At 40.6% G+C, this 142,287-nt stretch overlaps 7 protein-coding genes across 16 annotated transcripts in view; 3 read left to right on the top strand and 4 right to left on the bottom strand.

Annotated features, from left to right (window-relative positions):
- LOC139625144 (uncharacterized) overlaps positions 1 to 17,050 on the top strand; it is a 17,867-nt gene extending 817 nt beyond the window's left edge. For 2 of the 3 annotated variants that reach the window (XM_071484859.1, XM_071484861.1), the window contains 15 exons: positions 2,149 to 2,217; positions 2,882 to 2,920; positions 3,122 to 3,196; positions 5,215 to 5,265; positions 6,639 to 6,713; positions 7,619 to 7,687; positions 8,586 to 8,624; positions 8,826 to 8,900; positions 9,124 to 10,151; positions 11,298 to 11,372; positions 12,225 to 12,263; positions 12,465 to 12,539; positions 14,842 to 14,892; positions 16,670 to 16,736; positions 16,944 to 17,050. In XM_071484859.1, coding sequence (XP_071340960.1) covers positions 2,149 to 2,217; positions 2,882 to 2,920; positions 3,122 to 3,196; positions 5,215 to 5,265; positions 6,639 to 6,713; positions 7,619 to 7,687; positions 8,586 to 8,624; positions 8,826 to 8,900; positions 9,124 to 9,141 — 510 coding nt within the window. In that variant the 3' untranslated portion in view covers positions 9,142 to 10,151; positions 11,298 to 11,372; positions 12,225 to 12,263; ... (2 more) ...; positions 16,670 to 16,736; positions 16,944 to 17,050. Of the gene's footprint in view, positions 1 to 784; positions 924 to 2,148; positions 2,218 to 2,881; positions 2,921 to 3,121; positions 3,197 to 5,214; positions 5,266 to 6,638; positions 6,714 to 7,618; positions 7,688 to 8,585; positions 8,625 to 8,825; positions 8,901 to 9,123; positions 10,152 to 11,297; positions 11,373 to 12,224; positions 12,264 to 12,464; positions 12,540 to 14,841; positions 14,893 to 16,669; positions 16,737 to 16,943 lie in introns of those variants that run through there. The other variant, XM_071484860.1, reaches the window with a different exon arrangement.
- Positions 17,051 to 17,333: 283 nt separating this feature from the next.
- cdv3 (carnitine deficiency-associated gene expressed in ventricle 3) lies at positions 17,334 to 22,391 on the bottom strand. 3 transcript variants are annotated; one of them, XM_071484856.1, is made up of 6 exons: positions 22,253 to 22,391; positions 21,957 to 22,169; positions 21,113 to 21,189; positions 20,050 to 20,186; positions 19,414 to 19,576; positions 17,334 to 19,151 (listed from the first exon to the last, which is right to left on the bottom strand). In XM_071484856.1, exons 2-6 carry the CDS (start codon positions 22,140 to 22,142, stop codon positions 19,025 to 19,027), a joined length of 690 nt encoding a protein of 229 aa, XP_071340957.1. In that variant the 5' UTR covers positions 22,143 to 22,169; positions 22,253 to 22,391; the 3' UTR covers positions 17,334 to 19,024. The 3 variants fall into 3 exon arrangements, with proteins under 3 accessions (XP_071340957.1, XP_071340959.1, XP_071340958.1); XM_071484858.1 differs by having other exon boundaries at positions 21,113 to 21,186; XM_071484857.1 differs by having other exon boundaries at positions 21,113 to 21,186; positions 21,957 to 22,389.
- A 2,248-nt stretch (positions 22,392 to 24,639) lies between these two features.
- tmem108 (transmembrane protein 108) lies at positions 24,640 to 68,772 on the bottom strand. Of its 3 annotated transcripts, none has more exons than XM_071484816.1 (5): positions 68,446 to 68,772; positions 42,566 to 42,649; positions 30,503 to 31,747; positions 29,282 to 29,433; positions 24,640 to 27,265 (listed from the first exon to the last, which is right to left on the bottom strand). In XM_071484816.1, the coding sequence occupies exons 2-5, from the start codon at positions 42,603 to 42,605 to the stop codon at positions 27,149 to 27,151; spliced, it is 1,554 nt and encodes a 517-aa protein (XP_071340917.1). In that variant the 5' UTR covers positions 42,606 to 42,649; positions 68,446 to 68,772; the 3' UTR covers positions 24,640 to 27,148. The 3 variants fall into 3 exon arrangements, with proteins under 3 accessions (XP_071340917.1, XP_071340916.1, XP_071340918.1); XM_071484815.1 differs by lacking the exon at positions 68,446 to 68,772 and adding an exon at positions 68,167 to 68,340; XM_071484817.1 differs by lacking the exon at positions 68,446 to 68,772 and adding an exon at positions 67,834 to 68,108.
- Positions 68,773 to 70,592: 1,820 nt separating this feature from the next.
- On the bottom strand, positions 70,593 to 82,025 carry topbp1 (DNA topoisomerase II binding protein 1). Its single transcript, XM_071484814.1, has 28 exons — positions 81,773 to 82,025; positions 81,612 to 81,677; positions 81,289 to 81,382; positions 81,059 to 81,193; positions 80,808 to 80,951; positions 80,299 to 80,480; positions 79,894 to 80,087; positions 79,507 to 79,683; positions 79,186 to 79,352; positions 78,904 to 79,067; positions 78,360 to 78,604; positions 77,927 to 78,264; positions 77,485 to 77,657; positions 77,112 to 77,323; positions 76,466 to 76,782; positions 76,162 to 76,347; positions 75,939 to 76,054; positions 75,721 to 75,844; positions 74,735 to 74,893; positions 74,314 to 74,603; positions 74,001 to 74,230; positions 73,667 to 73,809; positions 73,392 to 73,488; positions 72,853 to 73,016; positions 72,176 to 72,304; positions 71,942 to 72,031; positions 71,193 to 71,354; positions 70,593 to 70,828 (listed from the first exon to the last, which is right to left on the bottom strand). Exons 3-28 carry the CDS (start codon positions 81,373 to 81,375, stop codon positions 70,700 to 70,702), a joined length of 4,554 nt encoding a protein of 1,517 aa, XP_071340915.1. The 5' UTR covers positions 81,376 to 81,382; positions 81,612 to 81,677; positions 81,773 to 82,025; the 3' UTR covers positions 70,593 to 70,699.
- Positions 82,026 to 82,893: 868 nt separating this feature from the next.
- On the bottom strand, positions 82,894 to 113,615 carry LOC139625133 (dnaJ homolog subfamily C member 13). Of its 3 annotated transcripts, XM_071484810.1 has the most exons (57): positions 113,444 to 113,615; positions 110,352 to 110,432; positions 104,852 to 104,927; positions 104,138 to 104,287; positions 103,627 to 103,668; positions 103,317 to 103,517; positions 102,883 to 103,089; positions 102,310 to 102,405; positions 102,006 to 102,097; positions 101,606 to 101,772; positions 100,673 to 100,752; positions 100,393 to 100,562; positions 99,408 to 99,507; positions 99,179 to 99,286; positions 98,927 to 99,082; positions 98,760 to 98,816; positions 98,543 to 98,664; positions 98,265 to 98,340; positions 97,959 to 98,054; positions 97,712 to 97,852; positions 96,667 to 96,684; positions 95,734 to 95,816; positions 95,434 to 95,587; positions 95,167 to 95,270; positions 94,911 to 95,070; positions 94,741 to 94,803; positions 94,539 to 94,640; positions 94,238 to 94,342; positions 93,676 to 93,878; positions 93,445 to 93,529; positions 93,197 to 93,351; positions 92,822 to 92,867; positions 92,554 to 92,708; positions 92,236 to 92,437; positions 92,004 to 92,119; positions 91,763 to 91,841; positions 91,537 to 91,672; positions 91,218 to 91,402; positions 91,003 to 91,077; positions 90,784 to 90,903; positions 89,734 to 90,129; positions 89,526 to 89,639; positions 89,033 to 89,149; positions 88,645 to 88,822; positions 88,434 to 88,525; positions 88,250 to 88,349; positions 88,055 to 88,129; positions 87,862 to 87,974; positions 87,585 to 87,754; positions 87,443 to 87,485; positions 87,186 to 87,359; positions 86,916 to 87,095; positions 86,284 to 86,424; positions 86,037 to 86,180; positions 85,845 to 85,944; positions 85,487 to 85,591; positions 82,894 to 84,060 (listed from the first exon to the last, which is right to left on the bottom strand). In XM_071484810.1, the coding sequence occupies exons 2-56, from the start codon at positions 110,417 to 110,419 to the stop codon at positions 85,536 to 85,538; spliced, it is 6,744 nt and encodes a 2,247-aa protein (XP_071340911.1). In that variant the 5' UTR covers positions 110,420 to 110,432; positions 113,444 to 113,615; the 3' UTR covers positions 82,894 to 84,060; positions 85,487 to 85,535. The 3 variants fall into 3 exon arrangements, with proteins under 3 accessions (XP_071340911.1, XP_071340909.1, XP_071340910.1); XM_071484808.1 differs by lacking the exon at positions 85,487 to 85,591; XM_071484809.1 differs by lacking the exons at positions 85,487 to 85,591; positions 96,667 to 96,684.
- On the top strand, positions 111,099 to 126,220 carry lztfl1 (leucine zipper transcription factor-like 1). 2 transcript variants are annotated; one of them, XM_071484812.1, is made up of 10 exons: positions 111,099 to 111,246; positions 118,301 to 118,425; positions 118,584 to 118,778; positions 121,011 to 121,068; positions 121,538 to 121,609; positions 121,718 to 121,783; positions 121,877 to 121,954; positions 122,249 to 122,425; positions 122,946 to 123,049; positions 123,726 to 126,220. In XM_071484812.1, exons 2-10 carry the CDS (start codon positions 118,349 to 118,351, stop codon positions 123,742 to 123,744), a joined length of 846 nt encoding a protein of 281 aa, XP_071340913.1. In that variant the 5' UTR covers positions 111,099 to 111,246; positions 118,301 to 118,348; the 3' UTR covers positions 123,745 to 126,220. The 2 variants fall into 2 exon arrangements, with proteins under 2 accessions (XP_071340913.1, XP_071340914.1); XM_071484813.1 differs by lacking the exon at positions 111,099 to 111,246 and adding an exon at positions 117,925 to 117,959.
- Positions 126,221 to 127,903: 1,683 nt separating this feature from the next.
- On the top strand, positions 127,904 to 133,744 carry LOC139625134 (C-C chemokine receptor type 9-like). Its single transcript, XM_071484811.1, has 3 exons — positions 127,904 to 131,216; positions 131,337 to 131,399; positions 132,317 to 133,744. The coding sequence occupies exons 2-3, from the start codon at positions 131,343 to 131,345 to the stop codon at positions 133,367 to 133,369; spliced, it is 1,110 nt and encodes a 369-aa protein (XP_071340912.1). The 5' UTR covers positions 127,904 to 131,216; positions 131,337 to 131,342; the 3' UTR covers positions 133,370 to 133,744.
- Positions 133,745 to 142,287: the final 8,543 nt, after the last annotated feature.

Here is a 142,287-nt window from a genome sequence, read left to right as displayed (position 1 = left end):
GAGGCCTACAACATGAATCATGCTGCTGCAATGTCTTTAGTGTTTTTTTTTTTTAATCATTTAGCTGCTTTGTTTGCAGTCCAACGTCAATGTCATTTGCAGCATCTGACAAACAAATAGTCAAATGTATGCTAAGCAAACACCATTATGTCCTTGGACAATGGTCAAATCAAAAATTCAATTTTCAGTGGCAAACAGGGAGTATAGATACTTTGTGGGAGAAACTCAGATTTCACTATTCAATTGTCAAATGTTCCTGATAACGCTGTGACCTGCTTTGTACAGTTAGAAACTCGATCTAATTCAAATAAAAGATTAGGTGAGGGCTATTGCAGAGGAACGCAAGAAATCCACAACGAACTGCTCCTTCTGTCTGATGTTAAACATTTTAGTTTTAAGTCAGACCATCTTCTGATTTAATGTGGGTTGAATATCTGACATTTCAGGATCATAGTAATAAAGTTGTATAATCAATCAAGCTGCTAAGATGACTTTTTTTTCATTTGAAAAGTATGTAAAACATATAAACATAAAATAAATAAAATATTTAATTGCTATGAATAACATGATATTTGAATTTCACAATTTAGATATTAAATAAAATTCTACTTATTACGGCCTTTCTTGCTTGCTGTGGACTGGTTTTCAAGAAATGTGACTTTAACAGTTCTTAGAGGGCTTTCAATCAAATCAACTGTCAATTTCCTTTTATGAGAAGATGAACAAAATCAATTAAAAAAAAGGTAAAAACAAATTGGACTTTGATATTAGACAATAAATGAAGCATAAAACTCGATACACTCCGCCTCCTGACAGTGACACTATAAAGTAGAGTGAATGTGCAGATAGGAGGTTAAATTCTTTTCAAGATGAGAGGGCTCACACTGCTCTGTTTGATTGGGCTCATTCTCACAACTCATCAGGTAAGACTAAAGACTTTACCGAAAAGGAAATAACTTTAATTGATACTAACTGCTAATGTTCTGCAGTTTTCAGTTCAATGCATTTTTTCATTCATTTAGCTTTTACTCAAAAATGAATTATCCTTATTCAAAATAAAGTTCTTTACTCAGGTCTTTACTTCATTTTAACTCGCAATAACTTCAATGTTAGTTGAATGTCACTTTACAGGCATTAGATTTACAAAAGCAAAGAAAAGCCTTAAATATTTGAGAATTACAAGGAAATGAGACTTAATCGTTAAATTTAATCAGGACTGTATAATTAATTTTTTAAATTTAAACACTGCTAAACCTACAGCTATGAAATATTTTACTTTAAAGACCATCTGTTTGAATTAATGTGGGTTGAATATCTCTCGCTGACATTTTATGGTCGTAGTTGTCAAGTTGTATCATTTCAAAAAAATGTTTCAAATATTTATTTATATGTCCAGTAATTAAAAAAAGTCAAGTTTCTCATATTACTTTGGTTATTTTGGATTTAGAGAAATATGTAAAATATATAAATGTAAAATTAACAAATAAATAAAATTACAAAATTTATGTTGCCAAAAAGGAAAAACCCAAGTGATCAATCCCAATCAATCAATCTTGTCTGACCATCGTCTGTTGATCATGTGATCCAAGTAAGAGATGTTCTGATGAGCAACTTGAGACCTCAGATTCTTTAATTTTCAAAATCAAATACAAATACAAATACAAAACAAGTGGTGCAACTTCAATAAGATGCGCCACTTTATTTGTATTTTGACATTTCAGAGTTTCAGAGACAGATTTCACACTTGAAATATTGCATTGCTATAAATAACGTGATATTTCAATTTCACAATCTAAATATTACATGTAAAATTCTACTTATTATGGCCTTTCTTGCTTTCACACAGATTTAAATTTATATTTTGATACTGCTTTGACTTAAGAAAGTAAACTAGAAATACATTTTATTTTTATAGTTTTTTTCAAAGAATCAAATAAATCAGCAGAGGCCTAAAGCATGAATCACTTTTGAGAATTCTGTCACTGCTGTTTCTTTGACAGGGCTTTATTTTTTATTATTTAGGTGCTTTATTTGAATTCCATTGTTAATGTCCTTTGCAGGTTTTGATACAACTCTCAAATGGATATTAAGCAAACACTTATGTCCTTGGACTAAGGTTAAATAATCATTTTCAATTTAAATTTACAGGACTACCGAAAGTGTTCAACCCCAATGGGAAATGAGGATGGATTTAACACAACAACCAACTCATCAACGGTGGGTAGACCAGTTTACCAGTGTCAAAGAGGGGTTTGGCACTAAGCATGTGGTAGGAACATTTGAACTGAATATGGGGTGTATGCCTGAACACAGTCATCCCTCTCTGAGGAAGTTCATCCCTCTCTTTGCAGCAGTTTGAATATTACCTGAATTTTCATTTTCAGGTCTCAGATTAAAATTTTAATTTTGACACAATTTAGGCTGTAAATTCTGTCATTTAATGTAAAACTGTATATTCTGGTTCTATATATATGACTTCACAATGTTTTTAATTTTTACAACTTCTATGTGTGAAACAAAGGAAGTCTGAATTAGTCTCTCAATTGGTGCATTTTACTGCATATTAAATATCTTAGAATGGATGTCGATGCTTAAAGAAGTGCTAATCATCAGTTGCACAACCTGCTTTTGGATTCATTTTCTTATTTACATAAAGGACATTCAAAGAACCAAAATAAGGTCACATTTAGATTGACTGAAAGCACTGGGACCAATATATATATAGCATGTCAATATAACAAGTGTGTACAAGTGATGATTGCTTTATATCCTATCTAAAAGAGGTTAAACAAGACTAAAAGAGCATTTTAACTGTATTCATGTGTTTAATATCCAAGTTTTATGCATTTTATAATTAAAGTGCGATGTCTTTCTATTTCAGGTACCAGAAGAAACCAGTGTAAATAATGAGACAGCACAGGTAGGTAGACTTCACTTTTACAAACTCATGATGAACATATGATTGAGTTTTCTGGGGAGGCAGGAGAAATAACATAAAACAGCCTAATGACTTGGCCACAAACCCAGAGACAAAGTGTAAACATATAAGAGTGTGAACTTCAGATTAATTTTCCAACATACTTACATCACTGTAAAGAGTTGCTGATTTTTCCCTCTTTAGTGGAATGGCACCAGAGAGAGAATTGATAATAATTATGGGTTCCCACCGTCATCTGCTGAAGGAGAAGACACCAAGGTAAGAAACTATTCAGAAGTGTACGGCAACAAATTACAAGGACAGCACCCTTACATTGTTCTGAATCTCTCATTTGGTGTTGCAAGTCAAATTGTTTCTAATCAGAAAAACAACTATGAAAACTGAGTGCTAATCTCACTACTAATCTCATTAATATTGTTCAGTACGTGTGTGTGTTTCAAAAGAGTGTGTGGCAAATAACTGCAAATATCTCATTCTTCAGGGAAATACAAAAGAATGAAAGATGACACACGGCAGAGGGCTCAAGTCAACAGATACAAACACATTTGAAGTCCTGTCAGGATGAGGAACCACTGGGTAGTTGAATTGCTCTGCTACTACTTCTTTTTCATTAAACATTTTATCAGAACTGTGTGAACACTTTGTCATTTCTTTTTGGGTTTATTCCAAAGAGATGAGTTTGATTATTTTTTTTAATGTTACACAACCCCCCCCCCCCCCCCCCCCCCATTTGACAAAATTAACATTTGGCTAAAGGATATAATACACCAATGAAGCCACTCCATACTGACTGGGTAACATGTATTTCCATAAACAACAGAACTGTAGTTTATTTTGACTCAATATCACATGCTGCTGTAAATACTCATGAAAGCATCAGTTATGTATGACTGAAATAGTCCTTTGAGTAACTTTTACTGAAAGTTTTAGGGAATACTCAAGCTTTTTGAAAAGACATGCATACATTCATACATTTGTGACTTGATTTTAAAGATTTGGATCTTCAGGAGGAAAAAAAATAGGCTCGGGGAGTGTAGAAAGGAAGACTGAGAAGTCAGAAAGTATTGAGAGATGGACAAACCCGTTGCTGGTTTTGGTCTTTTTAAGGGACTTCAGCCTCATCCTTTAAACAAGCAAAGTCATTTATGAAAGGGACAACAGGTAGCAAATGTGTGGCTGACAAAAGCCCAACAATCATTTCCCTTTGACTTTTAAGATATAAAAAAAAAAGTCCAAAATGTCTCTTTCTGGGAACACACTCACTCATCATTTGCATGGATAACCTTATATTTGTGATTAAAATGATGATGATGTGATTTTTTTGTTGGGGCTTCTACCAAACAAGCATGTTCCTTTACATGAGGAGAATATGAGTTATAAGCCAGGGCATCTCTAACAGCTCCTGCAGTTTGGATATTGTACTTGGCCATATTGCAAATATGATAATATTTCGATGAATTGTTCCGTTTACTTCCAGCAGCTAAATGTGAGCACAACACTTGTAAATGACGCCAAACTGTGGTGAGACTTTGTTGGAGCCGTTCACATTTGTCAACAAATGTACAAATTTGGACTTTGATATGAAAGTGGAACTGAAGCTTAAAACACTTTTGCAGCGCAATAGTGTAACAGACTCCACCTACTCACATGAACACTATAAAACATGCGTATGAGCATAAGAGGCTAGTTTGTATTCAAGATGAGAGGGCTGACACTGCTCTGTTTGGTGGGATTGACTCTTGCAGCCTCGGTAAGATCTTGGTAACAACTTTAATTGATTAAAAATAATTAACACTGCTATTGCTCTGCGGGTTTTGTGTGTAATTCTCTGATGTACTACCTTGATCTGTTGAATCAAGTTCTGCACTTTGCTTCTTACTTGATTTACTTGATTCGTGTTACATTAAACTGGAACTGAGGCAAAGGTGGTCTGCATTAATCTTTCTGGGGTTATTTTGTGTGGCGTCCTTTCAACATTTTAATACTATTGCTCAACTAACAGCTAAACTTAACAACTCTGACTTGCATGAAGAAATCAGATGTACATTTTTTTCCAAGAATGAGCGAATAAGCTGGAGCTTGTATCACACTGTCTAATGAAACAGGTTCATTGATTGATTGCTTTGCTGCCTTGTTTGAAGTCTAGTGTCAATGACACAGCAGTGTAGAAACAGAATAAACAAAAAGGCAAACAGATATTATGCAAACAATGTTGCATCACTGGTTTGGGATTGTAATTTGGTTTTTAGTTTAAGTGCCATATATTTCAATTTCAGCTGCCTAAAGGGGACACAGCGACATCTGACGACAAGAAAGAGCCGACAAAGGTAGGTGTAGAAAGTGGTAGTAAGAAAAAGTAATTTTATGTGAAATGTTTTTCAACACCAGCTCCAGAGATCACCGAGGGGACTTCTGTAATTAATGGGGGCTGACTGGTCGTAGACACAGCACAAACTGAAGGCCCAGGCAATTAAAATAGCATAAATATAGGATACTTTCTGGTACTGTGTTAGCCCAAAAATAGATAACTGGTGAGATATTATAAGATGCTGGCAAAGCTACAGCATATACAGTACATTGAAACTTATCACTTTCTGTCTCTTTTAATCCCTCATTTCCAATTTTCTTCTTGGAAAACACTTTATAACTTGTTTTTAGTATTGATACATGAATAAGTTTGTTAGCTGGTTTGCTAATGCAACATTTGACCAAATCTTATGTTAACTGTGAAGGATTAAACCATACGTGTCTGCTAATTATTCATAACACACAGAGATTGATGGCTGACTGCAACTGGGGGGAATTTTAATAAAAGCATCAAAAAGAGTGGCCACATTCTGCATGTCTGTGATTCAGTCACATTTAAACAAACCTTAGATTTTCAAGGTATATTTGTGACCCAACAGATGTTTACTGTCCGTCTGGAATAATAAAATGGTTGCATGGTGCAAAACCAACATTTAAATCGGTAATTCACACTCGCAGACTGAGCCACTGCAACATGCAGGCAAGGCCTGTGGAAATTTGGCTCTTTGGGTTCACATTTAAAACATAAAAGATAAAACCATGTTATCATTCAAGTCAGGAAGTAAACATATGCAAGAACACAAAAATACCTTTGCAGAACCAACTGGATTCTAGATTATAGGTAACACATAACGTTTTTATTCCCCTCTGAAGTTTCTATAAGCAGGGCCATGTGACCCAATCATGGAAATAGTGTTTATGTTCAGATTGCTCAGGTCACAAACTGGGCTAGCCTTACCAGGAGATCTGCAGTTGCCAAAAAGGCAAAAAGATTGATCAACATATTAATTCATATTGAACATAATCGTCAGAAGCAGCCTTAATGTATATTACCTTGAATTTATCAAGACAAGGGATTAATATGGAGGAGGTTTTCTCAGTTAAAGTAACCCCTGTGGTTTTGTTATCTATATAAATGTATTTTTTGAACATTAAACATTTCAGACAATTCTTAGAATTCACCCTCTGCTGAGTTCCACATTGATTATGATGAAGCTGGATGCGATTTTCAGATTTGTTGATACAAACTCCATATTGTAAAGCTTAGAGTGTAAAGTTAGAGTGTTATCATATAGAATGAGCACATTTTGGAAGAATATATTTGAGTAGTATATTGTCAGCATACTTAAAGTATTACAGTAAGTTTGTAAAATAATTTCTTCTTTCCCTGCAGCCCAGCGGTTCTTGGCACTTTCTTGGAAATCATGATGGTTTTCTGCCTGAACCAACTGGCGGAAATGGGGTCCAGGTACAAACTATTCATCTCTCACCAAAATTAGCCTTTATGATATGATGATGCAAGTAGAAAATAACATATCATCTGAAAAAAAAAACCAACCTATGAAACAGCATTGGGCAGCATTGCAACCAGCAGTTGCTGTAACTCTCTGGAAATGAAGTTGCACAAAATGCACAAACTACCTGTTCTAAACGGCTGCAAAGAGACAGTATGATAATCAAGGAGGAAAAATAAAAAAAAAAGATCAGTCTTAAAACTGGAGGTGAAATGTACCACTTGACGACAATCTGGGCAAACAACTTCAACAAATATGCTTTTAAACTGGTTTCTGTCATTTTTGTTGGTAATTGTAACATCTGTGCCAGTGATCAATCCCAATCAAGCAAGTAACCCAGTAAGAGATGTTCTGATGAGCAACTTGAGACCTCAGATTCTTTAATTTTCAAAATCAAATTACAAAAAAAGTGGCGCAAATTATTTAAATTGCACCACCTTTAAATTTCAGAGACAAAATCTCAACCACATAGACAGATATCACAGTGAAAATCTTCATTGCGATGAATAACGTGATATTTAAATTTCACAATTTGAATATTACATGTAAAAATTCTACTTATTACAACCTTTCTTGCTTCCACACAGATTTAAAATTCACATTTTTGCTTTGACATAAAAAGTAAAGTAAAAATAAATTTGAATTCTATAGTTTTTCCAAGAATCAAATAAATCAGCAGAGGCCTAAAGCATGAATCACACTACTGCTGTTTCTTTATTTTTCAATTATTTAGGCGCTTTATTTGAAATCCATTGTTAATGTCCTTTGCAGGTTTTGATACAACTCTCAAATGTATATTTAGCAAACACTTATGTCCTTGGACTAAGGTTAAATAATCATTTTCAATTTAAATTTACAGGACTCCCCAAAGTTTTCAACCCCAATGGGAAATGAGGATGGATTTAACACAACAACCAACTCATCAACGGTGGGTAGACCAGTTTACCAGTGTCAAAGAGGAGTTTGGCACTAAGCATGTGGTAGGAACATTTGAACTGAACATGTATACATGAACACAGTCACTGATAATTTGGTTTTCAATAAATTTCATCAACTCCAACTGTGTCTTTTACTACAAAGTTAATCTATTTTCTTCTAACCTGTCAAATAAAGTTCATCACTCTCTTTGCAGCGGTTTGAATATTACCTGAATTATCATTTTAAAGTCTCAGATTTTAATTTTCATTTTGACACAATTTAATCTGTTAATTCTTTCAGACTGTAACTACTCAAAACTTAACTTTAATGTAAAACTATATATTCTGGTTATGGTTTTCATTTTTACAACTTCTATGTGTGTGACAAAGGAAGTCTGAATTAGTCTCTCAATTGGTGCACTGCACCGCATATTAAATATCTTAGAATGGATGTCGATGCTTAAAGAAGTGCATCAGTTGCACAACCTGCTTTTGGATTCATTTTCTTATTTACATAAAGGACATTCAAAGAAAACCAAAATAAGGTCACATTTAGATTGACTGAAAGCACTGGGACCAATATATACAGCATGTCAATATAACAAGTATGTACAAGTGATGATTGTTTTATATCTAAAAGAGGTTAAACAAGACTAAAAGAGCATTTTAACTGTATTCATGTGTTTAATATCCAAGTGTCATAGAAAAGCCTAAAGGCCTCGATCATGTATCATCACACTGCTGCTATTTCTGTGAAACACGTTAAATATTTGGATTATTTTGCTGCTTTGTTTGAAGTCCAAAGGTGATGACCATGCAGGAACAAACAAACACTCAACTGTTATGTCATTGGATTAGAATAAATATTTAGGCATTTTATAATTAAAGTGCGATGTCTTTCTATTTCAGGTACCAGTAGTAACCAGTGTAAATAATGAGACAGCACAGGTAGGTAGACTTCACTTTTACAAACTCATGATGAACATATGATTGAGTTTTCTGGGGAGGCAGGAGAAATAACATAAAACAGCCTAATGACTTGGCCACAAACCCAGAGACAAAGTGTAAACATATAAGAGTGTGAACTTCAGATTAATTTTCCAACATACTTACATCACTGTAAAGAGTTGCTGATTTTTCCCTCTTTAGTGGAATGGCACCAGAGAGAGAATTGATAATAATTATGGGTTCCCACCGTCATCTGCTGAAGGAGAAGACACCAAGGTAAGGAACTATTCAGAAGTGTACGGCAACAAATTACAAGGACAGCACCCTTACATTGTTCTGAATCTCTCATTTGGTGTTGCAAGTCAAATAGCTTCTAATCAGAAAAACAACTATGAAAACTGAGTGCTAATCTCACTACTAATCTCATTAATATTGTTCAGTACGTGTGTGTGTTTCAAAAGAGTGTGTGGCAAATAACTGCAAATATCTCATTCTTCAGGGAAATACAAAAGAATGAAAGATGACACACGGCAGAGGGCTCAAGTCAACAGATACAAACACATTTGAAGTCCTAATGGAGGAGTACCACTGTCAGGATGAGGAACCATCAAGCAATTTAATCACTTTGCTCCATCTTTTGATTGAAGATTTTATTAAGACTAATGTGTGAAAATGTTCTTTTCTATCCTCATTAGGTTGTTTTGGATCTATTCCAAAGATGTTCACTCACTTTCAATATTTCATCTGCCATTTGACAAAATAAACATCTACTCTGGAAAAAAGATTTAACAGAGGATTAAACAGACTTCTGAAATTTGCTTGAGTTATATAATCTATCACAGGTCTGTATTATATTGTTCTGTAAAAGTTAAAATCACGTATTTTAAGAACAACTTAAAAGCCATCAATTTTATTTGGATTTTAACACATTTTTTGATGATTTATATATAAACCATTTTCTATTTTATCTCCTTTTTTCGTTTTATTAAACACTTGCTTTAAGAACGGCTACATAAAAAAAAAAAGTTTGCTGGCTAACTTGCTAATGCAACACCAACAAAATTTAATGAGGGCTGCACTGCCTCATTTTACATCTGCAGCTCATTGTAAAATCCAGTGGATCTCTGGTTTCCTGTAGTGTGAGGAGTATCTTCGATGATGTCTGTCAGCGTCCTTAAAGTTACTGTTTGCCTCTGATACTGAGTCTGTTGTAGAAAAAGTATGGACTGACTGTGTGGACTGGTTTTCAAGAAATGTGACTTTGTCTAACAGTCCTTATAGGGCTTTTAATAAAACCCAATGTCAATGTCCTTTTATGAGAAGATGAACAAAATCAATAAAAAAAAGGTAAAAACAAATTGGACTTTGATATTAGACAACAAATGAAGCATAAAACTCGATACACTCCGCCTCCTGACAGTGACACTATAAAGTAGAGTGAATGTGCAGATAGGAGGTTAAATTCTTTTCAAGATGAGAGGGCTCACACTGCTCTATTTGATTGGGCTCATTCTCACAGCTCATCAGGTAAGACTAAAGACTTTACCGAAAAGGAAATAACTTTAATTGATTAAAAATACTAACTGCTAACGTTCTGCAGTTTTCAAGTCATTGTATTTTTTCATTCACTTTGCCCTTTTAGGCCAAAATTAATTATTCTTATTCAAAATAAAGTTCTTTACTGAGTTTAACTTACTTTGCAATAACTTAAATGTTGGTTAAATGTCACTTTGCAGGCCTCAGATTTACGAAAGCAAAGAAAAGCCTTAAATATTTGACAATTACAAGTAAATGTACTGCTGCATCATTCATTTTTAAATTTAAACACTGCTGAACCTACAGCTATGAAATATTTTAGTTTAAAGACCATCTGTTTGAATTAATGTGGGTTGAATATCTCTCGCTGACATTTTATGGTCGTAGTTGTCAAGTTGTATCATTTCAAAAAAATGTTTCAAATATTTATTTATATGTCCAGTAATTTTAAAAAGTCAAGTTTCTCAGATTACTTTGGTTATTTTGGATTTAGAGAAATATGTAAAATATATATAAATGTAAAATTAACAAATAAATAAAATTACTAAATCTATATTGGTAAAATTCAAATGCTATTATTCAGGAGGAAAAATTCTAACTTGAACATCAGTGCTGCCAGTGATCAATCCCAATCAATCAATCTTGTCTGACCATTTTCTGTTGATCATGTGATCCAAGTAAGAGATGTTCTGATGAGCAACTTGAGACCTCAGATTCTTTAATTTTCAAAATCAAAATGTGTCAAAATACAAAAAAAGGGCTGCAAATGATTTAAATTGCACCACCTTTAAATTTCAGAGACAAAAAATCTCAACCACATAGACAGATATCACAGTTAAAATATTGCATTGCTATGAATAACGTGATATTTAAATTTCACAATCTACATATTACATATAAAAATTCTACTTATTACGACCTTTCCTGTTTCCACACAGATTTAAATTCACATTTTTGCTTTGACATAAAAAAGTAAACTAGAAATAAATTTTTATTCTATATTTTTTTCCAAGAATCAATAAATAAAACACCAGAGCCCTAAAGCATGAATCACACTACTGCTGTTTCTTTGACAGGGCTTTATATTTCAATTATTTAGGCGCTTTATTTGAAATCCATTGTTAATGTCCTTTGCAGGTTTACATGTCCTCAAGGCATACAACCCCAATGGGAAATGAGGATGGATTTAACACAACAACCAACTCATCAACGGTGGGTAGACCAGTTTACCAGTGTCAAAGAGGAGTTTGGCACTAAACATGTGGTAGGAACATTTGGACTTTACATGGGGTGTATGTCTGAACACAGTCACTGATATAATATAATATTTTTTGTTGAACAAAGTTCTTCACTCTCTTTTGAATATTACCTGAATTTTCATTTTAAAGTCTCAGATTTTAATTTTCATTTTGACACAATTTAATCTGTTAATTCTTTCAGACTGTAACTACTCAAAACTTAACTTTAATGTAAAACTATATATTCTGGTTATGGTTTTCATTTTTACAACTTCTATGTGTGTGACAAAGGAAGTCTGAATTAGTCTCTCAATTGGTGCACTGCACCGCATATTAAATATCTTAGAATGGATGTCGATGCTTAAAGAAGTGCTAATCATCAGTTGCACAACCTGCTTTTGGATTCATTTTCTTATTTACATAAAGGACATTCAAAGAAAACCAAAATAAGGTCACATTTAGATTGACTGAAAGCACTGGGACCAATATATATAGCATGTCAATATAACAAGTGTGTACAAGTGATGATTGTTTTATATCCTATCTAAAAGAGGTGAGCATTAAACAAGACTAAAAGAGCATTTTAACTGTATTCATGTGTTTAATATCCAAGTGTCATAGAAAAGCCTAAAGGCCTCGATCATGTATCATCACACTGCTGCTATTTCTGTGAAACACGTTCAATATTTGGATTATTTTGCTGCTGTGTTTGAAGTCCAAAGGTGATGACCATGCAGGAACAAACAAACACTCAACTGTTATGTCATTGGATTAGAGTAAATATTTAGGCATTTTATAATTAAAGTGCGATGTCTTTCTATTTCAGGTACCAGTAGTAACCAGTGTAAATAATGAGACAGCACAGGTAGGTAGACTTCACTTTTACAAACTCATGATGAACATATGATTGAGTTTTCTGGGGAGGCAGGAGAAATAACATAAAACAGCCTAATGACTTGGCCACAAACCCAGAGACAAAGTGTAAACATATAAGAGTGTGAACTTCAGATTAATTTTCCAACATACTTACATCACTGTAAAGAGTTGCTGATTTTTCCCTCTTTAGTGGAATGGCACCAGAGAGAGAATTGATAATAATTATGGGTTCCCACCGTCATCTGCTGAAGGAGAAGACACCAAGGTAAGAAACTATTCAGAAGTGTACGGCAACAAATTACAAGGACAGCACCCTTACATTGTTCTGAATCTCTCATTTGGTGTTGCAAGTCAAATTGTTTCTAATCAGAAAAACAACTATGAAAACTAATCTTGCTACTAGTCTCATTAATATTGTTAAGTACGTGTGTGTGCATTTCAAAAGAGTGTGTGGCAAATTTTCTTTCGTTTCTTTTTGGGTCTATTCCAAAGAGATGGGTTTGATTTTTTTTTTTTAATTATCCCCCCATTTGACAAAACTAACATTTGGCTAAATGATATAATACACCAATGAAGCCACTCTGTTGTCACTGTTGAACTGGTTTTGGTCTTTTTAAGGGACTTGCTAACAATCACAAAGGTATAGAGCAATGTCAGCCTCATCCTTTAAGCAAAGACATTTATATAAGGGACAACAGGTAGCAAATGTTTAGCTGACAAAAGCCCAAAAATCAATTCCCTCTGAATTTTAAGATATTTAAAAAAGTCCAAAATGTCTCTTTCTGGAAAGAAACTCAGAGAGATTTTGTTGGAGACTTTAAAATTTGTCAACAAGGGTACAAAGTTGGACTTTGATATTAAACTAGAACTGAAGCTAAAAACACCTTTTTTTTTGGCTTGGCTTGACAACACTATAAAACAAGTGTGTGAGCATTCGAGGCTAGTTTGAGGCACCCAGCTATACCTGTCGTTCCCAGCAGACGACCCCGTGGTCTCTGTGTGGATCTCAGCTTTTCTTTCTGACGTGTCTGCATAGATGAAGGAACACCACCTTCAACTAAATCTCTCAAAGACTGATATCCTAGCCATCCCGGGCAATCAGTCTCTACATCACGATATTGATATCAAAATCACCTCTTCATCCCTTACCCCATCTAAGGTTGCAAGAAACCTGGCTGTCATGTTTGACAACCTATTATCCTTCTCTGACCATGTTGCAAACCGTCTCTCGGTCGTTCCGCTTTACTCGTTACAACATCAAGAAAATCAGTCCTTTCCTGACTCAGTACCTTACTCAGCTCTTAGTCCAGGCTATGGTCTCTTGCCTCCACTACTACAATGCTCTTCTGGCGGGCCTTCCTCTGTGCTCAGTGAAACCCTTACAGATGGTCCAGAACATGGCAGCCCGCCTGGTTTTCAATCAACCCAAAAGGGCACGTTAGTCTGCTACTCAGTGACCTACACTGGCTTCCCTTGACCACCTGAATCAAATTCAAGTCACCCACGCTTGCTTTCAGAGTGACTTCTGGGTCTGCACCCATCTACTTGAACTCAATCATTCAGCCTTATGCTCCGTCTTGGCCATTGCGTTTTTCCAGGGAATGTCGTCTGGCAGTGCCATCCCTGCACACAAGGCAATCTCAGCCCAGATTGTTCTCATTTGTGGTTCCCCAATGGTGGAACGAGCTACCAAGTTCTATCAGAGCAGTGGTGTCCCTCTCTTTTTTCAAGAATCTCTTGAAAACCCATCTCTTCCAAGAGCACGTTCTTTCCTAAAAATTTGAACATGCACTTTCACACTTTCTGATGCATTTCCTTATAAAATATCCCATCACTTATTAAACAGATGTAGTACCTAAAACTTACACAAAGTTTCCCACTATTGTCCTTCACTTGTAAGTCACTTTGGATAAAAGCGTCAAATGAGTAAAATGTAAATGTAGTTTGTGTTTAAGATGAGAGGGCTGACAGTGCTCCGTTTGGTGGCATTGATTCTCGCAGCCTCAGTAAGATCTTGTGGTAAGAGTGGTGGACTGTCAGAGATTTACTGAAAAGGAAACAACTTTAATTGATTAAAAATAATTAACACTGCTATTGCTCTGCAGGTTTTGTAATTCTCTGATGTACTACCTTGATCTGTTGAATCAAGTTCTGCACTTTGCTTCTTACTTGATTTACTTGATTCGTGTTACATAAAACTGGAACTGAGGCAAAGGTGGTCGGCATTAATCTTTCTGGGGTTATTTTGTGTGGCGTCCTTTCAACATTTTAATACTATTGCTCAACTAACAGCTAAACTTAACAACTCTGACTTGCATGAAGAAGTCAGATGTACATTTTTTTTCCAAGAATGAGCGAATAAGCTGGAGCATGTATCACACTGTCTAATGAAACAGGTTCATTGATTGATTGCTTTGCTGCCTTGTTTGAAGTCTAGTGTCAATGACACAGCAGTGTAGAAACAGAATAAACAAAAAGGCAAACAGATATTATGCAAACAATGTTGCATCACTGGTTTGGGATTGTAATTTGGTTTTTAGTTTAAGTGCCATATATTTCAATTTCAGCTGCCTAAAGGGGACACAGCGACATCTAACAAGGAGAAACAGCCGACAAAGGTAGGTGTACAAAGTGGTAGCAGGAGAAAGTGATTTTATGTGAAATGTTTTTCAACACCAGCTCCAGAGATCACCGAGGGGACTTCTGTAATTAATGGGGGCTGACTGGTCGTAGACACAGCACAAACTGAAGGCCCAGGCAATTAAAATAGCATAAATATAGGATACTTTCTGGTACTGTGTTAGCCCAAAAATAGATAACTGGTGAGATATTATAAGATGCTGGCAAAGCTACAGCATATACAGTACATTGAAACTTATCAGCTGGTGTTATTTTTAATTAGTTTTTCCAATATGAAAATTAAATATTAAAATTAGTACACACATTTAAAATGCATTTTAAAACCCATCTGTTTTATTTCAATTATACACCTTATTTTTTGTGGGCTGTAGCCTTCACTTTCTGTCTCTTTTAATCCCTCATTTCCAATTTTCTTCCTGGAAAACACTTTATAACTTGTTTTTAGTATTGATACATGAATAAGTTTGTTAGCTGGTTTGCTAATGCAACATTTGACCAAATCTTATGTTAACTGTGAAGGATTAAACCATACGTGTCTGCTAATTATTCATAACACACAGAGATTGATGGCTGACTGCAACTGGGGGGAATTTTAATAAAAGCATCAAAAAGAGTGGCCACATTCTGCTTGTCTGTGATTCAGTCACATTTAAACAAACCTTAGATTTTCAAGGTATATTTGAGATCACAGACTGAGCCACTGCAACATGCAGGCAAGGCCTGTGGAAATTTGGCTCTTTGGGTTCACATTTAAAACATAAAAGATAAAACCATGTTATCATTCAAGTCAGGAAGTAAACATATGCAAGAACACAAAAATACCTTTGCAGAACCAACTGGATTCTAGATTATAGGTAACACATAATGTTTTTAGTGCACACAAGGTTGCAGTTGAAAAGAATTTACCTGGTTGCACAGGTGAGATGATTGTTGATAGCACAGCTAGCTGGCATCAGGATAAGCGTCACAATCAGACAGCAGTAATTTAGTCCCAGCACCAGCTGTTATCCTCTCACTCGTTCTCAAAATCGGTGTCTATACCGCCCTCTTCAGCATTGCAGCTTTTTTTTTTTTTTTTTTTTTTTTTGCTTTTATTTTACAATAAGTAGGTCAATTGTGTGTGTTGCCGGAACAGCCTCTGAACTGCATGGATGATTGCTCTGTGCCAGGACCAGCTGCACAATGATCATTTCTTTTTTTCTTTTTTATTTTTTCATTTTTGTCACATGATAGAAAATTAAATATCTTTGGGTTGTGAATTGTTGCTCAGATGACATTTGAAAACAATTCCTTGGGATGGGGTAGGCTAAATTATAAGGGGCATTTTTCACTTTTTTGACATCTTATAGGCAAAAAGATTGATCAACAGATTAATTCATATTGAACCTAGTCATCAGAAGCAGCTTTAGGGTATATTATCTTGAATTTATCAAGACAAGGGATTAATATGGAGGAGGTTTTCTCAGTTAAAGTAACCCCTGTGGTTTTGTTATCTATATAAATGTATTTTTTGAACATTAAACATTTCAGACAATTCTTAGAATTCACCCTCTGCTGAGTTCCACATTGATTATGATGAAGCTGGATGCGGTTTTCAATTTTGTTGATACAAACTCCGTATTGTAAAGCTTGGAGTGTAAAGTGTTATCATATAGAATGAGCAGATATTTTGGAAGAATATATTTCAGTAGTATATTATCAGCATACTTAAAGTATTACAGTAAGTTTGTGATATAATTTCTTCTTTCCCTTCAGATCATCGGTTTTTGGACCCCTCTTGGAAATCCTGATGGTTTTGCGACTGAACCAACTGGCGGAAATGGTACAAACTATTCATCTCTCACCAAAATTAGCCTTTATGATATGATGTTGCAAGTAAAAAACAACATATCATCTGAAAAAAAAAACAACCTATAAAACAGCATTGGATAGATTGTAAAGCAATTAATTAGAGCCACTTTATTTTGATTCTAAGCTGTATATTTTAATTGTTGGTCATCCTTCTTCATCCATCTTCCTGTCTTTCCAGGGACGCAAACATGAAAACACAGCAGAGGCAGTAAACAGATGGAAGACATGAGGATTTATTTTCTCTACTGGTGTAACTGGCTCCTTCAAATAAACATTTTCAGTCTATTGTGTGAGAAGTTTTCGTTTATTTGTTAATATGCTTCGTATAAGGTCATTTGAAATGTTCATTTTTTCTCCCAAAAAGACTTGTAGCTCTTGGTAATTTTAGACAAATGGAGGATAAATTAACACCCACTCTAATAAACTGTGACATCACAGGAGTAAAGTAAATGATTATGGGAGGGACAGCAGGTTGACACAAGTGTTAAGTTTACAAATAACATTTTTTTTTTGGAAAAAGACACTGTGCATAATTTCCAATTTGTAACTTTAAAGATTCAGACAAGACTTAATTCACAAGGATCACTTTATTTTTTGTGTTAGACTCTTCTCTTTTCATCACAAATATTATCTATGTTCACCCAAAGTGTCCCAGCAGGGATCAACACTCCCTGACATCTTTTATGGAAAGGACAGAAACATAGAACATAAATCCAGATGTTCTTCACCTTTCTAAACATAACTATGCTTGTAGTAAAAACCCATTTGATTTTAACTGGGCGTACCACTGTTTTGGGATTGGATAGTACTCTGTTGGTTTGGTGACAGTTCGTATTTACAGACCAGCAGTCGCTGTAACTCTGGAAATGAAGTTATGCACAAACTACCTGTTCTAAACGGTTGCAAAGAGACAGTATGATAATCAAGGAGGAAAAGCCTTCATAAAAAAAAAAAAGGATCAGTCTTAAAATTGGAGGTGAAATGTACCACTTGACGACAATCTGGGCAAACAACTTCAACAAATAGGCTTTTAAACTGGTTTCTGTCATTTTTGTTGGCAACTGTAACATCTGCGACAAATGCTGTCAAACCACAGTAAAGCATGTTACCAAAAGAATGGTTTCGAATTAGAAACAAGCTTTAATTACTCTTTTGCTTTTGTCTAAAGATACCAAAATAAAGTAAGGGCAGCAAAAATGAAACAGTGGATATGAAAGACAGTTAGTAGTTGTAATCATCAGGAAAACTACAACAGCACTACATTCTTGAACAGAGGGATTTTTTCTTTTGTATGTTTTTTTTTTTCTTTTTTTCTTTTTTTCACAAAGTGGTGAGATCCAGAGGCAGGCAACAGCCCGTGAGACAACAAGCAAAGTTCTCTTTAGATGACAAAGCAGTTTCTCTCTATCAGTAAGGCCACTTAATATAGAAATTCTAAATGAGGACCACAACCTATCACTTCTTGTCCATAGATCTTTGCAGAGCGTCATCATCATAAAGGAAAAAAAACAAAGCTTCAAGTTTCTAAATCAAAGAGCCTGATGGCCAGCTTGTATGTGGGGGGATTGGTGTTTGCCCCATTCACCACCACAGCGGAAAAAAGCTCAGTCCACATGGTCACCACCAGCTATGCTGCTGAGGTAGTTTCCCCACTCCCGAAGCCCCAACCGCAACTCAAAAACACACCCGAAAATAACCGTGTGCGATTGGGTTATAGCGATCTTGCAAAAAAATAGATATTTTCACAGAAAGTTTGTAAAATCACCTTGCCTAAAGTCTTCTTCAATCCTCTGTGGCTTTATCGAAGCAAGTTGAAGTCCAGAGAGAAGTTGCGCCACACAACTGCTGCTCTGAGTACAATCCACAAAGGACAACTACGTCGTCTTTTGTTGCTGCTGCAGTGTTGTACGTTTGGGTGTATTTTGCTAATTCCTTTTCAATTATTCCCTCTTTCAACAGCCCCTTAAGATGCAGTCCCACAGGTTTGCCAACCAAATGTATGTGAAGTGTACTAGTAATCTATTTGAAGGGAGTGTCACTGTATGTGCATGTGCTGCAGTGGTACTTACTGTGTATGAATGCATGTGTGTGTGTGTTTGTGTGTGTATACAGGGCTGTGTGTCTGTGTGAGTAACCAGTGTGGTGATGGTGGCAGCGTGAGCTCTGTCAGGACTGCAGTCCACACAGCTGGAGATCAGCTTCCTTCAAGGGGCTGGGCAGGACCGTGCTGGAGGGGCCAGGGGACGGAGGGGAGGGGCTCTACTTATCCCCCAGGATGGCGTACTGGTTGTCAAGCTGCAAGTGCTGCATAGAAGCACCACTGGTCTCATCTCTACCACGGTTCCTGTGTTTCACAACCTCAAAGGTCTTCTCCATCTCTCTATCCCTAAAAGTTGAAAAGATTTGTCAGTTTATCGGACAGAAAACAAATTGCCCACAATTAACAATCTTCTAAGTCGTTCATCAGGAAACAGTCAAGAAATTGCAATTTGCATTTTCCTGACATGTTACAGGCTAGACAATTAATCAAAAAGATTAATTTAATCGAGAGACTGACTTAGATGCAGCCCTGTACAGCTATAATATTGCAGCATGACCTCAATTACCCAAATGTACTGTTCAACTCTTTTCCCTTGAACTCTACTTACTTGCGTGTCTCCACATGCTTGGCAGTGGCCAGTAGAGAGGGGAACTGTGCGTCACTGAAGATCTCTGGAGGTCCCTGGCTGGGACCTCGTTTGGTTGTGGACAGCCGAGCCCCTGGAGGGCGATATACGCCAGCGGGCTTCGCCTCAGGCACCTCTACATCCTCTGAAAGCACAGAGATAACATCCGTGAGACAAGCAAACCAGATTTTCAGGGACAGATTCCTGTAGCATTTTTATTTTCTAAAATCACATTATGTAAACCTTAATAATTACAACAGCTTCAGGCTGTGTATGCGATTGTTTAAAGACAAAATAAATAAAATAAAAAATGCTGTTCAATTGTGTGGCTTGAAATGCTCTGGAAAACTGTGCCCTCTCATATGCTCCAATGACACTAAAGAGTCCCAAAACTAACAACTGTTAATAAGAAGTACGAGCTCAGTGTCAATAAAATGACCAGGGTGAAATGCAAATACAGGTATTAATATCAGCTTCATGTTTACAGGCAGGTGCTACATGCACTCTGAACTTTCAAAACAGCTATATTTTCCTTTTTTCAAACTCTTGTTCATTCCTTGCACCTTTTGTTGGACAGAAGTTTGTAAAAGAAATGGCGGCTGAAGTTTGTTTACTCACCCACAGGTGCAGGAGGAGGAGGAGGAGCAGCTCCAGATTTGTTCCAGGGTCCCGACACTTTGTCTCCACTGACCAGAATGATCTCTCCATCCTCACCAACCTCCTCCTTCTCGTACTCCTCTTCCTCTTTCTCGTCACTGCAAACAAGCAGACGGACAGTTTAGCCGTGATGAAGTCATGATGAGATGCACTGATGCCTCCAGTCAGGGGTAGTGAAAATGGCAGTGGCAGATATTAGACAGTTACATCATAACTGAGCTTTGGGGTTATTCGAGTGTATTATCAGTGAGAACTGAAAAGATGGATTTCTACATGTTTGCCCAGAGTGGCAATATTCTTCTGTTTTGTCTCCATCTGTACCTTTCAATCAAGTTTTTTGCATTCTTACCTCCTCTATACATTAACCTCTAAATATCACTTTGTGTAGTTTAGACAGTCATCACCTCATATTATTTGCATTTCGCACAAAAATCTAGAACAGAAACTGTTATGTAAAATAAGGGGGGTGAAAATGAAAGCTGTTTTGCACATATTTTATATTTAGGGAGTAATAAGGAATTTTCTGCTTACAGTTTATTTTCAGTCAAATTATGTTTATGATTATAATAAATGCATGACAACACAACTCCTGTATTGTGAATCAATCCAAATAGTGTGGCCGGCTGATTGCAGCTTGATAATTGGTTTAACTGCCATTGAATCATATCTGTAACACTGATAAAGAAAACAAACAAACAAAAAAAAAAAATTGATCTGGAGCTAGGATAACTGTGTCATTACACCCCGAATCTGCCCCACAACTTATGTACAATGGCAGCTACACAAAAGCAACGTATCTGAGCGTGAGGGAGGTTTGAAATCTTACAAATGCAACCTTTATTGCTGCTGACAGTAGAATAATTTGGCCATGGTGAAAATAATGTTTGTTAAAACGTTGGAAGATGGGTCATAAGGGCCATGGTCCTTACTGGCCCCCACTTGATGGCACCAAGGTCGAGATGCAAATGAAAACTCATCATATGAGAAAGGACTCATGACAACCAAACACATATTTCACTCTCACCTTATCTGTAAAGCTTGGAGCCGCAGCCCGCTGTAGTCCACTTCTTTCTGTTCAAACTCTTTCCATTCCTCGTCCTCCTGGGCAGAAGGAAGCATTAACTCAAAAGAACATTACAAAAAAAAAAAAAAATACATTGACAATTTCCTACAACTTTGAGTGTTATTTTTTGGGCTGAAACTCCTCCTTAAAAAACATCTGCACTCTGGCCAGTTGTTCCCATGAAACTGTTTCGCAGGTTATAACAGTTTTGGGTCAACATTACACACCAATTTTTCACCTTATAATATCGTCAGTAACTTAATTCTGTCACTTAATCATACCTTCATGTGATTTGAAACCTTACAAGGGTGTTACCCCCGTGGAGAAAAAAAAAAAAAAAAAAAACTTGTGACAAATGGCGGCTGGGCCTAGCTGGAAAGCCACGATTCAAAACAGGGGGATGACAGCTTCCCCATGCAAATACAAGGCCGGTGTCAGGATGATGGCTAAACGAAAGGGCTTAAAACGTAGCATTATGTCAAAACCCGGCTTTAACTGCTCACTCAAGTGAAGAGAAGGGTGTAGGAAAAGCGCAAAAGACGCGTTATGCTGGATTTAGTTTCCCCTCAGAGAGTCAGCCAGGTTAAACCATATGCTAGCTAGCACCCGGCGTTGTACCCTCATGTTGAAATATGCATCGTTGGTTTCCCTTCGTAATCTGGTGAAATGTCAAGAGAGCTGTCAGCAAGCAGGTTAAATCTCAGGAGGAGGCAGGTTGTGACGGGGATACAAAATCTGACACGACACTGGTGTGAGGAAAAGATGGTGCTGAGTCAAAAAGTTACCGGAGAGTAGCGTCGGTTACCTTCTCAATCTGTGCGTCCTGATTCTCGTTTTTCGCCGATTTTTCTTTTTCCCTCTTGGTCTTTTTCACCGCAGCCGACGTGGGCCCGGCGGCGGACTCCTTCCCCTTTCCTTTCTCTTTCTTCTTCTTTTTATCCCGCTTGGCAAAGAAATCGTCCAGGCTCTTCTCCGGTGGTGCATCCGCCATTTTCAACGACCAATGTTGAGCAGTTAGCTAACCCGAGCAATGACAAATGTGAAAATGTGCTCTGGCAGAGTGAGGACAGCTGGTCAAACGGGAAGAGGACACGGACTTACTCCTTATTCTGGCAGTTTAACTTCTGTTTCAGGCTGATAAAAGCGCCCTCCCTGGTTCCCTCACCGAGTCGTTAGCTACCCTGTCAACCATGCCATGCACAGGCTATTTGACAAATCTGCACCGTTACCCGGAAATAATTCGACCCCCGAACCGGATGTATTATGAGCCTTGCACAAAAAAATAAAAGCCACAATATTAGCAGAGACACAATCACTTGATTTGTAATTTATGATAAAATTAAAAACCTCTTAAATTAAATTTGGTACAATTATCTAATAAATAAAATTTATAAAAGTTTTATAAACTGTAATTCATGACTTTATTAAAGGTTAATAGACAATTTATTACTGCTTTACAGAAATGAAAGCTGTTTTGCACATTTTTTATATTTAGGGAGTAATAAGGAATTTTGTGCTTACAGTTTATTTTCAGTCAAATTATGTTTATGAATATTATAAATGCATGACAACACAACTCCTGTATTGTGAATCAATCCAAATAGTGTGGCCGCCTGATTGCAGCTTGATAATTGGTTTAACAGCCATTGAATCATATCTGTAACACTGATAAAGAAAACAAACAAACAAAAAAAAAAAAACATTTCATCTGGAGCTAGGATAACTGTGTCATTACACCGAATCTGCCCCACAACTTATGTACATAAGTTATTATGAGCCTTGCACAAAAAAATAAAAGCCACAATATTAGCAGAGCCACAATCACTTGATTTGTAATTTATGATAAAATTAAAAACCTCTTGAATTAAATTTGGTACAATTTTCTAATAAATACAATTTATAAAAGTTTTATAAACTGTAATCCATGACTTTATTAATGGTTAATAGATAATGTATTACTGCTTTACAGATTAGCAAAGTGTGGACCTGCTCAGGGGCCCCAGAGCCCAGGTTTGCTGCATATATATATCGTAATTTAATTAATTATAAATTAGTTTGAAATTTGCATCTCTGAAATATCAGCTATGACACCATCCTTGTCTTGTGGCCTGGATCTTGAAGAGAGTCTGAAAGCTAGTTTTAAGAAGGTTTCACTTCATACTGTGAGCATGTGTTATGAAGTTGCTTTATCAAATTGCCTCCATTTCTTCTGTGTGTTAAGAAATTAACACAGAAAATCTAGGGCAAGACAATATTATTACCACGATGGGAGAACTGTAAGCCTGCAACCAGTGGTAATTTTCATTGCCAATACATTTTTTAGTTACTTTCTATAATCAGTTGTTTATTCGTTGATTCTTCACATCTTTATTTATTTATTTGGTTTCACCAACAGTTAAAAATTGAGTTTGCTGTCTGTAAACTGGAAAAACCAAAAAATTATCAGATTTGAGAAGTTGGTACCATTTAATTTTTGACATTTCACTTAAAAATTATACTTTTAATCATTTGTCAGAATTGTTGCCAATCACATTCTGTCAATCAACTCTAGCTGTAGAGTACCAATTGGTTTGTGGGTGCCTGAAGAAATAATGAAACTATAGTATTGTGGGGGCTCCAACAACAAAAGTTTGCCCCTGGGCCTCCTAGGAGGTTAATCCAGCCATTCATCAAAAATAACAACTTCTGCGTAAGCAGGTTGTGGAAAATCCTCATCCGGCATGGTACTTTGCTTTTGCTTAAAATCATTAACCATCAAGTCTACAGTTAGAAAAGTTAGTAATAGAGCCATTCCTAACATTTCTAGTTTAAATGGCTTCAGATGAGACATGGATATCAAAACAAATCTTCCAAGATTTATCTTTTAGTAGGCCCAAAAGTAAAAGCGATGTTTTGTTTATTTTTAAAAACAAGATTCATGTAGGAACATATCAATTTAGATAGAGAAGAAGAATACACCTGGGTGGAGCGGATACATTTAACTTTTAAACTCCCATGATAGCCTACTACCTGTTTGGAAATGAATTTGAACTAAATTTGCAAGATTTTCAAATATGAGTCACTGTCAAAAGTTTAAATGTCATGTTTTGCCTGTTTTGAACTGTAAAAAAAACAACAACACGCATTAAATTAAGCCCAACCTCAGCAGTAAAGCAGGCTTGTAAACAGATTAATGAACTAACGTTATATTCCCAGAGCTCGAGGTCACTTGACCAGATGCAGCACAAAGAGAAAATTCCAGCTCACCACATCAATGGATGTGCTGCGGTCGACTTTTCACAGTGCTTTGTTACATAACCAACAGGTGTGATATCTAACTGGCACGTACTGTAGGTTTACGGCTTGAAATCACTGTTTTGTGATGGTCAAAATCAGTCAGCCATGGTAAAATATGAGGAAGTGTGCCTGTTTATTAAATTCAATTTTCAAGAGAATTAATTAGACAAACAGAAAAGTCAGTGTTTTTTTTTTTTGTTGTTGTTGTTTTATTGCTCAGCAGTAAAAAGTACAGTGTATACTACAGTACAAAAAATACATAATGTTGAACACTGCTCCACCGTGCCACTGAACGTTTTGTAAAATATCCACTTTTTCAGCGTGCAAAACAACAAGCCCAGCTGTGAGCATCCAATGCAGGAAATATCAATATGTTTAACCGTGTTATTCACCACCACCGCTTGAATCAGTGATTTCAGAACAACATCGCACAATGCAGAAAATCTTTAGCGACAATAGAGGCAGGCAGCATTGATTATTGAATAAAACTGCAGCGATGCAAAGTAAAACAGATGATCGAAGGACCACAGGTTCCATAACTGAACTAAATATTCAAACGCCTCTGTATGTGCTCACAGTAAATATTCAGCATACATTTTTTGTTTCAGTGTTTTCATTGGTCAAGATTCTTGAGAGCCTCTAACACATATTATATGGTCCAGCAACTGATTCACAATCATTCAACATTTCAACAAACACAGTTTGCATTGATGGACAAACACGTTATTTATGGAGGGAGACACTTCTAGTAGCAAGGGATGGTCTAATCGTTTCCTACAGTGCTGAGAAAATCTTTCTCAAACTGGGCTATAACCAGTAGCCACTCCACGATACAGACAAGAGACAAACAAACAGATAGGCACACATACAGAGGCACACACACAAACAGACACACACAGAGAAACAGGTCAAACTGAGCTCAAAGTGATGCAAAGTCTTGTTTGATTTAAAGTAACAGTGATATTTGGTTAAGGGGGCAGCACATTTCAACTCATCCGTCCACCCTTACACACTCTACTGCACACTCACACGGTATGTTTACATGCATGAACAAGGCATTCACACATACACATACTGATATATAAAGGGCCAACATAAAGAATTAAGACATCTATGTGGTCCCTCTAAAGAGAAGCTGGTGACACATGAGGGCAAGAGCCATTTTTAAGTCAGTTTCATTTGACTGACAGATGCACCATCGTTCAGAACTGCCAGATGTAGACCCAACATCATCCACATCCGCTCAAATTAACCATTAAAATCTGGGCTCGTATTTATCAAACTTCTGCGAGATAAAAGTTAAAGTCCTTCACTTTTACTCCTCCTTTGAAATTTAAGAATAAAACCTATTAATCACTTTTTTTTTATGACTTAAAATGCTCTTAACTTTAAGAGAGAGGGCCTCTTAATTTGGTTAAAAGGTGACCTTGAGCCTAGACGACTTCAGACGGAGGATAACACACGCCTTCTGGGTCATGTTTTAAAGTGATTATCATCAGTCATGATGAATAATATGTTAGCTTTATTATATTTATTAAGGGTTCAAACAACTAAATGGCTCTAATTTTGATTTGCAGCCACTTCCCACGCATCTTCATTGTCTGCACTTGTCAGTGTGGTACTAAATTCTTCATATTATACTATGTTGTCTCTGATGTACCTTCTCTAGCAACAGTAAATTTCTTTCCTCCTCCAGTTTTGTTATCTTTTTGTTCATATTACATCCAATTTATTAATTTTTAATCGTGATTTATATTTGAAACATTTCTAAAACTGCTTTATAAAGCAAAAAGCACATTTCTTTCCTCATCCACTTTGGTTATTTCCTATTATCTAATCCTTATTTACAATGTATATATCTTGTATTTGTAACATTTTTAAACTGCTTCAATTTGTAAGATGTTCTGCTCTATTCTGTTGCTCTATAAATAAAATATATTATTATCATTAGCATTATCATTATTATCATATAAAAAATAGTGTATATTATAAAAATATGAGATTATTGTTGCTCACATTTTAATTGGAGATTTCACACAAAGAAAATCAACTTAAGAAATTTAAATCACGTATGCATAACAATGAACAATGGGGCAGATGCAGGTTAAATCCTTGTGTCTGATTGGCCATTCCTGCCCTGAGCATACTTACAATCAAACGTGATCATTTGAGAGTTGTTCATAAAAGTTACCATTCCTATAATTCAGTTCTTAAACTTGATGGCATTTGTAACTTTCTTAGAAGTTTGATAAATACAGACCCTGATTTCATACACAATATTTTGCAAGTACATATTTTAGGTGCTATATTCAAGTTCAACAGGCTATAAGTATTTTGGGATTGATTTTAAAGGAAAAATAAAATTACAAAGAACAGCTTAAATGCTTTAATAGCACGTTTCTCTCTCTAAAGCAGATTTCATGTGGCAACATCCACAGTGCACTCACCATCAAGCCACTGTAATGAAACAAAACCACATATACTCTGTATTTTATAAAGACAATAAAAACCTTTTATCACAATTAAGCCTTTTGTAGAAAATGTACATCAGAAAAATATGCAGGTGCATCCTCATAGTAAATAGTGTCTGTTTACGTCACTCTCCTTTCAGGTTGTTCTTTGTGTTTATAATATACAGTATAAAGTCAAAGTCTCTGAATATTTACCACATATATAAAATAGACAACAACAGCAGGGGGAGTAGTCTCTGGTTTTCTGTCTCTAGATGGCAGAAGCTTTGTCTCTATTGATGAAGAGGGTCTCCTGGCAGAAAGGGTTAACCAGGACCACACTGCTGCCACTGTAGTCTCCATTAGGGGGTAGACAAGTGTCATGCTCCTGCAAATGCACACACACACACACACACACACACACACACACACACACACACACACACACACACACACACACACACATATGGAAAACAATTAACACTGGTGCCAAACTGTCAAACAATAGCTATGATGTTATGATTCACGCTTCAGGGCATCACCATTAGGGCACACGCTGCGGTCTACTGTATCTATGTCAGTCTACAGGCGAGGAGCAGAGTCAGACAGTTTAGTGTGGAGGGCGAACAGAATAAAATATGGATTTTGTGCAGCCCGGGGCTTTTAAAGGAGATGGTGAACAAAGATATCTGACAAAGCTAGACAAACAGAGATATAAAGGGAGGCAGAGGGGAAGATGTAAACACTTCATGATTGCAGAGACAAAAGGGAGGGATGACTCAGAAGAAACAAGGTAACTGAGGGACTTAATGTATATATAGGGGGGAGGGGGGGTGATGATGATGTAGAAATGGTTGTTTATGGTGAGTCAGCAGTAATGAGGCAGTGCCAGAGGAGGGAGGTGTGAAAAGCAAAATAATTAGTTTTACAGCGAGAATGGGGCCATTTTATCAGCAGGGTCCAATCAAATCAAATTAATACTGTCATTTAGGTTTACGATCATTTCTCCCAGAGCCCTCTCATTTGCCTATAGTACAAGGGAAGCTATAAGGCTGCTGCTCTACAGAGACAGGAAAAGCAGAGGAAAACAACACCTGGGTGTCACCAGGGGCATCCTATACATGATCCAACCTCAGCTTCCCTCTCCTGATGCCCCCACAGGCACCAAAGGAATGCAAATTGTGCAACAGTTGAGGGATAAAAGAAAGGAGACACACACACACACACAGTGAGTGAAATGGTCACTGGACAGGAGATAATAAAAAAACATGCAAACTGAACAAAGCAATGATAAATCAAAATGATACCAGAAAGAAGAGGAGAAAGATTGCAGATTTAATGCCAAGTAAAATGCATATCACTGTTATAGACTACAGTATCCAACAGATGGTGCTGTAATGCACCAAAAGACTCTGTTCCTCAGCTGGAATTCCTTATCATGGTGAAGCATGACAACCTTTGGCCTTTTATAGTAATATGAGAAACAATAACTCTTTATGAAGCCAAAAGCCAAACTATAGGTCAAATATTTCAATATGTTAAGAAGAACACACTCAGTACAATATACAGTGCTGAACTTAGACAAACTACAGACAAGGATATAATGGATGTACTGAAAATATACAATACTGTGCATACATTCAAAATATGTACAATATGAGAAGCCATATTAAGAACTGGTACCCTTCCCCTGGCAACTGACAAAGACAGATATAAAGACATTCTTGAGGAGCAACTGCTTTTTTGGCTTTTTAATGGCGTGATTTCAGAGAGACAGAATACCCTGTATCGTTTCTGATATTAACACCTAACCTTAGGAAATGCTTCCCTTTTGAATTTGTGGGTCTGGTTAATGAGATTTACAGAGTGATCATCTTGTTGTTGCTGCTGTCCTGGGAGCTCGTATCGACTGGGCACCTTTTGGTGCAGGACACTCAAATAAACCCATCAATCAATGTAGGCCGAGGGGATTGATAAAGATTGCCAGCGTGCAGCCTAATATGACCTGTGTTTACAGCGTTGTACGTGTTCACAATGAATGAACTAATCATTTACTAATAACGAATAATCAAAGTTCAAAGTTTTGGAGAGAAATTACATCATACTGCTATTCTCAGAATTTTAATTCAAGGAAATACTAGACGTGAAAAACGGTTTAGGACTCAGTACTGTAACATGCAGGGATAGCATCCCTATAAATCCCAGTAATACAGTGTCATGCTCAAGTGCACTTCAGCAGGCCGCGGGGCTTTGCTGACTGGGAAGATTGGACATGGATCCTCTTGTTCTTTCCATACTCATTAAAACCATTCTGCTGACTGGTAGTGAAACATCAAGTAAATGTCTCACCACTTGTGTGTGCAGTGTTGTGTACTAATGGAGACACTGTGCCAGTAGTTTGTACCTCGCTCTCCAGAGTGTGTATCTCTCTGGGCAGCTCCACAGCGTGCCTGCTGAAGTAGTCCATGGTGATGGCGTTGTTCCAGTAGCTGAGGTTGTTCTCCTGACTTGACGACTTTTTCTTCCTCCTCATACAGCACACGGTCAACAGCACAGCTACAGCAGGCGGAGGCAGGAAAAGGAAAACCAGTGTTAGCACAGTAGTTGGAAGAGCTGCTGCTTCAAATAGCCTCTGAAAGCGCCCACACGAGCTGCTCAGGTAGAGGTTGTCATGTTTCTGGAAAATGTGCCACTGGTAGAATAAACTGTGGCGGAAAGAAAAAAGAAAAATCCACCAGAGAATGCTGTTAGAAATGACTGCTGGTGATGTGCCTTGTAGTCACTTTGAGTTATCTGAAACAACCAAGCTATCGGCCTCTTAAAAACAAATGGCAAAGGCAAATGTTCAGGAATAACACAAGAAAAAAAAAAAATATCAAAGGAGAAGAAATCTTATTTCTCCACCTATAACGGACCAAAGGCAAAGAAATTGCAATTGTTATGGTCCTTGATGAAAAAAAGACTCTTGCTCCTTTGCAGTTATAATGCTTTTGCACAGACTCTAGTTTAATGCAACAAGATCAGGCCCTGAAGGGCGTCTGGTCTCTGTCAAAAGAAAGAAAGTGAAAGTTTCCTTAAAGGAATAGTTCGACATTTTGGGAAATACTTTTCTTTCTTTCCCAGAGTGACATGATAAGCTTGATCACTCTCTCTTATCTGTCAGTAAAATACGAAGCTACAGCTAGCAGCCAGTTAGCTTAGCTTAGAAGCAAAAGACTAGAAGCAAAGGGAAACAGCTGGTTTGTCTCCCATCAGCACCTCCAAAGTGCAGTGATAAATGCATTTATCTTGTTTGTTTAATCCTCACACCAAAAGATAAAAATGTAATGTTTTTTTTTTACAGTGGGTTATGTATTGGACTGTGTTTCCAGTCTTTATGCTAAGCTAAGCTAACCTGCAGCTTGCTAGCATACACATGTAAGAGTGGTATCAATCTTCTCATCTAATTCTCCCCAATAAAACAAATAAATAAGTTTCTGGAAATGTGAAACAATTTCTTTGTCTAGGAACTTTGTTTTAAATAGACACCGTGAATAGATTTCAAGTAAAGTTCAACCAAAACTCTAAAGTAATCTGGCACTTTTACCTTCATTAATTAAATACTTTTTAAGCCGATTTTACTTACAACATGAGGACACAGGCACGCTGATGGCCAGCACAATCCACACAAAGTCCATCCTGCTCAAGCAGATGGTCATGCGGGAAGGTGGGGAGTCGACGGTGGGGCCCGAGCTGTTGGCGGGTGTCAAAGGGTCCTGGGTGGTGGAAGGCACCTGCCTGTTCAGGAAGTTCCTGCTGGCTGTGGAAGGGGCCTCCGAGCTGTTCCCTTGGGCATGCACCTCCTCGACTGAGCTGCTGTTAGCGAGCAGCCCTCCATGTGTAGTTACATTCCCCAACCAGTGTCCCAGAGGGGAATTGTCTGTGCCGTTACCCTGAACAACCTGACCATGACCCTCCTCGCTGGTGGTCTCGTTGGGTGCATTGTGATTGTTTGGGATGACTGTGGGAATCTGCATTTTGAGGCTCGGCTCAGTGGACTGGGATGGGGTGGACGCAGTGGAAGATAGATTCTCTGGTGGGCTCTTGACTGAAGAAACAGACCCTGCATTTGGGTCTACCACCAGCCCATCAGTGGGGGGCTCATTCACTGCATGCACCTCCCTCAGGGTGATGGCATGGTGTGCAGCCACCTCTGCAACACCTCGAGCATACTCCCTGAGTTTCAGGCCAAGTGCAGGGTCACCACCTATGGATGAAAGGGATAGTGAGGAGGGCCCGTCATGATGTGCAGAGAGCGTATCTCCTCTGTCTGATCCAGAGCTGGACATAAGAGCCAGGGGGTTTGGAGCACCTCTGGCAGTAGATTCCACATCTATATTTGGGACCACTGAGCTGAGAAATTTAGGGCTGCTGCTGCTGGCCTGGTTAGTGCTGACTGTAACTGGGTTATGGACTTGAGGTACCCTGACCAATTTGTGCATGTGGCCTTGGTTTACAATATCAGAGCTCGGCTCCAGGGGATGATTAACCCAGCTCTTAGTGCTCACAGTGTTCGGGGTGACAGTATTTGTGTCATGAATGGGAGGCTCTTCATCAGCCAGGCTGGAGGTTTGGGTGGTGTGAAGCCAGGCTGAAGGGTGGAGGGCAACAGTAGGGAGGATGATGTTTGTGGGTTGAGCGCCTCCTTTGGATGGCCATTCCCCACTACTGGAGCCTTCCTGATGCCAGTTCAGGTGGGGAGGTTCAGGGGAAGTCTTGGGGTTGCTGTGGGCGGCTGCCATGGAGACAGAGTCCTGGGACGTCTGGCTGAGGTACAGCTCCTGTGCTGATGACACCAGTCCTACTAGCAGTGCTAGGAATGCTAGAACACCTGCAGAGAAAAAGAGAGAAAGCTGACAGTTAGCACATGATAATAAAGAATCTCCTTTGGCTTCATCGTGTAAGTGTATATTTTCGGCATGTCGTCTGCCTTGCATCATTTCTCCCGTGATTCCTGCTTCACAAAGCGAGAAAAGAACGCAGCCCGGCAGCTGAAACTGACTGCTCACGATCTCAGACGAGATATGTAGCCTTATCTCGCATTCATTACACCCTCCAGCCTTTAATCTAATGAACGGCTGTGTTTGTCAGTCACCTAGTTTAACTAGATTGCTTTATTAACTGCATTATTCACTAGACGGGTTCCCCTGTGTGTAACCGTGCATGTATGTGGTGGCAGCTGTCTGTGTCTTTAGATGCAGTTCAAACAAAGCTGTATCAGTTTTAAATACTTCAGTGAGCTCACTTTCCACCAGGGTGATAAAATAACAAGCAATTATTTGATTGTAATTTCTAAATAACACTGCACAAATTCAGTGATTGTATTTTGTCCTCAAAATGGGATGAGATTAATTCATTTATTCCTCAGGCAGCTTTAATAGTTTTGATGATTTTCCATATTTAAAAATGAGGTGTCCTTTGTTATCAAGATCCAGTGTTGCCAAAAACATATCTGTTTTCATGCCCAATAAGACAAGAAATTATAACACAGGAGACATATTGTGGCTATTTTGACACTGTGGCTATTAGTCACAGTGTCAAAATAGCCTATTTAGCATGCTAAAACCATTTCAGAGAGCCTGACAGGTTCTCTTTCTTGAGCTCTGTCCCATAAGGAGGCTGTGTATAGTGACAAGCCATTAGCAGGTGCCTGTGGGGAATATCGGTCCTATTATGTTACCCAGACAGCAAGAAAGTCATAGTGGGAGGGACGTGGAAGGGTTTATTAATTTCCCCTTTGCTCCCTCCCATCCATCCTTTATTGACACTGTTAAACACGGCTAATGTGACACATTAGCAGGGCTCCCATTGAGCTCTTTCTATGCATTCAGCTGAGAAAATAACATGCATTAATGCAGAGCTGCCGTCATTTAGATTGCTGTCTGCATGAGGTTTTCTCTCATGTTCAAGACCGTGCGAGAATGCAACATTAATGAATTTTATTATTGTTTTTCATAACTTATTACTGAAAGAATAAGGCTGCCAGTTGTGTGTACTTTTCTGATTGTTAACAAATCCCATGAAGAGACCGAAAACCAAAAACAGTCCGACTTCTCGACCCTGTCTGTGGCATTCAGCCCCGAGACCAGTCATTCCAACAGATGTTAATCTCTTAAAAAAAATGTGTCACAAATAGACGTCTTGTTTTTTTTTCGTCATTGTAGTTTTTATCAAATGTTACGCAGAGAGGAAAAAATAGCACATTCTTTGGGGACGTTTTTCAGCTGTGGAGTAACGGAGTGTTTATGGCAGCAGGCCTAAAAAGGATTAAAAAAACACCAGGGTGCCCATGTTTGCAGCAATGAAAGAACATGCTGTCCAATGCAACAGTGGAGCTCAATGATGTCTTTTTAATATTTTTTTTTATACAATGGAGCTCTATGGCACAAGGGGATAAGATATATTAGGCTGTGGCTACACAGATAATACCTGTTGGTAGGATCTGTTCATGGTTGGCTTTTCTCTCTTCAATGGGATTTGTTGAAAATAAAAAAAAGGACAAAATATGGCCAGCCTTATCCTTCAATGACACTGACTGAAAGAATGCTTATACTGAGCTGTGCAGATCCAAAGCCATTTATTAAAGGCTGCTTTGAAAATGCCACAATATATGTACATTGTTGCTAATAAACAACAGTCTTACAGATGCACTCTAACTCCATGGGCCTGGATGGGGATCTTGCTTGTGTCAAAGAAAAGCCTCAAGACAAAAGAAAATTAAAAATATATGGCTGTGCAGAGGAGGGTATTCATGAGGTTTCAGAACAGAGGGCTCTGGAGGGAAAGACATGTAAGCATACGGATCGAGACTGCATTGTTTTGACATTCCTAAAACAAGAGTCATACAAAACACAGAGTCCAAAGCAACCCATGTGACCTAGATGTTGTGGCCATCGCAACTCCCTCAGTTTCCCTCAGTAACTATGGAAACCAAGTTTCCATTTCCAAGAGGGACAGAGGAGAAGGAGATGGGAGAGGAGGTGAGAGGAGAAATCTGTTGAACATCTAGTAAGAGAAAGGGATCAAAAGCACAGAACATATAGAACAACAATTGTTTTTTAAAAACTAACAGCCCGAGCGACAGTCAGTATCAGTAACCTCTAATTTTCTTCACCATAGAGAGCTTCTCCATCTCTTTCCTCTTTGTTCACTGGGAGATTTAAATAACACCACAGCAGAACCCTAAAGCACTGACTATTTAAACTCAGCCTCTGAATCATTAATCATATTCCTCCATACTCAATCACGCAGGCTACCAGGCTAGAGGTTCTGGGCCCTGTCTTCCATTAACCAAGCCTGTCACGTCCCTAATCCACGGAGCCCACTCCAGACCCATATGTGAGGAGATAACACACACATGGTCATCTTTGATTTATGACTGCTCGTCTTTCCTGAGATCATCCTTCAGGCAGGCAAGTGGAAGACAGACAAACCCAACCTATCAAGGCTTAAGTGTCTGGGTTATTGTTGATCATCGGTAATGTCCCCTGAGGATAAAGCCCTTTGAATCTGAATAATAAATAAAAGCATTACTAAGAGCAAAATGATAGTTATATTGTAGTACATACTAACTTTTAAGACAGAAAAGGTACCTCACATTTCACTGTGTAATGTTGATCTTGTGGAGCTGCAAGCAAGGTAGAGTAAAATTGGTTTTCAATACCAAAAAAAGGTAGATAAAAGAGATAACAGAGGCCATTTAAGAGCGAGGATGATTATCATGCAGTGTTCTGGCTCGAGTCAAACCTTCAATCAGTACCCAGACCTGGCTGTCACAACCCAGCAACCCGACACTCTGCTGCTAATGAATAAAACATAATACCCCGACTCCTTTTACAAACAAAGTTATATCAGAAATGGGCTAAACTAAATGCTCAGGCACACACATAAACAGGAACACGTTCTTCTGATTTGATCCCAAACTCGGCAGAAAACGTGGTTTCACCCTGATCTGTAAGTTTGCAGTTTAGTCACATCATATTTTATTAAACATCACATCTAAAATGTTAAAGGGGGAGACTCAGCTTTTTAAGTTTGCTTGCACTCAGACATCTGACTGCCCATATATTCATTAGTCCTGAATATGTAGTGAGGATAAAATCAGGCTTTAGATTCTTCGTTTCAGACACTGTGTTGGGTTCTTAGGTAAATTTTTTTATAAGTTTTTAAGTGGGACTCTTTGTTTGACTTCAGCAGGAATCACTCTCTTGCTTTATTTCTGTCTATTTTTGTTTTCAGCCTTTGACGCTCTGCAGAGCTAGCCAGCTGGCTGTACAGAGGAAGACAGGCTTAAAAAAAAAAAAAATACAGTGACAGGACGCAGTTGAGGGAAACATTTCTAACAGTGGCCTCTTGGGTTTGCTTTATTTGTCGGGTTTAATAAGTAAAAAATAAAACAGGAAACAGTAGCTTGTCTAGTAGCAGTAGCAGCTTCTTAAAGCTTAAACCTGCCTTTCAGAAACCCAGAGGAAACCTCAAATTCAAAAACGCAGAGCAAACACAAAAACACTAAACACTAACTCAATAACTCACTGAATATATCCACATATAAGATGTAAAGACGCTGTGGCAGTGTGTTTTCCAACCCCCTGCTGCGAGTGCATCCTTGATTATTTGTAGACACAAACACGTCCATTGTGACCTATACAGTATCTGTTATATTGCTGAATTTCCATGTGTGTGTGTGTGTGTGTGTGTGTGTGTAGGAGGGGGGGGGTTACATGTGTATCGGTGTGTTTTTACACATGCACTGCGTTGCACACTGAGGCAAATGGGTGTAATTTGTCAGAGCGTCTGGCTGATGGAGTGAGAGCGTAAGCAGGGTGAACACAGACAGAGAGCCCGGTCCTGCCTCCACAAAGACATGCAGCCGAGAAGCAGGCGCAGTGAGTGAATTAACAAGAGAAATGATTGAGAAGTGAACTGAGCTTTATGAACATCCATTATTGAGTCAAAAGCACTGGGAAGAACACGAGAAAATTGGATGGAAAGCGGGAAGAATAGTGAGGGCTGAGAGGGTGAGAAAACATGCAAAGAGGAGGCCAGAGCCAGAGGCGTTTCATCAGTGATAACACATGGACAAAAGCAGAAAGGTCGGATTAGACACATTAGACCATGGACCAAAAAGGACATTCAAAGGAAAATAAGGTGTGAGAAGATACGAGGCACTCTTTGAGACATTTGTCTTGTTCAGCAACACCCGTCTACTCAGCATGATTGCCCGTTGGCTGTTTTTGGCCTGACGTGATATTTTCTCACAGGCACAAAAATAATCCACAAAGAGAGTCAGACCGTTTTCAGTAGTGATGACGCGAGGGACGGGGCACACAACAAGACTTTTCTGGATCTTTTCTCAAAGGAGGACAAAAAAAAAAGCAATAACTGGTGTGAGTAGATTTCAGTGATGACTTTGAATAGCAGGTCTTTCTCTTTGTCTTTCTTCTAAATGCTCTTATCGGCTGGGAAGGCGACACGATACAAACACTGTTATCACTCACACCAACCTGTTGCCCTCTGTATCTATATCGTCCAGCCGATCACCTCAGAATAGCACATGCTAATATCATGGAGACAAATAACACAAAGATGCAATTACAGTGAGATTATGCCCTTTTTTATTTGACTAATGGTGTCAACCTGTTTTCCATTAACTAAGCTCAGGGTGTACAGAGGGAGGGGCAATTTATGCAGAAAACCTGCTGAATTAGGGCTCTTTTGAGTGAATAGGAAGCCGGTGACATTCGCTGAAGTCCTCCATTGATGCCATCAGGGACATCAATAAATCATGTTGCAAAGCAGGGTCCTGCGCACTGATCCAATGCAGGCTTTGTCCCAACAATCGTTCACTATTAGACTCAATGTCGGGGGCCACAGCAGCTGCCACCAAATCTAAAGTCACACAAAACAACATTTACTCCTGCTGATGAAATTCTGCATTCATTTTTTTTCCCATGGATCCACTCATAAGATAAGATCCCATTCCAGAAGAACAGTATTGTTGAGGTGCACTGCATCATGACTCTTCAAGTCTCATCAATCATACCGGTGCACTTAGTGTGCGGTATGCAGGCGATCAGTGCTTACGCACCAGCCTGGCTGTATGATCAATCCTGAGGGGGGGCGCGGGGGGCTACTCGCTGCTGAGGGTGGGAGATTTATCTTTTTCTTCCAGGGGTCACCTCATGCAACGTGCCATGGAGAACGATGTGGCTTGAACATGCAGTGCTGGAGCCAGGCTGGTTGTGCCGCATCGTCAGTGGGCAGCTGGCAGTGGCACTATTTGAATTGGAGACTCCACAGGAAGCCAAAAATAGAAGCTGCAAAATCATCCATCAATAAGGCTTGTGATGGTTTGTCAGGCTGTGCTTCTGAACTGTTACTGCTCTGTCATCTCCCTGCTCAGGAAGCATGACGGGGAATAACGAAAAAACTCTGGCACATCCAGTTAGAGTCTGGCCAAGGTCACTTGAATAAATGAATCAAACCGCAACACAATGATAAAACCTGTATTAAGATTAAATACCTAATAATGTAGATGTCTTTCGCAAACTTTAATGTTATGTTTTACTATAAATCTTTTTTTTTTTTTTACTTACGTACAGATGACAAAATAGCCTTTTGGTCAATTCTTTTTTATTTACAGTTGTTTGTTAATGTTTGTTAATGTGCAATTTCCATGTTATATTCACCAGTAAAAAAATATATATATATTTGGTTGTACTTGTGGTTAATGCCCATTAGATAAAAATGGAACATAATTAATTTCTGAAATGTACTGACTGTATATTCTTAATCAAACACTCGTGAACTACCCATGTCTTGACCCTGTTATTCTGGAATAAGCTGCATCTGCTAGCACTTTTTTTTTTTTTTTTTTTGCATCTTGGGTTCAGACTTCCCTCTCAGAAACTAACCGAGGCTTGTTCCAAAATGTTGCATGAACTCTTGTTTTGATTCTTCCACAACATTGGTCAGTAAGTTGTCGTCCCATGTTTGTGGGGGTTTTGTAGCACAGGTTAAGAAATGGTTCAGTGTATTTGGTCATTTTGGCCATGAAGACTCATGCAATCTTTTCTTTATGAAATGTGTTTAGAACGTTTGTCTGTCTTTGCCTTCCCTTTATCAGCAATTTAAAAGGTGTTTTTTTGGATGTCCCTGACCCATGAAACCAGACTGAAGGTGTTGGAATAATAAATATATGGCTAGCCAGTGTGTGTCCATCAATAACAAAGTCAAAATGCCCTTGAGCAAGACATAGACCCTCTGCCTCTGCTCTCATTCGGTTTCTCTGGACAAAACCATTAATACCTGACATACCTTACTGCCTGAGATGTAAATGTAGAAGAATGAAAGGGGACCTACTATTTGTCCATCTTATTATCTAATGGAATAAACATACATAAATGCTGGTTTGGATGCCCCCGGGGATTGAACCATAACTAGTAATTAAGGATGTCCTCCTCACCTCCCAGCCGGCCCAGCATGGATCACATTTAGCTTCGTTTATGCTAATCACAACCCCTCCACAGCAGCAGACAAACCTCTGTGGGATTCCCCCCAAATCCCTCAGGGCAAATGGAGACGGTTTTATCTACAGCGTTCATCAGAATACCAATAAGCCTATATCACATAATAGCAGCACATACACCATGGCTCTGCTCCCTTAATGCAAAAATGAATCCATATCTCACGTTTGAGGATAAAGGCTGACAGACCCAAATCAAAGTAATCATAAGCCTTAAATGGGGAGTTTCGTTGAAGGTAGTCCAAGCCTTTCATTTTAAGCTTTGACGTACTGTCAGTGAGCCACAGAAACAGATCAGACCCATCAGCTTCAGGCGGACAAACGCCTTTATCAGCACCCTGACTGTCTGGAGAACTGTCTGACTAACTGCTGGCAAGATTCGATTATCACGCCTGGACAGAGCGCTGTCGGCCCAGACTGACTTCAATCGACCCACTGCACCTCTGCAACAAGTACCACTACTACCTCTACTACTACGACTTTGTGCTAGTGCAACTACAATGCTACAACTGCTTATATCTTTATCAATATTAGCTACAAATAATGAAACTAATAAAAACAATATTAAATAAAGATAGAACATAAATAATGATAAAATAAAAAAAAATCATATAAACTAATAATAAAAATACAGCTGCTAAATCCCTACAACTGCCACTGCTATCACCACTACTACAAGGAACCACTTCATATACTACTACCTCTAATATAACCATTAGTACTACTACTGATGTCATTATTATTGAGAGTAATACAAAAAATGGCTGTTACTTCTAACTCTACTACAGTTCGTACAGCAGTCTTCAAGGCTGGATTATCAACGAGGCAAAGTGGGCAAGTGCTCCGGGCCCCCAGACCATAACCTCATTTATTGTCAAAGTTGTTCAGAAATGTCCACCACTAAAGCACAATGTCAGCAAAAATTAGATCCTGCATTTGATCTAATCTTGGGGCCATTCTGCTTCATGTTGTTACCTACTAATGCAACTATTGTGGTAATCATACCAGCACAACAGTGACTACTACATCTGTCTCATTTTAAGGTGGGCAGGTACGAAGAGCACTGCTTGCCCCGCTCTCATTACCACCACCAAGGCAGACCATTGAGTGAGGACCTTGAGCTGCTCAATGGCCAACAGACCAAACTGTGATCGTGCTGGGCCACGTCCAGGTTTTAATGCGAGTACGAACTGTCCATGAAACTTCCCTGGATGGAAAAAAACTTCAACCATACTTTTACTTCTACTGCTTGTCTTGCTGCTATTACTACTATCCACCCACCTCCTCCAACCACTACTATACGACACCTCCCCTCCTCGTCAACATGGTATTCATACTCACTGAGACTGGGCCGGGGGAACATAAACTGACTCATTTCAAATGTTCACGTTTCCACTGATGTTCAAAATAGTTCCGCTCCTGTGAGTCACTTTGGTCACATTTTGTCTTGTACCTTTTTCCACACAGAAACACAAAAAATGCATTTGCCATGAGATGAATCATGAGCTGAAACCAGCATCAATAGATGAGTAATGGATGTGATTTTAACGCTTATTCATTGTTGACCATTTAAAGAGTTTGAAGTAGTGCTGCAGACAAGGTTAGACAAGCAGTCACGATTTTGAATTTGGGGGACGGGGCCCTTCACCTGTTCATAAATCTATGTATTAGTCTCGCTGCATCTTTGTGTCTGTTTTGTAAATGCATATCTACCTGTTTGATGAGTGCACTCATCTTCTCAATTAAGAATAACAACTTTCTTCATCCACAATGCTCACTCAGCCTGCTATACAAAAGCAGAGACAGACCATTTATCTCACGGGGAGACATATGGGTGTATAAATAGCGTCATCTTTACAGTAGCACAAACAGACACATTCTTTTGGTTTACTCTTGGGTGTGTTCCTCTGCCACTCTGGGTAGAGTGTCTGTCCCGTGGGGGGGGGAATAGATAGATAGGGCACATCCTGTGGACCACTGGGACCGTCCCGGAGGAGGCCTGGATGGGCAGAGTGGTGGAGAAGGCGGAGCGGGTTGGGCTCTACAGATGTGAGCCCCGAGATAAGAGGGAAAGCTTTCGCAACAGGATAATGGCTTCCTGTTTGAATGCTCCGCAAATTGTTTGTCAGGTTACAGCAGCTTTGAACACAGAGACGTGTTTATCTGAGAATCAGGCGGAGGGAGAATGCGAAAACAAGAATAACAAAGAGTGCTTGTGCTGTTTACTGGGGTAATGATTCAGCTACAGAGACTGTGACAGCAGCAACAGATCTGACAGGAAGGAGAAATATTAAACAGGAAGTTGCCTGGAATCTGGGGAGAACACTGAATTGCAGGCCTGTGGTAAAACAAGCCCATTAAAGCCACAGACACTGGCAATGTTTTCTAAAAGAATTTCAACTGGTGTTGGCAGCTTTAAAAAGACCACAAATGGTCACACTTTAAGACAAGACAAAGTCAGATTAGAAAGATTACTCAAGCCCTGTCTACTTGTTTACTTCACACCAACCAGTCTTGGAAGCATCTGCCTTACTTGTTCGGGCTTTGTTTTTAAAGCCGAGCTGCCAGACGAATTTTAATTTGCTAGAAACAAATCATAAGTTTCCTCCATTGACACAAGTGCGTTATGTCAATACAGCATGCTCACATGAGCATGAAGAGCACTGGAACACTTGGAAAACAATGCCTGCCATGATGTGGGATCATCCTTCTTAGTTCTCTTCTATCTGCAGCATCTCTTCTCTCGCCTGCAGCCTGAGGATGTTAAGGCACATCTGTCTCCTGCAGATGGCTGGGCCAGAGAGAGAAATGAGAAATGTCTCTGTTCTGCACAGAGACAGAGATCTCAGGTGGGTCTCTTAGCTCTGCACACTGTGAAAAGGCAGCCCTGGTGGAGGTGTAATGTGACGGAGGAGACCCAGAACTGAACGCATGAAAGCAAAAGAGTGCGACTTCGACCCAGACTTCCTCTCTTTAGATTAAACCGCCGCAGAGTAACCTTGCTCCACCTCTGCTACAGCTTAGAGCACTTCGTTCACAGCAGTCCAGTCCAAGTTTATCACTTCTGAGGGATTGAGGCAGATTTGTCAGAGGCAGCCTTTGGCTCCACTGCCCTGAGGTGGACTTGAGGGTGCATACTAGATATCATCAGCCTGTTTAGCTAACTGTCCAGGAGCCTGGTGGGTCTCAGCCTGACCCCCATGTTCCATATTCATGTGACATTCTGCGCTGGTAGCCTGCCAGAGCTTTGCACATCCACTCCCAGAGCCTTGATCCTGTCCTCTGAATCTAAAGCAGCACAGACTCAAAGAATAACAAGAAATACAGGGATTTAGCACTGTATGTACACTATCTGATGTCTACCAAATGGGGTTGCCTGAAGGCATTTAGCAGTGTCTCCAGCATTAAAGGAACGGTGTTTCATTAGTGCAGATAGGCCACAATGAGAAGTAAGACTTGCAGTTACAAAAAGCATCGTCAAGCCTCAAATATCCATTTTAAGACACCTGATTCCTCCTCCTCTGGAGATGAAACTACCCCAACATAACAATCCCCACCCTATCAATGAACTAACTAAAATATTCTTATGTTTTTATAAATGACTAATGACCAGATGGTCTTATGTCACATCCATGGGATATCAGAGTTATTGTGATTACCAGTTTCCAATCAGTACTGACATAGTTATAGCTGGAGAACTCTGATATTTTTGATTAAAACTACAGAAATGGCTGAACCATTGTACAAAGTCTGCTCAAGTTATTTAATCCCAAATTTAATTGATACAATTCTATAATGTCAGTGCATCACACAGCCACAGCCACCCACCCTCAACCAGCCCCGGTCTGTGAGAGTGCTATAATATGTGTTTTGTGGCCTTGCTTGATGGAGTCACACTTTTTAATCATTAAATTAATTTTTTTTTCTGTTCACAACCAACAACTGCAGCTCTCATTACTCTTAAAGCAAAGTTTTTCAGAAAATTAGATGAGGTCTGCAACTTTCCCTGATATTTCCTGTTCTCTCTTTGCACATGCAGTGCTGGTCCCACTGGTTGCACACCCAGGACACCCTGTTGATGCTCTCAAACCCCCCCACAAACCCCCTCCCCTTTAGTCCACTCACTCAGCAGCTGGCAGCGCAGGACCTGCAGGCTCGTCTTCATGGTATCATGTGATCCGGCTCCTCCTCCACAGTGCTCATGGTTCTCTAGTAAAGAGAGAAAAAAACAGAAAGAGCGGTAAGATGAAACTCAGCACTCAGGTATCAGAATCATATTCAAGTCATGGTCAAGTGTCGGAATGATGTGCTGTGATTATGTCTGGGCAGGTTTAAGTAGACACAGAAAAGGAAGAAGGGATTGTAGACAAGATTGTGCAGCTTAACCTTGACAGTTTAATCCCTGTAATGACTGCCAGACAACAGATACAGCTCTCACAGCAGATGATATGAATTCTACATAACTGATATTTCACAATAAAAGCCCAAGTAGGACAGCAGTCATGGTCAGCCTCAGATGCTAGGCTCCTGATCAGCATTGGCATCCTACAGGGTGTGCTGGTCAGTAAAACCAATTACAGACCATTAAACATTGACCAGTAAGCCTTGTTCTGAGATAGTCACTGTGTGTGTGTGTGTGTGTGTGTGTGTGTGTGTGTGTGTGTGTGTGTGTGTGTGTGTGTGTGTGTGTGTGTGTGTGTCAGCGAGGCGAGCACCCAAGGGTGCTCTTTAGGAGAATGACTCATTGATGGCCTTCTGCTAAATGAAAGGCCACACACATACACACACACACTCACACATCTCCTTTCACCCCTGGGGAAGTGTGTACATGTTTGCTTCACTTGCTGCAACTGCCCTTGGGCAACACACGTGCCCACACCACTCACCCACACAAATCCACATAAGCAGACACACACTTCTGAAGAAGTGTATTTGAACATAGACACACACACACACACACACACACACACTCACACCTAAGCAGCCTTCACCCCACCTGCATGAATAATCTGTTGTGAGTGTGACGTGTGAAATTGGATTTACGCCTCCCAGGACGAGGGGTCTGGTTGCGGGCAACCTGTGCTTCTGTGGGAGATGTGTGAGATGAGAGGGGCACACAACAAAAACACAGGTTACTGATCCCTTCATAAGCCTTTATTTCTCATAAGTGCAGCAACAATGAGGAGGCAACACACCACATCTGAGTCATCCTGGTTATACTGCTGCCACTGTGGCAACCTTTTAATGCCTGTAAATGATGTAGAGCTATAAATTGGAATGAAGCAAAGACAGAATATTTCAGGATTTTTGAAAACATTGTTGACTACCAAATCCATCTATCTATCTATCTATCTATTGGCTAATGACTAAGCTGCACAACAACAAGGCAAGAAATTTCACTGACTGACGCTGTGTTAGCCTCATGCAAGGGTAAAATCAAAGACATGAAATAATGGGCAAATCAAATAACAAATTGGAAAAACACTATTTCTCCCCATGGCTCCTCCTGGAGAGCTACAGAATAAAATAATGAAAACAATAATGTAAAATAAGCAACTAAACTGGCTATCAACGCAGACTTTTAGACGACATGTGGGCACAATTTTGTTCTTGTTCCAAAAAAAAGAAAACAGAGGCACTTGCTGCTTCGACACTCTTAACTCACAGCTTTGACTATAATGGCACGGGCTCAGTCATAATATAGAGTGAGTAATTGCAAAAGAGATGAGGCTGCAAGAATACAGTAGCAGCAGAAGCAGAAAATTAGTTTTTCCTTGCTTCACATCTGAAGAAATGACACTAGCTTGCAACCGTCCCAAACCCATACCCACATCCACTCATAGCAACATCCTTATTCTGCAGTGATGGCAACTTTTTTTTTTTTTTTAGCATCATGTTCCCGGCCTAATGAGCTCAATGGCAGGGTGTGAAGAGAGCAGCTGAGCCTCTCCACGGTGATTACAACTCATCAGTGATGCCAGGCCAGTGAAGACTCATAGACACGCTCTTTAATTTTCTGGGCACAACGTGTGAGGCTAGTGGGCAGAGGAAGGTGGGTGGGGGTGGGGGGGGGGGGGGGGGGGGGGGGGGGCGAGGGGGCGAGGAGATAAAGACAGGGAGTGTTTCATTTATACTTGTTATCACAGAGCAGAGCAAGGTTTTTGTTGAGGGAGGAGGAGAAGCTGTATGGACAAAATACTGGCTGCTCAGAGCTCCTGCTGTGGAGCTGAATCATAGTTCAGCTCTGCACACATGTGCAGGTAGGAGATAATATGGGATGACAGTTAGGGTCACAGCATTGCTTAAACCCTGGACAGGGAGAGAGGTTCACTGACAACTGCTGAGTGTTTTGTTTCTGCAAGGCTAAACACTTGATTATCACTGTAGAGATCCAAGTTCAAGTCCAGTACCTTGGACCGGGAAGCCGGTGAGGGATTATGTCTTTGTTGCTGCACTACAGACTCCTACTGGGTGAATGGAGTTGGAGTAAGGCTGTTTTCAGACACACCACATTAGAAGTGGTGTGTAGAAAAAAAATGAATTAATTTAATTGAGACCACTATGTCAATGCAGCAAATCCGAGCAATAAAATTTGGTCTGTCAAAAAAAGTTGCAACGCTGTCATCAAATGATGAACTTTGGTGGACAATCAGAGCACATACTTGGTAGAAAACTTGAAAACAGAAATAGTGTAATTTACTGTAGTTTACCTCCATAACCTCTGATCCTTTTTCATACTTATACTCATATCATCCTCTCTGCAATGTTTTGGAGTCCAATAAGGCTCCAACCTCATTGATCTATACCTTAAACCAGACTTCCAGTATTATATTTCATTATTTGACCAGAATCTAAAACAACAATATGCTCCCACCAATGCAGCAGCTGGTGTTTTTTTCAGTGTAATGCTGTCTGGTAAAACCTGGAGGTGAGCAGCTCTTGTTTGTGCAGTCATGAAATCTAGCACTGGCAAGTGATAAGAAAGCAGATGAATGTCAACACCCTCTCCAAGCCAACAAGGAGAGGGCTTAACAGCTTAACAATCTGTACAGCATACGACGCCCTTTGTCCTTACACCTCTGAATCGGATGAGGGACACTCCTCTGCCCAAAAAAAAGAAAAAAAAAAAGTAGTAGTGTTATTAGATAGGAAATGGGCAAAATCAGTGATGATAATAATCTTCACCTACCTCTCCACAAACCAAACCGGAAAATACAGCAGAGATCAACACTGGCTTCAGTAACATCAGATACACAGATGAAAATATAAGAACAATGTCAGCTTAGCACTTTGCACATAGCAGTCCAGCTTTCTGCTGGAGAGGGGAAAAAAAAGTTGCATGGCAACTGACATGCACACAGACGGCAGCCATCACCATAGCAACCTGATAGTACATTATATTCAAATTCATTCACAAGGACACTTTGGGGCTCAAACAGAATTGGGAAAAAAAGAGGTGGTTTATAATTAGAGAAATTCTCACTCACCATAGGCAGAGTGAGAAATCCAGAAACAATCTGCTTGTCTCTGAGACTCAGTACGGGCCCTGGTTCCTGAAGGTCCCAGACTGCAGCGCTGAATAGTGTGTCTGGAGGGGGTGCAGACTAGAGGCCAGAGCCAAGGTCACTCGAGACGGCACAATGAATTAAGCCTGTCACTCCATCTCTCCGTGGCCACCAGCCACAGGGATAACAATGCTTTTAATTTTGGACTTCCCTCTATTCTGCAGTTATGTATAGGGGCCGTGGCAGCAGGCTGGCTGCTTGCCCACAGAGGCTGCAGCCTGAAAGCCTTTTCCATAACGAGAGAAAAGGAGGAGGGAAGGGAAGTGTGGGAGTCGCCGACGACGGTGTGAACTACCATGTTGTGCTCTCACAGTCTACTGATAACTGGACCTCCAATCAAAACTGCTCTCACTGATGCTTTTCTCTCCCCTCATGCTTTGGCTTATCTCTTTTTATGAACTGGAGAGCGATTTCTGCCGGCTTGAATCTGAGGAGGAAGGTACAGAATAAAGGGAGGTGAAGTGTGAAAGCTTTGAAGTAACTGGACAGATGCATGCAGCAAAATACAGACATATACAGACCAAGAAAACTGAACCGAAGCTGCAACACTACCTCTGCTTTAATGCTGTCCTACTTTTTGAAAGTCCTTCATTAAATATGTTCTTTTTCATCTCTCAGCATTTACAGCAGACTTACAGTATTATCACAGTGGGTCTATGGCTGTGCCATATAAAAAGCTGGTTACATCAGTGATTTCACTGCATCAAAGCCAAGATTTGATGTGATCTCAGAGAGTTTAGCTCCATTTCAAGTTGTGTTAAACCAACTTTCCTTTGCCCCGCCCTTCCACAATGACCCAGGGGACATGCCCACAGAGAAGGCGTCCATTTTTCCTTTGATGTTGTTTTACCCTTTGATGGAAATCAGCAAACAGTCCCTGATAGCATTGGGGCTGTACTCTTGCTCTGTCCATATGTTTCCTGCACTTGCGTTGATGAGGCCCAGACCCGGCTGAGACTGGGGCTGTGACTCAGGAGTAAGGCTTTACTTCTGGGTGTTGACGCCATCTTGGTGACCTTGCAAAGTAACCAGCTGCTTGGCACCAACCACAGAGGACTGTGGCTTATTGTGCAAATGGGAAGCTGATTACTGATTATGACTGTGAGCAGTTCTGTTATGAAACCACTTTTTCTCATTGGGAGGGTAACTCAAGACAAGAGAGACTCTGGGGCTTTGATAAATTAATTGTGCAGCCAGGATACACACAACAAGTGATTGATTACGAGTATTGACTCAATGCAACAACAGGCTTAAATTAAATGCAAGCAGCAAGAAGTACAAAGCAGGAAAAGGTTTCCTGGTAGACTTCTAACCCTTCCATCCAGGAAGAGGGTCATTTTGCTGAGTCACTGTCGCTGTCAGTTGTGGCCCTAGATGGTAAAGCTGGCAGGATGAATTGCTGATGCTGTGTCATGAAGGCTGGCGGAGGATGCACAGGTTATCAATCAGCGCCATCTCTCCCCTCCAGGCCCTGCCCGCGGTACAGCGACACACCAGCCATTAAAAGAACATTAGGCTCCCAGCATGCACCTCACTCTGACCATAACAGCAGAGGGAACACATCGCCCTCTGTGTCCAAATCAGTCACCATGAGATCTCACATGGTTATATGACAGCAGGGACACTGTTACACTGTGTGTATGAACCTGACAGAGTCAACATGATATTAGATTAATTACCAAACGCTTTTAGTACTGATGGAATAATTAAACATGGATCAAAGTGGATCAAAGTGAGGTCTGGCACTTGTTAAGGGTCCTATGGTGTTCAGAGAAGAAATCCTAAAATTCAAACTTTATTTCTCTATCATCAAAACCTATTATCAAAGAAGATAAGATGAATATTTGGATTTGACCAAAAGCTGACAGTATTGGATTGAGAGCCTTTTTGAATCTGGGTCACTGCTGGGATCTTTTGGATGTTGTGAATCCAAATTGACTACAGCTGCCATTCTACATAAAAGATACAAACTTTCCAAAGCCATATTTTCAGACTCCAGGTTGTGAGTTTTTGATAAGAAAAATGTTTGATGGAGTAAAGGGCTAAAGTAACTTGGTTCTGGACCTCAGACTTCAATTGCTGCTCAAATCAGAGATTTTTCTCAGCAGTTTAGATAAGTCTGGCGTTGTTAACTGTTTCTATGTTGACTGAAACAAATGTCTTACTTGCTTTTGATTGGTTAGGACAGAGCAACAACTTCTTCCAGACAGAAAACATGAACGGTTGTCAGACCGAGTAATGAAGCGAAACAAAATGGCAAACCTTACTATGAGGCACATCTCCGGGGCCAAAATGTTTTCAAGTTCCTGTTAACCAGCACTGAAGTAAGGGCCATACTTATGTGCACATGAAAAACAAATATCCAGCTATGAAACAGTTCATTTAAATGTCTGCAATGCCAGCATCATGCTTAAACATTTAGGTTTCATGTGCTCAGTGAACAAGCTGTCAGCTCACATCCATGTCTTGGCTATAGTCCCAAGGTTAACATATTGTATATGTCAGTACGGAGAAAGCAGAACAGTGTAGCATTAAAGATGATTCACTTGTCAATAGTCATTAATGTGGAAGGCAGTGAGCTCAGAAAAAGAGCCTGAAGGAAGCTCCGGTGAGTGTTAGTCACTGTTATCTGCTATCAGGGATGCTTTTTTGTGTGTCTTTTAGCTTCCTTCACACATTCCAGAACGCAAAATTTCTGCTTCACACTCACATCATGTTAACAATGAAGAAACCCACAGTAGCTCTCTCGCAGGATGAATGAATTTGAACTCGTTCAGAAGAGGACTCCCACTCAGGAGGAGCGGAGCACCTGTGCTCAGGGGCAACTGAGGAGGAGTGGAACAGCATCACCGGCCTCTTCATTACTCAACGAGCACACACCCAGCCAGGACCAATGACTAAAGCAATTTATCAGAGGAATTGTGGCTAAAGCCCTATCTGTGGGTGTGTGAACACATGTGAGACACAGACAGAGAGATAAATGGTGGCCCAGTAGAATTCCTGCTGATCTCTACAGCCACCGCAGAGTCCATTTATAAGCAGGAAGTTTTACGGTATGAGTTTCCTGTGCACTTCGGAGCTGTTTTAAACCTTCTTGTGAGGGTTCAAGTCAAGTCTCAACTCTGTCAGAGCAGGACTGAAGGCAGGTCTCACATCCTGACTGTTGTATTTGCTCTGAAGTCAGTTCAAGTCTTTAGATAGTTTAGTCTCAAGTAAGTTAAGTCTCAGATCAGTCAAAATAAAGCCTTCATTTTTTTGACACAGGCGCAAATCAATTTCAAGTCAAATCTTCAAAGAGTCAAGTGTCAAGTGAGACAAGTCCCACAACAGTGAAGTACATCAAATCTAAGTCTAAGTCTTGGTCAAAGCTTCGAGGCGTCTGGTCTGAAGTAGTTCATGTTTCACGTGGCTCAGGAGGTAGAGGGGGTCGTCCACTAATCGGAAGGTCAGCATTTTGATTCCCAGTACTTCCTCTCTGCATGTTGTAGTTCTTTGGGCAAGATACTATACCCCAAACCTGACCTAACATTGGTGTGTGTATGTGGTAGAAAAGTACTGGATGCCTAGAAAAAAACAGTTTTTTAAATAAATGTGTGTGCTCTTTGACTGGTCTATAAGACCAGCAAAAGAAAAATGCCATAGAAGTTCAGAACCATTTACCATTTCAGGTTACCATTCAGATTCAAGCCAAGTACCTGCATTTTCTAAGCTTTTTCTATTATAACACAAAGTGTCTGGCAGCTTCACCACATCACACCAGGGCAGTCATTAAGACCCAAGCAAGGCCAGACTGTCTGACAGATTCAGCAGGGGATTGAATCAGTGTTGGCGGTTCCGGCTCCGGCTCCACTGTGTAACACACACCTAAGTTGAGGTCCGGAACAAAGAGTGCGACAGGTAACAGACCCCCAGGGAAGAACCTGTGACAGACTTGTTACATCACTGGAAAAAGGACACCATAAACTGAATATCCAGCACTTGGAGTGATTGGAGGAGAAGGGACTGTCAGTGGCTGGATTTGATCAGTGTTGAAGTCAGACCTGACGGGCCAACAGGGATGTCCCCCTGTGTTTAGTTTCACCTGTCCTTAAGATATTAGAGCTTATTATTTTCCATCAGAATTCAATAATGACCTACAGGAAAATCCATTATTTTATTAAGGGACAGTGAGTACAGCAAAAAAAAAAACCCACTCAATGTACAGAACATCACAGAACGAAAAACTATCAAAATAACATCTGTTATTATATCCAATGTAATGGATTTCTCCTATAAGACCTCCCAAGCGTGTCATTTTTAGCTTTTTTAATATTGTCAGTGCACATACACTCACACACCTGGAGACCTGTGATACCTGCAAATTCTCAGCACAAGCTTGTTCCCTCTCTCCTGAGTGTTATCGAGCCAGGCAGTAAAGGAGCAGACATCGGGATGCAGCTCACCCCCGCCACTGTCTGAGTTGTAAATATCCTCCCCACCATCTCTTTCCCCCTCTCGCTCTCTCGCCCCTTCTTCCTCCCGTCCTTATGTGACCCCCTGACTGAGTGACTGCCTGGTTGGTTGACTGACTGACTGACTGGCTGACTGACTGCCGCCGCGAGTGGCTCGGAGATGATGAAGAGTAACGTGAAACTACAGCGTGTCAAGTCCCGCTGCGCTTGTCACAACCGGTAACACAATCAAAAAATTACATCGCTGTTAAATTAAAGGGGTTTAGGATGACAGATAAATTCACTACACTGACTGAATGCGTAATGACACTTGCCAGAGTCACTTGGAGTTTGACGCACTGGTCTGATCCTAATCCAGACACTGCAGACAAATGCATGTTTCAATGCATCCCAGCTCTACAAAGGTCATGTTGGAGCAAATGTACAGCATTTCCTCACTATGGTAGTAATACTAATGTACTATTTAGCTGCTTGTGTATAAATGTTTGATCACACAAGATCTGATTTATATTTGTGAAATATTACATTACAAAAGCATCTAAATATAATTGTGCAAGTGCTTTCTAGCGACTTTTAGCACCTCTGTGATGTTTTCCTCTTTCCCAAAGTGCAGCTTATTCCTTTGTTCAACAAAAACAGGACAAGATCGGAGATGGAACAGGTCAAAAGTCAGGATGAATCAGGTAAAAAAACAATCTTTATAAGCTTTCTGATCAGCAGCCTTGAGAGTAAGTGAATAATTAGACTGGATATGGAGCTAAGTTGCCTTACATAAAATAAATAAATAAATAAATGTAAAAAAAATCAGTTTACTAAAATGAAAGCAAACCTTTCTTTGCCCTCTTTCTCTTTCAGATCTAAAACAACACGAGGGAAAAACATTTGATCAAAGCCTCAACTTTGGCTTCTGTCTCACAGCCAGAACTCCAGAGTGTTACATCTCACGGCGCGGCAGGAAACTTGTCAGGCTGAAAGACAGATTTATATGTAAAGTCTGCCTCTCCTGCTTGGCTACATTGATTATTGGACCAGCGGCGCTCAGTGAGTAAGGGCCACGGTAACAAATAACAAGCACATAATCCTCCGCGTAATAGCTGTCAAAGATCTAAATTTACAGCAGGAAAATAGGCTGGAAGACCTTTGATGAAGAACTTAACCTCATTGATCAATGCTGGATAGATACGAGTGTCTCCGTAGACGCTCCTCCTTCTGAAGCATTATTTTTACATGTGGAAAGGCTATTTTTGGAATTGATTTAGACCCAACTAATGTGCTTTTAACAGCTCCTGATTTAGCATCCAGGAAGCTTTGACTACTGGTTTAGCTGAGTGTCTGTTTGGTGATAATATTCTCTGCTCTTCTCTTGCATGGATCCTTGGCAGGCCGGGAATGACAGACTAACTTTGCACAAGTGCATGGCTGTCCCAACTCCCTGAAGCAGAGGCAGATGTCAGAAGGAGAAGCTGTTACCGCTCGGTAAAGGGACGTCCAACATCGATTCTAATACAAGGCTTGATGTTGGAGAACCGCCTAGAGCTGCGGGGCCTTTCTTCTCCTTCATCTCCCATATCTCTTTGCTCTCTGTTTCTTTAATGTCACGTCATACTTTCATCCGAATAAGTTTCTTCTGTTCTGTCATCTTTTCTTCAGGCTTGGTCTTCATGCTCTGGGGCCCTTGAACCAAAGAGGGTGTTTTAAGTCTGCAAGAGTCTGCTAGCTGGAAAATGGGATTTTTTTTTTTTTTTTTTTAGTGATGAGAAATAATTTAAAGGCTTCCAACCAATAAGCACAGGAAACGTCATGTATTTATATCTTTGTGCAAGTCTTAAGTGTGTGTACACTCACACTTTAGCGTTTTGTTTTGCAGTAACAGGAAATTATACCAAGCAAGTGCTGATTCATAATAATGAATCTGTGACTTCAGATCACCAGTTTCAAATTTCATCACAAATAGCCAGGAAAAGATTTCCAAGTAGTTATTAGTTTTTCATCAATGTAGTAGCATTTAAAGCTGCACTAATTAATCTTTTCTATTAGCAATGGATCAATTTACTATATTTGACTTAAAAGGGGCTGATCATAGTGATAAACCCACAGAGAAATCCTATGGAGCTCCTTAAACCATTCAGTGGTCTTTCAGCTTGTTGTTTTGGTGTGATGGCCCGCAGCTTTATTTGACCCAGTCTCACTGGTTTTATTAGCATTATATCAGCAAGAAATTCTGAGTCATCTGTTTTACCAAACTAGCAGAATATTTAGCAGTTAAACAGGCAGATATCTTCCTCAGAAGCTAAGGGATGGTGAAAATTAAACTTGCTAATTAAACTTGCTTACAGTGTGTCTCTTGTGTTTTCATCTTTTCCCACTACCTCCAGGTTAAAAAAAAAAAAAAAAAAAAAAAAAGATAGCCTTTCATTTGTCTACAATGTGAACATACTTAAAATAGAGTGAGTACTGGGATTTTGATACAGCTCGAGATTTCGATATTTGCTGTAACACCCAAAGACACATAAAAGTTATCCTGTCATCCTGCAAATGTCAGTTCAAATAGGAAGCAAGGCAAGCTCTTTTTATTCCTAAAGAAAGTCGGAAAATCTGTCAAAACATAAGTGGTGCTTGAGCACTGGGAAGAACTCTAATTGATAACATTTTGGCAGAACGACAGTAGATTGACACCAAAGTCAGATGAAAAATTCAGCGCCTCCTGCTTGCGTAACAGCAGGCTGACTCAACAGCAGAGTCAATTTAAGAAAATGTCCACTTTCCTCCTGTGTAGCACCGATCCCTGAGTGCCACTGGAAAGCAGCTTAGCATTAAATGATAGAACATTTATCTGAGGGCACACCTGCTCTGCTTCACCTCCCTGCTACATTCAGCCCAGCGAGAAATTTTCAAAGCATTTTAAAGCCTTTTGCGATTTATGTAGAGACAGGTTGAAACATCGCGCTTGTGACAGAAAGCTTGAGATTTTTGATTAATTGTGCTGAATACAATTTGATGGAGGTCAAAAATATCATCAATTCACTTACAAACCCAGAAATATTCCTCGCTATTTATAATGACAAACTAAAATATATGACGACCAAAAACTTGTGATTGGCAGCATGTATCAGTCAGTGTGTTCAGATTTGTGCGTTTGAGTGGCAAAGGTTAACACTACACATCAGATTTCCTGTAATGCAGGTGACGTGGGTGTCCACCATCTGACAGCCCGTCTGCAGCAGGTCGAACACCTGTCACACCTCGCCGGTGGAAAGGTGATGGCCAACCGGCTGGGCAAGCTGACACGGTTTGAGAGCGGCCAGTGGCAGTTACTGAGTGGGAGAGCGCTTCTCTAGATGCTCTACATGAGTCAAGCAACATTAATTACTTTATTTATTTTTTTATTTTTTTCCAAAGGGTAAATGACTAATTTGTTGAATTTTGATCCATCATCCAAGCGGGGCATTAACATGAATTTACTGAAAGTGCACCAGAGAAAATTTATGTGTGAATATTTACTCACTTAACAAAAAAGAAAAAACTGGGGCCAGCAATCTGACCAGTTTGCCTTATTTTGAACTAGGGCTGAATGATATGAAATAAACTTTTTTGGCAGATATTGCAATTGTAATAAAAGTCATGTTTTCAGTTCGAATGGCTATTTTTGGATTTCGTTTTCAATAAAAAAAAAAAATTTAAAAAAATGATAATGATGTGATTTTTGTTAAGTCTTGTACAGAACAAGCACGTTCCCTTACATCTTCAGAATATGACTTGTAGGCTGGGGTGTCTCTGCAGCGCCACAATGCTTCATTCATAAGTGTATGTTGTAACACATTTTACCTTCATGAAAGAAATTGCAGCTCCCGCGATTTGAATATTGCACTTGACCAAAAATATAAATACCATACATCGATTAATTGTTCAGCCTAGTTTCAGCTTAGTTTCAAATGACGGTCTGAGTTCTAAAATAATTTAAGCAGATAATGAAACTTGGGGACAAATGCAAAAAAGGAGCAAACGAATGCATCATTGAGAGAAAGACAAACAGGACAGAAGATTTCCTGCATCTTTTGATCTCCACCAACAAAGAGGAAGAAATATGCAGACTGATCTCTAAATGAAGAATTAAGAATATAATTTTAAATAAAGGATTTTGTGAGATAAGGCTGCCACTAAAGTGTGTATTTTCCTGTGCAACTTAAAATCCTGATTTTGATATGTTAAATATGCTTTGTTTTTCTGTTTTAGATCCATCAGGAAAATGGTTAGCAACCTCCATGGGACATGCCCTCCAATCACATCTCACTGTTCAACCTGTTCTCTGCTCTGATTGGTGAGGCAGAAGGTATTTTTAGCCACAGATATTCAATAAAAGCCGACACATCTCCAGAGATTTTAAATTGAGACAAACAGACAAGCCAAAACCACAGCAAAATAGCATGACACAGCAGTAGCACTGCAACGCCGAGGGTGCTGTCAGCCACCATCTATCCTCCTGCCTCCCGACAGGCATCACTGTTAACACAAGGCCTCCCTGAACGCACCTCACCCTCTCATGCCGAGCAGGTAAATCGTTAAAGGAAGCCGGTGATACTTCATCACAGAGAGCAAGAACACAATCACAAGCTCTGATACACTGAGTCAAAACTTTGGGTCCAGTGAGAGTAGCAGCACTATTAGTGCACTGCAGGACAACTGCTGCAACATCACAGTGAGAGGGACCATTTGTCAAAGTGCTTCCCTATAGAAGTCCCCAAATGTGAGGCTGTTTCTGAAGGGAGGAGAGTTAGTGGCCTTAAGACTCATCCACTGGGCTCAGAAGAGAGACAGTGACTCATACATCGATGGCAGTTAACTGAACTGCACTAACATCCACACAAGCTCTGATGAAAGGATATTAGGAAAGTTCACACACGAAAGAAGGACACAGTTTGCAGCCCAGTTGCAAAACTAAATGATTCATGTCATCTAACAAAGTATAAGTAGCTATTTTATTTGCCTTGGGGGTGAGAGATTAAAAATGTAGTGGTGCAAAATGACAACCAAGGGTTGGGAGCCCAGCCCTTCTGTTGTAGGTTTTATTTAATACATCATAAGATGCCTGCGGTTGCCACCAACGTATTTGGCATAATACCATAAACAAGCTTAATCCCTTCAAATCAACATAACAGATGTAATAGGGCGCGACAGTGTGCTTATTTCAACATGCTGAGGGGGTGAGGTCAAAAACAGAACAGTTTTGTTCTACGTGATGGGATTCAAGTGATCATTATTACTAATGACGAAATTTTGCAGACTAATGCAACAGAACAGTGTTTTCCACGCTTGCGGGTCAGGATCCCACATGGAGGATAAATCCCTGCTGTGAAATACTGTATATTGGATAAAACAATCAACTCATCAGTTTACCAGCTTCACTGTTGTTTACGAACACGCCATGTGGTTGAAAGCTCTGTAAAAGTCAGTGGACCTTGAGTTGAGATTATTTTTTAAACATACTGATCCTAACAGGTGAACATCAGACGTATGCAACCTGTGATGAGGGGTTGGAAGCCAGCAATGTCGGGAAAACAAAATACGCTGAGTACAGCTGAGACCCGGATGCAACAACGGACACTAAGGAAGCTGAAGTAAGTGTAATAGGAAATAACTACCATAGGAAATCCTCTTGTTCTAGAACAATGCTGTAGTATGAATTTCAAGATGTAAGGTAACAAAAATGTGACAATAGATAGTGGAATTTACTCTTTTCCTGTAAACATACAATCTGATAATCCTACTGAGAGTATCTATGAACCATACAAGAGTTACGTCTGCAGCAGGAAGGAAACAAGGCCCTTTAGTGCATACAGGAATGTCTATGAGGTAGACACAGCAATCCTGTGGTGCACACAAGAATTAGCATCATGAAGGAGGAAATACACATTGTTTCCACTGTGTCTCTACACTTCCTGTCTCAGTTGGGCTGCAAACGTGTTTTCTACAGACACAGTAAAGTGCACAACTCAGAAAACTCCAGGAAGTTCCTCACTCTACACACACATCCCTAGTTTTACCTCTTGACGCAGCCTCTTGTCCGGTGACAATGGCAGGAACGAAAATCAGTGGGGGTGGGATGTTTTTTGGAGGGGGGGGGGATGTATTGTACCTCGTTTCCTTGAGTGGGGCTGCAGAAACCGCTGAGGGCCAGCTGGGACAAGTGAACGAGAGGATCAACATCCGCAGAGAACGTCCCGAAGTCCAGAGATTTCCCGCCGAGCGCTGACCACGTGTCAGAGAGCAAGAGAGAAGAAAGGAGAGATGTTGTATTGTTCTCCTCTCTCCCCCTCCTCCTCCTCCCCCCTGTGCTCCAACCCCCACTATTAGTGAGACGGATTAACTCCAAGAGCTGCTAGTCCGTGTCTGACACGCTGTATGCAGACATACATACACAGACACACACACACACATACATTGTGTCTATTAGGGCCTTCTCTATGTGATTCAGGCTGACAGATGAAGGCAGATGCACTCCACAAAAACATGGCAGTGACAACTAGTCTTAAACTGGAGAATTTACTCATGGATGAGCAGCCCAGTTGCTCAATTTTCCAAACAGACTAAAGGCCTAATTAGGCAATTACACCAAGACTAAATTGCATGTGGTGCAACACACACACCCAAAAACGTTTGAGGGTTTGTGATTGGCACACTTCAGAGGGTTGAGAATGATGGAGCCTGGAGTCTTCTATCCGGGCAGGGGTGACCTTACTTGTTCAGCCTCCACATGATGGAGCAATGATTAAAGATGCAATATTTGGTTAGGAGGTGGAAGTGAAAAACTTCATGGAAAGGGAGCAGTGGCAGCTGCAGCTGTAATGAGTTTGGCCGTCACTCCCTGCGGCTCTAGGATTGATGTTTACCTGGAGATGACAGAAGATATGACAGTGTGGGGACATGACAGGGTTGACATTTTAAAGTGAAATCCTACTGATGCCGGTCCAGCGGGTGGGTGGAGGGGTAGAGTTATGACACATTATTTGAAATGATATTAGAGAGCAGACAACACCACATGGCACAGATGTTGTTGCCAGAAAAGCAGCAAATAACAAATGGGATGTATTAGAAGTGACAGAATTTGAACAACAATATCTATAGACTAGAACAGGAACAAAGTATCAAGTAGACAAGTACAGCTTCTCTGAAAGAACTAAAAAAATCCAGCACATTGTTGAGCACTTCAACTCTTGACTCAGCGACAGCATGTAGGTTTTTTGTGTTCTGTCACAGTTAAGATTTATGATCCAATATCTGTCTAGAAGTCTTTTTGAGGTGCAAGAACTTTGTATGGAAAGCAAATATCTCTCAGCCAGAACTAAGTATGATTTGCAGTATTGATTAATCTATCAAGTATTTTCATTATTGTATTACCTATTCATAAAAAAGTGAAAACTTCATTTTTAAAAGACACTAGTTAAACGTTGTCTGTGACTGAAACCCATATTGAGAAATAGCCACTAATTTCTTCTAGCGTCCTTGTCTGTGAAACTGGGCTGGGCTGATCACTGCCGTCTTGCTCACAGCATCAGGCTGAACTGCTGTGAGAAAAACAAACCAATTACTCCAATTCATTCAGACAGAGGAGGATCTGAGCCCTGCTGATGTACATTTAGAAACCTCCCTTTCACACAGGCTATAACAGGATTCTTGTGTTTATGGCGAATAACTACACAAAGATGTTTGTTAATTGCATTGAGCTTTAGCTGCATTGAGAAAATGTGACGCAAGAGGATCAGGATCAGGGTGTAAGCTCTTTAGAGGAGTGAAGCAGCCTCAAAGTTTGAAAAGCATGATGTATGCATTAATAGCTTATAGTCTATGCTTTAGCATGGATTACTGTCAAACATGCAACATCCATCAAATATCTCTCAGGGACGCCTATCGGAGAAATGATGAAGCAATCAGTGCAACCACTCAGCATGCTAATTACCAACACTAGCCCGAGACACCCACCAGCAGCACCTCAGAGTGTGTGTGTGTGTGTGTGTGTGTGTGTGTGTGTGCACATGTGTATTAGTTTTTAAAATGCTTTCCAGGGGGAAAATGTCTCACCACCGGACGTTTAATTACCACAGGATGGAGAGCTTTGGTTTGCCTGTGCCATCACTCATGGCTGAATTAATGAATAGGTAAACAGCAGAGGAACAAGCCAGACTCAGCATGATCTGGATGAGATCTGTGACACCATACACACTCACAGAGAGAGAGAGAGAGAGAGAGAGAGAGACAGAGAGAGAGAGAGAGAGTCAGCAGTGTTTAATATTATGGATGAAGTGGCGTTTCAGTGCCATGGTAGGGTGGAGCTGGAGCTCAGAGGAAGAGCTGGGCTTGTAGGTGATTTGTTTGGCAAGCTTCACAGAGTCTATGATTAAGTGATAAAATACAGATGATACACGCCCTCTCGTTCTGACTTGCAATAGGTAAGATAATGAACAACACGAGGAAAACGATTACTGCGTTTCATCAGAGAAGTCCATAGTGTTATAAATCTTTCTCTCCACAAAATAACAGTAATAATAATAATAATTATACAAGAAGTGTCTTAGTAAGGTATTTTTCCACCATGAGCCTCCACAACAGCTTCAATGCATCTTGGCTGATGATGCTGGTGGACAGTACTGTTTAACATGTCAGACCAAAATCTCCCATGGGGATCAATTAGGTGAAGATCTGGCGACTGCGAAGGCCCTAATGTGCGACTCTATACATTTTCATACTCATCAAAACAGGCACTTATCTCTGTGGCCATAATCGCTACACTACAAGTTCATCTTATCAGTTCAATTTTGGTAAAAAGTGGAAGAATGATGCATGTTTTGATTATTGGTGCAAAGGGCTACTGTGTCATTGTTGAGAGAGTGCATTTACATGTGCACTGGTATCTTGGTTATGTCTGGATTTTTTGAAGCATCCCGGTGAAGAACAAACGGGCTGCCTGCAAGTAGATAATCAGAACCTGGATACTGTTATGATTATATATACAGAATACTGAATACAGAATAACCAAATTTCTAATGTAAATGGAGCTTGTGCATGTAACCATAAAGATGGTTCACAGTTAATAGCAAATCAAATGTTCTAGTTACTTTGCTAATGGTTTAAACTCTTATTTTTGAACATTGTTTGAAGTATCTGATCCTTTTCTTGTTTGGAATCACTATCACTGTGTAACTGTTTTTTTCACTGTTTCACAAATGCTTTCCATAAAACTTCAAAAGCCAACTCCTGTCTTTAGCTTTTATTGAAAGTTTCTTAAGCTCAAGCATGAAAAATATCCTTCCCAATTTCCCAGAGCCCAAGGCGATGTCTTCAAATTGCCTATTTTATGCAACTAACAGTCTAAAACCTGAATTAATTTTACAATGAACTGACACATGGAAAAGTCTCTGTTTGAGAAGCAGGAAACTGCAAATGTTTGGCATGATAAATGACTTAAATCAAATATACTGATTCATTTTCTGTTGTCAAACTAATCACTTCAGCAGTAACCATAAAACCTGCCTGCTGCTAGCACGTTTTTCTTTAACATTTTTGGCTGGAGACAGAAGTTTCCACTCATTCAGACATCACCACTGAAAAGGGCTGAAGACAGACAAAACCCACCCAGTGACAAAAAACTGCGCCAGACAAAATGAATGTCAATGACATTCCAGTGGCCTGTTTACGGCTATCGTAGTTAAATGTCAAATGGTTGGCCCCGCGGGGAGACAGAGCTGGCTGGGAGAGAATTTGCAGGTGTCTCTCCCTCCATCACTCTGCCGCTTCCCTCTTCTGTGTGATGTCGTGTGCGGGGATGGGACAATACAGCAAGTTCAGCAGCTGCGTCTATTATTAGTGAAAGAGTGAAGAATGGAGTGAGCGCCAAGGGGAAAGGAGAGGAGCCAGCCAAACCTGACATGCACACTGACAATATTTTAAGAGTTGCTGTGGTGACAATTTTTGCAGGAGAGTACTTGTGTACCACAGACGACAAAGCCGTATGTGCACAGCAATTTAAAGGACCATTCCAGTGGTTTTGTATACATCATACTATTGGCTATTTTCCAACAATAGCCATTCACTGTATTTACATTCTGTATTGCCTCTCTATATAGTATTTTTTTATTGTTACTAGCTACTTCCGTCTTCCCCGATTTAAATAACACACCTGCACACACCTCAACGGATTGACAGGTAGTGATGCCAGCATGTACTGGACATGTTGCAGAGGATTTGATTACTCCGTTGACTCCCATTTTAGGTCTTCTTCATCAGAACAGTGTGAAATGACGAATCCGGTCAACCCACAGTTTGTTTGGCTGCACTGTAACAACTGCTGTAAACAGATGAGTCGCTCTTCTCCTGTTACATTTCTGATAGACAGCTGCTCAAGACATGTTTGCAGCCCTGAGGGGTTGATACGCATGTCATTACAAAAGGAACTCTGGGATATGCATTTTCAATTTTGTATTTTTATGATTATCCCACTTGCTGTTAGTGCCATTAACCACATGGCACCAAATCAACCCGGACAGAAATGTTAATGTTATGGGACTAAAACTAAAACCACCTGTCCTTTAAGTCTGCAACTATGTGTGTAGAGAAGAAAAATAAAAGACATGAAATAATTCTAGTAGCACCAGATGCATAAACTCTCATGACAGTGTTGAGAGGGAGTAAAAAATCACTGCAGTAACTACAGCGTGTTTGACATATCGTATACCACAGCAAGCTGCAGTGTTTTTACAGCACAAACAGCCTGCACAGCGACCCATGTGTCCAATTTATTTGCAGCTTCTGACAAACCCAAAACGTCAAGTCATCTCTTCTACCAAAAGGACAGTCTCCTCTTCGGGGAGAGAGGAAGGGGGGAGTAATTCCAACAGCTTCAGCAGCAGTTTCATTCGGCTCCTGCTGCCTGTCGTTCACAGCACTGCCCCTCTCAGTGCATATATGAGATAATCTGGTCGTGAACATGGATCTCAGGGTTTCGTGGGTCTATACCAGAACCAAGTGGTGGTGTAAATGTAAAAGACGCTGAAGGAAACATTTCCATGTCTCCTGTTTGTCGCAAAGCCAGACATCTGTCCAGCTGTTGTCCACTGAGATTTTGTTGTTGCCATGTTGCTCCTTTCTGCTGCCAATCCCGTACTCACTCCAGCATCAACGTCCTCCCTGCACAATAATGCCACAGTCTCCATGGTGATATAGCTGCCACAAACCACCACTACCAGCACCACAAACTGGCTTTTGCACAAACAAACAAACAAGCACACACATGCCAGGCAAAATCCCACTGTATCACTGTGCAGTTTTTCTTTTTTTCTTTTTACACGCCGCTCTGTGTATGAAAATTAATTTGCGGTGCCGACACCTCGCTCCATCTTTTGCAGTATTAATGCTGTCTCAGATTACTAGACAGCTTTCCAGCCCCCTGGGGCCACGAATCTCTTAGACCGGAGAATGAGACAGAGGAGGAGAATGGAAGCAAAACCATATAAAACTGCTCTCTAATTGGGGGTGACAAGCACCAATAGTTTTATATTTGCAGAGTTCTCTGAGAGGTGGTTAATGCAATGATTACAATGAAATGTCAGCTCCCATGACACCCTTGGAAAGAAAGACATCAGACAGATGCTGCATTATCTGGCTTCTGGTTTGCACAGTAGCTGTCGTGTAGAGTTCACTGGAAAACCACCTTTCCTGTGCTTTTGTTGTGTGGAGCATTTTGGCACAAAATACAACTCTGTCAACGTCTGATGAATCCTCCTTCTTCCATCTCCTATACATTTCCTTTTACCTCATGTGACCTCGCTGGGGACTTGGCTCTCGCCTTGCCAAGCACTGCACATGAGAAGCATCAGCCCTGCTGCTGTTCAACCCATCAATCAGATTCTCCAGCAGCCATGAAATGAGCCATATGCGGCATGGGCAGGGCACAGAGAGAAAACAATGCTTTTATATACTCAAGAGCTCCACATTTTTTTCCCCCTGGCTGCCTCAACTGGCACTTAAATGGTTTAAACAAGAGTAGTGCAGGTCACAAAATCAAATGCTGGCTTTGGCTTTTAGGTGACAACAAATGTACAGGCTGTGTGTGTATGGGGAAAAGCAAATGCTTTGATTTTCCGGTGCAGAGGAAAGTAAAGACGACCAAGCATTTAAGACAAGATAGGGGAGTTGTTCTCCCCGTCACCTCAATCCTCCACAACAATTAGCCATTGACAGTGACATAGGAGCCCAATAATAAGCTCTACCATGGGGAGGGGACTACAGACCCCAGCATATGGTGCCACTTTAATCTGCAGCCTACATCAGACGAGTCTGGCTGGTAGACAAGGTTTGATTTTAACTGTTTGCTCAAAAGGTTCAAGACAACATAAAAACAAAAGACGTAAATACAATATACTGTGTGTATCCAAAACGCAGGTCTGACATGTATTCACACATTAAAATTGCAAGGTTCTTTACGCCTTTCCTGTTGCAAGAAGTTCACTGCTGATCTGACAGACATCCAGATTGAAGAAGTTGCCAAGGAAACCAGCGAATAGAAGATCTCTCTCTCCTTTTTTGATTTGATAGACTAGCACTTTTCTGGGCGAGAGGGTGGTGATTTGCTTCCTTTTTAGCCAGGGTCACAACCTGCCATCCATTAGAGGCTCTGAGTAATCCTCATAGGTGAGCCCAGCCTCAGACCTCATAATCATCTGGCTGACACCTGCTAGCATTGTCCCCTTTCATCACATGACTCCCCCACCCCCAGGGGCCAGCCCAAGCTAGGTTTTACTGGGTAACATGCAGTTCTCAGGGACGAATTCTCCTCCTGCCAGACCTTCTCATAATCCTATTAGACCCAGTCATCTGCACTGCATTTAAAAAAATGTGCTGATTGATCCTAAAACACAAACCCTCTGTGTCCCGAAGCTGCCTACAGAACAGGCCTTATGTCACCTGTGTTTCACTTTCCATACGTGGCGACTACACATCTCTCGCACCACAAAAACATGAACAAATTGCATTCTTCTGCAGGGACTTTTTTTAATCATTCCCTGTGTGAAAAGACAGCTGGATTAAAGAGGCCCTCAGATGCTAACAACACAAATAAACAGAGAGGAGGGAAAAAATAACTGCTGAGTAACTAATAACTGTTAAGCTTAAAGGCCTTGCCTGTGAAGACAAATGTTTCATAGACGGAGGGGATAAAGACTAGAGTTAAGCCAAGCCTTATGACTTCCTTGTACCAAAGCCACCGGAGATTTTTTTTTAAGTCTCTGCACTTAAGAGTATTGAGTAAGAGACAAACTTTAAATATATCCACATATTTGAAATTGCTTTATTACCTAAAATATTACCGCAAGAGACCCATATTTTACCTCATAGGTTTACAGACTTGTGTGTGAGCTAAGTAACCCTTAAAACACTGAGCAATCTACTGGGAATTATGGTACAGCACTGAGGGATCATCCTGTAGTTTGACACAAGCAGGTTAAATATTTGACCACACAGCAGTCCTTTGTTGAATTTAAAGCTGAAATACATACGTTTTTTTCTGAATAACTCTTTATTATATAAGTCTATATATATATATATATATATATATATATATATATATATATATATATATATATATATATATATAAATAGAATGGGACTAAGCGTCTGAGAGGCTCTATGTAGTGACAGTGGTGCTCCTGAACTAAAACCATCTGCATGTTAACAGGCTCACAGTGACAATGCTAACGCCCTGACGTTCAGCATATATAATATTTTCCATGTTCGCTTTCTTTGTTTAGTGTGTTCATATGTTAACATTTGCTAGTGAGCAATGAACAAAGTGTACGACTGAGACTGATGGTAATGTAGACCCATACAAGCTTTGCAGGCCAAATTCAATTTTTGATCCAATGATGGCACGAGAGTTTTTAGCCTACTCAAAACCACAAATGTGAATTTTATAGTAGCTACCACTGGAGAAAAGGTCAGGGCATCACCAAAGGCAGCTGGTTTGGCCAAGTTATCATCGACTTTGCCATCTTTGTTAGCCTGGCTGAAAATAACATTTTGCTGTGGTTGGGAATGTTGTCTCATTTTTGATAATGTTACCAAGCTCAGTTATGACATTCTTACTGGATACCATTTACAATGAAGTGAAACTCCAGCATTTTGCTGTAGTCTGGATGTGTGGAAAACTACTGACTCCAGCTTTAACTGAAAATCTCCTTTGTTCCCACTCAAAGCTGAAAACAAGCCTTTGCGTGGATTTTAACTCTCCAGGGATCTACTGCAAGTATTAGCTCAGCATGTCGTATTAGCTCTATCAAATACACCTAAAAGTCTCTACAGCAACACCCAAAAAGCACCTTACACAACACATTTACCGTGAAGGAACTCATTGGGCCCTTTCCGCCCCTTGGGTCCCACTTGGCACAGAGAGTGACCATCAGTGGGTGGAGGTGCAGATTGGAGTGGCATGGCTGCAGCTGAGGAATGTGAGGAATTCCCCTTGTAAACACCTCATGCTCGGACGGTCACCACACTCTTATCTCCCCGTGCCCATCGCCCCCTTTAATCATCATAATGGTTAGTTATTCATTACCGATGCCCCCCCTCCCTCCCTCATCTGCTATCTGCCTTTCCTGTGGCCTCTGCTCAGTCAGGGCAGGTGAGGTCACTGCTACCACCAAGAACTCAAGTCTTTTGTTTACCTGAGACATCACATGGTATAGTATTCACTCTGATACCCCCCAATGGGCAAACAGAGCCTGCTCTGATACTACTGTATACAGTATAATGGCTTTCAAATGTCAACACCTTGAAAGAAAGAGTTTTTTTGGAGCCATGCAGTTCTGCACGACTACCCCAGGCTCCTTCTGGTCCTATGGTAATGCTCTTTAGCTGATAGGATCATAAGTGCCTGATGGGGGAAAATTTATTTTTCTCCTTGGTTGAACAGAGTGGCTTTCGCTTGTTTTTCAGCGTGGCACCTCCCCCCGTGGTTCCTGTGTATGAGCCCCCTCTCAGCTTAAATGAAAGTCATTTCGAAAGCAGCTGAGGGCCTTCGTTAATACTACGTGGCATTTAGAAAACACAGGAAAAGAAACGCAGGCACAAGCTGGCTTTTGCTTAGGCAAAATCCTGTTTTGGCAACTTGCTCTTTTGTCAAGCTGGAGGAAGGTGCAAAGTCCATCCTGAGCACATACTGCGTAGCATGAGGGGCCCGTGGGGGCTGCATTCCTCCCCACGTACCACTCTCTACCAGTCATGGCGGATGCTTATGTGCAATTATGAAACCCGCTCACACTGTCGTAGCCACATTCCCCAAAACTTTCCCATCAGCGCAGACTTTCTGCTCCAAGAGTCAGAAACCAGATTTTCCCGTTTCCTGGAACTTCCCTGATAAGTTTGTTTAAGGGAGGTCTGTCGCTCTGGATGGGAAAGCTGATATTTTCCTGAGTGTTTTTCATTGTTAACATAGGCTTTTCCTGACATTGGTGATAAGAGAGCAGCTGCAGAGATTGTTCTTCCGCTGTCCTCTGAAAATTCTTCCCAATACTGACAGTAGATATTGCACCAAATAGGAAGGCACTAAAACAACTGACAGACACTGAATTGCAGGATTTGTCAGTGATAACATGTTGAAATCTTGGCCTCTGTCTATCATTCATTCGGTCTTGACTTCGTGAGGGGCCATGAAGCTTTTGAGAGGTTTTCATTAATCAGGTGACGGCTACCATGTCCTGTACAGACTGTGAAACCCTCTGGGACAAAGTTAGGACAGCAACAGGCAGATTCTTTTCACTATCAGTTACTGTTTTCATTAACTGACTCGTCATGTCTTGAAAATACTAGGTTTGTCTGATGAATACATCCTTGTAGCTGAGAAGCTGAAACTAAACTAACTAAACTGCTGCATGGGTCTATGGATAATAATGTTGGTCTGTTGGCAACAAGTATCTCAACAATTATTAGCCCATGAAATCCAGTGCAGACATTAATGGTCCCCAGAGGATACATCTGTGACTTTACTGATGCCTTGACTTTTTTCTAGCATCCTCATGAAGATTGCAATGACATTGGGTACAGGGATTCATGGTCCTCAGAGGATGGACCCTGCAAACTTTGGTGATCCCCTGACTCTTTCTTTTAGTGCAACCTTCTGGTTTACATTCATGGCTTTTAGTAAAATGCATCAACAACTACTGGATGGATCGTCATGAAATTGTGTACAAAAATTCATGTTCCCCTCAGGATGAATTGTAATAAATTTGCTGATTGGCTGATCTTTCCTCAAAACCATGGACATGTCAGAAATTTGATTTGGTTTAAGACCAAAATACCTGCAAAACTAATGACAGTCCCATCAGCTAGATTTCGGACTAAATGAACTTAATTTGACTTAAGGCTGATGTCAAACTATGCCAATCAAACAAATCCAGTGAAATGTTGCTGAATAACAAAAGGGTTTAGAATTACTGACATCAGCAGCCAAATATTCTCTATTAATTGCAACCTGAAGAAGAAGCTATGGCATTAAATTCAATAAATTATGGCAGAATTGTCAGCATTGCGCGATATCTCTTGGGATATACGACTGGCCCCGGAGCTTGGGTGCACAGAGCATAAATGTCCTCATTAGTGTTAAGTGCTTTCCTCATATGCTCCCTAATACCCATTCATGGTATCACAGCATGTCAGCTCGCCCCGAGGAAGCTGTCAGCTACAGATGTCAATACCCCCGCTGACCCCGCTCCCTCCCCCCACCACTGCACACATGGCACTGGGGGATTGTCCCCCCAGAACAAAGGAGTGGGGGGTTTCTGTGGAGAGCATGCAACCAAACATTCCTGTCACAATGGGGAGAGTGGCCGGCAGGTTCAATTGGTACACACTTTAAACTGTGCTTCTATGCGATCCTACTGTGCTTGAAAACAAAGCTGGAGCTCCACATTCAAAAGGGGTATTTGGTGATGCCGGGGTCGTTCGTGGTGGTCCAACATTTTAAGAGAGTTTCTCCTATTATCTGCTTTGTTGCTGCCATGTTGCCTGAGACATAAACCACTTGAAGCGTACTTTGGGCAGAGATCTTCAAGTTGAAAGATTGATGGCTTTCTCCCTCTTCAAAAACTTTAAAGTTGTTATGTTTGAAAGTAAACAAGCCTACTGCTGCTGTAAATAAACTGGGGCGAGCGCCATGAGCTGCAAATCTTTACCATTAATCTCTGCAAGAATAGTCTCACTCAAAGTCCAATGAAACACTTCAGAGAACATTTTCTTAATTGCCCATGATATCCCTTTTTTTTTTTTGCTTCTAAAACAGAGACTGAGACTGTGCTGAATCCCACACCAAACTAAAAACTGAATCATTTCTTCTCACCTTCCCAATGAAATTTTGACTTTCCAGGAATCTTCCAGAGAACTGACTTCTCAACTTCTCATGTCATTTTCTGACAGTAATGACGCTCTGAGCCCATAGAGCATGGATCCGTGTTGCAGTGTTGGTTGAATGCAGCGCTGACAGTGATTTGACGCTTTTGTCTGTGACAGCCGCTGCTGCCCGTGACTGCCTGGAAACCTTCAGCCAGGATTTCAAACCAGATGCAGGACATAATCCATACGTAGAGGTACTGCCAGAGCAAAACACGCCAGAGACACAGAGCAGGCGGCGAGCTGTCAAATGTAAAGTAGAGGCATAAACTGATGCGCTTACCTATTACACTAGGTGCGCCGTAACGTCGGGTACTTGGCGTATCCGAGAGAAACGCAACCTCAGAGCCGCTGTGTCACACTTCACACCACCCGGGCGCACATGTTGCTAGTCCCCACCGAGAAATGTCACAATCATGAGCCGCAGCGAGAAGCCAGTGAACCCCCAGCAGCGGACTCCCCCCCCCCCCCTCCCTCTGGCCACTGGGAAGCGACACAGTGCGTCCAAGCGCCGGATGAGATGCGCAGGGCGCCACCCTTTGCCGGACCTCCCCGAACTCACCTTTTTCCTCTCTCAGCCTTGACGCCGTGGATATGGGGACATGAAGCAGACAACTCCCCCGCCTCACGGCAGCGTGATCCCCGGCTCCGCTGGCGCCGAAACCGCGATCGCTCCTCAGTGCGTGGTGCGCAATTAAGAGGCGCGCAGGACGCCGGTGCCACCCACCACAGGAGGTTTTCTGTGGTGAGTGTACGGACAGGGAATTTTAATGAGGACTGCTGCAGAGTTTCCTCCCTCGGCGGAGAGTCGTGCTCTCCCTGTGCTGAAATCCACTGTCCCGGCAGGAAAAAACAAAAAAACCCTTTAAGTTCCCTCACAGCGGAGGAGGATGAGGAATGAGGCGTCAGTGGCGCAAGCACCTCCTGGCGACCTGCCAGTCAGAGAAGTGGGAGATTGGCCCACCTCTGTGGGGACACCTGTTGATTCAAAGCATTGCAGACACCGGTCCTGACTCAGTGGACACTAGAGGCACCTGTGACTGATATGTCACTTATTGTGTCTCATGATGTAGTGATGTAGTAATATTTTAAGTCATTAACTGAGTAAAAATAGTTAATATAGCTTCTTAAATGCCAACATTTGCTTCCTTGTTTTGTTTCATTATCAGATAAATGGATTTATTAACTTTTTAACCCTTGATCAGACATGATTTGGGCTGTCCTGGGTATGTGATATTATTTTTCATGTTTAATTGATGTATAAATAAACTAAAGAGTCATTTAAAGAAAAAGATGGATGAACTTTCAAACGATGGCTCAAGATGGTGAGGCATCTGAGTCCTATTTTTGAAGGTTGGAGAATTAATAGGATGGCTGCAATCATTTCTTTTCATGAGCATCAATTGAAGTTAATGTTATATAATAAATGTCCTTCCAACATAGGTCAAATCTGATGATTAAATTAAGTTTTTTTCTACATTGTCTACTTTGAATTATCCCAAAATAGACACATGTTACACAGTTTGATAAGACTCAGAGTGCTACAGCTCATTGGTTCACAATCTGGGGGTTGAGACCCATTGATGGGGTCACTGGATATATTAAGGGGTCACAAGAAGATTAACAGGATAACAAGACAAATATTTTTCTCTTTGATTTTTTTTAATTATAAAATGTTGGGTAGTTTTACTTCTTTAAATGATCTGAATCTGAAAATCACAGGTCAAACAGCTCACAACTTATTACCATATATGAACTTATGTGACCAGGCGTCCTAAGAAAACATTGGTCCAGTTTGCTCGTTATTCAGAAAAATTGGGAACCACTGCTGTAACCAAATAAGCAGTAGTACCGTTGGTGGTAAAGAGGGAAACTTAAATGTTCTTTTTTGTGCAGACCTCTCCTAGTGACCTTTTGCTACTCCCTACTTTGCTGGAGGCCCCTGGAGTCTGAGTCATGTTTCCCCTGTCAGTACAGCTCTTCCTCGTCTAATCCCACACCTCTCAAACAGCAGCTCAGCCCTGAGTCTGTCAGCTGGTCCATCTATTCTGAGCTTAAACCACTTATCTGTCCATATGGGAGGGACCAGGGGCCTCTACCCTCAGCTGGCACCCTGGTATGAAAGAGCACATCACTGTACCAAAGGCCTAAACCAACACTGGGTAAACAAAATCTGGTGTTTACCATATGGGCAGATCAACAGCCAGTACAAGAGGCTCATAATAACTGGGTGGGGGAGAGCATGTGTGTTTGACCCAGGTTTAAGAGTTTAAATGAATTTCATCAGTCATTTCAGCTGCTGGATGACTTCTTGTTTATGAATGAACAAGACAGCACCATTAAACACAAGAGATCCTATTATAGAAACATAATGGCATATTTTATTTTGCAAAAACAATAAAAATGATAATTGCATTGACTTCTTAAGCATTCTCTAAGCATTTCATGATCCCAGATTTTCAAAAATAAAAGAGCAAATCAGACAGTCACTTATTCAATCTGTTGAAGAGATCATCTGTAACATCATCCAGTCATACAGTGACGGTCTACTGCCCCCTACAGATCAGAAAATACCACTGCACCCAATTACAAAACGTGACTCAACATTTTCTGCAGACCTTCATTGAGCCATCCATCACAGATAGAGTCTCACAGTGCAGGCAGCAGCAACTGAAGTGCTCTTGTATAAAAATGACAGAAAGACACAAGCAGTGCTACATTTATTTTATTTTCACATATGAAATAAAAGACAATCTCATTTACACTCATTTTCACAGGCGATAAGGATTACAATGACAATATTTAAGAGATACAATTCACGTCAGACGGCTCTTTTTCAGCCTGGACGTGTCGGCTGCTGCTTTACGTTTACGTGACGGAGTACTGGGATTTTCCTCCGGAGGAGCTTCACTGAGGTAGTACAGCTCAATAGGTGGAGTTGGCTCCTGGAGAAAAGAGAAAAAGGCAGCGTCAGACCATTTTAAGCATTTAATCAAACATTAAAACTGACCTAATCTGACTGCTATCAAGATAAAGTCACTTAAAATTATTGAGACAAACTGTCAAAGTAAAAGGTCAAAGTATCTCATGCAATTATTTTTCAGCTACGTTACAATGGCCACAATGCGTAAACAAAACATTTGTTAGCATCCATCTTTGCCACGCTTTGTACTCTTGTTTAACTTTGGCATTCAGCCCTGAAGCGACATCTTGTTACCTTCACATAAACATTACAGAGAAACACCTGAGATTTTGTCCTTCATAAATAATATTAGGCCAGTCCAGTGATGATCTTAATGAAGGGCTAACCTGCATGAGGTAGTCTGCGATGTACTCTGGCTTCAAACACGTGACTCCTTGGGAGGTCGCCTCTGATACATCCACTCTGAAGTCCCCGGGCTTCAGCCGGCTGAAGTCTGCAAACAGGTGAGTGGCCTCTTTGTACAGGGATGGGGAGGGACTGGGCAGGACCTGGAGAGAAATTACAGGTTAGAACTTCACAATTGTGGGAAAAAACCAAACCAATGAAAATTTGGTTGAAAATATAGGGGAGGTCTTGGTAAGGCAGGGGACCTGGTAAACAAGGAGTTGCTGTCCACTTTTCCATTTTGTTCCAAGTCATCATGCTATTCTGTGTCCTTGCATATGCTTCATTCATTTGATCTAATAAACATCTGGCCTATTTGCTTAGCAGTTATTTTCATTCTTTGGCCAGCACCTTGCACCTACATGACTGTTCTCTAATGTGAGAACTGAAAATTCTCTGTTTTAAAACCAGTGGTTTCAGGTTTCCCACAGTGGTTTGCAGCAGAGGTGAGCCCCCCCCCCCCCCCCCCCCCCCCGAAACAAGGGCCACATCTGCTAACATCACAAAATCTAAAGATGTATCTTTTTTTCAGTTTTCTGCTTTTTGGGTGGACAGAGATTCTCTCCACTGGTTAACACGCTGTCTAAAAATCTTTCCCTCTCATATACATGTTGCTCTCTGGCTGATTTGATAACTGCAGTAGCGAGTGAAGGACACATGATGTTAGACTTTACAATAAACAAGCGCCAACCTTCGCTCCACCAGACTGCAGTAACCGCCTGAAGCCTGATTCTCTGTTCTGGTCGATGTTCAGCATGACTGTCCAGCCACTGAAGGCACCCTGAAAAATAAAAAGGCTCATTTAGAGAGAAATGTTTCATACTCAGTCTATTTAAATTCTCAGGACGTGCATAACACAGTAACAGTGAGAATTGAGAATAGGCCCTGTAGCGTTAACAGTGTATGTGAATGAGTTCATAAGTACCCCTCGTTCAGAGCGTCCCTGCAGGGTTTTCCTCCAACGCATGGCAGCCGACGCCAGTCTCCTCTGCTGGGAGGTGATGGAGGGCAATGCATCCAGGATGGAGCTACTGCCCCATTCATACTCATCCTCCTGGAACAAACAGATATATCAATGAAAATACCACCTGCCTCTGATCGTTTTGTGATAGAGGTGGATGAGTGAAAATTTGTGCAACTTTGGCTGATAAAAACCTTAAAAACTGCAGTATTCATACTAGTGACGTTCTATTCTATATGCCGCTGCAAGCTGCTGTAGATTATTGGAAGGTTTTAGAAAACCAAGACTACAACACTCAGACCACATTATGCTACTGAAGCCAATTCTAAAGGAAATATACAAAAAAAATATCTGTCAAAAACAATCTTTAGTCAACATTTAATAAACATAGCTGAGGAAAATCCTGAACATCAAAATGGTCAGTAACAGTCAGACCTTTAATATTATGAAAAGTGGTCAGTAAACCATATCATAAATATAACATATTAAATCATTTTTGTGGTGGTTTCAATATCTTAAAAAGACCTCAAATTCTTATTTATTTTTTCAAATTATATTTGAAGATCACTGCAAATACACTGTGTTGATAGTTGTCTTCTAGTAGCACTAAAACATTAAGGAGCAAATCTTCACATTCAGACCTGGATGAAGCGACCCACAGATCGGCAGGCCTCCAGGTACGAGCGGTGCAGGATCCATTTGCCAGCTGCCATTGCTGCCAGGTACTTCTCGTTGCGCAGAGGAGTCCCTACGATGATGTGGGAGCAGCTGGAGTCAAAAGACTGCTTGTCCAGGACAACACCACCTAATATACAGAACAGAAATAGAGACAGAAACTGAACACAACATAACATAGGGTGTATCTAAACAGGAGTTATAGACAGATTATAAAAAGTTCCTCAAACAGCTTTTCTTGATGTTTCTAATATTTGTAAATGATGCATTCTGGGAGAATACACTCTGTAAGATTCAAACATGAGTCAACTTTTTGTGAGCAGTGAAAACCTGACTCATCTGATGATGCTGAGCTTCTGCTGGAGGACATATTCCCAGACCCTGGAGGCAGATCCAGCTTTTCAGTCACCAGGGACTTCTCTGACTGCAGGCCTGTGATTTGTTGCTTTTTTTTACTGCAGCATGATGAAACACTGTTAGAGCCCTAATTAGCTGCGAGACTCACCAAGCTCCTCTATGAGGTGACTGTAATCAATGCGTTCCTGAGGGCTGAGGGAGGAAAGCTGAAATCTGGGTGGCTGCTTTTCTTCCTCTTGCTGCTCCTGAGAGAAAGAAACAACTTTTTAGCACCAGCAGCTTGACTGAGAGAGATGGTGCAGTGATGCTCTGTCGAAATCCATTATAGTTTGAGTTTCCAAAGCCAATTTATACTTAAATCCACGCTGCAAGTTAATTTCCATCAAGATGCATCAACTTGTTCATGTAAATATGAATCCTTACCTGTGGCTCTGGTGCTACTGGGGGGTTGGCAAGAGGAAAGGCGATGCTGGGGGCTTTAGGAGTGAGGATGTCATTTCCTGTCTCTTTTGATGGAGGGGTCATGACTTTCTGGCCCAGGTGCTGATCAATGACATCACAAGCAGCTGGGAGAGGATATTAGGGATAAGTGATTATTTCTCCATTGTATACATGTACGGTGTCATTACTCTCTTCTGAACGAGACTAACTTGAGAGTTGCGTACATTACTGGGTTGCACCAATTACTGAGTGTGAGAAGTTATAACTAAGCTCAGTGTAAATTAACAGTTGGTGCAAATGTCTCCTGATCTCTTACCCATCTCCACCAGCTCAGAGTCTGTCATGGAGTTCCTCATCTGGGAGCCGTCTTCTGCAGTAGGGGGAGGTGGAGGAGCAAGGGGCTCTGAATACTGTGAGGGACTACCAGGCCACTGTAAATTGTCAGCCAGCTTGGCTCTCTCCTCCCTGGCCGTAGGGTCATCCCAAACTATCTGCTCACTCTGGGATGGCTCTGTGTTCAGGTCCATGGCTGCTTCTCTGGTAACCCTGGAATCAGGACAGAGTAAGAGTAAAGTCTCAACATGGGAGCTGGATGCTGGACTCATACGTTTGCTTTATGCCTTTGTCACCTCAGAGCTTCTAGAGTGCGCCTGCTCCCACTACGTCCGACTCGGCTCCCATCAGGTGTGTGTGGCCCCGAATCGGCACCTCCAGACCCCATCCTGGTGAGTCTGACTGAGGTTCGCCTCCCTGTTGTCAGCTTGGTGGCTGACATGATCTCCTGGAGCTGTCTTTGCAGGTTCTCTCTCATTTCCAGAGTCTCTGAAATATCTGTAGTATCATTCATCTCTTCTTGATCTACACTTCCATCACTTACACGACGTGGGGTTGTAGCTTCTTCTGTGGCGCTGTGGTCTGACTGAAGGACAGATCATAAAACACATAATTAAATGGGAAACAGATAACTAATATCAAATATTATTATTCAATAGTATTTTGCGCCAACCCAGAAAAATATCCAGTGCCTCTTATTGTTATTATTACACCCACTTTGTTGTCCTTGGCCTCAGTGAGGTCTCTGAGTTGTGTTCGTGTTAAAGGTGGAGACCTCTGAGAGCTGTTGGGCACCTGGCTCAGGTTCAGGCTCATCTTGGGGTTGTAGGTGAAAGGATACAGAGACTCCGGGACATGCCTCTGCTCCTCAGCACACTGCACAAACAGCATGGGTTGATTGTTAGTGCGCGCAGCACATATCTGCACATAAATGTGTTACAGCTTTTTCTACATTTAACTGAACAAAACAACTACGGAGGGGAAACATAGCTGAAACTCCCATCTGTCTCCAAAATTAGCATATCAAAGCTGGTGATGGGATGATAATTAGTTCCTCCCAGTGAGCTGTGCTAAGTGGGCACTGAACGGCAACAGGAGGCACAAAACTGAACCCAAATTAAATTAAACCCAAGTTTGATAACACTTCATGTGCCTTCTTAAAGACGTCGTTTCTTTACAAGCTTGTTTAAGTAACATGAAGAAATATTTTTCCTAATGTTTGATGAGGTTTGCATAACGGCTCGGAAAGACAGGGCTAGAATATTGGCCCTGATCTTTTCCTTGTGGCTTATGACTGGGTTTTATTTACATAGCAGGTCAAGTGAACTGAAAGCTGAATTGCTTCTGATTGTAGTTTCTATATATTAACTAGTCGTGTGACAGACTGGTGTCATGTTTTAGGCTTTTCTTGCCTTTTGTCCAGGGTGTGGTGGGATCGATACCAGCCCCTTCTAGACTTTTATTTTGAATAAATGCTTATTTTACTTGGTTAATTACTAAATCAAAAAGGATTGCTGTTGATCACCAAAATATTTTACCATGAATACTAGTATACTTTTATGTGCAATGATCTGTGATGCTAAAATGCATAATACAGATAACTTATTACTAACTTAGTAGTTTATTTTAAAGTAAATAGGTGTTAGCTCTACAGCATAGATTATCAGGTGAGCTCTATTTATATCAGCTAGTGGGAAACCTACCGCCTCCAGCCAGTACTGGGAGACCACATGCAGTCCTCTCTCCTTCACTCCTCTGTATTCCCGGGTGTTGTCCCCCACTCGGCCCTGGTAGATGTAGTGTGTCACTGTGTCGTCACAAGCCCACCTAAAAACACATTGAGAAAGAGACATATGTACTATTTGCGTCCATATTCAGTAAATCAATAAATAAGAGGAATTTGCAAAACTGCGTTGAATACCTAAAGTCAGCTCCAAGCGAGGCAGCGATAGCATTCAGTTCACTTTGCATTTTGCTCAGCTTCTTTCCCACACAGATCACAACACCACTCAGGGGTCCAGCTTCTCTTTCTGGAGCCTTGTATACAAAATTGGGAGTAAAATTTGCATTAATTGTACATAAAATCATTTCCTGTACTGTGTGCTAGTTAGAGTTTATGTACTGTATTTGGCTGTTTGGTTTACCTCCTTCTCCCTTGTCGTGCTAAGCTGGGGGCTAGCTGAGACTGCTTGCATATCTGCAACTGTATTGCGGCTGCTATTAGCCAGAGCCACCCTCAGGTTCCTGTTGATGACATCCGTCAGTGGAGTCTCCGCCCTCTCTCCTGGCTTGGATCTCCCACCTGGAGTCTCCAAAGCTCCTAGTGCATCCTAAATATAAGAATCAGTCAAAGAATTATCTATTAAATATTGGTGCATATTTACTGCAATAAGCTTTAGCAAAAATCATATCAATTCTAGGACCCTGTTGCATTCAGTCAGTCCAAACCTTGATATCAAAGGAGGGCCTAAAGAGCTGGTCTCTGCTGAGGAAACGAGAGGGAGTGTCCAGCTGCAGCAAGGGCTCCTTTTGAAGTGGCTTCCTTCTGCCGCCCTCCTGGTTCTGTTTGGGGGTACTGATGTCGTCTTTGGGCTTCATCTCGTCCAAAACAGAGCGGAACACTTTGCTCTGAAAGCGACCTAAATCCAGCGGAGTTACAGCCTTACCGCTCTGGACACCCAGCAAAGGGATCTCTGGAGATGAACAAACTGGAGGAGGCATGGATGGCTTCTGAGAACCACCAACAAAACTCTCTTCATCTCTCTCTGTGGAAGAGGAAAGTAGTTATTCTCAAATATAAAACAAAAACAACAAAAAAAAAACCAAAAAAAAAAAAACACGACTTTAACCACTTCAGATGGGACTGGGTCAAGTTATATATTAGTTAGTTTAGTCAGCTTACTGAAAATACCTTGTTTAGTTATATTTAAATAACCTCTTGGATAAGGGTTAATTTAAAAAAGTAAAAGTAAAAACACTAGTCAGTTATTACCTATGATTATTTTTATCCATCATGTTCTATATCCAGCCCATGCAAATATAACAAATATCATGTTTTTCTAAACAGCACAGAGCTACTGATATCGTCTCCTACCTGGTGAGGGTGGGAGGTCAACTAGAAATCGCTCCTCTTTTGCCCTCTGGCCGGTCTGAGCAGACTCTAATATCCAGTGCATGGTGACAGCAGGAAGCCCCCATTTCTTTGCTGCCTGGTACTTCGTGCCCTCGGGGCTCTGCAACACCAGGTGAGTGCTGGCCAGCATGCCTTTCTTCTGGTTAGCCTGGCGCACAAAGTAATCCTGAACACTGCAGGTGAGAGCAAAGAAAAGCTGGAGGTTTAGAAGAGGTGCTTCACAGTGAGTGGGCAGGCCACATGATGATAAAAGGTATGAAGCAGAGAGAGCAATTTTCATACCATGGAGATCAAAATTAAAAGTGATTTTGTGTGTGGTCAGGTGTAGTCATACTTGGCTCCAAGGTGTTTGGCCAGCTCCACCAAAGACTCTCTCTCTGCTCCAGTAAACTGGCTGACAGAGAGGACACAATCCTTGAGAGGTAAACGTCCGTCCATCACAGGAACAGGGGTGAACAAGGGGTTGGAGGAAAGCTGCAGAATACACTCCTTCTCCACACACATGGCCTTGAAAGAGCAACACATACCTATTAGCTGTCAAACCTACAAAGCAGACTCCCAGAGCAAACAAAACAGATTCTTTTCATTATCAACTTATCTGATTATTATTTTTTTTAAATAAATGTATTAGTTGATAAATTAAAAAAAAAAAAAAAGAAAAATATCCGGTCACAACTTCCCAGAGCACGGAGCAAGGTGCCATCTTCAAATGGCTTGTTTTGTCACCTTGTCCTGCCCACACAGGTCAAAAGAAAACAGCATGGCTGTGATCTTACCAGCCAGGTATCAGTGACCACCTCGTCCACTGTGGCCTCCACAGAACAGCCCAACAGCGGCACCACGGCATAGTCGGCCACAACCCGTGTACGACCCATCAGCACCCTGCCTCCATGTTCTGTCACCAGCAGAGAGAGCTGGGCTTCGGCCTCAGCGCCAAAGCCCACAAGAAGGAAACATTTCCCAACAAACAGGCCTCCCTCGCTGGCCTCCTGCAGGGTTGAGTCTGGCTGTAGTCCTCTGGTCTGGTTTGGTGTCCAGGGGTCGGGCTGAGGCTCTGCAAATGTACTCATGGACTTCCTGCTGTTGCTCTCTGTTGCTGGTGGAGGCATGTCAACTGTAGGATAAAAGACCAACCAGATGTTACTGCCAGGCTTCAGATGTCTTGGACATTACAGTAATGGCGTATCATTACACCAAACACCTACACACCTACTGTTGGGTCATCATCCATGTACTGTGATAGCAGATCCTCCTCCGCTCTCTTTTGCCTGGGAGTGCTAGGACTGGCCACTGGGGGACCAACTGAGGCCCGGGAGGTGGGGGTGTGACGGGCCGCCACAGACACAGAGGCTGCAGCCGGGGGCAGACAGTCAGGGTGGAGGTAGCCTGATTCTGGGAGTAAACTGCCTTTGGTGAAACTGTCCAGCAGCCACTGCACTGTCACTACATGGGGCCTGGGAAATAACAAACAGACACATCAGTCACGTTTCAATTATCTAATGTACTGTTTCTAAAGCTTCTAAATTGCAGTTACAAGTCAGACCCAAGATGCTTTTTACAGCAAATTAAAAATTGTACTTGTATTATTTATTCATTATATACTCTTTTTTCAGCCTAACATATTTTGTATGTATTTAAAGACCTTAGGATTCAGTACTTTTTATTGTTTTGTGGGCTGAAAAGGTCAAAACAGACCAAATCTTGAACTGAGGAGGCAATAAATATGAAGAGTATTAATCTCTGGAGTTCAGACCTATGAGTCACTTTGGAGAGAAAGTTCTTGAGGTCCTGATCCAGCTCTCCCATGACCACATGTGTGAGTTCCTCGCTGGGCTGGTTGAAGCGGAGACCTCCTGCAGCGTTCACAAGACGCCGCAGCTTCTCCAGTTTCTTCCCAGGCAGGCCGCACAGATACAGCTGCACAACATTCAACAACAAATCAAACTTGTCCATTACATTATCAGTCAATAATTACCACATTAAAACTGAGGAATAGGAATTTGCCACACTCTATGAGAAGGAATATTTGACCTACCTTACAGCCATCCAGTATATCATCAGCTGGACAGACGGTGAGGTCCAGGCTCTCTATAGGGTCTGGAGCCTCCAGGCGGCTGATGGTGCCGTTGGTGAGAGCTGTGTCGTTTATTGTCATGCTAGCGTTGACAGAGATGTGGCTCAAGCCCAACAGAGATGGACCCTCTACAATTTAAAAAAAAAAATAATAATAATAATAATTCTTCAATACAGTATGTTATAGGCCTAATGTGGCAAATCAGAAACATTAATATAACATCATTAAATATAGTCAACAACGAACAAGTCAAACAAGTGACCCAATCCTTCTGTGGCTCACCCTCCTTCTTGCTGGTGCCAGTAGGGGTAGAAGTGTGCGGTCGAGTGGTCTTTGATGCGTTGCGCTCCACCGTGTACCTGCTCTCGTCTTGACAAAAGCCCTTCTCTATGCTGTCAAACAGCCAGTGCAGGGACACACAATACACATTCCACTTCCGAGCACACTCGTACTTCTGACCTGCAACCAAATACAAATAATCAGCTTGATATACAGCTATAATAATTTTTCTATATACTGTGATGATAAGTTCATAATTGCCAAGATGTTTTATTAAATTATTGGTTGAGCTATTTGTATTTTCATTTATTTTCAAATGCAATAAAAGCTGTAATATCTTACAGCTTATGGAACTTTTTAACCAATGTGCTTAAATTCCTGGTGACTTACCTGTTGGTTCACTAACTATGAGGTGTGTACACTCATTCATTTTGAGCTGACCGGTATAGCTGGCTCCATGCTGCTCACAGAGCCGCTGCACCTCTTTGCGCTCTGTGCTGGAGAGGCCAGTCACACACACAGTACAGCCACGCAGCACAGGACACAGGTAGTCCTCAGTGGGTAGATCTGTATACCTGAACAGACTGGAGGAGGCAGAACCGAGACTCATTTTTATCATTTTAATGTTTTTATTATCCATATTATTAATTGCACAACTACAACTATTATTTCCACGTCAATGTGATACACATCTGTATATACAATATATGGACAAAACTGATACGATGCAACAAGGATCCCAAACCATGTTATGCAGATTTCAGAAAGGACATGCAAGTATAAACAAGGCAGTACCTGTCCTGAGATTTCTCCCAGCAGGCTTTGACCCAGCTGGGCAGCAGAATGGGTTTACCAAGGCTGGCAGCTACCAGGTATTTCTTGCTGCCCACCTCTCCTGCTATCAGATGTGTGACAGACACATTTAGGTCAAGGTAGACCCGTCCACCCATGAGTTGCACCAGATCCATCACCTCTGCCTGCAGAGACAGCCGGACATTCAGTCATAAACATAAAGGACACTTTAGAAGACACTCTCCTGACTTCTCAACTCTTAACCAACTATACAAGTCAGAATGCATTACATTGCAATTTTTGTACTGCGTGTATTACTTTGGGACTACATCTATGTACCATTAAAGACAAACTGGTCCATTTGGTTCCATTTAGTTTATTGTAATTATGCTGATGCTGCTTCATGTTTCACATCACAATCATTCATATTCTCACTGATGTGTTTGGCATTTATTCAACTGCTGATTTCAAAAAAGCAATAATCTACAAAGTACGAAATGCAGGGAACTAACCCGCGATGCTTTCTCCAGGCTCGTGCAGGAAACAGTGACATCAGCCATGGCCATGTTATAGACAGGCTTCTCTGCTTTGGGAACACAACGCTGATGCTGCAGGCAGTACAATACCACCAGTGGACTCACGACTCGGCAGCCAAGCTACATGACAAATGACAGAGTGCGAAGGAGAAGCATTCATCTCCATTATAGCATTTTAACCAATTCCTGTGAAACTCTGGATCTAGGTTACAATGTAGGAGTTATACCTTCTTGCAGTGCAGAAAGGCTGAGGAGGTGAAGCTGCTGAACACAAACAGAGACTTGTCCTTCTGGTCCATCTGTAGAACAGCATCCTCATCGATGGTTTTCAAGTACTTCTCAGACTGCAGCTCCAAAATGGCCTGTATACACACAAGACAAATATTATCATCGACTGCCAAAGAGATAGGAAGGCAACGGCAGAAATATAAACACCAACAGTAAGAGTGTGGTTTACCTCATAAGCCTTGACAGCATACTCTGTTTTTTCTCCTTTACTTTTCACAAACTTAACTATGAAGCCTTCCTGGTCTCCTTTGGACATGGTGAACCTGTACAAGCAACAATGAAAAAATGAACAACACCCTCTGGATTGACAGCAATGATCGTCTACAGAGGACATGTGAATACCATGACTCAGCTGTAAAGCTACATTTTACATTTCAGCAAGCAAATATGAAACTGTCAATATACTATGTGGACAATGTTATACATATAATATTAACCTACAACTACAAATAATCCTTTCCGTTAATATCAGGACAACAGATGGGACCTTACCTCCTCTTGATGGACTCAGTCTGATAATAAAGTCTGTTCTGTGACAGTAATCAGTATGAACTCTAACTAGTCATAGGGAAGTAGAATAACGTTACTAAAGCCTGTCAACAAGAAAGTCATCGGAATATAACAGTTTATTTAACAGACAGAAGCTGCGCTACCTTCCTTGAAAGGAACCTAGTAAACCGGTTAGCTAATATTCAAACAAGTATATATAACTTATAGTTAACGTTAAAAAATGCTTCAAAAGCCATTAGTATTCATACGGTCATAAACGAAAGTTACTAATCTCCACATCACTGACGAAATTAATTAGCATTTTACAATAATTTAATGATAATAGCTCGGCGAAACTGAAGTATATTCTTTGTTGTTATTCGCGCCTTTTGCGTAATTTCCGGTGTTCCCTGCTAATCCGACCGTGTGGAGTCAGGCTCCAGTGTTAAAAGATCCGCAGCAGACTGAGTATTCCACATACATTGTGAAAATGCAATAGAACTTAACTAATACATGGATGGTGTTGTGAAATTTTATGTATGAGCTGTCTTTGAGCAAAGGAAAAAATAAAACACAGAAAGTGTTGATGTCTTTTGTATTAAACAATTGAGGGAAAGAAGCCTCAACATGCACAGCACTAGTCTGGACAACGTTGCCAAACTTGTAGATAGATTTACGGTTCTTTGTACAGCTGGTAAAAGTAAACGTAAACATCAAACATTTTTCTCCATCAAATGAATATTTGTTGTCAGACAGTTTTCCTCTAATGAAATTCATGTCAGTAATTCCATTTTCATTTCCCCAACATGTAAATGAAAATGAAAATGTGTTGTGGCCTGGTCCACACTCTTAGAAATGCAATTCTCTTCGGGAAATACTTGACTTAAGGAATTATGATGTTGTCTCAGAATTAAATGTAAAAATGTATATATTTAGAGTCTCAAAAAGCTACAATGAACTGGTTGTATGTAAACCAAGTGTTTAATAGTAAAACCTCAAAATTCCTAGAAAAAAATAGTGTCATGTCCTCAGTGGTAGCTATGGTTGAAAGCCATGTTTGTAGCTTGCTGGTTCAAAGCATATAATATGATGTGATCATATGGCTTAATGTGGAATATTCCAAACAAAACTTCACTTACTTCACTCTCTGAGAAAATAAATATATTCATTTTCCTCATCAGTAAAGATAAAGTAATTTTGAGTTCTTCACATGTTCGGACAATAAACACAGCTCACACTGTTGAAATCTCTTACTTGGACAACACAAATGTAAATACAAAAGAACAACACTGTGGGTTCCCTTTTATTCTTAAAATTTTATGTACAAGTGCGACTGATTTATTTATTTTTTTAATGTACATTCAATATAGAAAGTTTATATACGTAATATTACATTGAACATTTCACAAATTGCACTAGTCTTTCACATAGATTCATAATCAGTAAACGTCATTCGTCACATCTTAGCAGAAGCTCATTTCCGGTGGTTATTATTCATAAATATTCTAGTGCTTTTTGCATTCTGGGGAAGAAGGAGAATTACTTTAAAAAATGTGAGGCAGAAAGGGGTAGCCTTCAAAGACAGCAGAATGAAGTATGAATTAAGATCAGATGAATTAGAGGCGGGACATTTTGAGAGCAGATCTGTGTCAACCTTGAAAGAGTGGGAGGAACTAGACCTGACCATACCAGAGAGGAGGTCAGCGTGGCATTTTCTTACGAAGAAACATGAAAGAGAAATCATCCACATCTATTTCTGATTTCCTATTTCAAAATTTTTCCTTTTGAGAATCCATTATATAGACTAGTAAAGGACATATTTATGTAAGAGGTGGATAGGTCCTCTGCACAGATGTGTCACAAATGAGGCCACCCTCAGTTAGACAGGATTTAGGGGTGAATGTAGCCAATCAAGATATGACAAAGTGGAATGAGATAATGGAGAAGAGACAATTTACCTATAATAAGCCTCAGTCTTCCAATGTCTCTCATGAAAAAAAAAAATCTAGAGTAAAAAATATATTCATACAAAAAGTAAACTCTTTTGTGTGTCATTGGAAGAAACAAGAAAAGTAGCACAGAAACAAAACAAATGTGGTCATCTGTTAAAACAATTTCAAAGTGTTTATGAAGACTTGAGTGCCATTTGTAAGGGGAGAGGAGAGTGATACTGGAGGAGGTGTCGCAGAGATTTTGGTGACAGTCGATGACGGCCCGCTCTCCTCCGTCTTTCTCTCTCTCCATCCCCTCGTGTGGGGGAGCTGATCAGTCCCTCTCTGAGCTGCGGCCGTGAAGCTGCAGGGCAGTCTGGGTGCCTGAGCGTGACTGTGTGTGTGTGTGTGTGTGTGTGTTCGTCAGCCTTGGTCTCCAATGTCGTTGTCCACAGGGGGTGGGACGCTGGGCATTACCGTGGTGCTAGTTCCTGCTGTAAGGTAACCTGCGACTCCTGGACCTACGTGCGACAGAAAGGTAGGTAAGATACAGTGCAGGTGGGACTTATGAGGACATCTGGAGCACTGATGGTGAGCTACAATAAACTACAGGACATCATCTACTGTATGTATGGAGGAATGATCGCTACAGCGGCTGCCATGTTCCTACTGTGGCCCAATTACTAGACATTTAAAACAAAAAAATGTCATGTAGCAATAATGACCACACATTAATCTCCGGAGCTGAAGGTGGCTCTTTTTTCAGGAATGCATGACAGGGTTTGGAAGGGTTGTTGCCATGTAGCACATAATAATGAAAGTATGCAAAGAATCTGCTGAAGTGGAGCATGTAATCCTTTTTTCACAAATTCAGAAATGAAAAGGTGAAATAGAAGTACACTGATTTCTATGTGGAATTTATAAATTTGTAGCTCCTCTCAGAAACAGTCCCCCCCCCCCCCCCCCCCCTTTTTTTCTATTTGCTATTAATAAAGCGTCTCTGATGCTCTGTTGTTGGGTATTCTTATGTAACACTTCCAGTAGTGAGGCATTTTTTCACACACACAGCTACCCGAAGGATAGTGGGAAATATAATTAAACTTTTTAAATAATCCACAACACTCCTCAAACTGTGCAAAACAATCAACAGTTTACAGGAACAAATTCAACAAAACTCGTGCTGCATCTCTCCCCCTGAGAGAACCTGGATCTTGGATTTAGCACGACCTCCCGAGGAGCGCTAACACTTCAGGAACTGGCCTCTAATGAGGGTGGACTACAGCGGAAACAAAAGCAGAACCTGTGACAAGGCCTGAACCTTCATTAAATCACTGTAGTGGAAAACGCCTGTTTGTGTGGAGTGGTTGAGGTGGCACTGATGAAGGTGAGAGTTTAGAAACAGGTTAGATTTTTTGTGATCTGATTTACATTGTTGAGGTTTTGGTTCTATTTTCCTGTTAAAAATAAGCTTTCTAATTACCTTAATTTGAATAAGCACAAGTCAAAGTGAATACAGTAAAATGCAGAGAGTTTGTCTCAATTAATTTTCTGTTCATGTATTGTTGAATGGCACTATTTTTTCCCCTACATAATTCCACCATTTTTCATTTCTTCAAGCTTTATTGTTTTCCAACTGAAAACAATACTCTTTTCTTGCCCACAGCAGATGGGAAATCCATTGGCCTTTCTCAAATACCACATGGGACAGTAATCACACTTGTGTTAAAGTCAAAGGGATTTCTGCCAGCCAAGTTTTAATTTTCAACGTGCAAGGGCATTTTTGTTCATTCCTGAAACTGGAGTGTGATAAAGAGTTAGTGGATGAAGATGGAATGAGAATGTTTTCAGCGCTGCAAGGATGAAGAGGTGGGAATGGAAAGTTAAGTGCGGGTCAAAGATGGTGGTAAAAAGGTAAGGAGTGGCGTTAGGAGTGAGGTCAAAGTCTACCTGCATCAGAGCAAGAGAGAGGAGGGCTGTGAGGGCCCAGCTCAGGAGTCTAGAGCCCACCTCGCAGTGGGCTGCTGGCAGCCAGGAGAGAAGGAGTGGAAACCCCTGAGGAGGAAATATGAAGGACAACGAGGAAGGGAAGGGCAGAGCCAGGAAGTTATAGGACGTGGAGAGAGAAAGGGTCGCTGGGTTTAAGCACAAGTGAGGAGTCAGCAACAAGGTGTTTTATAGGATAAAGCAAAGCATTAAGATTCAACAACAGCTCAGAGAAAGACAATTAATACTTACCTCGTAAGCACTCAGAAAATATTTCAAAGGCTTTGCTTGTTAAGAAACTGTCAAGAGTGTTCAACTTTACCTGTCAGGTAGCCTGCAGTCTGAGACTCTGAGATGAAAAGATCATGTTTCTGGTCTTTGAAGGCACTCCACACCGAGGACCTCGCAAGAATTTCATTCACCTGTAAAGCAGTTATTGGCACAGAGTTTCAAATGAGATAAATAACCAACACTCCTAATCAGTCAAGGGTTTTAATTGATAATCCTATCATACCTGTTCACCGTACTGCAGACTGCGAGTCATGGACTTGAGAGCCTTTACTATCTGGGCCTTGGTAGCTGAAGGGTTGTCTAATGTCTCAAGGCCAATTCCCTCCAGTAACTTCAGGAGGTATGGAACCAGCTCCACTCTTAGAGCCTGTCCAGTTGGTTAACAACATGCAGTTTTAGTTAGGCTCGAGGTCATAAAATCTGTTGTAGGAAATAAAAAAAAAAAAAATACAATAATGGTGACACTTTACCTGAGCTACCAGGTCTGTCTGCTCCTTCTGGAACATGCGGTTGAGGGCTTCACAAGCCAATCCAGCCATGTCTGTCCGAACTTTCATCCCAGTCATCAGGGGGCCGATAGTCTCCAGAGAAGCCATGGAGCGCACACACAGCTACACACAACAACAGCTTCAGTTAACGTATCATGTTGCAAGGAGAAGTCAAAAGTTCATGGTTAAATCTGGCAGCGCTGTGTATACTCTGAAAATGAAAATTGATTTTTCAAGTGTAAACCCCTGATAAAACAACATTTAAATAAAATGCTCATGTTCTTTGTTGCTTTGTGCGGATGTTACCCAAGGGTGAAGAAATGCTAGTTTAGAAAGCACTTTATTTTACAGGGCCTGCATTTTCCAGCAAATTTCCTGAAAACCTTCCTCATCATTTCCTACATATTAACTGGTATGAAGCTGCAAATTACAAGGATATTTTCAAAAAATTTTAATTTGATACCAATTAGTTTTTAAGTAACTTGTTATTTGTCAATATCCACTAGAGTTTCCTAGAAGCTCTTTTTTTGAAAAGTGAGAAAGTTTTCATTCTTAGCTGGAAAGTATGGGATCTGTAAAATAAAATACAAAAATCTGTCACTTTGACTGCTCACCTCATTGTCTGATAGCACGTGGATGAGGCGGATGGAGCTCTTGGGCACGGCGTTGTTCTTGTGGTTGAGTGCTGCCAGGATGCGAGGCAGGTGACCCAGAGGAGGAACCTGGTCCGCCAACTGGGTCTGTGTGCTGAACAGACACACTGCTGCCGTGGTAACTGTCTCCAGGGCCTCACCCTGCAGGAGACCAGAGATGTTATTAAAAAGTGTGAGTATATAGAAAAACATAAAAGTATTTTGTCTCAGTTCCTCAGTAAAGCAACTCACATTGGGGTTGTTCTTCTCCAGCAGCTCAGTCAGAGTCTCCAGGAGGGAAACCAGGAACTCGCGAGGCTTGCGCAGCACCCAGCCTGGCTGAGCAATGAAGATACGCAAGAAGACTCCACCAACTTCGAGCTCACCCTGTCCTGCTCCATAAGCCACTGTGAAGTCCTCTGGCAGCTGAGCACACAGACCAAGAATTTATTGTCTCATTAAAGCATAAACAACAAACTGTTAGTAAAACAATGCATTACTGCACTTACTTTCCAGTTCACATCAGGATTATCCTTCTGCTGTTTAAAGTGGCTGAAAAAGATATAAAAAGATAAAGAACGTGACATTAGACACAAGACAGCTGGAATTCTTCACCGTTTCGCACCAGTAAAAATGGAAATGATGTCATACTCAAGCATCATCTCCCGGACAGTGGTGGACACTTTCTCCCTTGAGTTGTCATTCCAGATGAGTTCAGGGTTTTCATGCGTTCCCTCAAATATGTGCACCGCTGCCTCTGCGTTGTCTCGCATGGCGTCCATGAACACACCAGGAAGGAAACGCATCAGAGTCAAACGCACCTGGCCGAGCGTAAATGATGAAAATGTTTAAGTAGGTGAAGATATACAACAATGCATGATGATGAAGGATATTATTTCAATGTACAGTTTTTTCTGTTTCGACTGACCTTTGGCCCAACCAGCTTGTCTGAGGTCATTTTGGAGAAGAGCTCTGCAGTCTGTGTGCGGACCTGGGGGTGTGTGCAGTTACAGAAGAGGTCCAGCAAGTATATCAGGGCACCTGGGGGACAGACAGAAACATGAGCATCCCAGCACTCAGAATCCATATAAATATGGAGCACACTGCAGAATTACGCTGACCTTTGGCCATAGCCTCTTTGACGATCTTTGTGTTAGAAGTCAGTGCATACAGGGTCTCCAGCACCAATTGCCTGCCTGGAAGATGCAAAGATGTGTTTTAATCCCAATATAAAACACTGGAATAACTACAGAAAAAGAGGAAACACTAATTTTAAGACAGTGAGTTGTTTTTTGTGTCTTAGGGTGTCTTCTTACTGGAGGGGAGTGAGTGCAGCAGCAACAGAAGGTTGGACAACACCAGAGACTCAGCGATGTTGCTCACACATTCCTGGTTTGATGTCACTGTATTCACAACCTGCAGAGGAAACCAATATGAGACTTCAGCAATCAAAGATATTTATTTAAGATATGAGCAGGACAGAGAAGAGTTTATCAGTACCTCCAAAACCAGCTGCTGCACTCTGCCAGCTCCATGAACCCGTAACAAAGAGAAGAGCAGCTTGAAATGGCCAATGCACTCTGACTCTGAACCTGTTATTATACAAAGGTGAGTGTTTAGAAAAGTAACACGTTATACTTGTATCTTTTGACCTGCTACAACAGGTTGTGTTCTTCAGATAAAGCAGGAACAGATAAGCGTTGTATCTCACCGGGGTTGTTCTTGATGACATTGCGAAGAGCCTCCAGAGCCATCTCAGCAAAGCGGAGCCTCTCGGCGTGCTGCTGGGACTCCACCTTGTTACTCTGACTCATGGCCAGCAGAGTGTGGAGGTACTGGGCCTGGGATCCTACATAGTCCAGCAGACTGGCCGCAAATGCTTTGGGATACTAAAAACAGAGGTGGTAAAACACAACGTTATAGGTTGGGTTTTTGTCTATTTCCTGGTGAAAATAAACCACACACACAGGTCAAGATCTGATTTATGCTTTTTTTATTCCCTAAAACTTCCCTGATGAACAAAAGACACAGAGAAAGAGCAAACAATAAAAAAAAGCAGATTGAACGGAGTTGTAATATTATGTTCTTCTTCTACTCACCTCAAGTGGAAAGGATGGCTGCTCATTGTAGACCCTCACAAATATCTCCCCAACTATCAACTCTTTGCTGTGATCACTGAACACGAACTCTGCACCAAAGCTTTTGTCATTTTCTCCCTGTGAAGAGACCAGAGAGAGGATGCATGAATGGATCACTTTCTTAGATTACACCAATATAGCTTATCAATAACGTTTTATATCAATATCTATATATGAAATTTCCATAAATCAGCTTTTCACCAAACCATCTGTTGGGACAATGTTTCCTGTGACCAGTTCAGATCAACCACAAACACAGGTTTAACCTGTATCATTGAATCTGTCTGAGAGGAACATGAGTCATTGATTCCCTTCCCTTTTTTCTTTCATCTGTCCATATTTATGTTTATTCAACATCTAATTTGAAATCTAATGTGCCACTTGTTAAATATCACCTGTTTGTAAATCAAATAAATCACGTTTGGAAAAGAAAGGAAGGATGAGTCTTTCCTACCCTCTTGATGTTTCCCTCCTGTTGACCCTCCAGGAACTCCAGCAGCTCTGCTCGTGTTCCATTGTTCCAGATCAGGTACGGGTTCTCTGAGTTACTATTCAGCAGCTTCAAGACCTACATGCAAAACAAGGGATGTAGAACTCAGTCTGCTGTTGCTGTCTGTGTAAGTGAATTCTTTGTGACGTTCCTTTTCACCTCTTCCACTGACCTCAGCAGGAGATCCTGTTCCCAGCTTCCTTGAGATGTATGGCGTTAACATGGCTGCTAAGCTCTTGCGGATGGTGGGGTTCTCGGGTGGTGTGCCCTCGATGCCGTTGGTCTCTGAAACAGGATTGTTGCCGTCTGGGGTGTGTGGTGTTTGGGTGTAGCCTCCGAGTCGGCTCAGAGCTACCAGGCTCAGCTTTGCCAAGCTGTTTGCGACCTCCTGTTGGTTTGTGTCCTGGCTCGCCTGCACGCCGCTCTCCTCCAGAGTGTAGTCGTAGTTGAAGAGGTGGACCAGCAGGTGCCAAAGCACACCAGCGTGGTAGAGATGGGTCTGGAGGAAGAAATCCACTGCGAAGGAGCTGACGCACTGTACAGCCAGGGCTGCAGTCTTTGGGAGACCCTGAAAAAGGAGAGAACGTGAATCAATGCTGAGGGGAAAAAACACCTCGTTGTAATTTGTACCTGGTTATCTGGTCGCGGAACAAGAGTAAGAGTGACCCTGAAGGTGCTGCTTGTCGTAGGATTTACTAAATCATTACCACATGATGACAGATCACCATAAATTAGCCAGATCATTACCAAGTGTAATTGTCTCTGAAATGCTAGAATGCTACATGGCAAAATGGCTTTTTTAAACATCACAAATGGAAATTAAAATCGTTTAAATGTATTTTCTTAAAATGGTGGTTGCAGCAGAGAGAGAGAGGTCTTGTGGTAAAAAACCCTTTTAACTCCTATTTTTTCTTAGAACAGGAAACAAGATTTTTTAAGCAACTGCATGTTCTAACAACATTACTGGGATAAGGTAAGGGCTTCTGATTGCCATGGATATCACATTTAATCTGAAAATAACAGATTGATGTTGAAAAATATTAAACAGAGCACATTTTGATGTTTTACCAAGAGAAGATGACACAGTTAAAAAATTGAGGGCGATTGATTTCACAGCTGAATTCTACATTTGTGCTCGTTCCCCTTTAAACTTTTGCTTTCTTACTAAACAAACAACAAAATACTGGGAAGAATAAAGTAAATATAGATGCAGGATCCTCACCTTTCCATAGTACAGGATATGACATAGGTCCCTGATGATATTGGGCAGTTCAATCATCTTTTCCCTGCATTCCTCAAATTGGGCTGCTACACTGTAGCACTTACAGATGTGCCCGCACACCTGTGGCAGATTCACATGATGGAAAAGAGTTAAAGAAATCACAACAAGCAAGTACGATACTCATCCGTAGAGAGCAGTGACCAAAGGTGATCTTCTTACCTGCACAGCCATGTCATCAGGCTTGCTGGATGCAGTTAATACAGCAACACACCGAGAAAGAGCCTCCAACGACACCTGATTAAATACAAGCAAGAGTTTATTGTTTTTTCAGTCACAGCTCCCCACACACACACACAGCACACTGGTCCACACGTATACAGAGAGCTACAATGATTCATTTTGACTTGTTGATATTTGTTAATATGCATATATACCTCGATGCCGTTCTCGCGGCGCAGCTCCTCTGCGTTAAGAGCAGAGCAGTTGACCGTGTGGAAGGCCAGTTCAGCAGCGGCCGGGAGGAGAGGGGAGGTTTTAGAGAAGAGCTGCTCATCCTCCGTCTCCATTCTGATTGTTTTGATGAGCATGGGGTAACCGGCGTATTTGTAGGGTTCCAGTTCTGTTCATAGAAAAAAGAAGTGGTGAGAGGACTCACAGTATAAGGTAAAAATCTTCAACAACCAACACATTTTCACTCAAATTCATGTTTCTTTCCAGATGAAAAGGTACAAAGAAGAGAGGCAGACGTGAAACCTTGTTTGTGCCGGTTGAACAGGATGCTCTGGGCTTTGAGGATGAGGATGATGTTTTCTGGGTCGGGTCCATCCAGGATGCGGGCAGACTTTGTGCAGAGGAACTCGTAGGCTTTGTTCACTTTCTCAAACATGTCCTGAAAAACAACAGGTGGAAAACACATATGAGGACATGCTCAGCCCTTAAATACAACACATATTATATCAGTAATGACTGGAATACATACCCTGCCCTCTGGGTTCTTGTCAGGATGGTATTTCTGTGCCAGTCTGAAGTAAGCCTTCCTGATTTTACTCTCCTCGTGCCTGAGGAGAAAAATGCCAAACTTAAGGGTATATTTAAGCAAGTCAAACACATCTACGGTTACAGGAGATCAGAATTCTACCATATAATATAATATTTTAAATGCTGAAAAAACATAGGTTGAGAATTTAGGAGTAAGTATAAACAAAACAAAGGCCACTCACGGCCCCTGTGCTTTGGGGAGGTTGAGGACTTCGTAGGCATCTTCTACAGACATGGATGGAGGCTTCTTCTCCACTTCCCTCTTCCAGGCTTCAAGAGTGTCTTTTAGCAGCTTCACCTGTGGGGATAATGGTGGTGGATGACAACGTTAAAAGAAGCCTTTCTTAGAAACGCAAGCAGGATGTTGATGAAGACCTAGAAGCTTGGATAAATAAGGAAAGAAAAGAAACATACAGCATCTCGAATAGGCCAGTTAGGGAAGCGGGTGGTGTCACACAGATGTCTGAGGTAGTAGATGTTGCAGAAGAGCTCGTTGTCCAGCTGAGGGAAACTGATCACGGGGATGGGGCAGTACTGGTAGAGGGCCCGTGTGTTGCTCTGCAGCCTAGGGCTGAAGTCAGCTACATGGGCTGCTATCTTCTCAATCATCATGCGCCTGAAACAGAGATCAAACAGAAAATGTTAAAATCACCAGACGGTGGCTTTCCTTGCTGCAATTCTAAATGTTGCATTTGAGGGTAGACTAATTTAACATGATAGACAAATTTTTACCTCATCTCGCTGCTCCAAATGGCCTCAGGTGTATCGAATTCTCCAAGGAATATCTCAGAGAAGCGCTCAGCCTCATAGTTCTCTAGATAACACACCATTGCTTCAGGCAGCACCGGCCCCAGAACACTACGCTGCACTATGTCCTGACCCTTGGACTGTGGACAGCAAAACAGGCAAATGTCATTTTGAAAAGAAGGATGAACTCATAACATACAATCCATTTAAATTTCTACTGTAACTGTCTCCTTATACTGTAAAGCAACTGTACCTCCTCTGATTTGAAGGCTTGCTTCAAGTGAGTGTACTTCAGGAACCTGAAACCACAGGAACATCTCAGTGGTTATGATTAACAGAACAGGCACACTAACAGATGCACGCGCACACACTCACATATACACACAAGTACATGTGTGGTTACAGTTCCCAGACTCTTGTCGCCTCATCAAGAAGCAGAACATTTTACCTTGTTTTCTCTTTATTCACACAGAAGCTAAATATGAAACTCTGTTATTAACCTGCCAGTCATCCTGGGTTCATACCGATTAAAAGTTGCAATAATTATCATTCTTTAATATTGGGCTGGGATTGTTTGGATGTTGGTGCAAAGTGTTTATGTGTCAGTTGTTTTGTGTTGTGTCTTCACCTTGCTACAGGAAGCACGTTGGAGCCTGTGTACATCATGATGAAGAAGAAGACCCCAGTTAAATAGAGGCGCTGCAAATTGGGGTTGTCTTGCATCACCAGGTACAGAACATTGGCGACTTTCTCCACCAGGATGGGGTCAAAAGTCAACAGCAGCTGGAGAGGACAAAGGCAAACAATTCAGCAATTCACTGGAGGAGATATGACGATTTGAAGGACACAAATCTCACATTCAAATTGTGCAGTTACCTGGACAATGTGCGGGAGACAAGCATTGTCACTGATCATCCTCTTGATTTTAGGCAAAGGACGGATAATGGCATTATCCTGGTCCCTGTATATAAAGTAAATAAACAGGTATGTTGTAGTTATGGTCTAATAATTCATTGCTCTAAACAAAACTTACGACAAACAAGAATTATAATATATAAGGCATAAAACACAAAGTACACAAACACACAACCACAGCGTGCTTCCCACCTGCTGGGGTAGTAGGAGCACATGGTGATGAGCATGTTAAGGATTAGTGTAGCCAGGTCGGACTCGTTCATCACTGCCTGTCCTGTGGCCAGGAGGCACCATTTCAGCTGGGGTATAGCCTGCAGGGGGCGCCAACCGTCCATCCCCTGAGCCCAGCAGCGCGTCTTCGCTGTCAGGACGCCTGTGCTCCAAAACTCCTGCATCTGGAAAAGTCAAAGCAAAAACATGATGCAAAGCAAAACAAATTAAAAAGCAACTTCAAGAGACCAACACAAACGAACCAAATAACGCTGCAATAAGTAGGATAATGCAATGATTTCACGAGATGTCGCCTCTTGATGACATCACATTACATTAACTGACCCATTTATGCACTTATAATATTGAGATGATAAAAATATGACACCAGAGATAAGTGTTTCATCCTTATGAACAAGTACAAACCAGATGTTATTATATTTATGGAATACATTATTATTTCCATTTTATTACATTTTGATCAGCTGTTGTTAGCAGGGCTTTGTTAGCATAAACTGGAGTTTCCCTGGTGTGGGACACATACCTCCTCAAAACTAAAAGGTCCTCTTCTTTCCTTGTCTGCATTCCCAAAGTACCACTCTTTCTCGCTCTCCCTCTTCATGTCTGGTGCTGCCTCCAGCACGTTGCTCTGTGGGAATGAAGAAGACTCTGTTTGAAACTCCACACAAGATGAATTGAAACATTTTCATGCTTGGGTCAGTGTTGAATTAAATATCATCTATGGCTCATTGGCGATTACATCTTGTAACATGCGTCATCGATCAAATCAATGGAGCTTCTTTTTATATAATCTAACTCAGAAACTACAGCAGCCATGTTTTTACCTGTAGGGGCACAGTAGCTCTGCTGGTATGCAGATGGGCCAATGTCAGTAGGTCCACCAAGATACGCACTCCATTTGAGTCCATCACCTCCTTCACATTTTTCTGCAGGAAAAAAAAAAAAGAATTATTACTCAAGATACAAAGACATGTGGGTCAAATGAACATGTAATGCCAAAAGGTCCTGTAGCTTTAATCAGCTCACCTTGTTGAGGATGAGTTTGTTGAGGAAGAGGATGAGTCTGTCTCTTTCCAGTTTGTCTGTGCACTGTAACCACAGAGGCATATTTTAGATTTCAGGATTATTTAAAAAGACAAACAGTTCCCTTGCTGTGACGATGAAAACACTTGCAGTGACAGTTTGCCTGTACTCACTCGGTCCAACATGCCCACAATGTACTTTGTATCTGTGAAGGGGCCAATCTCCTCGAAGCACTTGCCATAGACTATAGCGAGCGCCTGCAGGCACAGGCACTTCATTGTAACTTTGGGTGTAAGCAGAAAGCGATGGTAGAGCTCGTTGAAGAACTCATATCTGAGAGAAAAGAGAGGGAGAAATAACTTTAATCACCTGTAGGGATTCAGATCATAATGATAATATTAGTGTGGTTTGTTTAGATTGTAGTCTTACGATCTCTTGATGGCACTCGACTCTTCATTTTCATCCTCCTCGAGCAGTAGACGCAGATAATAATCCCCGATCTTTATCTCATCTGAAAGGCACTCATATTTCACCTGCAAATAACAACATAAACAAACACATTTATATGTTAGTTTTAGAAACGACCCTGTATTTCTTTGTGGAGTGCACAGAAGTATCAAGATTTCCTGGCCCAGTATATCCAGCTGATGACATCCGGACATCAGTGAGTGTAACGTACTCCAGACGAGCACAAACCTCAAACTCCTGGTGGTTCCAGGATATAACGGTGGCACTGCCGAGCTCGCGGTCCACGCTGAAGGCGCGCATCTCCCCCTCCAGAGCGTCCCGCAGCTCCTCCCTTGTCTTCAGGTTCCAGATGAGGTTGGACCGTGCGTGGTCGAGCTGGAATCTTCAGAAGACGGAAAAGCAAGTTGAATAAGTAAGATGAATAAATATATACATATATTAAATATTAGAATATTAAATATCAGCATGAGCACCGCACATGTGCCAGACAATGTGGCCAGCGTAGCTTTCTATTGGTGCACGTTATACCTGTAGTAGAAAAGCTCCCAGTTGGCTTCAATCTTTATTCTCTGCCGTCTTTTCCTCAGGATGACAGGCTTTTGGTTCGGGTTCTGAAAACAAGCAAAAGACAAAACCTTTAGGATCCATGACAGTTTATCATTCATTCAATATTTGTCCTTTTTCAGCTTATGGCATAAAGAGAGTGGAGGAGTTAAAATGGCGACAACATGAGCAATATTTCACACAGACAGTAACACCAGATATAAATGACAACAGTATGAAGAAAAACTTAAGAAAAACATTTTTGAGAATGGAGAAAGGCAGATATTAGAACAATGAGACAAAAAAAAACAACCTTTAAAAACATCACACCAACATAGAAAATAAGTTAATGAAACACAAAAACCAAGATGGGATCCCAGAATTGTGTGCGTTCTGTAACTCATCCTGGGCTTGATGGGTCTTGGCTGAATATGCATTTAAAATACCTTTTCTGCTTTTTAAAATTTAGAACCACAATACCCATAAATCTGTTGCTTTTTGCATCATCATAAATGGTGCGAGTCATGTTAAATACTGCTGCAGACTCCAGTGCAGGCTGCTTGGCAACAGCCCTACTGTATATGGTAATTATACTCATGTCTCAAACTAAATGTGGTCATTATTTATTGATACAAAGCACAACAGGCACTGAAAATGTCCTCCAATGAAAGAAGGACGAGAAGAAATGTGTTAAAATCTGTGCTTTCTTTATCTGTTGTGTAATATATTGACTTGTTTTTGTTTTCTTGCATCTATTTGAAGACACACGTTGAAATTCCTTGCAGATTACAGAAGTTCATTGCCTGGCTGAATTAAAAAACACACTCAATGTGCCACATGAAGATGGAAAAATGGTTTGGTCAAGAGAAAGAATATGGAAAGAAAACAGCATGGATCCCATTGGCCAGTCCTACTTACCAGGTTATTTCTGTCCTGCTGCATTGTTTGACAGCAGAGAAACCACACAAGACAAGGGGAGGGTAGGGCAGAGACAACACAGAGAGATTATTGTTCCTCGGATCAAACAGAGATGAATCGCAACAAAAAGGGTCACAGGTCTCTAGACTATCGATACAAAGAAACTGACATGCAAATCTATCATAAGTCCTGCTGATTTATTAGCTGACAATTCACTAGATTCATACATTTTTCAAGACTATCTAATGAATTGCTAACATCAAATAAACAGGGAGCATGTGGTGCAAACATAAATTAATGGATGTGATTCAGTGCAAGCAAGCCAATCAAAATACACAGTTGATCAGCTTCAGCCATTTTGAACAGTTCAACACAAAAGTGTAGAAAAGGAAAAGTGAAACATTTAGGAGAAAAAGGATTTGAGTTGCAGCTTTGTTTGATAGTAGATGTGATTTTGTTGAAAAGCCAGGCAGTAGTGAGCCAAGGTTTTAGCTGATACCATCAACCTCCAGCCACCCACACAGGTTCAGTCGGAATTGCCTGATATCTCTGAGATTTAGTTCAAACATATAATCACATTTCCATCCTAAAGGAGATATTCTTTAAAGCGAAGAAATGACCTTAGAATTTAAATAACACTTTGGTCACATTCATCACAAAGACAGACCCTGGTGCACAGACAAAACAACCTGCAATGGAAAATGTTTGTCATACCTAAATAGAAAAAGTCTGTTAAATATACTGTATATGAAAAGCTGCACATGCAGTTTGACCAGTAAATATGCAGGGCACAGAAAAATCACATTTGATTGTATCTTGACTGGCTCCACAAGGTCAGGCAGCATCAGAGCTGGCAATGCTTTCCATGCAAAAATAACAGCGATGACTGAAGAGTGTGTTATTGAGTCGGTCTCTGGACTCTGCAGTACTGCTCAGCATCAGCAGGAGGAGCAACAGTTAGAGACACCAGAGCAGCAGCAGCAGCAGCGGCCTGTCTGAGAACAGCCCTTTGTCAGTCCCTTTGTAAAGGAATACGTATCCTCACCTCCTTCTGTGCTATGCCCATCTTGTCTCTCCAGTGCATCAGCACTAGATCAGCCTTCTCCTTGGCAAACTTTTCCACCTCTTTGGCTGCTTTGCCTGCTATCCGCTGCCACTCAGGCACTTTGTTTCGGTTTAGCTGGTCCTGTTGGAAATAAATGTAAAAAAAACAATTATATTTCAAAGACAAATTCCTTATTAGGCTTTTTGGTCAGTCTGCAAAAATGTTTAGATGTGATGTGTTTGGATACCGTGGCGATTTTCAAGTTGTCACGGATGTGCATTCTGTCCACATCTTTCTCTGGGACTGGGTCAGGACTGTCCAGGTAAGCCAGCAGGCCTGTTGGCTAAAAGTACAGTGAAGAACACAAAGTGAAATGGGTCAGGACTTAAACAGGGTGTCTCAGCTGCCAAAAAAAACATTGGCTTACATCCTGGACAGAACTGTTTTGCCTGTATTACCATACCATCATTATACTAATAGCTCCTGCCATGAGTATTGGACAGGCATCAAGTATTTGTTTGAAAGTGTCAAATGGGCTGAGTTGGAGGCATACCAGTATCCTTTTCAGGAGGTTCATGGCAACAGGGTTCTCTGCTGTCCAAAGTCCCACCAGGTGACGACTCAGTTGCCTGATAAAGAAACATCTGAAGTAAGCAGCTGAGCCATTGTGTTATTTGCCAGAAAACATACCTTGCTGTTTATCTACTGCAACAACTTAGGCTGATTCTACTGTTACATGCAATGATTGTTCCTCGGGCTGAGTAGAAGAATATTAGTGAACAAGCAGCTGGAACCAGCGGTGTGGATAGTGTGTATTTATTGAGCTTGGACCTGTTGGTGAGCATCCTCTGATCAGCGCTGATGGTGAACAAAGATGTGTGCAGATGCCTCGGAAGAGCCCCTTCACTCAGGGCCAGCTCCTGCATCTTAGTGGCTATTTCCTTGTCTCCCTCCTAAAACAAATGCAGGTTCATTATCATCACAAAGCATGAACACTAAACAGAGTCCAATCCACACTGTAGGGCACTTAACCCACTGAAAGGCTTACCTCAATAATGGCCTTCATCACCAGCCCAGCTCCCTTCACTATCGCCATGGAGGGATGCTAGAGATAAGAACAGCACTTTTCAGTACACAAGCATCTAATGAATTTATATCAGTCATATTACTATCATGATCAGGGCTGAAAGGTCAACAGTATGCCAAGCCAGCTACCTGAAAGAGTTTGAACAAGGTGCGTCCATTGGATGCAACCATCTCAAGCAGCATGTCAAACTGCTGCCCCTCAGTGGTTTCACTGTAGGGGGCGCAGAGGGCAAATGTTAGGAAGTCCAATAAGGAGCTGATGACCAAAGCTCCTGTTCCATGGTCCTGCAAAAAAAAAAAAAAAAAAACAAGAGTGAGAAACATGTAAGTTTCTTTATTAGCCTGAGCTCAGGCTGAAACCAGCATAGGAAGAAATTGTACCACATTAGTGATGAATTTTTCAAGGAGGTTTTCCAGGAACTTCTTAGATGACAGCAGAGAGGCCTTGTTCAGCTGCTCCTGCCTCAGGTCATAATCATCGTGCATCGGCTGGAGGGAAAGATGAGAGAAAAGGTCTCAGCCAAACAGCAAGAAAGATATCAATCAATGGATCTGTATTTCCACGTCTGTATAAATTTGATTGATGTCTAGATATTTAGGGAATACTTACACACATAAGAGCACAGAGCATATCTATAGCAGCGTGTGTCACACCGTTGTTGTTCCTTTTTAAAGCTTTTACCGTCTTTACTCCCAACTTTTCCCTAAACCTGGAACACACAAACGCACATTCACAGAGTTAGTAAAACTGCTGCATGGACCATACATTGAAAAAAGTGAGGAACGTAAAAACACAGAAATACAACAGAATATAAACCTTACATACTGTATTATTTAACGAGGTCTGGGGTTGGATACACAAAGAATTCATTGCTTAAGAAGTGGCTTGTTTTTTCATTTCCTCACCAGCCCTCACATTTTTTTTTTACTGAACTACTAAGGGTAGCATCATTAAAGAGGTTTTCCTTAAAGCAAAAATAAACCTTTTATGTATTTATAGTGATCTGCGTTGTGAGGCTGTGTGAGGGAGACACCAAACTACCGCAGCAATGAATCTTTCACAAAAACCAATTCTGGCTCATTTGCTTCACAGGAACAAGGAATAAACAGTAAATACAGTTCCTCTCATACATCTCAGTGACCCAGAAAGATTTGTTGAATATATGTGATTTATAGGAATGTAAAGGACTGAATGACCAAAGCAGATACTGGGAGAAGAGATGGAGGCACAGAAATAAGAGGAAGAGATGACGAGGAAGAGTGGGAGGCCAAGACAAATCGAGACAGACAGCTCGACTGAACAGAGTGAAGTGACATAACCTCCCCTCTGAAGTGCCTGAGATGAAAGCAGAGCAAAGATAAAAGAAGAAGAGGCTGACCAACAGACTCTGGAAAAGAACAAGAAGGATAAGATATACAGACAGACAAAGGGCAGACTGAGATGTATGGATTCATATTTACGTTGCATCTGTGAGTCCAGACCCTTGACCAGACCTTGGAATGACAGAGCATGCCTGTTACCAGCAGCTCGACAAGAGTATGCTTTGAAGGAATAACGCAAGAAGGTAAAGCTGCAATATCTGCTGCGTCCTTACTTAGGGAGCTGGGTGAAAGCCTGGAAGCCAGCCTTGGAGGCCACCAAGCGTCGGATGGCCTGGAAATGGCTCTCCAGCTCAGCGTTAAGAGCTGGCAGCTCAGCCTCCTGAGATAAGAGAGCCAGGATGGCGTTGTTGATGAGCTTCTCTTTGTTCTCGGAGAAAAGACCCTGAAGAGAACAGAGACAGAAACACAGAGAGATGAAGATGGAGAAATTAGTGTGAATCCTGCCTCGGCAGATGGGCACTCATTAATCACACAGGAAGTGAACGCACTCACATCTTGGGTTACTGCATGCAGCACTCCACTGTAGGATATGTTGGCGTTGAATCTGAACACTGCATCTGCAAAGTTTCCATCTGAGGAAAGGAAGGAGAGACAGAACAATTTAACAAAAGAATGTATCACCTAAAATCCAAACAAGACTAAGAGTCTACAGCTGTGTGAGGCTGCACTTTGCAGCATAAACCCATTTGTGCCCCTGATGCATTACCATTTTATTCCAGTCACAGACATAAGCGTTCATTTTGACAAAACAAAACAAAAACAGAAGGTCATGTAACAAAACCTATTGCCATCTGGAAAGACATACCCAGAATTCTGTGACTCTTCTGACCATCTGGATGAAATATATTCACATCAGTGATGTTGTTTAACAACCTTCTGGGTTTTTCAGAGGTTGCTGGATATTTATTCTTTGAAGCATCTTAGCTTAGCTTTGTGACTCCAATGTAATAGTAAAACATGAGAGGGACAACACAGTGATGCTTTGATGTAAACGCTAATGTTAGCATGCTAACATGGTCACAATTAGCATGCCAGTATGCTGATGTTTTCAGGGTATAATGTTTAGGATCTTATTCTGGTGTGTTAGCATGCTATCATTTGACATTTAGCACTAAACAGACACGACAGCTGAGGCTGATAGTATTTGGTCATAAAGCAAAGTACTGGACAAACTGAAATGTTGGCCTGATTGTGGTGCTTGGATTACAAAGGACACAAGGATTCAACCTCTGGGAACCATTTTATGTCAGCATTTAATGTTCTGGACCAAAGTGGCAAACCAGCCAACTACCACCACCAGCAAAACAAACTACTAAAGTGGACACTGCTGTCAAAATCATTTAAAGTTCTAATAAATGTACTTGTAAACCAATCTGAACAATTTATATAACATCAGCTTCATGAAGATTAAGGGCTTTGACTCACTCGGAGGTGCTGCCAGGAATTTGAGATGCAAACTCTCCACCTCCTCATCCACGGGCATGCTCAGTAGGCCCCATCTTTGCCCGCGCTGCGTGGGGGCCATCTTGACGCACACATCCCTGTTGCCTGATGCACGGACTCCATCAAGCAGGCTGGCTAACAGGGAGTCCCTACAGACACACATGCAAACAGATTTAGTTAAATGCATTACATTGTGTTACAGTGGGGTGGAGTGCACAGTAACAGGAAAGAGTTGAGGCTGTGCAGCAGACACAAGGCACACAAGCAAATTACTCATCATGTAAACAGAACTGAAAAAAGGCAAATGAGGTCAAAAATGGATTAAACAAACCCACAGGGCCTGCAGTGTCAATACGTACATAAAAGAAAGGAGTATGTGTACCTTTCTGTGGAGGAGTACTTCCTGATCTGACCTCTGATGAATTCAACTGTAAACACCTGAGGGTTGTCTACGTCACAGATGAGAGCAAATACCTGAGTGGGGGGAAGAGACAGAAGGTAAGAGTGAGAAAAGAAAGAGTGGGGGAGGTTTCAGTGATGTAGCTCATACATCATGAAACAAAGACAGGCAGTTCAGTTAACATTTATTCACGGGACGACAACTGCACAGAGCAAAAAGGTTCTGAGTAAATTTTTCTGCTGAAACCTTTCATGACTTGATGTCTCTTTACATTCTGAGCGCTCACCTCTCCGAAGGGTTTGATGGTGACTATGTTATATGAAGCTGGGTCTCTCTCAACTAGACATGTCTCTGTCAGCGCAAGGATGCGCTTAACGGGTTCCTGGAAGAGATCAACAGAAAGCGCAAACATAGAACATAGAACCTCAGGACAGAAATAATATACACAACATGAAACTTGAAACAGTGGATACTAATTCTATTGCTAAGGAAATGTTAGCTCCAACTCATCAAAGGATGGGACATCACAAACCTCTGGTGGCACAATAACTTTAAATATAATGGAATAGAACTTAATAGATGTAGGAAGAGTTAGAGTCAAAGTCAGAGTAACCGGGGAGCTGGCTGATTATTTGGCCTTTTGAAAAACACCATCTATCTTTTAGAAAGCCAAAGTTAGAGACGTGACTTTCAGATCTCATAAATCCTAAAATGATGTGAATTTAAGATGAACACAGCTGTCAAAAAAAACAACATTTTCACATTCTCTTTGTTTGCAGAGAAAACTATTGACATAATAGAGGCTGAAAATGTGCAGTATAAAGAAGAAGAAGAAGAAGAAAAAGAAGAGTGTTCTGACCGGATGGCGAGTGGTGATCTTCTGCACTACAAACTCGGCCAGTGAAGTGATGCTCTCATCTGAGCTGTACTTCCCCAACCTGTCCGTCACAAAATCCTCGAAGGTCAGAGCCTCTTTCCTCAGTCGTAGCGTGATGCCAATGAAGTTCCCAGCATGCTCTATGGCACTGCGGATGATTTCATCCCGGTGCTCCGAGGCAAACAGATGCTGAGAGAAAGAGTCAACACGACAGGGGAAAAGGGAGGGGAGGGAAATTTTTATTTTGTTATGACAGCACATAAGAGATATACTGAAGCCTCGCGCGCGCACGCACGCACACACACACACACACACACACACACACACACACACACACACACACACACACACACACACACACACACACACACACACACACACACACACACACACACACACACTCCATAAATACATACCAGCCTGCTGAAGCCACCATAAAGGATGCAGAATCCTCCTTGGTAATCAGAGACCTCGACGAAACCCTCTACATTCCGATAGTCGTAGGAACACACCACTCGGTTAGTGTGGGGGTCAATCTGGTCGATGCCTCCCGGTGTCACCTCTAAACTCACAGGCTTTCGTGTATCACTCCAGTGGTGCTTGTAGCAGTTGTAACGCTGTTGGAGAGCACACATGTTGTTGAGGCATCACTGAGTCATGTCTCACCACGTATGTACACTCAAACTGATAACTTGCATTTCCATTTTTATAGATCTTAGTACTTACCCTGCCAGTTATCTTTCCCTCTGAAAACTCTGTTCTGAATCTCTGTGAGAGGGAAAAAAGACAGATATTATATAAAAGTGTCGTCTTACACAGCTGCTCGTTAAACCATTGTAGTGTCACAACTAAAAATGCCCCGTCTTCACTGCAAAATTTACAACATTTAATTGGTTCTGTGGGGAAATACCTATTCTTGTTGTAGTTTCGAAACATCTCTGCGTAATGAGTTTATTTCTTCACATCAGCATATCTGCTGATTCACATCAACACCGATGGTGAGTCAAAGGGCCTGTGATTTGCAAGCACTGCCTTTCCAAACACTGTGTTGGACATTAACTGACTTTGCTGCAATTTCTTTTAAACAACACAGCAAAATTAACAGTCATGACACAGTGAGAAGCATGAATATCAAACACCACTTCTTGGATCTTTTGAGGAAATATGTGCACTAGGTCTGTTTAGTCATTCTGAGTGATGGCGGTGAAGTGGTGCAGCTGTGAGTGTTCTTCCTCACCAGTGCTTCTGTGAGCAGTTCTGTCCGGTGCTCCGTCGAGAACTTGAGCGTTTCCGACTTCTTGCCACTGCCTTTGCGGAATGTGAGGTTGAACTCTGTTCCCTGACCTTTTCCTACTGGACCGATACCACAGATGTCTCCATAAGGCCACTGGCAAACACAGACAGCAACAACAGAGATAAACACACTGTTAAAGTTACACAAACCAAATTCAATCACGAGAAAATGTGTTATGGCAACATTTTACTTTCAGTACTCCTATTTAGTGTTTATAAACCTTTAAAAAATGCCTTATAACATTTGAAAAGTTGTACAGCTGTAAGCAGATATTAAGTGTTTCTTTTTCTCTCTGTTAAGTCATTGTCACAGCCATCAACCCTGAGAGGGTTAATGTATGTGGTTTTATGATTAATGGGTATTTACTATGACTTATTTAGTGTTCCAATCAGTGCAAAGACATCTAGTTGCATAATCTGTGCAGCGCTGAGAGCTAAGCATATTTAAACATATTTAAAGGTTGAGCAAAAGAAATTAGACATACTGCATTTCAGCTTTTAGCAAAAGAGCAATGTATTTAAAATTGATTTTCAATAGTCACATGGGGCAGAGAAAAGCACATCTCACAAGCGCCTGCTAGGCGCTAACATCTACAGCAAAGATGAAGTTCCTGAATGACACTGGAGTTCCTCTTCGACCAGCTGCACGAATACTGACCTGATTTGTTACTTCTAGCGTAGTAGGGTTGTAAGTGGTAATGCCATGTGTCCCCACTGAGAAGACTCGCTTGTACCTGCAACACAGAGGATGAATCAGGGATGAGTCAGAAACAATGCCTACCAACCACCATCTGCACATGAGACGCAACACCTACAACAGCACAGCAAGTCGCACAACACTGGCAGTGAATGTGGGAAGCAAGGTGAATGTGTGGCATCATGTACGACCCAGATCCAGTTAGCTCTGACAACTCTGAACATCTACATCGATTAACCTGTCGTCTCAAGACTTCCAGTGTGCCAAATATATCTCATGGATGAATAAAGCTCTGTTACATCTGGCAGAGGGCTGGATGGTGTAAGAGGAGGAGGTCCATTTGTAACCACTGTTGCAGCCCTCTGAGGGGGTGATGATGACTCAAGGACAGGTGACATCACTGGAGCTTGCTTATCTGATGATGTCATCCATCGAGGTTTATTATGCCCGTTTCCAGACATTTTATGAGCGAATGGTGATGCACAACCAGGAAGAAAAGGTGATGAGATAAGATTACCAACTGCTACTTTTAAAGCTGTGGAAGCTATCCAGTGAGCCGGAGTGAAAAGTGATAAACATGTAGCCTTAATTCTTGCTGTTGCCACTCAATGCAGATGTGTAATGTAAGACTGAAGTGACACAGCTGTGACTTCTGAGTATTTCTCCATAAGATCCAGCCATTACTACTAGGGAATTTGTTATTCTCTCTATGTATTAGACACATTAGGTCTCTAAGTTAGGTTAGCAGTTATGTAATGAGTCACTCTGACACTGAAATAACGGACACTAATTTGAAATGTTATAAGAGTGGGGCACTTTCTCACATAGTAGGAAGGAAGTGTGAAATTCTGTTTTGCCAATCATCTGCATGTTATGCTCTCTGAAAGTGTGTGTGTGTGTGTGTGTGTGTGTGTGTGTGTGCGTGTGTGAAGTGTGTGTGAGTATGTAGGCATGTCCACGTGTAGTTGACCACTGTGTGATTTTGCAACAGTTCTTGCAACCATTTTTGCAGCATTCACAGCATCCTGCCTGGCATTTGATCTGAAAATGAATCATTGGACGGTTTTGTTTATGCAAAGAATACGTTTTGGAGAGGTTTTTAGATTTGGGGCAGTTTAAGCAGGAAGAGAATGTGGTTAAGTGTTAAATGTAAAGGTTTATTTATGCACTGGTATACATGTATGTTCACCCTTGTACATCATGTTCTTTTAGCACCTCTACTGCACACTTAACATGCTGACTTGGCTCCTTTCTTTCTTGCACATCCTCATTAGGCCTGAATAAAATTGAGAAGGTCTGGTGATGTTACCATTTACGCAGCTAGTCAAAAAGCAGAAGAAAAGAAAAGTCAAATTGAGATGTTACTTCCACATAATGCATTTGCACTTGTGTACGGAGTGCATGATTAACACAAACAGACAGGACAGACAGGAGCCTGAGGCAAGGCTGAAGTGGAATATTATGTCCAGACACATCTCACTGTCAGTCTCCTTCCTTCTCCACAATTATACAAATGTCATGTCATTTTTAGACACCTTCCCTGTTAGAAAGCACTCATCCTCTGTTCTAATCACCTCTCCTCGCACTGAGGTTTCCTCTCCACTGTTATGTCATCTTGGGACACAAAGTATAAGACCACAACTCTGACCTTATGTCAGGGCGCTGCCTGTGCACATTCTGACCTTGGTGCTAAGTGACTGGATTAACTTGGGTGTCAGCACAAACCTAGTTAATTATTCATTCTCTGTGGACTGTTTTCACCCCCCCCCCCCCCCAAATTCTATATTAGCAGACAGGAAATAGCCAACCCTCCCTGTTGTGTCTGGCTAACAATACATAATGTATCATTCACTATAATCACTATAGTTGTGATCATTTTTAGCAAGTGTATATAATGTATACAAAGAAGACTGGGCTAACAACTAATTTCTTGCTTTTGCACACTAACTATATTAATTTGAAAGATAAGCAGAAGAGAGAGAGAGACTAAATAGAGTATAGACTGATTTCATGATTGAAGCCAAATGCAATATAAGAAGATATAATAAGTGCCTGTCTAGACAACTTATCAACATCTGATGCAGTGATAAGTACAGAGGAACTAAATAAAGTAACATTTGCATGGATGAGTTGAGACTGAAGTGAGACATTAAATTAGAAAATGTATCATAACATGTGGAGAGCACTCTCCAGGAATTCCAATGAGCATACCAGTGTTTTTGCATGCTGTGGCCTATCTACAACAAATCACATACACCCCACATTACTGCTGACCATTTTACAACTCATGCTGTTGTGGCTCAGATTTACATTCATACAAAGATATGAAAATCGATGTGCAGAGAACCAACCTTGTGTTGCGTAATCCATCATAGTAAATGCCATTTCTGCTTATATTATTTAGTTTATTTGCCAAGAGTGGGCATGACGGAATGAATGGAAACCAAAGGCTCATGATAGCAGGAAAAAAAAAAGAAAAAAGAAAATGCAAATCGAAACCACTCTTGTATGCCTTAGAAAATAGTCAGCAGTAATGGGTTTTGTGGCCAATGGTTAAAAACAGTGGCATGCTCCTTTTATTCTTCCATAAGGAAAATATATGAGGAGGAATGATCACAATATAAACATGCTTTAAAAGGTACAGTTTATATCATACATATGGTTTCTGCTCAGTTACACATCTTCATTCAGTCATACTGTACAGCAAAGGTTTTCCTTCCACTTCCAAGGGCTCATAATGTGGCACATTAAGCAACTTCCTGTATCTGACTAAACCTCTTCACAACTGCCTCTCCACTCCGCCAAACTAAACTCAATTTCCCACCAAGAAGACAGATTTGTGTGACTACACACAAACATCTAGGACAACACTGCATAATCCTCTAAACAAGACCCAACAAACACTGGAATTCACCGATGCAGAGAGTGGTGGACAGAGAGAGCTGTATGTGGGCAACACAGGCACTGTACAATGAAGGGAACAACTGAAGAGACAAAACTGAACACAAGACACAAAAGACAGTTACAACACAACTCATGTACAGGTATATAAAACAGCTCACGAGAAATATGGCTTAAGTAATTGTAGCAGCCAGCCTTATTATTGTTAACATACAGACGTATAAAGGCAGTCATAGAAGGTTCAAAGGAGATTGTGATTTGTATTGTCATGCTCTGAAAAGCAGTAGAGGAATGTTGTACCTGGCAAAACAAAAGCAAAACTAAGAAAATGAAAGAAAAAATAAAGAAATCATGTGTAAAAATCATGGAAATGTCCTTTATTATGAGGACACACATGGAAAAATCTAATATACTCTACAAGCTGGAGTCACAAGACTTGAATTAAACATGATCATGAGAACAGAGAGAGAGAGAGAGGGAAAAATGCTGCTGTAACGCTAAAGCTGGACACACACTATAACACTTTTAGGTCTTCTGTAAATTTAACTGCTGCAGAAATGTTTCCTGGGCAAGATCTGAGTGGAACATTCAGCAATTTTCACAAATTAGATTATCTCACCATATAATCTGAAACATGAAGAAATGCTGGTTTTAGACATGTAAAAAGGAAACCAGAACTACAACGCAACTCAACATTGTCCTAGATTTTAAAAAGAAAGCAGACCTTTTTAAGTGATGCTGAATAATGTCTACCATGCTGCACAGCAATAATTCACATGACAAAAGTACTTTTTTATATATGGCCAAAAAAGAAGCATGCTCATCACAGATGAGTCTAATTAAAGTCTGCATTTGGGGACATGTTCTGTATTTACAGTGAGCAGCTGTGCTCCTTTCATCAGTGGCACAGTCACTGTTAAAAGTCTGAAACAGGTTTCTCTATGTAACAACATGATCATTTAAACTATCAGGAAAAACCTGGCACAGTTTCCTTTGACTAATAGGTTAAGTTTTTTTTTTTTTTACTGTGCCACTGTGAAAGAAAAACACAGGTTGAATGCTATATTTTTTACTAAATGACTAAACTAGGATATTTACTTTTCATAATTAACCACCCACTGAAGACAAAAGTAACAAACTGAAAGAGGATATCCTGACATATCACCTTCTCTCTCTCTCTTTCTGTTGGCCTGACGCTCTGTGAGACCTGAACCCTCTTCATACAGCAGAGGTGCAGGTGACACGGAGCTGCTGAATTGCATTGGATCCGCTCATGGATGTCTGTCAAAAGGTTCATCTCTGGTCGCCGGCACTCGTACACATTACACAAGCACCAAACAAACTCTCTTTTTCATTTCTCTATGCACACTCGCTCTCTCACGGTTGGCCACTTGCTCACGCTGTCCTGTGATCTTTCTGCCTCTGTCTCTCTCTCTCTCTTTGGAGAGTCAGTTAAATAAATTACATGTTAATATCAATAAATTAAGTTTCGGACCCTTGTTCAACCCAGGTCAGGAGGATGGTCATGGAACCAAGTCAGCTGACAAACGTTGCTGGCTAATTCAGATAAATCACTGATCTGCCTTTACTGTGTCGTTCTGAATGGGGCCATCAGTCTCCACTGTCCAACACATATGCATCAACACTTGTCTCTGCAGGACACTTCAGGAAGCATTAACAGGATGAAGCTCTGATGATGGCTAATGCTCTGCAGCCCTGCTTAAGTCACCTGAGTCAATGGCAGGCCTTAATGGCACAAAGACATTTAGAAAGCAGGTACTGGTAATATGATCCCACTGGCTCATTGCTCAAACTAGAGCTTGTCCATTCTATTATCTTTGCGGACCACCTGTTACAAACAGTCCCATCATTTCAGGTCTATATTGAACTAAGTGAGTTATGCAACAACAAGCTATAATCTATAATGTAAGAACAAACAGGTAACCTATGCACTGATAGAATCCAGATACTGTGTAAAGTGTAATACTTGGGATCAGTAGACGATCATGGACATTGGGCTATTCAGATTATATTACTGATATGGTATATTGGTCTCATTCCTCTGTAATAAACTGCACCAGTCCATGTCTATTTTTATGTTAATATCTTGCATTGTATAAATATAGGGTCAATATGAGAACAGCTCCATTTGACAGAAACACTCAGTCAAAGAAATACTTCCTTCCTGCTCTGGGCACATTTAGAGAAGAGGTCAGCTGGTGTATGGATGTGGTCTTGCTTCAGATTAGTTCTGTTCTGTGTTCACTATCAATATCTGTTTCTCTGGGTTAGCTTTACAAAACACACTGATCACATAACTGCTGATGATTGTTCTGCAGACCTCCTGTCCTTAGCTGAGATAAGGAAGTCAGCACAATGGAAACACTGAGTCAGGATTTCAAGATTTTCCCAAACCTCCTTAACAAGGTGATGAAGAGAAGAGGTAAGGTTAATGCTGCCTTGAAAACAGATACAAAGAAGCTGTGAGATACACAATGCCACCAACACTGAAATTCTATCTGTGAGGCTAAAAGTTAAAAAAAAAAGAAAAAAGTCTTACTTTCCCCTCCAAGAGTGTTTGGTGGTGTAGAAACAGGCCAGGTCTTTGTTGTCTTTGACGACATTCATCTTTTCAAAGGACCTACAACACAGGAGATCAAAAAAGTAAGTCTTTCTATATATTCAACACAGGTAAGCATTCAGAAAGCAAAAAGGTGAAAGATTTGCACATTATTTGCACATTACTTTAGAGAAAGATTTATGTTTTAGTTACACAGCAGAAGGGAAGTTAACATATAAGCTACCCCCTGACTTTTTACAAGTCATTACTATATCAGGTTTATATAACACACATTCCACCATACTGCAACACACTTAACACAGCCATTCAACATTTTGCAGCTCAGAGGGAGAGACTCCCACCAGACACTCCCTCAGCGACAGAACTAAAAGAGTAAACAGTGATTTTCCATCACTCTGTGACTGACTGATTCTTCAGTGTCATTACCTCAGCTATGAGCCACAGCATCAATGCAGTAGGTGGCACATGACTTCCAATTTATCATAACCCTCTCCTCTTTGATACCCACATTCTCTCCTTCGTGGCCGCAGTTTTGAAAGCTCAGTTTGAAAAGGAACGTGTGGGATACAGTATGCTCAGCAAAAAGAGAGAAGAAGTAAAGGTCTTCCGCTCCATGTTGATATCATAGGCACAAAAACAACACAACAGTGAGCCAGCTGAGCATGTGTCAATAAAGTCTGGTGCAAAGCCTGTGTAGCTTATTGATCCCCTTTAGATAAACACAGGCTTGTCTTAGTGTATTTCTCTGGTGAGTAATTTGAAAGTGAAAAATCATTGTAATTTTACTTTAAGACAGCTAAATGCTGTCAAACCTGGACAACAGATTAACTTGGATCCATTTTAATGTCAATAAATCGGAGGAGCTTCCTTAAAGGTAGGCAAAAACTCTTGGGATGGTTAAGTGTAATACTTTGTGACAGATTGTTTTAAACCAATCAGAGATAAAGGCAAAAAAGAGCATAATAGAGAAAAAGGAAGGGAATAACTGTCTCTCCTATCCTTAGTGCAGTAATTTAACGGCAGCTGCACTGTGACAAGGGGAACCTGTGTCAGCACTCTGCCAGGATCCTGGAAAAATCTGACTCCAGTTTTCCTTCCTCTCCATTTCAGCGTGCAAATGAAACAGGGAGCAGAAAAATAGGTTCACATGATGGAAGTGTCTGGTGTTCAAAGAGAGTGGGACAGAAAAATAGGCTAGTTTCAAGTGCTATAACACTGGGCCTTTAAAAAAAAGAAAAGAAAGAACCTTTTAAAAAAAAAGAAAAAAAGAAAGGGAGCCAGTTTCAGTATCTCAATAATTGACGCCTGTGTTGGAGAAACAAAAGTGCAAGGAACAGTCCGGGGCCAAGTTTTGTATCAACCTTTTTTTTTTTTTTCAAACATGCATTCATGGAGCTGCATAATGATTACAAAGCGAGAGGGCTGATGGAGGGCACAATATAATGTGTTAGCAGCAAGCAGAGAACAGCATGCTCTTTGCTGCTTTAAAAGAGGGCAGTGCAGTTTTTATTATATTACTGTGATGAGTGTAAAAAAAGATTAGGGCAGCTTCCAGGACTGGGTCATGTGATTACCCCTCCCAGCTCTTCCCCTGCCTGTATGCAGATCAATAGGAAATTATTCATGGGCTATCCTTGGGGAAAAAAAAAAAGTCAACAGGAGTACAGTGAAGTAACTATAACTGGAACGCGGCCCAAAGCAAAGCACACATTTACTTAGTAACTTGTTCCAGACAGGTCTCACAACTTTTTAAAACTTAACAAAAATTTTTGATGCTATATAACTAGTTGTTGTTATGTGGATGGTTGTGTGCAGTGGGCACAATCCGACAGTATATACTGCTCTTGCTCTCTGCTTAAAGGATTATTTCAAACCTCTCAATGGGACCTATCTGAACAACTGCAAAACAAACTGTAACAGACTGCATAATACTGGCTAGACCCCAATTAACTAGTCTACAGCCAAGGGTAATGTGTGTCATGGCAGTTAACTCTTAATACTGTGCAAACATGTCTTTTGCTCTGCCTGTTTCTTTGGTCTAAATCTAATTTGCACCCTGTTTCTCACAGCTGTTTGACAAAAAAGTTAGATCACCTGTTTCCTTTTAAAAAGTATAGAAGAATAAGAAAAGTGTGGGTACAAGGGTCAACCTGTCATGTGCTATTACATCATTATATGGTTGTACCCATTTTTACATTGCCAATTAAAATTATGTTGAACATAAAGCTATTAACATAAGTGAACTGGCAGTGCAATAAAAGTAAAATAGACTGAGCAGATCTACAGGGGGCATCTGGACATTCAGAATCACACATGAACTTCATCAAAGCCAAAAACAAAACGAGAATAATAATAATATTCTGGTTTCTGCAAGGTCGTTTTCTCCTTTAAAGCTTTTTTTCTGTGCTGAAGATATGTTGCAATGTCCCTCTTCATTTGCCAATTATATGAAGCAATCTCTCCAGCAAGACAGGAACTCTCAACCCCCCGAAACTTCACACTCCATCTCTTGTGGCTGTAATTGAAATGCATGAACGACTCGCTTTCAAAATACCACACACTTGCCTTTTTTTTTTTCTACACACGACTGCAGGTATAAACATAGAAATTACACCAAAAGCGTCAAAATAGCAAACGGTGATTCTTAAATCCATTTGAGGATGTGCGCTGCCTCCCGATCTGTCAACTAAATCCATGACAAGAAGCATTAACGTTACCTGGCTCTCAAGCAGCTAGCCAAACTACTTCATTGCAGCAGGCCTACGCGGTTAACTATCTGGCTAAAAACAAGCACGACAGCACAGTTTAAGCGATGTCGACAGTGCTGCTCCACTTTAATATAACCACAGACAGCCGCAGACACGTTTGTTGTCAGCATTTGTTTGCCAAATGCAGAAAAAAAAGGGGCTGTGGCAGGCTAATGCTGGCTTGGCCAAAAGCTAGCGGCTAACTAGCACATCACTCAGGTTTTGTGGAGAAGCTAAGCTAGCCGCATTAGCAGCGGGGTTCAATCAAGCAAACATGGAGAAGATGGCTTGAAGAGAGTGGCAGGTGCTAACGTGTGCGTTTACCTGTAAAATCGCAAATGGGTGTTATTCGTAGCCGTCCCTCAGCCCCCCACCCTCCTCTGAGTGCGGCCGGTACTTCTCAGTTTCCCACTCTGATGCTGAAGGTGCTCAGTTACGCCGTATTCCCCCCAACAGGGATCAGGACGCTGCCATATTCCTGATACCAAAAGTGTGCTCCTGCGCATGCGTGAGGCCTGCCTGTCATGCGGCTGTCAGCTGATTGGCTTGTCCAGACCCGGAATTATCGAGATACCCGACTCGAGATCAGTTTTCCATCAGTTTCTGTGGTGTTTGAATTGATGAATATAGCTAAAACCGATCTCGGAACAGTTTACACTGTCTGCTGGGGAACGCGTTTAACAGCATAAGTATTAGTTGCCATTTGGGCAAAATTGAAAGTAACAATTGAAAAAGTGAAGATATAAGGACAGCAGCGGTGGAATATAACACAGTACATTTGCACAAATGCTATACATAGCACAAATTTGAGGTTCTTATTAATTAATTTTAGTGACCAACTCCTGTACAGAATAGTTAAAAATCAACTCTCAGGCAACTACAAGAGTGAAATTCTGCTTTTACAGTGATGCATGAGTAATGATATGTAATGATATGTAAGAGTATAACAGTCATCATGGCCATTTTACTGCATTGAGCACTTTTAATTTTGATAATTTGATACATTTGTCTGATTATACTTACACCCTCTTACTTTTGTAACATGTTTTAGGAATAGTCCAGTATTTAGTATTTAGGCAAAGGATCTGAATACTTACTCCACCACTACCACTACCACGCAGAATACATTTTCCATTTAACAAAGAGTCAAAATATTGACTAATATTCACAATAATCTAATTTTGACTGTCACCTTGCTAAAATGGACTTGGTTAACTGAACCTAAAGAACCAGAGACTAGGTTACACTAATTTTTCTTATCTATTCCTCTATTTACCTCTCACTGCATATTTTCTTTCTTGATATGTTATAGGAGTTTAAAGAATGTGCAAAGGGTAATTCATTTTGTTCATTTTTACACTTGGATTAAATAGGACATGTGTGCCCTCTAGGGATAATGACCCATCAATGCACCATAACCCAAGTTCAGGCTGCGGTATTCATCAGGTTTAGCACCATTAGGCCGACATGAAGACTGAAACCAGCCAGGACATAAAAACAATGAGCACACACACCTAACTGCTTACGTCTAACTGTAACCCCTTACCACATGCACACACACAAGTTAGTCCAGCTATTCTTGGAAGGACATTGCACTGACTTTCATTCATTGTGAACAGACTAACCCTAACCAGAACCACAGAAATGACATTTGACCTCATTAGGACCAGGCTTGGTCCCCATGAGCTCTGCTAATCGCAACAAAGTGAGTGTTTATACCAGAAAAGGTCCAGAAGAGGTGAAAAAAACATATACACACACACACACACACACACACACACACACACACACACACACACACACACACACAAACATACAAACAAATGTGACAAAAAAATAATCAAAGTCAGCCACTGAGCACCATCCTTGAGTGCCTGAAGCTAATAACTGACAGAAGTATGTACCACATATAGATAATTAGTATGTAAAGAGTGTGTTAAACCGCAACTGAAACCATTAGTTGCTGTAACTCTGTAACATGCAAATTACAGTTCATATGAATAATTTTAAACTCTCTTCTTTCAACTCTTTCCAACCCTTCTAACTACAAGAGTTAATATTAAATGAGTATATCAGCTGAATATGTTTGTATGACTCATAACAATAGTTTTATTGTTTCTACTGCTTTTATTGTTTAATTGTTGATTATACGGTACATTTTTGTGCTACTACTTCATTTTCTTTGCATTCCTTTGCTAACCAATGACCCACATTTTTATATAATTAAATTTCTTTGACAATTTGCTAAAGTAGTTCAGTAGTAGTTCAGTAGTAGTAGTAGACCAGCTGCTGAGCATCAACATCCACAAATTTTGAATCTGTCAAAAGAGCTAAAACATGTGAATAATGAAAAGTAACCACCGTGGTCTGACTGACTGCCATAGAACAGCAACCCCAACTCTCACAAAAGACCCCTACTGAACATGGTTTTAAACAAGTGGTTTCTATTCCCTGTCTCAAACTGGAAGTGACTCACCGCGACTGAAGGTAGAGGGGAAACATCTTGGCCTCTGTGACTGACTGATGTTGCACAGTGAACTTGAGCAGGACAGCACAGAGTGGTCACGTTATGAGGCATCTGATTAGGTGACCAACCATGCGCTGCCCGTTAGTCTAATTCAATTACTGCTAGAGAGACATGAGGGGGAAAAAAAAATTTCCTTCTTGTAAGGATCCTCCTAAACAAAATGGATAGTGATCTCTTTTAGACTTCAGTGACAGAAGATAAGGAGACGGTGCTACATTTATGAAGTTTTTATTTGGTTCACACGGAGTCAAATGAGTTTAACTGACAAAGAGGTAGCCATGTTGAGTCCCGTCTGTTGATCAACTGATACATGCATTCAAAGAATACTAAAAACCAGTCTGTTGTTTGGAGGCATTAACTGCCATCAAGAATAAAGAGAGATACAGGTGCTACATGATCAGCAATGAAAAGTGTAAAAGTACAAGTGAAGGAGAAAAACAGTGAGACTACGAAACATAATGGCAATGGCTTTATGTGACTGAATGATGCAATGACATAGGTCATCTTGTTTTGACCAGTAGCTTGATTTTGCCATCTCAACCTAAAAGCTTCTCTATGTAACAATTGAACCTGAATCTGTTAGTATGTAATAGGATATATAGTATAGTGTACATCAGTGTATTTATGGAGGGAGAACACAAAGCAAAGTGAAAACAAACATTGTTTACTGCTCTGCTTGGAGTAATGACGCCATAATAAATATGTAGTAACAGTAATGTGGTTTAACCTGTACTTTAAATAAGTCAATTTAAATTTAAAAATAGAAAGATCTTATCTACTAAATGCCAGTACAATGTAAAATTAAGTCTAAACTCAGTCAGGACATAAGATCTATTCTTCTAGCAGCAGCTTTCTGCATAATTGAAGTATAAAGAAAACCTGTTTTTTTTTTTTTGTTTTTTTTTTTTTTTTTTGCTATCATGTTTACTACAATTATTTCCAAAGCACTGGGCTCATGATCACTTCCACATAACCTTACCTTACCCTTGTAGGCTACCTACAGGGAAGATGTTAAAAAAAACATCACAGTATACCACAACAAGATTTCATAGTCCTTCAAAAGAGTGTAATATATAGCCTACTATAGACTGCTAGGCCTTTCTGTAGCTGTATGCTTGGCTTTCCTGTGACTAGCCCTGCAGCAGGGCCAGTTGCAAAAGCATGTAAATGTGTGATATACATGTAAGTGAAGGAGTGAAGATACTTTCAGTACAAGTCTGTACCAAGACTTGTACTCATCTCTAGCTCCATTCTACCATCTAATGCTAAGTTAAATGGCAGTGTTGAGCTAGAGATGGCAGTACTGCAGAACTTGTACTCATCTCTAGCTCAATACTGCCATCTAATGCTAAGTTAAATGATCTTAGCCCTCCAGCATCTATAGACTGCAACCTAAAAGTCTTGAGAAATTACATGGTATAGGGTGATGTAGACATTACAATACATGAATAAATACCCTTTTCAGAGTGACAAAGCACATGAACTATGGCTGTATTTAACTAATGAACTTTTACAAGACTGACATGAGTAAACAGGAAGGAGATCTGAGTTGATAAAGAAACTTAGATCTTAGCAAGATATGAAAGGGATTAAGAAAATAATATAAAAAGGAAATATAAAAGGACAATATACATAAAAGGACAATATAAAAATACATTTAAGTAGGATTTTAAAGAGTTAAACAAAATACAATATAAAAATAAGCTAAAATACATCAAACCTGTAGACAAGAATAATAAAAATCACAACATTGCAATTTGGCTCAAAGCAACTCAGCTCTTTACAAACCAACTGTGAATGCTTTCATATTACACAAATAAAAATGTGCATCGTACACAACATATGAAAGTTTAAAACAAACTACTTTTAAATGTGTTTGTTATATTTGTTGCATTAATATAATATTATATTATAGTAGTAATACGTCTATATAACGTTTTGTTTTTGTAATGTTTGTGTTGTACATAGCGCCGTTGAACGCACCTCTAGTAACCAAGGTAATGACGCTATTCTCTGTTACCAAGGCATTCTCAAGGCAAACACTAGCTGTGTAGCTAGGCTAGCCAAGCTGCCAGATAATCTTATAGCCATGATATAATCTCCGTTTAACGTCAGCATCTTCATCGAGTTGAACTTTAAGTTTACTTGTGTTTACTTGAACCCTTAATTCCACTATATTACATTTAGCTTGTAGTCTGCTCATTGCGTGGCCTAAATTAGCGACTGAAACATCCATTTTTCTGTTGGATCAGCACAGTCTACAAGCTAGCTAACTTCTTCTGTTGCGTTAACGTTAGCTGCACAGCCACCATGGTGAGTAGCTGCTATGATTTGCTGTTTATCGGTAGCCAGGCCACCTGTTTGCTCTTCGAAGTTAGCATGCTAAATATTTACCGTTACCTCTGCTTTCTAAACATGGTGCACGGTCTGCATTCAGAGACGAGTAAAGTTAGACACAGATAGCAAGCACTTCACACTATGTGTGCAGGCTCATGTGGATAGGCCCTGTCACATATTAGCAGGGGGAAATCCTGTTCAAGTTAGCTGATCAGCTAGGTGTGGTTGCTATTATAATCTTTCGCCGTCTCTAAATGCAAATTCTATTTTTGTTGGCTAGCTCTGTGACTAATTTCTTGCCTTTTGTCTCTACGTAGGCTGAATTTGGGTTTAATGAACACCATCAGAATGAAGTCATCAACTATATGCGATTTGCACGTTCAAAGAGGGTCCTGAGGCTGAAGACTATTGACTCATGCTTTGAGGAACTGAAAGATAGCAGGTGATTGGTAATACTTAAGTTTTTTGGTGTTATTGTTTGTATGTACATTCAGCTTTAACTCACTTAACTTCAGACTCACATTCTGTATAACCAAAATATCACACAGTTCAGATGGCTCTGTAATGTGTGTGTTTGGGTGTGCATCTCTCTCCCTGAAGGCTAGTGGATGAAACCTTCACAGTAGATGAGGTGAGGGAGATGCTGGATGGGCTGCAGGCAGTGGTGCGTGGGGAGGTGGAGATGGAGCTCATCAACACAGCCCACACCAATGTGCTGCTGCTCAGGCAGCTCTTCTCCCAGGCTGAGAAGTTTTACCTCCGACTGCAGAGTGATATCTCAGAACTAGAGAACAGGTGAGCAATGAAGAAGGAACCAGCGTGAGGTTTCCTGTTAATTACTGAGTTCAAAACCTAAAAACATTCATCAAGCATTTGACAGGGGGTAACATAGGCATGCCTGTTCCCACAGGAGTACAAAGGTTTTTCTTATTAATATATTATGGAATATAGAGCAAAGTCAAGATATTTATGGCCGAAACTTGTGTGCATAAATCAACACACTCTCTGGTTTTTGTGGACTCTGATGCAATTAAGATAATAATTAAATTTACTGTAAAAATGTTTTAAAGAAAAAGTACAGCACAGCAGTGTAACAGCTGCACTAGGCCTCTAAACACATAATACACTTTCATGTTCATGGGAAAAGCTACTCTACTTTGTACCATAGACAACTTCCTTCTCAGTAGTGTTTAGATTTAGATCTGTTGCATGTTATGTGCCAGGCTAAAAGGTCATTGCCAAGCTACACTTGCATACACTGCAAATTTAACCTTTTTTTCCATTTCAGTGGTTTTCTTTTCTCTGTGAAGTTCAGTTAGACTGAAAAGCACAAATTCTGCTATCTTCTCACTACATTTTATGGCCAGGTCACCCAAATTACACAATAACATACTTACTCATCCCTAATGGTATTGAACCATGCAGATAATTTGCAGAGATCCACCAATAAGACTTGCCTGCTTTCTGCTTTAAGTTTAATACTGGATCTAAAAGATAAAAAAAAAAGAAAAAAAAAGAATTATAAATATAAAATATATAATTGCAATGTGTCGCCCCAGAAACAATGTCCCTGTTTTTAAAGATAATTTGCAGACCTTACTACAGTGAAGTTTTTCTCTACCTTTGCAAGGAAGCTGTTCTTCATGACAGCTACTGATAGTTAGATCTGTGTGTTATCTTGAGTAACCAGGACATTGCTTAAAGAACTAACTGTTGTCAGCTTTGATATAGAAGTACAGAAGTTACAACAACAACAGAACTGTCAAAATGTTTAGAACTAAAAGTAAAACTATGGCTGGGTACCACAAGGGGTGAATGAAAAAAATGTGTTCTGCGATCTGGGTGAACTACATCTTAAACTCTTAAAATTTATCAGTGTTTCAATAGAATAGAAATAGAAAAAAAATTATGAAGTTACTATTTACATATGTGATCACATGAAGTGTCATTGGTTTGTTGCCATGTGGTAAAATTAAACCCAAAAGGCCATCCCTGCTATTGTTTGTAAGCAAGAATGCCAAGGGTGTTTTTTTTTTCATGTCACAAGCCTGAACATAGAACAATGTGGGCATGTGCATGTGACACCAGTGTGTACAATGATAAACCACATTTGAGTTGTTGTCAGAATGTACTTTGCACCTTTGATATTTTGGCCAAGAAAGTAGGGCTTGTTGGCGCAAATATAGTCCGCTCTCAGAGTACAGGGGTTGTTCTATAGATGAACAATAACTCTCACGGAACAATTGTTCTAAAATTAAAGTTGAACTGAGCTGTTCACATGTCAGCTGTGAAAAAGACATTTGAAAGTCAAACTAAACACGTCATCCTGTTCCTCTTTTTGCCAGTGCGATGGATGAAACAAGGCTTTTCCCTGTTCACATATACCACGTTATCTGATAATTTTCAGTTTTGGAGCAAAAAGTCAAAAATAGAACATGCACAGGTTTGAATGTACTCCTTGTCCTCCATTCAGGTGAACTTCATGTAACTTTTGACCTCTGGAACCTTTCACCTCATTAAAACTCTGTGTTTTGGAAAAGTTGGTTTGTTTGTAATATGCACATGGTGGGCGGATAAAGAAACTCTCAAGCTTTTTTAGTTTGTGCAGAGCTCAGTCCTACGTGACTGATACAGTGTTTAAAGAGAGGAATACGCCCCATGTCTACGTGTGTTCAGCTGCTTTTTAAAAACCACATTTAAGCCTCCCAGAGAGCAGATCTGTTTACCACAGGCATATATCTTATAGTTTATGTGTTAAACTGCCATCTAAAACAAGGGTGTTTATTTCCCTTGCCAAACATTCACAACCGTCAAATACTAGATTATTGCCATCAAAAAAACAACAACATTGCGGTGACAAGCTGACAGTTGCTGAAAGTGATTATCAGATCAATAATGTTAACGTTACATACTTTCTATTTTATAGACAAATGTTTAATTCAGTCTCAAAAAATGAAGACAATATTTTCTCTCTTCTTTTCTTCATTATTCTGCCATCCAATTCTTTGCTCCTCTCTACCTGTACAGGGAGCTGTTAGAACAGGTGGCTGAATTTGAGAAGACTGATTTTAAAACCACTGATAAGGTGAGTGCGCTGTGCAGCTCTGTCATATGTAGGCCTTAAAAAAACATTACCCTAAATCTAGTCGTCATTAATCATGTGTTCAAAGCATATTTACACCCACATAGAATACAGTAACTAGAGAGCAGTGCAACACTCCTGTGTGTTTTCAGTAGTTTTATGTCAGGCCACCTGTCCATGACACGTAGCCATGTGGTTAAGAAGTCACACATCACTGAAGCTGACGTGGTTTTGCAGCACATTAAACAAGAAAAACAAATCAGCTTTGTAAGGCAATACATCACTCTTTCATGGAATTGGCTCTTAGCACCTTTCTAGACAGGTAGACACTAGTCATCTTTGCATTTCTAAGAAAAGCAAGCCTAGCAGATATAGAAACTGTGTGTATAGCAAGCATATCCAATGTGTTTTATATTTTTAAATAAAAACTATCCTGCCAGTGTTTCAGTTCATCTTTTTACTTTATTACCAGATAAACCAGGAAACAACCAAACCCAAGTTAGCACCACTGAATGAAGGTGGGGTGTCTGAACTTCTGAACAAGGTGAAGAAACATATTGCATGGATTATGTGTACTGATTAGTTGCAGAAAGTTGGGCCGTCATTGTCAGGTTCATACACTCACGCTGATCTATGTTAAACATTTCTTCAGGAGATCACGAGACTACAGGAAGAAAACAATAAACTGAAAGCCAGGCTGCGGACTTTAGAATCCCAGGTATAAAACTGAGTCATGTATTTTTTAAGCAGAATTCATGTTTCAGCCTTCTTATTTACATTTTTAACCTCATGCGCTGATTGATTGTTTTAGGCCATGAGCGCACTAGATGAGAAAACCAAGGCAGAGAGAGCTCTGAAAGACCTGCAGAGGGTGCAGGGTGACCAGCAGGTACTGTTCCTCAGTAATATCACCATCGTTTGTGACATTTTGACTTTTCTTTCCATTTTGCCACTTTTATTTTTTTAACTCTTTAGTTATCATCGTATTGCATCTGAACACTTGCTGTCATTGTGCTTCTATCTGCTAACTTGGATCTGAAATGGTATGTATCCAGCTGATCAAGGTGTGACTTTTGTTTGCCACAGTAGGAATAGAGGTCCATTCTCTAGCATAAACATGTAATAGCAATGGTTGCCATTCATTCCACCTGAACTCATATGTTGTTTTACTTTTTCCTTTAAGCTTGCTGCTCAATCCCAGGAGATCAGCAGTCTAGAGGACACAGTGGCAGCTCTGAAAGAGGACTATGAAAGGTCTCTCAGCGCCAATGCTGCCTCCCAGAAGGATCTGCAGGAGAACCTGATCTCTTCCAAACACGAGCTACTTCGAGTGCAGGAGCAGCTGGCCTTGGCAGAGAAGGTACATCACTGTGGTCTTAACCACAACTGACAGTAACCATTGTCTGAAACTGAATGCCCTGAAAACCTATTTTCTCAAGTAGTTTCTTACCATGCTGCTAAAGCTAAACAGTTATATCCTCTGAGTGGTTTGAGTATTTGTGTTTTCTAGTGTGAAGTGGGCAGGGCTCAGTTGGTTAAAGATGATGTGACATACTTCTGTGCACCAATGAGAATTTTGCTAAATTTGATTCATCAGTTGTTTGCTTATGTTTCCAGGCCACTGTGTCAGTCAAATCTGATGACACCACACCCACACTGCCCTGATGATTTCAACTTTCAATATAGATATATATAGATATCTTATGGGTGTTTTTGTCAAGACTTCCACTAGATTGTTGGTCATATAGTCAAGAGCCTACCAAAAACCAAACAATAAGTCAATAACAGGTGCTTGTTATACTGGCCAGTTTTCAGTATGGGTGCATTCAGCTTCTGCACCATTTTCATGTGTTTATATACTGTATGTGTGTGGTGTGCAGGAGTTGGAGAAGAAGTTCCAGCAAACTGCAGCCTATCGCAACATGAAGGAGATCCTGACCAAGAAAAATGAGCAGATCAAAGAAATCAGAAAACGACTGCAGAGGTGAGCATTCAGCAATAACCCTGTAATGCCTGACCCCAGAAATAATGGACAGAAAGTTCTGATTTCTTGAATCTGGAACCTTTATTTGGCCCTTTCACAAAATTTGAAAAAAAACATTACAAAAAATTATTTGCATATAGGTTTTTCCAAATTTTATACATGATTTTACTGCATACTAAAATGCAAATAATTCTGTAATTATAACTTGCTTCAACAGATTAAATGTTCATGTTAGAATATTACTAAAAATTTCAAAGAAAATGTTACTGGAAAATCGTAAAAATCATAATTTTCTTTACCTTGATCCAGTGAGTTGGGAACTATCTTAAAGTGGCCAACTTGGATTGTCCCATGTACTGTGTTTGAATTGTTGTAGTGATAAAGGTATCCACCAGGGGTTGGAAGACAAGTATCAGATTGGATACAAGAGGGTTTTGAGTGAAGTTTTTACCATAAGGTGATGCAACAGGTCTCAGAAATGCTTGTATTAAATTTGATGCATTTGGCATTATAGGTATAAGGATAAAATAGTGCAAACATTTCCAATTCAAAACACTGGTATGGCTCTTTAAATTGAATAATTATTTGTTCTGTTTCTTTTTTTTTTACTCCTGAAATTGGCTTTCAGATTAAGATTTTTGTCTAATATCAGATTTGTACTGCCTGTCTGTTTCAGATATGAGCCCAGTGAATGAGTTCCATCTAAGACAGCTGGTTAAACAGATGTCCAGAGGGTAAGACAGGACCAACATTTATGACTGTGGTTTGGACAAGAAACCACCAGTTTCACTGCTGTAAGACAAGAGAAACAGAAAACAGCACTTCCATGAGGAATTGTTTATTCATGCTTTATCTGGAATCTTCAGTAGTTATTGGCTTCACTAAAAAGCGGGAGCAGGGAAGTTGACAGTACACACAACTGAATACACAAGTGAAATAGAAACAAATGATAGCCTTCTCCAGCTGTGCTTTTTTTCTACAGCTCAATTTGGAGCTCACTCACAGTAGCTAGCAGACTTCCCTCAGTGCTCTATGCAAGTACTATCATGTCCCTGTTTAAAGAGGCCTTGTCCATTTTCTGAACTGGACGGACATATACTGTCTAAAGCTTTGCAGTCTTATTTATCACATGGTTATGGGTAATGTTTAGCTTATTAGAATTGGGTTATTGGTAATTGATATTTCGCTGATCAGTCTTAATTTTAGCAGCCCTTTTTGTAGTCAAAATCCAATCTATTATTGAGAGTTTCAACCCCAGCTTCAGAGTAATGCTTCCTGACCCTTTGAGGGCGCTCTAACGTTCATTTTTATTTCACTAAACATTTAACAGGATTTTCCAAAGTTATTAACTATGATCTGACATTCTGTGAAAGTCTGATTATTGAAACTATACGAAATTTCTTGCATTTTTTTTTTCTGCTCTTGCATATTGAATGACATGGATAGTGACCTAGATTGATTTCCCTACTTCCCCAAACAAAGGGCATAGAATATTTTTGTCTGGAATCTTTAACTGTGTACTTTTCGTATTGCTGTGGGTGATGGAGTGTAAGAGAAAAAAAATATATATATACATGATGTTCATGAAGTAATACTCTTGTAGAGTATGAAACATCTACCCTATATTACACTAGATGTGCATTTGTTTGTATTGTGTCAAGTATGGGGTAATAAAAGCTGTTACCAAATATATGTGTTGTCATTGTAGGTGGTCATTGTCATATTGTTTTAAATTTTTTGCTTTAAGTTTAGGGTATATTTAATCATGAAATTCAAGTGATATTACATATATGTTGTAAAATAACCTATAAACAACATCATTCTTCAAAAAAGCTCAGGCCTTATAAAAAATGTCACAGTAAATATGACAGCGAACTTGCCCAGGGTGTCTCCCTCCTCTGGCCCATTGCATCCTGGGAAAGACTCCAGGCTGCTCAGACACTTTTATAACAATAAAACTACAATATTTACTACAATAATACACAGGACATAGACAAATTAATTAATTCTCAGATAAGATAGATAACACAGGAGTGTACAATCTGAAAGGCTTTAAGCGGCCTCTGATCGCTCCATTTTACTAATAACATGCAAGTACATGAGAGTGTGTTGGTTCAGAAGAGGATTATGATGAGCTGTTATCCAATTAAAGCTGATGGTACAGCTTCAACCACTGTGTGATTTTGTAGACCAGTACATCTGTGAATACTCCTGTCTCTCTTTTTAATTTTTTTTCTAAACAACCTTTTTGTCATTACTGCTTGACTAGACTGACCAGAGCTCAGAGGCCGAAGTTAATAAAGAGGTAGTGCAAGTTGAAATGCTGCACATCCTCATTAGGACTGAGGATTATATCTCAATCATCCTGACTAGGATGGATGCAGACAGCATGGAGTAGACTATGAGCAGTGTGTTCACACACACAGGGAGAAATTTGTGACAAACTTAAGGTAAGATATATTTCATGCCAGTTTTTAAACCTTTACTAGATGGGAAGTGCAGAGAGAGAAGAAGGGGGATGACATGCAATAAGACAAATAGACTGGAGATATAGCATGCTGGCCCCACCAGGACACAGTAAAGTTATGTTAAATTTAAATTTTTATGTGTCAGGACAGACAAAGCCTAGGCCATCAGGAGAAGCTGCATACATTTTTACTACAGTAAGTAGAGCTCTTGTGATGGTATGTTAATTGGTTCTGTATAGTTTAATGCTATTGAAGTTTTTTCCTGTTTATTTTTATTTTTATGCTTTGTTTAGTCATTTAAGTTATTGTATGTAGTTTAGCCTTTAATTGCGTTGTTCTGTAAAAATTATTTTTTGTTGTCAATTCAACACTTTTAAAAGCTTAAAAAAGATCTTGTTTTTGCTTTGTCTGTGTTTACCAAAGTGAATTGAGATAGTGGCAGAGTAAGAACCAAAGTGGTCACCAGTCAGTTAGTTAACACCCCCAACCCCCCACTGTTGTTTTGAGTGAAACTCTTCAAGCCACAGTCTGCCCTGACTTCAACTTGTGTTGGTTTTGTGCCATGTGCACGAGTTGTACACACGACGATCCTTCCCTCCTATAGGTGCAGAAAAAAAAGGGGGCAGGGAGAAAATGACACCACAACAATGTCCTTCCTCTTGTTTGTTTCTACACCAAAATAAAAATCAATGTGCACATTTATACTTGAGTACGTGCATCTGTTTCCTTAGTAGCAGCTGAAAGGTAACTGCCCTGGGAAGACAATTTCAGATAGGATGCAAATGCTGAACTGAGCTGTCTATCAGTGCATGAATAAATCACAGCAAGCAGGTACACAGGAAGTGGTGACTTGTCTCGGTTCCAAGCTCAATGTAACATGCAAGAGTGATAGTACTTCCCGACATGGGGCAAAATCTTAATACTGTCGGATTGATGTACCCAATCACAGTAACTTCCTGTTCCCTTTGACGCAGCATCAAAGGGGTTTTCTTAGTTTCAATAGCGAGACAAAAGCTTCTGTTGTTTGTCTTTTCTTCAGAATCATCAAGCAAGCGTTTGTGTGTGAGAAGTTACGCACATTTGTGAATATAAGCTGATGCCCAGAGTACAGTATGACGTTTAAAAACAGTGATGGTGTGATTTTTAGCAGAATACCAAATAGCTTTACCGTTTCAGTCCTTCATTAGAAATGCATACTGTGTGGTCAAAAGGTTGCTGTCTTGGGTTTGAATATTTCCCTCAGTATTTTTATCACACAACTTTTCAAAGAAAGCAGACAGGCTACAGTATATATTTACTGAAAGTGACACCATGTAACTTTTGAAGGAAGAGACAACACCTTCTTCCCCTCACAAATTGGCAATAAAATTCACCCTTGTCTAGTTTAGCACACTCAGTGGTTTTGCTGCTATATTTTTTACTTGATCTGGCAACTTATGATGGTTAATGACTTTGGATAGATTGAGCTGTGTAACACACTTATGACTTTACCTGTGCTATTGTTTCACTTTAAGCTTTCTTCAGGATTCAAAATGTAGGCCTCAGTGGCCAAAGACAACTGGGGTTGCAGTAATTGAAAACAAGGCTATAGCCACATTAGCGGTTATCTGACCTAAGCGCAGCAGTGCTAGAACAAAAGATTCCAATGCATCACGAGTGGAACATTTCATGGAAATCCATCCAATAGTTGATGTTGATGAGATATGTAATTCAAAACCCCAAATGTCTATGTAATGGTGGTGCTTGAGGAAAAGTTGAAGCTCATTAAAAGTCATTAGGATTCATCATGGGACCTTGACTTTCTGTGTTAACCTTCATGACAATCCACCCAATAGTTGTTTGGATATTTCAGCCTGAACCAATGTGGTGGATCAACCAGTCGACAGACTGACTGGCATTATCATCTCTATTTGTAAGTTTTGCTACTGCTGCGTCGCCAATGTTAGCATTAAAAGCTGTTTACCTAGCAGTCTAGAAGAAACGATGTCAGTTCACTATCAAACTTCATTCCTGCGGTGTTCAGCAGTGGAAAGCAACCCTTTTGTTTCACCTCTATTTCTATCTCTGTCTCTGTAATGTCCTGTCTGCCCTTAAGAAGTAGCGCTGCTCTGAGAGCACATCATAACCTCTTGAACCATGAACACAACACGATGGCTGGAGCTCTGCAAGCCTGGCAAGTAAACAACTGTTAATGCTAATTTTGTCTTTGCAATGATTGAAAAACATATAAATAACAGCTTAAATGGACCTTTAATTGAGATTTTTCTTTCAACTGCTGTTACCAAGGTCTAAGATGAACTATAAATACAAATGTATATAATGTCTGTGGTTCACTTTTTTTGATATTTTTTTTTTTCATACAGATCTTTTCATACATTTCGCCAGATCAATTGTGTCTCTTTGGCTCAGCCTTGGGTTTCTCAGCTTTGTCTCCTGATCAGTTGCCTGGTGTTTTTCACTCAGATGTGGGTTGTGATGAATAACAGGCCTATATACCGCCAGTCTGGAGGCACCGATCAAGGCTTTCAAAGGTTATGCGCGTTAGCACATTTCAGCTATCAGAAACGGCACAGTATCACTTTATGTCTGTTATGTAAAAGTGTCACAGATCATGACTAACAGATACCACCAGCATCTTTAAGTCTTTTCGGAGAATGACTGCTCACTTTGTGTTTTGATTTGTTGATAATTTTCTTTGATATGACAAATCTTCAACATACAATCAATTGGAGCAATGGTATTTAATCAGTATCTCCAGTTGCAAATGTAATACACAGACGTATGCTTGACTAATTAGACAGACTGGAAGGTTTCCTGTTTGTCATCATTATACAGCACCCTGCTGTGGTGTGACTGCTAAAATCATACTACCTGCTTCATTTTATACTGATGATGACTAATTCATGGCATCTCAAACGTTTGTCACCTATGAGCCTCGTTTTAGTTCTCATAACCCCAGTAGTTCGAGAGCTGTCAAATTGTAATAAGAGTATTTTTAAAATATAAATTATCGTATAGCGCAGTAAATGGACATCTGATGCAGATGTAGGTGCTTCAGAGATTCTTATCCATTATGCAGTACCGTAAGGGAGGATTCTGATTGCTCCCAAATTCTGCAGCATGACAGCAACCCCAAGCATACAGCTATAGTCACAAAGAGCTGTCTTCAACAACAACAAGAACAAGGAGTGCTGCAACCGATGGTCTGGCCCCCACAGAACCATGATCTCAACATCATGGAGTCTCTCTGGGATCACATGAAGAGACAGAAGACATCATAAGTGCTTAGTTAAATGCGTTAAGTGTAATAAAACTGAGGTGTCTTAGCACCTCTGTGCACCATTGAAAATCAGGGTTGACAAACACACTGCAAGATAACAATCTGCATCATTGCAATGCATCACCTATGGAAATGACACAAAATGAAATGTCAAAATTAGCATTTAGAAAGGCACAATCCAGTGAAAACCACCACTTCTCAACAAAACTATATCATTGCATTCAACTCGGGATCTGATGCAACTTCGTCTTCTATTTTTGAAAATCAAAAAACAGATGAATAAAGTTTCATTTTGACTTACGACATTAGCTTATGTCTTGCTCCCTTTTCTGCACAATCTGTGTTTCATATGCCCACAGATCAGACCAATACAGTCAACACTGGCAGTTAGTGAGTGAAACCTCTCAGTTTGCCACTTTCTTCAACAACCTGTTCCCAGAAGGAAAGTACTGATATCATGACAAGTCCATTTCCCTGAGCCACACTATGATCAAAACTGAGAAACGCAACCGGCAATTGGTAAAAATCTCAAGACCTGATGGCCCACGCGTTCAGACTTCCTTTATCAAATGTTGATGAGTGAAGCGGAGTGAAGTGAAACTTTAAGAACAAAGCGTGACCTACAGAGAGAACTTAACAAGCCCCACAACACACCCACTAACAAGGAAACACAACCAGAAAGCTGATTTAAATCCCTACTAACTAATAAAGTTTTCAGACCTTGTCATTGTTGCCTTTTTAAGCTCAGACTTGCCGATCAGAATGTGTCACTTCATCAGTTTTATAATGAAGTAATGACAATGATGATGTAGTTGTTTCACTTTATTCAGCAACTAGCTTGGCCTTTGGATGTGTGTTCGTGTGTTTCACTATCAGTTTTGTTTGTGCTTTAGGTGACGAGGTTGGTATGACAGGGACTTTCTACTTTGCCATGTTTAGCCAGCGTGGTCAGCTGAGATTCGAGTGATTTTTCTTCCCTTTGGTAATACCAGTTAACTTTTCACTTCCCTGTTTTCAAAGAGAGTTGTTTTTCTGAGGGCACGTCACATGAATGCTCTTTACCTTGCCAGAAATTGACAGAATATGCACTCACCAAGCACTTTGTAAGGAACACCATACTAATACTGGGCAGCTCCTCCCTTTGCACTCAAGACCATGTGACCGACCTTTTCTTTGTGTCATGGCACATGATTGGCTGACTGGATAATTGCATGAATAAGCATGTGTGCAGGTCTTCTTAATAAAGTGCTTAGTGAATGGATGTGTTAGTGGTGCAGTACATGCTCTACTGTATGAACCAGTCATACAGTTAAATTTGATTTTGATGAAACAAACTCAAATCAGTTAAAGGCAGCAGCTAGTTAGCTCAACTTAGCATAAATACTGGAAACAGGGAGAATGGGGAGGCTAGCCTGATTCTGACCAAAGGTATATATAAAAAAACACAGTCTACACCGATAAACTCATGACATCTTGTTTGTTTAATCCGTGCAAAAACCGAAGATGCAATAATTTTGTGACGTTGTCTGCCTCTGTTATGCTAAGCTAACTGTCTTCTGGCTCCAGCTTCATATTTGCCATACAAATATGAGAGTGATATCAATCTTTTCATCTAACCCTGAGCAAGAAAAGAAACAATCTCATTTGCCAACATGTCAACTTTTCAATTTAAACTAAACCTTAACAGGTTTTATTTCCTCGAAATTACATGTATACAGGAAACATTTGAAACCAGATTGAATTCTATCAAGGAAATGTTGTCAATTTATCTAATCCAGCCGACAATTAAGTTTTTAAGGGATATTGTTTTTCTAAGAAGTCGGAGGCATATTTCTGTTTCCCTGAAAGTTGGAACCTCACAAAATAACATTCCTCACACCATACTTATGCATTCATAAAGACTCGCGGCTCTGACGTGCTGGCAGTGATAAAATACTGAAAACAGCAGTGCTCACCATCAAAAGCCTCCTAGAGTTTTGGGCTGCAGTCACACCTCATGGTTCTGAGTTTCATGTATCACTCGTGTTAAGTGCTCCACCTGCGAACACAAGATCTGTCAAAAAAATCTGCTTCACCTTGAAACTCAATCAGCTGTGGAGGGAGTGTAGGTGTGTTGTTTTGGTTCAAACCCGATGGCCATGGTTCATTGGGTGCAGTCTAAAACTCACTGCTTCCCCGTGAAACTATGGCACACTGTTGTCATTGTTCAAAGATCATACTTTGAAACAATCTGCCTTTCAGTCTGATGCCTGCTGGGTATGTGTGTTCGATAAAGGAGATTTACTTTGAGTCCTCTCAAACAGCATCACGTAACTTGTGGTTAAGGGGAAACTATATAAGAGGGAGGAGCTGTTCGAGTTAGCTGATAGAAACTGTGCTGTAACCAAGAGACTGCTCTCTGCATTTTATCACTGAGCGGGTAAGTGATTTGGTGCACTATACACATTTTTTTTTATCATGTTATATTTATGAATTATTTATCTAAGGTTATAAGGTTTTGATGCATTGTCTTATAATAATATCCTCTGGTTCTTTGTAGATAAAAATGGATGAATTGCCGATCACAACTTTTATTATGACCGTAACTGGTTTTACTGAAACTGTAAGTATTATTTACAATACTTATAAGCCTAAGTGTTAATACTTATAAGTATTATAAGTAAAGTAATTATTTGACATGACACAAGTGAAAAACAATGAAGCGTAATTTAGACAGTGTTAATGTATTCATTCTTGTTAATGTACTGTATGACTGAGATGAGCACAGGAGGTGACACTATTACTCTTTATCATCACAGACAGGAAAAAGCTTCCACATGTGTTTATGTTGCTGTATCTTCAGTATGGTTTCAAAGAATCCAGTAAAACTTAAAACTTAGGACAGAGTTTCAATATGCCAAATCAGTATAGTGCACATAACACATGATTCTTACTAAATGCATTTTATGTCCTTTATTTGTTTTTCAATGGTTCTAATGAATGCGTAAATCACTTCAATGCACTTCATGATCCAGGTACAACATTTATCTGAAGCTCACATCTAGAGGATAGTCAAATGCCACAGTCAGAGTCAAAGCCATGTCAGCATCAAATTTTCCACTGTTTGTGAAAAGACAAAGCCCCGACTCCACTGTTTATCTCTGCCCTATATCTAAACCTGATGCATCTGGGGTACTGAGTTCTGCTGCGGGGGCCCCTTCCTAGAGCCCCTCAGGATCGTTTAACCCCTCAGCAGCAGGAAGTTATGCAGTAGTGTGGTTTCACTCACAGACACAACACCTGCACCTGATACCAGTTTTTTTGTTTTCATTTTGGTTAGCTTGTACGTCACAGACGCTTTTATATACGTTTTATATCCCCACGAGAAACATGTTATGTTCTCTGAAAGCAGTTCACAAGTGGGGTTACACAAGGACAGAAAAAGTAAAGGAATTCCTGACAGAAAGTGAAAAGTATCTGTTGCATGCAACCTTCTTCAACACTGCATTAGATCATTTATTTTTCTGTTTTTAAATCCAGGATGCTTCTGACTATGATGACTATGGTACAGGGCCGACTGAAAGCCCAGGCATGTGTGACAGAAAGTGGGTGCGGGATTTTCGTGGGCAGTATGAACCACCTCTATTCTGGATCATCTTCTTCCTTGGTGCTGTGGGTAACCTGATGGTGGTTTGGATCTACACCACTGTACGCAACCGTCTGAAAACAATGACCGACGTGTACCTGCTAAACCTGGCTGTGGCTGACCTCCTCTTCCTCTGCATGCTGCCCTTCTGGGCTGTCGATGCCATCAAGGGCTGGGACTTTGGTGCCAGTCTCTGCAAAATAGTGTCTGCTGTCTACAAGATCAACTTCTTCAGCAGCATGTTCTTGCTCACCTGCATTAGTGTGGACCGCTACATTGCTATCGTAGAAGTGACCAAGGCTCATAACCTGAAGAGACAGAGACTCTTCTACAGCAAACTTGCCTGCCTGGGTGTATGGTCTGTCTCCGCTCTCCTGGCCCTCCCTGAGTTCATCTTTGCTCAGACAAAGACAGACCAAAGTGGGCGGGCCTTCTGCACTATGGTTTACTGGAACAACATAAACAACCGGACCAAGATCCTGGTGCTGTCCCTGCAGATCTGCATGGGCTTCTGTCTTCCACTTGTAGTCATGTTCTTCTGTTACTCAGTCATCATCCGCACACTTCTGCAGGCCAGGAGCTTTGAAAAGCACAAGGCCCTGCGGGTCATCTTTGCTGTGGTGTTTGTGTTTGTCCTCTCTCAGCTGCCTTACAATAGTCTGCTGATAGTGGAGGCCACTCAGGCAGCTAATACTACCATCACAGACTGTAACACAGTCATTCATTTTGATATAGCGGGACAGGTAGCCAAGAGTTTGGCATTCACACATGCCTGCCTGAACCCATTCCTCTACGTCTTCATTGGAGTTCGGTTCAGACAGGACCTCCTCAGGATTGTGAGGATGTGTACTAGTCTGGGCAAAGGAGGGTACAGTAAAGCAAATGCAGTTCCTAAACGTCCCTCTGTGATGTCAGACACTGAGACCACCCCTGCCCTTTCCATATAAATGCACACTTTCCTTAAATCCTAATCCTGATAGTTGAGCCTAGTGCAGACACGTTTTCATTTTGTTATCCATGCATTACTTTCTAGCAGAGCAGCAATAAAATATTCAACTTTGAAAGCAAAGAAGTCTTTGGAGTTTACATTAATTATATTCATATTCTCACAGTAACAGGAATTTTTTTTTCTGGAATTACCGTATAAACTGTATATTAGTGTAAATAATATTTTTTTGTGTGTTTGTTTCAAAAGTGTTTGTATTTTGACATGCATTTTTACATCATATGTTTGTTGTGTGCTGCTGTGAGTGAATAAAAAAAATTATTTTTTTTGATTTTCAGGAAGAAAACAACAATTAAAAATTAACAAAAAAAAAAAATTTGAAGGATGTTGCAGTTTTCTTCATGACTATTCTGTCCACACAGCACAACGACAAGCAGGAAAGAGTTGCAGCACCCAGTTTCAAGTATTTACCACCAACGAATGCAGGACTCAGTGATGAGATCAGCAGTTTATGTGTATGTAATATACATGGGAAAGTGTTTGAGTGCTTTCACTGGTCTAACGTGCCTAGTGTGGTGGGAAACACAGTTGTGAATGTGGCTAGTCCAATCCACACTGCTTTCAGTCTGACTAGACGATCTCCTGTTGACAGTCTGTGCCATTGTCTCTGCCAGCGCTCTTAACTGTACAACCTTGTCTGTTTACGTATGACTTGGCAGTTTCACAGTGGATGTTAACAGTTTGTACGGGAGGCCATTCAGAGTGGCACAAACAAGGTTTCCCACAGTGGTCTCACAACGGCTGTAGCTCAGACAGGTGGCAGACAGACAGTCAGAGAGACAGGGAGGCATGTATCACTTCCCTGTACAATCAATTCAAATCAACAAAGCACAGGATTTCAGTTTACCAACTTCTAACTGCAACTCTGAATGCTTGGATGCATTGTTCTTTTTAGCTCATGCCAGACAGCCTGCATGAAATTCAATGCAAAATCCAGCAGAGGAGTTGTTATTTTTACTGGTTTAGTCTGTGTCACCACAAACTGACAATATCAAAGCCATGCAAGTCCAGCTGGTGGGCTGGTGGCCTGCTTTCCATCCCTCTCTGATGGCTGAGCTGTGGGCGATGAGCTCTGCATATCCTCAGTTTCGTGACAACCCCTGTTGACAGAAACTGTTGGTGTCAAACCTGATATAAATCTGAAATTAGAATATGCAGACAAAGATTCAAAGTTGAGGTTTGAGGTTGGCATAAGACAAACATGTCAGCCCATATTTTCAAATTAAAAGACTAATTTATCAGTACGTCTACGTGCCCATTAGAGCTGGATGTTTTAAATATCACATCATCTGTCAAATGTTGCTGTATGCCTATTGTTACTTAGAAAGACAGAGAGAAAAGAGATGGAGGATGAAACAGAGAAACATCAGTAAGTACTTTTTAGCTTCGGTCTCACACATAGAAAGTAACAAACAAAACGTTCAGTGTTATTGTGGCCACTGAGGTTGGCTCCACACATCTGCAGATTACCTGCTGAGTTCAGGTGAGACCACAGAGCCATTCTTTTTATTTTCCTCCTTTGTACATGTTTCTATCTCTCACGACAGGAAACCATCACTCAAGTCAATAACAACATGTTCCTGCTTAACTGCAGAGCTGAGGCCTTGCTGTGGATGTTCCCCAGGACCTTAGCAGATGTCTTGAATTTGCCTGATGCTAATATCACCACTCAAGCACTGCTTTAGTGTATTCTGAATGAGTCCGGGAATTCCATTTGCATATACAAACCTTGCTTTGACTCTTGCTTGTCAACTCAATATAAAATCTATCGTTTTGAATCTACAGGCCTCGATCTCTCAGGTCATCTAAAGTACACCAGGGAGAAGTGCTTCTCATGCTTCTTTATAAAGGGGAAACAGCCAGAAATGTGTCATATCATATTGCAAAATGTTCTCATTTCATAAGTAACACCTTACTGTAAGTAAGACAAATAAGACAAGATGTGGTTTGTATTGCATTAGAATTTTTTGCATGGTTAAAACAGATTCACAGAGAGTTTAGTTTGAGTCTTAATAAGAACAGCTGATTCCTTTGAAGGCCACCTGTTTTGCACAGGGGGCTGGTGGGTAGAATTGTTTCCACAACTCTTAAATCAATGGTTTCCAACCTTTTTTTTTGTCTGACGTACCCTGGCAGTTCTGTTAGATAGGCTGGAGCAGCCATATTTGTACCCTGTCAATTACTTGATAGCATTTTGCTGCAAAGAAACCAAAGAAACCTGTGTCTTTTTCTTTTCTTCAGTAGATGGCCAAGATTGCAATCATGCTTCTATCACTTGGGGGTGGCAAAAAACTTTTCAACCATTTATTCTGTGAGGTGAGGGGTCATTAATCATTAATCGGGGAGAAAAGAAGAAAAGCAAATTGAATTTGCCTTCATTTTTTTTCTTTTACTTTTCTTCAACCTTTGCTTTTTTGTGATAGATTGGATAATTTGACCTCTTCGGGCCTCAAATGGTTATTTAGGTAAAACCAGCTGAGAAGTTTACAGTTCTCTGGTGGATGGACCCTAACCCTGAATCATGACAAAGAACCCCAAGTAAACATTGCTTTTTTGTAAGGTATTTCCCTCTTAAATGTAATGGAGTAGAAGTTAGCAGGCTAGTATAAATTGGAAATACACAAGGAAAGTACAAGTTCCTCAAAAATGTACTTTAGGAAAGTACCTCAGTAAATGTACTTTGCAGACTGCTGGTAATTTCAACCACAAGGTGGTGTAGCTTGCTCAGCAGATGGAGGCTGTGGGTTGGGTCTCAGTGAAGTAGCCCCATCTAGTGGCGGCCTGTGTGGCTCAGGAGGGTTGTCTTGTTCTTGCAAAGAGCTGCTAATAGACAGGCAGAGTGATCGTATACTTCATTACTGAAATTCCGTGTTCCTCATTATCCCACAGCTCTGAAGCAGCATAGTAATCACCGCTGGGGAAAACAGTGAAAAGTTACAAAAAAAAAGAAAAAAAAAGAAACCGGGCAGGTTTGAACTGTGTTGTGAAGAATGTGAAAGACTCACAAGTAGAGCAGCACCTGTGGTTTGGAAACATCCCATCCATCTTTAGGCACAGGGGGAATTGTGTATGTGTGTGTGTGTGTGTGTGTGCATGAAGGGGTTTGTGAGAGAGAAGAAGAGGGATAGAGGGAGGATATGGTGGAGTCTATGAGTAATAGGAGAGACAGAGTAAGCATATGTGACCCATTGACACTGAACGGGCTGCAGTCTGGTTTCAGCTGGCCTGAGATCTGGTTCTGGGGACCAAAGAAAGCCTCTGGGACCGTGGCTTATGTATCAACAATGACCCACTGGCTTTGAGCACCATTTTCTACCATAACAAGTCACAAATAGCTCATTGTGAAAGTTAGGGTCAGGCTCATCTGTAAATTTGAAGCACATTGTGAAGAAAAAAAGTAAAATAATGCACATAAGAATGGGAATGGAAAAGGAAAGCTATCTTTTATCCAGGCAAACAGGATCTTCATACCACTCCACAGTGTAAAAAGAAATGTAATAGAACTTGGACCTCCACAATTCCAGCCCAAACAGGGAGCTTCTTATCACCCGCCATCTCTCCCACAGCTAATATTTCACTTCAGCTCCCGGGCCCACAGAATGAGAGACGTTTCCATTTCATGTCAGTCATTTCCAGGCCTGTGTGTTACCTGTGTGGTGATAAGTGTTTGACTGACTGGGAGTGTCGTTAGTCACTGTCCGGCTCCGAGTGACAGCCACAGATTGACGCCGATGATGAGAGGAGGAGAGGTGTGTTCAGGGACAACAGAAAACCATAGTTGATGTAGGAAGGGGGGAGGAAACACATTTACACACGTACGATGACAAATACAAAGCCACGCACAAACATACCAAACACATCAAGGTGGATTAAAAGAGAAGACATTTTGCCTCTGTAAGGATGTGTGGGAACATATGACTTCCTATATATTCACAGTTCAGTATCAGTTACTTCATAGGAATATATAGGAGAATGTGGGATACATGAAATATAGTTTGAGGTTATTTTTCACTCGAAAAACCATAAAAATGAGATCATGGAAAATGGATTCTGTGGTAATCAAGGTAGTTTTTTTTTTTTTACTGGCTTAAATGTAAGTGATCACATCTGACTCCTAATCAGCAGAACAGGCAGCTTGTGGCCAAATGAAAATATTAGGCCCCAAAAGCTGAAATTATTGTCTTTATTTCAAAACATGATTTTTCTCGTAGTGCAACACAGAAAAATACATTGATGTATATGCCTTTTTTTTCCAAATTAGTTTTAATGTAATGGTGACATGTGCAGTCACACCAGCAGTTTAAAACATGCATCAGTGTCATGTCCACTCACCATCAAAATTTCACTTTAATTTGCCCTTTTCACTCATTTAGGTTTGCATTGAGTTGCAGATCATTGTCATACAAAACAACCAACACAGTCTGATTGGCAACCAACCAATTCAATGAGCAGTATTAAGTGCCTACACATGGGCCCTTTGTCAATACTAAATAAGAAACAAACTGTCAAGTGTTTATTTGCAGTTATTTAGTTATAGTATTTTGTTCTTCCCTTCAGTATAGAAATGGTTTGGACGTCCCTCGTGTCCTGTGGTTCGGTCAGCTAGCAAATGAAAGTCCAATATTCGCTTTTTTTAAGCTCTGCTTTTGGTCTCCACCAGCTCCTGAGGGAAATATCTGGCTCTTTAAAATGCTCCACTGTGTTCACCAGCTACTAACTCAGTCTGTCTGCTGTTTGGCTTTGAGCAGGTAGACTACAATGAGTTTCTAGAGCTTTTTCAGTGAAAACAGCTTCCTCCTGTGGCCAAAAGCTACAGTATGAGAGTGGTGAGGATGAGCCAAAAGAGTCAGGTCTAAAACCTGAGCCCTGTTTCTTCTTCCTCTGTCCAAAACAAATGACCTAAGCTGCTGTAACTCTGTTAGCCTTCACTTACTGATGGGGGAAATGACAGATATGATCAAATGTTAAATCAACTTTATTCAATGTATTCTTCCACCAGCAGTAAGGTTCATTTAAACAGTCTGTTGCTGGCAGCAACTCCGATTAGAGCAGTTTAACTGACACTGTTACAGTCACCATTTTATCAGAACAAGAAAATATTGACAGAAATCTTTTATCCCTCACATGTCCTTGTTTGGACATTATCACTGAGTTTCTTTTGATCTGCCTCTAACAAAAACCAACATTATCACTCATAGCAGCACTAACTAACTCTGCAAAACCTTCAGTCACATTTTCACTATTGCTTCCAGTAAAAAACCCCAAAGGTAATTGTTTGAATTACAAAAACAAGCATATTTGAGACGTATAATTCTGCTTTGCCCCAGATGAACGTGAGAGCTCACGATTGAACCTTTTTTGCTGACCCCTAACCCCTGTCGATCCTCAAATGAGCCCAAGTATAGGAGGCAGAAAATATTTTTAAAACAAGTAATAATGATACAGATGACAGTTAGGAATTCCAGTGGTTCAGTCTTTCAGAGACAAATTACATCCCTCTGTTTGCTTTCACCATTACCCTCACTATGGGCCAACCTGGAGAAAAAAAAGGAAATAACATAACACTACAAGGCCAAGAAGTTCAATCTCTGGACATCTCTGGAACATGTTTTCACCCTCACAGTCTCTACTCTTCCTTTTACCTCCTCTTCCAAAAGCGAGGCAGTAAGCCATGAGATGGATGGGCTGAGCGTTGCAAGGTTTCCAAAAGCGAACAGAGTCTGACTGCTGCTCTACCTGAGGAGCAAAAACAAAAGAGTCCTCTCTACCTATAGGACTGTGGGAGTCGAGGCTTTGATCTGGACCAGAAAGAGAGAGTATTTTGATGAAATATTGATGCTTTTTTTTTAACTGTGTCCTGTGGGAGCTCAGTCTGCTCTCAGGATGTGTGCGCTGATCCACAATACTGCCTCGCTGGGTGAGAATGGACTCGACTACGGAAAACTCGAGGAGTCTTATTGGTCCTAATGGGTCTAATGATGACCCCCCCCCCATTCTGGGCCTGAATGGGTCTGGGACTTTTTCTTGATCAAAAGAATGGCAAAATACAGACATGAGTGGTGTGTTTCTGACAACACAGTAGAGGCTTGACAGCAAAGCCTGGACATGACTGAAATCTTTATTTGGTGTTGGGTGGGTAATTGTTTTCCCCTTGAAATAAAAGGTGCGTCAGCCACAAATGCACATGCTGAATACTAAGCACATACATTTGTAACTGGAGAATGCCACCCAGAAAATTCAGCTGCGTTAATTTAGCCCAGAAATAATAATAAGAAGAAAAGAAATCTGCACTTACGACAGTAAAATTTTAGTAAAGAGAAAACTTTCAGACTGAAAAAACTGCATTTTGAAATAAATAAACATTAAGCCTAGAAAACTTTCTGCATATATCTAAATTGGCAGAGGATTCTTCACAGTGATGCTAAGGCCTTGCTGGAAGTCCAGTATCAGACCATGTAATATGATTTCAACTGGGTGCTCAGAAAGTTTGATTTGAGTTTGTATGAAAGTGACCCACATTCTTCAAGCAACAATGATCTGTGTGCGAGAAAAAAAAAAAAATCTGAATATTGATAATTGCCCAGAGTGCTTTTGTCTGAACATTAAGAGGCCAACGCACTCCAATCAGACCGGAAAAGAGTGTGAAAAAAGATGGGGGGGGGGTTTATCACTCTCCCATGCTCACGTTCATACACAGAGATAGACGAGGGGCATAATGACTTCTGTGGAAAAAGCAGAATGATTATTTAAACTTAAAGGACGGGGAGAAAGAGGCAGAGAAACGGGTCAAATGGGGGGGGGGGGGGGGGGTGTCTTAGGAGGAGCCAGGGGCAGGAGATAGTCTGGGAAAGGTCTCGCGTTAAAGTGGAATTAACATGCCTTTCCATTGGAGTCCATTAGATAATCATATTCATACCACACAAGGCTCCAAACCCTCTCTGTTTCATTATTCCCTTTTAATCCAGTCTGATAAGGGGGTGCAGGCATCGTGGTTTTATTATGTCGTCATTTGGAATCCACATGAAATCCCCACGGGATGTTATCACAGGGAAATTGCTTAAATAGCCCAAGTGGATATAGTTTTGCGTTTATTATTTCTGACGGGTTCAAAATAACTGCAAATATCCTTTTTTTTTTCCCTGACTATTGGGGGCTGAGAGTCTTATCAGTCATTCACACTAATGGCCTACTCAAGCCACTCGATACCTCCGGCAGGGGGGAGGGAGGAGGGATGCTGGGAGGAGAGGAGGGGGAGTTCTGTGTTTAGTGTCCTGTATGTACAAGGGTGTACAGGTAGAGTATATGTTAGGGGGAAAAAAAAGGAAATAGAGGAGGGAAAAAGCAACATGAAGAGAGGGGGAAAGAGACTAGGTTCACGGCTTAAGGATGGATAACGCTCATACACACACTCGTGACAGCGGAGCACACATCACTGAAGCTCTCCTTTGTGGTGTGTTTGTTTGGTCCCAGATCACCGGTGTCTGGCAAACAAGCCTGGTGTCAGGTGGCTGCAGTTGTTTGTTGGGTAACGCACTTAACACTCGTAGTAGTAAGATTAAGAGCAAGCAAACACTTGGACTAAGCTCTTCGGGGCCTTTATTAGAGAGTGACAGTGCAGACACACACAGGAAACAAGTAACAGACTTCCCTGCTCTTATATTTTTGGCAGCCTATTTTCACTGAATGAAAACAACGTATCTCCAAATTTGGTGATTTTGAATTTAGGCTGAAATATTCTCTTATGGGTCAAGACAAGAAAACCACATAAAACCCACTGGATTATCTGAAAAATGCATTACCACAAAGCTGAAAACGTCAGTGCTTTTCTTAGCCCGTGATTTTTTTTGAGATACGTGGTTTTCACAGGAAAACTACCGGGACACAAGGACACCAAAGATCAAACAGTGGTGGGAGGTAAAATGTCATGTTTAAAAATCTGTCTTCTTTAATAAAATGTAACTGAGTGTATAAGCTGAGGACTGTACTTTAGTAAGCTTGAGCTTCTTGTACTTGAGTATTTCCATTTTTGGTTTCCTGTTACTTCTCCACTAGATTTCAGAAGAAAATATTTCACTTCTAAGAGTTAGAGAATATGAATATGAGAGAATGTCAGAGAAGAAACCACCAAGCAGTCTATTAGTAAAAGTCCAAATTATCTCCACTTGGACAGCGTTAAAATTCTGATTATACATAATAATAATCCAATGATGTGTAGCTACAGTGGCCTATCACCTCTGACTGGCCCACGTCAAGTATATTTGGCTGCTAATACTTCTGTATTTCTACAAGAGAGTACTCTTGATTACTTTTATGTTGCTGCATCCTCCAAACTTCAAACATTCCTTAATGATAAAATACAGTTTCTCTGCTGTGAGAATCACAGGAGCCTCCGTCTTTCCTCTGCTCCTGCAGCCAGTGCATTTCCAGCGGTCACATCTGTGTGGATATAATATGCTCATTCTGCCGTATCCATTTCACAGTGACATCTGTCCAGCGGCGAAGAATTAAAGGCAAAAATCCAAATGCCTACACAACATTCTGCCAAGTATTGATTTACTGTTACTCGTGTAACATACGTGGACACACTGAGCGCTGCATATTATTTCAGTGAGATCACGGCTGAAACTTGAAACACGCTCTGTCAGTTGGTCATTATTTGAAAAATAAGCGCAAGACACAGATGCTGATCTTCAACACGCAGCATTTCTTTCACACTCTTGATTCTCGCTGCGTAGGAAAAGTGACAATATGCGAGCGAGTGTGTGTGTGATTGAGCCTGTGTGTTTGTGAGGAGGGCCTGAGCGTCTACCTTAGTGAGTGCACCTCCCTGTCTGTAGATCTCAGGGTCTGGAACAAACA

Source organism: Trachinotus anak, unplaced genomic scaffold (genome assembly GCF_046630095.1).
Source record: "Trachinotus anak isolate AG129_WGS33_773 ecotype Australia unplaced genomic scaffold, CSIRO_AGI_Tana_v1 ptg000009l, whole genome shotgun sequence".
Classification (NCBI taxonomy): Eukaryota; Metazoa; Chordata; class Actinopteri; order Carangiformes; family Carangidae; genus Trachinotus; species Trachinotus anak.
Note: the sequence above shows the minus strand (reverse complement) of the source record. Positions and strands in the feature narration are given on the sequence as shown.

What these genes read in the sequence shown, in the direction of transcription:
- LOC139625134 (XM_071484811.1), top strand. Translation starts at nt 131,343, where the DNA reads ATGGATGAATTGCCGATCACAACTTTTATTATGACCGTAACTGGTTTT. An exon ending in TAACTGGTTTTACTGAAACT is followed by an intron (nt 131,400 to 132,316) that starts GTAAGTATTATT and finishes TTTTAAATCCAG; the next exon opens with GATGCTTCTGACTATGATGA.
- lztfl1 (XM_071484813.1), top strand. An exon ending in GAGGAACTGAAAGATAGCAG is followed by an intron (nt 118,426 to 118,583) that starts GTGATTGGTAAT and finishes CTCTCCCTGAAG; the next exon opens with GCTAGTGGATGAAACCTTCA. An exon ending in ATCTCAGAACTAGAGAACAG is followed by an intron (nt 118,779 to 121,010) that starts GTGAGCAATGAA and finishes CTACCTGTACAG; the next exon opens with GGAGCTGTTAGAACAGGTGG.
- topbp1 (XM_071484814.1), bottom strand. Translation starts at nt 81,375, where the DNA reads ATGTCCAAAGGAGACCAGGAAGGCTTCATAGTTAAGTTTGTGAAAAGT. An exon ending in CTCTCCAAAGTGACTCATAG is followed by an intron (nt 78,605 to 78,903) that starts GTCTGAACTCCA and finishes GTTATTTCCCAG; the next exon opens with GCCCCATGTAGTGACAGTGC. An exon ending in CTCTGAGCTGGTGGAGATGG is followed by an intron (nt 73,810 to 74,000) that starts GTAAGAGATCAG and finishes ATCCTCTCCCAG; the next exon opens with CTGCTTGTGATGTCATTGAT.
- LOC139625133 (XM_071484808.1), bottom strand. Translation starts at nt 110,419, where the DNA reads ATGAATGTCGTCAAAGACAACAAAGACCTGGCCTGTTTCTACACCACC. An exon ending in CTCCCCAAAGCACAGGGGCC is followed by an intron (nt 91,842 to 92,003) that starts GTGAGTGGCCTT and finishes TTTTCTCCTCAG; the next exon opens with GCACGAGGAGAGTAAAATCA. An exon ending in AGCCATCCTTTCCACTTGAG is followed by an intron (nt 88,823 to 89,032) that starts GTGAGTAGAAGA and finishes CTCTGTTTTTAG; the next exon opens with TATCCCAAAGCATTTGCGGC.
- cdv3 (XM_071484856.1), bottom strand. Translation starts at nt 22,142, where the DNA reads ATGGCGGATGCACCACCGGAGAAGAGCCTGGACGATTTCTTTGCCAAG. An exon ending in TCCTCCTCCTGCACCTGTGG is followed by an intron (nt 19,577 to 20,049) that starts GTGAGTAAACAA and finishes CTGTGCTTTCAG; the next exon opens with AGGATGTAGAGGTGCCTGAG. An exon ending in AAGCATGTGGAGACACGCAA is followed by an intron (nt 19,152 to 19,413) that starts GTAAGTAGAGTT and finishes TTCAACTTTTAG; the next exon opens with GGATAGAGAGATGGAGAAGA.
- tmem108 (XM_071484816.1), bottom strand. Translation starts at nt 42,605, where the DNA reads ATGAAGACGAGCCTGCAGGTCCTGCGCTGCCAGCTGCTGA. An exon ending in CCTGCGCTGCCAGCTGCTGA is followed by an intron (nt 31,748 to 42,565) that starts GTGAGTGGACTA and finishes TTTTCTCTGCAG; the next exon opens with GTGTTCTAGCATTCCTAGCA. An exon ending in TACACACTCTGGAGAGCGAG is followed by an intron (nt 27,266 to 29,281) that starts GTACAAACTACT and finishes GTGCATTTGCAG; the next exon opens with GAGCATGACACTTGTCTACC.